At 39.4% G+C, this 102,716-nt stretch overlaps 2 protein-coding genes across 3 annotated transcripts; one reads left to right on the forward strand and one right to left on the reverse strand.

The window, feature by feature from the left end:
* Nucleotides 1-2,827: 2,827 nt before the first annotated feature.
* Nucleotides 2,828-75,558, forward strand: LOC102689650 (uncharacterized). The gene is made up of 104 exons (XM_069185871.1): nucleotides 2,828-3,055; nucleotides 3,998-4,149; nucleotides 4,334-4,507; nucleotides 5,265-5,469; nucleotides 5,766-5,971; nucleotides 6,546-6,745; nucleotides 7,715-7,839; nucleotides 8,244-8,376; nucleotides 9,597-9,682; nucleotides 9,765-9,912; nucleotides 10,252-10,387; nucleotides 10,656-10,793; nucleotides 10,987-11,107; nucleotides 11,665-11,757; nucleotides 11,907-12,118; nucleotides 12,478-12,562; nucleotides 12,683-12,894; nucleotides 13,358-13,475; nucleotides 14,112-14,237; nucleotides 15,073-15,175; nucleotides 15,803-16,016; nucleotides 16,489-16,709; nucleotides 18,230-18,408; nucleotides 18,729-18,842; nucleotides 19,235-19,410; nucleotides 19,866-19,956; nucleotides 21,044-21,109; nucleotides 22,159-22,271; nucleotides 22,691-22,790; nucleotides 23,280-23,393; nucleotides 23,490-23,621; nucleotides 23,992-24,101; nucleotides 24,641-24,737; nucleotides 26,252-26,515; nucleotides 27,248-27,340; nucleotides 27,743-27,942; nucleotides 28,792-28,978; nucleotides 29,397-29,510; nucleotides 29,794-29,928; nucleotides 30,504-30,728; nucleotides 31,232-31,340; nucleotides 31,638-31,762; nucleotides 32,174-32,242; nucleotides 32,517-32,615; nucleotides 32,853-32,990; nucleotides 33,485-33,705; nucleotides 33,909-34,102; nucleotides 34,506-34,654; nucleotides 34,837-35,035; nucleotides 35,247-35,506; nucleotides 36,303-36,389; nucleotides 36,768-36,875; nucleotides 37,179-37,265; nucleotides 37,537-37,601; nucleotides 39,813-40,019; nucleotides 40,104-40,254; nucleotides 40,715-40,829; nucleotides 40,963-41,061; nucleotides 41,517-41,599; nucleotides 41,841-41,984; nucleotides 42,210-42,284; nucleotides 42,491-42,661; nucleotides 42,937-43,089; nucleotides 43,235-43,339; nucleotides 43,527-43,693; nucleotides 43,815-43,998; nucleotides 44,319-44,426; nucleotides 44,973-45,109; nucleotides 46,718-46,849; nucleotides 46,977-47,178; nucleotides 47,582-47,733; nucleotides 48,342-48,508; nucleotides 49,391-49,483; nucleotides 49,668-49,813; nucleotides 51,632-51,715; nucleotides 52,118-52,277; nucleotides 53,747-53,846; nucleotides 54,411-54,538; nucleotides 54,766-55,010; nucleotides 57,651-57,740; nucleotides 57,888-58,000; nucleotides 58,169-58,294; nucleotides 58,732-58,840; nucleotides 59,339-59,521; nucleotides 60,292-60,447; nucleotides 60,882-61,091; nucleotides 62,650-62,795; nucleotides 63,102-63,287; nucleotides 64,764-64,875; nucleotides 65,622-65,789; nucleotides 67,049-67,165; nucleotides 67,623-67,747; nucleotides 67,927-68,149; nucleotides 69,178-69,363; nucleotides 69,895-70,092; nucleotides 70,556-70,660; nucleotides 70,857-70,968; nucleotides 71,438-71,568; nucleotides 71,652-71,736; nucleotides 71,890-71,999; nucleotides 72,448-72,564; nucleotides 73,315-73,527; nucleotides 74,319-74,480; nucleotides 75,113-75,558. The coding sequence occupies exons 1-104, from the start codon at nucleotides 2,843-2,845 to the stop codon at nucleotides 75,437-75,439; spliced, it is 15,159 nt and encodes a 5,052-aa protein (XP_069041972.1). The 5' UTR covers nucleotides 2,828-2,842; the 3' UTR covers nucleotides 75,440-75,558.
* Nucleotides 75,559-75,659: 101 nt separating this feature from the next.
* On the reverse strand, nucleotides 75,660-99,888 carry elovl4a (ELOVL fatty acid elongase 4a). Of its 2 annotated transcripts, none has more exons than XM_006626264.3 (7): nucleotides 99,646-99,888; nucleotides 97,212-97,305; nucleotides 89,424-89,611; nucleotides 88,353-88,433; nucleotides 83,790-83,961; nucleotides 83,052-83,179; nucleotides 75,660-81,601 (listed from the first exon to the last, which is right to left on the reverse strand). In XM_006626264.3, the coding sequence occupies exons 2-7, from the start codon at nucleotides 97,276-97,278 to the stop codon at nucleotides 81,308-81,310; spliced, it is 930 nt and encodes a 309-aa protein (XP_006626327.2). In that variant the 5' UTR covers nucleotides 97,279-97,305; nucleotides 99,646-99,888; the 3' UTR covers nucleotides 75,660-81,307. The 2 variants fall into 2 exon arrangements, with proteins under 2 accessions (XP_006626327.2, XP_069034694.1); XM_069178593.1 differs by lacking the exon at nucleotides 99,646-99,888 and adding an exon at nucleotides 99,547-99,624.
* Between the last annotated feature and the right edge of the window lie 2,828 nt (nucleotides 99,889-102,716).

The raw sequence follows: 102,716 nt of genomic DNA on the forward strand, positions 1-102,716 counted from the left end.
AGGTTATTTCAAAATATCAGGTTTTTCTTACCACATGTTTTGAATTCTGGGATATGTTTTCATATTCTAAACATAAACCTGTACATACACTTTTTGATACCTAGTTTTTATTTAGAAAACATTTCTTTAAGTCAGTAATTACTTAATTAAACAATAAAACAGTAAATAAAAATGTTATGATCTACCTTAACTTAAATGTATGAAATTCTGAATTAGGAACTCTTTATTACTGAGTATAGAGCACACTTTTTTATTTCACAGAATCTGTGAAAAAGTCACTTTCCACCTTATAAAGACATGTTATCATCATCACATTGAGAAAACTATCCAAGTCAGTGGGTGAACTGCAGAAAAACCAGTTTTGTATGTATCAGCACTGCAGGCATTGATAAGCTGTTGTTTACTGTGGCCTTGACAACAGCAGTTGTTCTGAAGAAGTTCTCTGACTTGGCTAGTCAGGAGAAAATGAAAATTTCTTGTTCAGCTGTAACACAATCTAGGTAAATGCTTACAAGAAATGGATGAGCGACACTGGTGGATTGCAACTAAGTTGCAGGAAACGTTCCAGATTGAGGAAAAAGACAACACTACACACCTGGAGGAGTTCTTCCTGAAGCCTGATAATCTGGAACTGGTCAATGCTTTCTTAACAGGTAAGAGGTCAGCTGGGAAACAAATATATCCAGTGACAAGGAGACCTGAACAAAATTAATGACATTCTTGCAAGAATCCTGGTTGATTTAAACATCAGCATCAAATAAAAAGAACTGTTTTTTAAGAACAGATAATAGTGAAAAGGTTCATACAGATTCAAAGCAAACTATTGCCAATGACAGTCAGATCTGGAGATGTGAGATTCTAGATATTCAGTCATCTGCAACAGGGGGCAGGGAGCAGTGGGCAGAGTTCTGGATCTAAAACTAGGTTCAAGTTCCAAGCACAATACAGTATTTCTACTCAAAGTCCTTTGTTTAAGTTGATCTGGTGAAACATACAGCTGTAAAATTAGTATACGTACTAAGCATAAATTATATTTATTTGGACAGCTGTTAATTGACTTAATTATTAATGTCTCTGTACTTGTTTGTACTTTTATGTTTAATGTGTATATATATAATCTTTCAGGAAAAACTAACATTAACTGGAAGCAGAAAACAGAAGGAATAACTTACATTTTAAATGATTACATTGTGTTATTGAAGCTAAAATAAATAAATATAAACAGAAAAACTGGCAAATATCATTGTGTAATACTCTAGGGAGTTTTGTATCTGTGGGTATGTTACTTTTTCATTGAACATAACCAGATTACAGTTACACAGTACCCACAGTTTTCCTATTACAAGATAAAGTATAAGCTAATAAAGAGTTGTACACGTATTGCACGGTAATTCATGAAATAGCATTTTAAACGTAAGATAATGAATCACTGCTTTCTGAGCTTCGGAAAGATGTAGATTTTTTTCTGCTACAGAATGGATAATGTAATATGCCAAAGTTACCATCCATCTGTATCCTGTTTTATTCAGGCGAAGGGCTCTCCAAGCTGTTTTTCTACATAGATCTCAACAGCCAAGAGGGAAGATTACAGTTGTGTGACGTGAAAATTGGAGAAAACCTGGAAAACGACATTGATCTTAAGCACACTCTCATTTTGTACTTCCTCCGACATAAGGCGAGTTTTTGTTTTTGTTTCACGTAAACCAATATAAAGTAAATATTACTGTTTTTCTGACATACCTTCCTCCCATAAGATATAACACAAATGCACAGTGGTTTTTCTTACTGGACATAAAATAAGGTACCACCTTATAACATTTAGTTTCCTTAAATAACACATAATTCAAAGAAGAAAAATACTGTGAATACGTTTCATGTACAGTATATAGGTTTATGTTATACTGTACATTTTATCTTAAATATAATTACCTGTATGTAATATTTAAAAGAGCATCAGATGAAGAATCTCATGTTGTGTTAGCCTTTGAAATATAAAGAATTAAGAATGATTAGGCCTTACTTTAGTGTTGTACAGTATATTGTATGGTATAAAGTCCAATTGTGGAAGACATTTTCAAGAGTTTAAGTGTAAGACATCTTACACTAATTACATAGGCACAGAGTAATAATGCGTTTGGTTACACATATTTATATTCATCATACAATAAAGAAAAGACTTTTGCTTTCAAGCCCAATGCTTACTAATCAGGTATTTGAGTGAGCTGAAGTAGTGATAATGTTATTTATCTGTGTTCATGCATGGTAGTTACTTGAACAGTCTAAAGATAGATCTCACTTGGCATTGTGCCTTACAAAGACAACGAAGGTCAGTTGAATTCCTTGCAGCAAAACATCCGTAGGGGCCTGATATTGTCTCCTTTCAAAAGGTTTGATCAAATATTAGTTAAGTTAGAAACAGGGGCACTTTACTTGGTTCTGGAACTGAAGTTATAAAATTATAAGACAAAATAAGTTTTGCACTAAGAAAAAACTCACAAAAATGTATCAATATAGTGTATCAGTTCAACATGAAAAACATATTTTTATGCTTAGGTGCTACTGCCACCTTCATTAGTACAATACTCTTTATTTATGAATAAACATGATTTAAAGATCACCCTGAAAACTCCACCTGAAAACCCTCTGATTTGTTTGTTAATGCAGGACTTATTGTCTCATGAGAAAAAGCCCTTACTAAAATTTCCTAGCTACAAAAAGGCAATGGGAGCTCATTCACGACAATAGGTTGACTCACCCACAACACAAGTTCAATGACAGATGGAAAAGATGACTAAAATGTCCCTTTCAAACCCAGACTGACAGAGAAGTGGATCCTGTTCACATGGCCAGAGACATTTTCTGTGGCCAGATGAGGGACAGCCTTGTTGGGAGTCTGAGGTCCCAGCTGTCTGAGGTGTTCACTCCTCTGCTGCGGGTTCAGAAGCACTGGGGCAGCTGTCCCCCTGAACACGTCGCTCAGTTTCTGGCCGAGCTGGACAGATACGCGGTTTCCCTGCAGGACTCTGCTGGAGCCGTCAGCCTGGAGAGGCAGCAGGTAAAGCTGAGGTTGCAAGGTCTCCACAGGAAGAGCCCAATGCCCCCTTTCACCGCCATCGTCCACATCTCCCTCTGTAAAGTGTCTCAAGCGAGACGTGTGATCAACACCTCCTGATGTGAAGATCCGCTTTTGAATTTCACACCAGAGTGTACACATTGGGCTTTTATTTGAGATATGTTAGCCTTTTTCTTACTGTTTTCTGTCACTTTTCGTATGCTACAGGTATTTTTAGAGCTTTTGGAAACCGAGGGAAGATGTGATATCTACCAGTTTGTTATTATTATGCTCGTGAAAATAGTTTGATTATGCCAAAAAGCTCAACTGTTTTACACTGAAGAGGAAAAGCAATCCCTGTTATTGTCCTAAAAAGCTCACTTTTCCCTGTCACTCCTTTCTATTAGGAGACGTTGTTTCATTCATTCATAATCCATTGCTAAAACCTGAACAAGATGATTGTATACAGTAATATTTTGAAAATAAAGTGTTTATGGCTTGTAGTAAGACAGTATCTTAACAAATATAATTAAACATGCAGAATTAAACTAATTTAATTTTAAAACGCGTAAAACCTCTTTTGTGTAGTTACACCACCTTCCATTGAATTTATATTTCTAATTCATCCATTGTCAAAAATCTGTTTATTTCTGGTAAAAGTCACTGCAATCTAGCATATTCTGGAAACAGATGACTCAAGGCAAGACAACATCCTGGACATAAGTCCATTGGAGGGCACATGAATACATGCACAAGCTTAGGGACGTTTTAGGAACACCAGTTCATCTTGGCAGCATGTCCGGTGTGAAAAAACTTTAGCACCTGTATTACAAGGGAACAAGGGTGGAAAATACTGTAAAATATTCCACAAAGAAGGCGGCCCTTCTAAATCATCTCCAGTGTTCTCAATGGAAACAGAATCAAACCTCCTTTGCTCTTCTTTAGATACTGAAGAAACCAACCAAGTTGGTGAGCCCTGATGTCACACAAAAGAGATCAGCGGCTTTCGATTCTGACGTGATTGGTGAGCATGAGGCTCTTGTCTCTGAGTGGATGAAAATAATCGAGCACATCCTGCATGAAGGAGGAGATGACAGGTGATTAAATAAAGTTTTGGAATGTTTCAGTGGGATGCTTGATACTATGTAAATATCATAACATACATCATATTTGTAAAACGCCTCTGGCGTACAAAGTTGGCTGAAATGATTAAAATGGCAAATAACAAGGATGCTGCCGTGAAATGTGTACCATAAATGAATGCTATGTTGCTTGCTGTAGGGTCCTCGATATCAACACCAGCCCATTCACTGAGCTTGAGCGATGGAGGAGGAGACAGCGAACCCTGGAGTCGATCACAGAGCAGCTTAGGGGGAAGGAGAGTAAAACAGTCATTGGACTTCTTATTTCCACCAAATCTCGCCTGCTGAAAAAATGGAAAGCTGTAGACATAAGGTAGCACCGAGAACTCCATGAGACAGTGTGGCGCTAGAATGGTTTACTCCAATTTCTACTGCTGTTTACAAACACGAACACAGCCTTGTTCAAGAGATTTGTTCTGTAGTGTGTAAAACTGCAGTGATTGTAAGGTGGTCTGTGCTGTGACTTCAAATTCTAATAGATGTTTGCAAAATTCATAGTAACTGTCACTGAAAAAGGCCTCTGAATTTATGATGTTTTTTTTTCTAACAACAAATGACTACAATGCTATGTGAACAGAATGAACAAACGTAGTATATTGCTTTATAAATGCTAATAATGGTTGGCCACATGCTAGCCAGAGGGCTAATTCGTGGTCAATTACAGTCTTTCACACTTGGATACCATTATTCAGATCATGTCACCTTTGAATGTGGGTAGTATTGGGTTGAAATATTGTGATTTATTTATAAAAAGAGTAGCTCGATTGACCCCACTGGAAGTAGTTTGAGATTAAACAGAAAGCCATGAGCAGACAGTTGGAGTTGAATAGGAGGCAGTGAAATGACTATCTCACAGTGGATGTATGTTCTGTAGCTGCTCTAAGCGCACATATAAATACCGTGTATTGTGTATGCTAAAAATGTATTACTTTTAAATTAATCTGTGCGTGGGAATAACTCAAACCCTTTCTGTCTCAGTTTAAATAAATACAGTATTTACTGTATGTCTTTCTGTACATATCCCTCAGGCGATATTTTATGTTTGCATTATTTTCCTTGATTTTCATCAGCATTACAGATGTTACCAATGATACAAAGAGCAAAGTGAAGTACCTTGAAGCCCTGCAGCGCCATTTTGATGCCTTGGCCCGTGAGAAAAACCCGGTCAATCTAATGGACTCTGTCCTGCCTGGAATGATTGTTGGGATTAAACAGATGGATGCCATTTCCCGCTCCTTCGCTCGAAACGGATACTTGGGCATCCTGCTCACAAAGGTTTGTCTCTCTATAATAATTTGGGCCATGCTCCAGCATGAGATCTGCCACCAAATATAAAACTTATCTAGTTTTGTATCATGTAGTTACCATTTTTGTTTTTAAACATCTTAAAGAGCTGAGACGCTTTTTTGAAAATCCCAGCTAAGGAAAAAGCCCAGACCAGAGCCAGTGAAGTCTGGACAACAGGGATCAAGCTGTTTTCCAAGAAAGTGTCTTTACTGGTTTCCTAAAGTAATGTCAAAGCAAGACCTATTGTGTTCCCAGTACACATTATGTTGGGGTTTTTTTTGTAGGTGTGTAACCAATTGACAGTGGCTTGCAGAGAGTTCCTGAAGGCTGATATAGTGAAAGAGGAGACTGACGACAGACTCTGGCACAGAGTAAAGGAAGAAATGGAGAAAGGAAGCTCAAGTCCTCTGCAGCCTGGGTTTCCTCACAAGAACAAGGGGAAAGAGAAGAAGCCGCAGCTGTCAATGCAAACACACACTCTTTATGAAAGGTGGAGATAAACATGCCCTTCTGTAAAGGTTGCAACTGCCACAAAATGGCCAAATACATATTTAATGATTACATCCACTGCATATGTATTTTCTAATTTGGGGATCTGCATTTTGGATGGGTGTAGTACTTTTGAAAAGAATCCCTGTACAGCAACTAGAAGGAATTAAGAGTCACACATTGTTTATATCATCATTGATATCTGCTTTTGGTGTATTGTTGGTGTTGACGAGTGTTAGTTTGCTACGGTAGCCTCACAATAAAGATAGGAGGCCATTCTACCCATCTGGCCATCCGATTCAATAACTTGGATGAGTAGCTTGTTCCCTTATGTCACAGATCCACGCTTCCTTAAAAGAGTGACTCGTGGTCTCTGTTCTCAATGCATATGGTTGTAGTTCTAGTTGATGTCCTCTGGTCTGTATTTCATTGCCTCTGGGGCTACAAACTCAAGCTGTAAGATGTTTATAATTTTTCGTGTTAGTATGTGTAGTCCCTAGCTGATAATAAATATATATATATACATGAAAGGAGTGGACGCAGGTGTGAATAATTTTGCTCATGTTCCCCTTTAGGATTCAGGCTTGCCTGACCCTACAGGCCTTCTACTTGGATGCAGTGCGTCAGTTGCGAGATGCTCTGGGAGGTGCTCATGGGATGCATCGGTTTTCCTCTTCAAGCTCCCTGTCAACCATGCAGGGAAAACTGACCTCCTACTCGGTGGGCCGAGCTCCAAAATCCAGCGTTCGCAAGGCCTCCGTGACATCCAGTTATGGTGAGCTCAGGCTCTGTTTGTTGGGCCAATATACAGCAGTAGAAACTTCAGCTTCCACAGGGAGAACTCCTGTTAAATTGTTGCTGCTTAAGATAAAAGAATAGTATGCGAACCTTATTCTGTTTTCTAATCTGTGTTCATTTTGTTGCATCCATAAATGATTTTTTATAATTTATTCAATTAACCTGTCTTGGCGGTTTCTTGCTCCATTATCCTCCCACAGCCCTAATGGTAGGTTAGCACTAAGACATACTGGTAAGTGTTAGGGGTCAGAGGAAACACGAGGTGGATCCTATGCAGAGTTCAAGGGAGAGAGAGTAGTATTCCAGAGCTTATAAGTCCCGGAAAAAGCTGCCGAAGCCGTAAACCGAGAATCGTAGTCGTTTCCCGAAAACAAGGCCCAAAAACCCAAAAGTACACGAACCAGGAAGACGCGCTGACAAAAGAGAGAGTAGAGCTCAATGCCGGCTGGAACCCAGATACTGAGCAATGATGCAAACGCTCGCCGCACTGAAGTAATCAGAGAGTGAAGGTGTGGTGGTGAGCCGGGGCGCTGGGTGGTTAGATAGCTGACCGAGACGAACGCCTTCTAAAAGGGGCCGAGGTTGAATTACTGAGAACCGGGACGGTAAGTTAATTGGGTACTGGGAAATACTGGTCCTGGTGGGAGTGTGTGTGAGCATTGTTGTCTGTGCTGTGTCCACCCTATGATGGACTGGCGTCCTGTCCAGTGTGTATGCTGTCTTGCACCCATTTCTTTGCCCGGGATAGGCTCCAGCCCTCCCATGACCCTGTACTAGAAACAGCGGGGAGAAAATGGATAGATGGTTATTTCTTACATTTTTGATGACAGCGGGTCTACTGCAAAGTGCATCAGAAAGAACATTTGTGCTAATGATGTGAGTTATTGTCTGCCATTGACAAGAAAGAGGAGCAGTGCAACTCAAGAGCCCCAATCCTATTTCCTAGATCACAGCCATGATTGCCAAGGGACAGGGATATCGCTCACAGATGAAGAGACCATTATGCACAACATGGATACCCTCTGCTGTAAACTGAGGCAGTTTGCGAATGTAATTCTCACCCTTCAGCAGGTGGGCTTTCTCATTTGCATTTAATCGCGACTGCTTTCCACCTTTTATTTCAAACGACAAACCTCATGTCTTTTAAATCCCAAAATGTTCCTGATGTTTTCTTTATATTAAATATAAATGCTATCTTTGTATAATAGAAAAATAGTTTTTTTTGTTTCCTTGATAATGCTTTATTATTTCATTTTAAACAACAGCTTTCCCTTTTCTTATCCAGAAGAAGACAGATTAAATTTAAACAAATGATGTTATCAGCTTTAAAACTTATAGCCTTAGAGTGAGAACATTTTTGCTTCTGAAGGCTTTCCTAGGTGTCAGATCTAAAATTCAATTCACTTGTGTGTTAGTATTTTTATATAATTGATTCTGAGTGCAGATGCATTAGTTTGGGTGTGTTTTTGCTCCAGTATAAAGAGCTATCAGAGAGCACTGAAGGGCTACAGAAACCAAGCCATGAAGACCTCTTTATAAATGACAACACTGATGGAGAGAGCACTCATGACCAGACAGATGACCCACAAACAAAGGAAGAGTATCTCGGTAAGAGCTTCGGTACACCTACATTATGTGTAAATCCATGAGCTTTGTGTGTCTGTATTATGATTGGGTGTCTCTTTGCTTATTCATACTGTATTTGGTGTGCACTTACTTCTTGTGTGTAACTGTAGCTTTTCACTCAAAATGTTCACAGTTCACTTATTCCCCCAATAGTGTGTCTCCCAGAGTTCTCCAGGATAATCGTGTGTTTTCTGCAGGACACATAGGCCTATTGAGTTCCCAGCAGACACGAATGTGTGCACAAATATATATTTAAAGGGTTGTGAAGAAACACTCACCTTCCTCTGTGAACTGTAATTACTTATCATTTTTGATGGATTATATCTTTATCTAAAGGAAATATCACAGAAGAAATGTGGAAAGTTAAAATCTTCTAGAAAGATGAACAAACAGATTTAAAGTTAAGCATTTGTCACATTGATCAAACATTAACTTTATACAATAATGAATTATTTATGCAGTAAATTATTGATTATTTACGTTTATTATTTTCGAAAAAGTTCTTGTTTTTAGAACATTGTTTTATAACTGTTTTATGGTGTTGTTTACTATATATGTTATTTTAGTGTTTTGATTTATTGTATACAAATGTTATAAATAAGGCATGAGATGCTTAAAAACACTACTTGTGTGTTTAAAGCACAGTATTGCAGAAACAGTGCTGTACAGTACACATTAGTTCAGTTTGTTTATTTCAAAGTACAGTACATTACATTTAATGCAGTCCTGTTCATGTTTAATGTTTAATAAGATTTTTTTTGTTAATACTACATGATATACTTCAGTACGTCTACTGTATTATATACAGTATATCTGGAAACATAATTAACACTGACCTTATTTCACAGGAAGATCTTTCATTGAAAACTGCACTTTTTCTGTGACTTCCTTCATAGAACGGAAGGAAAAATCTGTAGTTTCACTGTTGAAGTTGTTACATGGTGTCTATACATTGCTGGTTAGTGCTGGTGTTTCCTCAGTGTGGCTCTTGCTGGTTTGATGTTGCCTTTAGACTGGATAACCAGTTAAAGAATAATCGATAACAGCTGCAATATGAAGTTTTCTCTTAGTAGAATATCTTTCAAGTTATCATGAACTATCCTTTAATACATAATAAATACCACATACCACAACGGGAAGAAAGCAATATCAATATGACTGTTTCTATGCAATTTTTGGTTTTCTATGGATCTTTGTTTCAGCTGTAGAAACATTGAAGACCGACACCATACCCCATGGCACAGAACCCTACCATCTTCAAACACTTATTGAAGAAGATGAAGCTCAGGTACTTATAACTATACTTGAAGTCTGTCCTTCTACGTTTCACTAACGAACTGCAAGAATAAGTGTGATCTTTTCTCATCTAGAGTGGTGGACTGCCCTCGGCTCACTCCGAACTCCAGTCCTTGAAAACCCTCCAGAATGAAGGCAGTTCAGAACCTCTTCAGCCGACATGTCAGGAGGGAGAAGAAGAGAATGGAGATGGGCTGACTAATGAGGAAAAACACATGCTTCGTAAGCCATGAAAAGACCATCTCTCGAGCGAGGGTTAAGACTGTTTTGAGAAAAGTAACTGTATAAGAGAGAATCGTTTGGGACTTTGAAGGCAGGCAGTGCTTGTTTCGGCTAGAATTGCAAGTTTTTCACTGCTTCTCACAAGGTGTTAAATGAGTGGTGCTACAGTAGCTAGAACGCTAAGGTGTTCACATGTGGACAGACTGATTTTTTAACTGTAAAGCCATCTTCACTGTTTAAAATGCCATGAAATCATTTTTATATGTGAAAATAACGATTCTGACTTATTTCATTTTATTATATTGTACATTGTACTGCATGTCATGTCGGTGGTCTTAGGAAACCTGTACAAATGGGAAGATCTGGACGAGGAGGGGGCCTCGCTGTCAGCTGTCATTGGTGACTGTGTGAACAACATGATCGACACCATGGCTTCTGTAGTCAGCACGAGCGTCCTCTTGGATGTAGAGAAGAAGTAGGAACTTGCATTTAAATATCTTCCATGGTCCTGTTTGAAATGAAATATTATAAATAAAAATGTATTTGTCTTATTAATGAGCTCATTGAAATGTTTTAGTTGGTAACTGAATGAATTGTACAGGTACACATTGCGTGGCACTGTATGTGTGTCTGAGTCATGTTCTTACATTTCTAAGGCATTCTCCCTGTTTATGCCACCCAAGGGTCACAGCTCCTACAAATCCTTTAGGCAGACGTGGCTTTTGTTTTCTTTATCTCCTCAGAGACACAGACCAATTTGAAGAAGCTTACTCGGACTTTCTGGTGATGAACCAGCAGCTGGAGAGCTATATCTCAGTCTACATACAAGCTCTCTTTCTGAGGAAGCTGAACACCAGGGAGGCTCTCTCTGTTCTACACAGGTAACCATTACTCATTCTGGGCAGAAAAAAGACACGTTTATTGTGAAGTGTTTATTGTGAATGTCTTTTCCTAAGAGAATATCATCAATTGCTGGAGCATACAGTATTGCTCTCATGGACTGAACATGTGCTATGAAATCCTTGAATCAAGTTTTATTCACTTCTGCAATATTCTTTGCATGGCTGCTTACAGGTTCTCAGTGGTCAGCCAGCGTCAGGGTATTCAGCCCATGATCAATGAATGCTATGTTGAAGCCTTAGATTGGTTTTATGAAGAAATTAAAGACGTACAGGAGATTTATGAAAAATACAAGGTGAGTTTAGTAGCAGGACATGTTGTTCTTGATTATACAGTATGTGCTGAAAATGTAGTAGTCTACAATCATTTTATCCCTAAATGGTGCACTTGTATTATTTATTTCTCTGATTTTTAGTTGATGTTTTTTAGGTTTTCAATGTAAACTCTTCTACTGTGTATTACCGTAATGGTCGTACCGGTCATCACCTGTTTCTAGCGATGGTTTGATGAAGGGGTGTCATTTACTCAACCGTTAGTTGGTACTGTAGGTCCTATAGTTCTTGTCTTCAAACACTGTAAGATCACTGCCTAATTATAGGTCCTGCCCTTAAATATTCTGTAAGTCTAAATGTACTAAATTACGGCCCATGCTTTTAAAAGAATGAGTTACCTACAAGTATAGGTGGCAAGGCTATAAATAAAACATTAGGAATTGGTATAATGTTCTTCCAAATACATGGATATGGTGAAAAGGTGAATCTTCCAAGAACAGCATTTAGTTTATGAGTATGCATAATCAGCATTCTCTTGATTTGCTTGTGAATTGAATTCTTATTGTCGTTTTCCCCTCAGGATGACCCCGTCTTACCTAAAAACATGCCCCCAGCCTCAGGTGCAATTTATTGGTCCAGGCAACTTCTCTCCAGGATAGACGGACCTATGAAAGTACGTTTCGGACAGTATTTTGTCATCTTTTAATACTGCTTTTATACCTTTCTGGACTTGATTTCTACGTGTGACTTAAAATATCATGAATGCCTTGAGAAGAAGCGTTGAAGTGAAAAGTTCATTAGCGTTCTTTATTATTGTGACAGGTCTTCAAGGGGGTCAGAGTCGTTGCTTCCTCATACAGCTACTCCCAGGCTGTCCAGCTGTACAACAGGATCGCTGCAGCCCTGGTGGCTTTTGAGCACCTGTGGTACCAGAAGTGGAGATCTGAAGTGGACGGGTGTCTTCTTGGGCTGAAAGCTACCCTGCTGGTTCGCCATCCACTCACAGGGGAGTTCATGGTGAACTGTGATGAAAGGTAATGTGAGGTGTCACATGGCACCAAGAGCAGAAGGCTTTCAAGAACTAGACAAAGACAATAAGTGGAGTCTACAATGTATCTGTCAAAGCCACTCAATTCTGCATAGCCTGTGTATCTCAAATATTCTACATACAGTGGAGTCCCAATTATCCGACCTAAATGGGACCAATAGTATGTCGGATAATCGAAAATGTCGTGTAATGCGGAAACTGAGTAGGCAAATCATAGATTAATGGAAGTGCAGTACAGTATTTTTAAAACTAGCAAAAATATTATCAGGTGAAGTTACTGACACAAGGCAAGAGGTGTTTAAATGTGGGAATTATGAAGTCTTCATTCTGTTCTACCATTATCAGGGTCATTCAACTTTTTGAAGAAACAAAATGGATGATTCGGTTTAGGATGGAGGTTCCACCGCCTGCTGTGTTGTCTTTGAAACAGGTGATCATCTTAATTACCTCACACAATGAGCGTGCTTGAAATGCAGAGCAAGGCCTTTTCACGTGCGTTAGCAACAGGAATTGTTGTGAGAAAATCACCAAAGTTATTTTTCTGTTACAGGAGAGGAAGTTTAAGACATATAGGAGCAATCTGCAGGATCTTCTACAAGAGCTTCAGAGTGTGAAGAAGGAAATCCCAGAATGCCTCACTACGCAGTTTGCTTTTCCACTTGAAACTGTGGGTCGTCACCTGCAGCCAGGACTGTCTGTTCTGACCTGGAGCAGCATAGACATAGAGGCCTTCCTTCACAATGTCCACACAGACATCTCTAGGTAGAGTACGTTAGATTCATATACTCAGACTGTAGTGATGTAGAGACTCAGAATGTAAACAGATGTAGTCTGTTTAGGTCTATTAAGTCATATAAGGGTCTTTGGCTAAGTTTGAAGGTTGAACTGTTTCATTGTTTTATATTCTACATGAATTTTCTTTGGTCATTGCAAGTTATGTTCCCTTTGCTTTATTTTTCCACCTATTGTTGGTTTCTTTCCTTGATACCATCTTTGGGTTTTCCATAAAAATCTAAATTGAATACACACATTGAAATACCGAACGTTTCTCAAATGTTCAGCCTGCATACTTTTGTTTAATAAAACGCCTACCCTGCTGTTGTCTGCTTAGATAAAAAACTATGGTAGAATTATTACTACTATAAATTCCAATAAGTTAACTTAGATGGATTTGCAACTGCTTAAACTTTTATTTTGTTTCTTTTTGTTGTTGTTTTATGCTAAGGTTGAAAATTGTAGTGGAGAAAATATCCGAAATGAAAGCAGCTGTTATAGACAAAACTCTTTCAGATATCCAGAAACTGGTGCTTTTCAATGCTGATGAGATCCTCTTTGAGTCAAAGGTAAATCAACATCCAAGCTCTGTCTTTCGGTGAAGATATAAAAAGCTTACATGCATTCATTTTTGTAGAAATTGATATTTCTGTTTTCCATTGTATTTTCAATGTCTAAAGAGCATTGAAAGGAAAGAATTTCCCTTCAGGAAATGCATTACTCTTGGTATCTTCTGAGGATACAAATAAATTGTTTTCATGCTTAATGGATTTGGTAGCACTCCTAGGGTTTATAATAATAGGTTATGTGGTTAGTCTGCAAGCCACAATATATTCTGTAGACTCAGAAATGTGAATCACTGGAAATCCTTACTTTAAGCATATTTCAACCTACTGTACTGATTAAGGCCCAATGCATTATTAATTATTACAACATAGTGGTTTTTGTTTCTACCTGCAATACCTAGCTGAATCCATACATTTTGTAACATAATATTAGCAATAAATGGTAAAAAACATTGAAAATGTAAAACAATTATTTATATCCAATACATATATATCAGTAAAATTAACAATATTGATAAACCAGAAATTAATATACACATAGTGTATATTGCACATAGTGTCTCAAACAGACAAAATTGATCTGATTTTAAGTGAAAACATGTTTTATTGCTTGTACATTTTCTCAATTGTATCTTTCAGAGCCCACAAGAATTTTTACACATCTTAACATCATCTCTAAAAATGAAACAGGTAGAATTGGAAGAAAAGGTTAAAACCATACAAACAGCCATTTCAGACATCAGAGCTGTTCTGAAGGTCAGTAAGGTGAGAAGCTTCAGCAAGAGAGAGAAGGAAACCCTCTCATCAGAATGGAAAAGCTCAGAGAACTCCCTAACTGGTTACCTGTCGGCTTTACGACATCTCTGGCACTTGCAACTCATAAAAACTATGACATATTTTGGTACTCTATCAGCAATCTTACAGATGCTTTTAGGATTGGGTCACATGACAGATAAAATATTACACTTCGTCAAAAAGAAACTGCAGCTTCATTTAAAACTGCAGTGTTAAGTTGCTATGGTAATACTGTACCATATCAGCTACGGCCACTTGTTTGCAAAACTGGCTTGGGATCCCGGTTTTCCTTGTATTAACGTACTCCGCAGGAAAGGCAGTCCATGTCACAAGACCACTGCACAGTTCAGAGCCTTTGGGGGCTGCATGGAGGATGATGATTGAGAAAACATAATGAGATCCTCCAAACTTCATATTGCATTGACGCCATTTATTAATATGGGGCAAATAGCATTAGAAATCACCATATGTTTATCGTGTAGTCATGAAAGTCACATTTAATCCTTGAGTTCTTTCACGAATCAATCCACCTTGCTATTAGACATTTTTCTGAGTTTATGAGACTTACCTACTGTATATGTTTTGATTACATGCCCCTAGATTTTCTACTGAAGCACCAGGTAAAATAAATTTTTGACTTTGATAGGTGAGGAACAAGCTATGTGTGTATGCATTTTTCATTAGTCATCCAGGTCTAAGATAGGGAAATACAAAAACAACACTTTATATTGAAAGCACCAAACAATATTGATGTTGACCTCTGAAACTTTGTTAGTACAACCATCTCACTTCTAACCCTAAGCAGGCTGCGTCTCATCAGACACTGCCCAAAGGAAACCAGACTGCTTGTACAGCCTCATCTTCCTCTAGTCATCATAACAGCGATGACAGCAGCAGACCGGTTTCTGGTATGCATTAATTTACCTTTTGTTTTATTACCAGAATCTTCATATACGTTTCTGAAAGACTTCCAGTTTACTTGGCTATAGTCAGGTATCATCATGCACGCAGTGTCACGCAAAATAAAAGGCTGTGGATTAACATGAAGAGCCCTTCACTTGTCTTCTACTAATGACTCTTACTGCATATTTCTGACTCCCTCGACCAAAGTAATATGAGCTCTGCATTTAGTTTTAATCAGCTTGTTGAAGACTTATTAGATTGCCTTGGAGAGTGGCGGGTTTCATGTTCTTAGGAAATCACGGCTTTTATCTCAGTAATTCTCTCAATGTTATAACCTGCCCCCTCGCAGCAGAGCGGTGACTCTGTGGCTCAGGATCTGCACCTGTGGCTGGAAGGTTGTCGGCTTAAATCCCGCAGCCGGCAGAGGAATCCTATTCCGTTGGGCCCCTGAGCAAGGCCCTTAACCCCAACTGCTCCAGGGGCGCTCTGACCCCAAGCTTCTCTCTCCCTGTCTGTGTGTCTGTGTGTCTCATGGAGAGCAAGCTGGGATAAGCGAAAAGACAAATTCCTAATGCAAGAAATTGTATATAGCCAATAAAGTGATCTTATCTTCCATGTCTCTTTTCCAATAGAATATTTCCGTGACCAGACCTGCAAGGCTATACTGTGCTGTATCTGCCATTCTTTGCTGATATTGGCTCGGGTTTCTGGCTGTGACCTGGACAGATTAGCAGAGAAGCATCTCTGTCACCAAGAAGAGGGTTGTCCAATCTACAACAGCTCAAATGTCTCTCTAAGCACCAGAACTGAAAATCTAACAAACACAGTTTTTCCAGTCTCTCTGAGGTTAGTTTACAAGGTATTTCAGGGAAAAGGTTCCAGCTGTGAGCCACCGGTGTCTTAATTTATGTGGGCAGAGATCTAACATCTGAGTAATATGATGGTAAAAGAGTGATATGCTCTTTTATGCGTACTGAAACCTAGCCCAAAAGCAGAATGTTTTTTTATAAAAAATGTTCTTTTTATTTTAATTAAACCTAATGTATTACCATCTTAACTTCAACTACTACCTATATCAACCCCATACACGTTTGTAGTACAGTGTATAGTAAACTCTGACAGGAATGTGAATAGTACTGAATCTTTTTAGACCCTAAGTGTATTTGGAGCTGAAATTGTTTCTTTTGTAATGCAAATTAACATATAAATCAAAAGCATTATTTCTGCAGTGCTCCCATAGTGTTGTTCTGCACTGTTCTTTTCAGGAGTGATGCCTTTTACACTCAGTGCCTTGTTTGTCACTAACTCTGTTGAAAAGGTTCACCCTGAGGCTGAGACTGACCATCCCCACAATTGTAACTGACCCCTCAGTGGAATCTGCACAACATGCTTTAATAGAGGCTGCTTCAGCGGTGATGGACATCACTGACTCTTTGAAGTGGAATCTTGGGGAGGACAAGAATGACGCCCTGCCCTTAGACGTAAGAGGAGAGGAGACAATTCAGCACATCCTAGGCCATCTTAGTAATGCGATTAATGGTACAGAGCATTTCTTTTACTTCATTTACAGACTGGTGTGAAATATTTACAGTTTATATAGTGTATACCTAAAGTGTGACAATAATAACGGAAACAGTTAAGTCACTGTTTTGGAGTGGGATAGAGTTGGAATTGCTGTAACGTGAAAAGTGTTTTGGTGTGCTTGATTGTTTACTTCATCTTTTTTTAATCCTCTTCCTATAAATTTAGATTTGCTGCACCCCGCCCGTTTTAAAAACATTAATGTCACTGTTTCTTGGATTTTGCAATGCCAATTTGCAGTATCCTGGTAAAAGCCCTGGCAAAACAGAGTGTATTCTGCAATAATGGGGCACCAGGTGGAACTGAGAGCACACAGCTACACTCCCCCTGAGCAATCCAGAATTAGAGAATAACAAAGAAAGGGATAATAACCAATTAAACCTAGATTACATTAAGCAAACTAGAATTCCACACACAACTCCACACAAATAAAGAGAAAAGGAACAGACACTACGTGGACAGAAATCTGGGGCTCGATGTGAAACCAGTACCCCGGAGCTATGAGTCCGGAGTTCAAGCCACCCATCGCCATGCCACCTCTATCAGAAATTTAGACATTTAAATCACAGTGAAATGTTCTCATCAAGACATAAAAGTATCATCTTTATTAAAACAATTGTTACGTCCCAGTGTGTGGTCTATGTGTGTTTTTGTTGTTGTGTTCTACACTTCTGACTTTGATTGTTCTCCCTCCCCCATTGGTCTATCATTACACCACTGTTTCCATATGACATCATCTTCAATTAGCTTCTCGACCAATCACAACTCATCTTATTCAGTATAAAACATGGAGGCTTTCAGAAGGAAGGGTTTTTTCGTTTGACTTTGGTCCTGCTTGGTTTTTGGTTTTTGGTTTTTGGTTTTTGGTTTTTGGTTTTTGGTTTTTGGTTTTTGGTTCTTGGTTCTTGGTTCTTGGTTCTTGGTTCTTGGTTCTTGGTTCTTGGTTCTTGGTTCTTGGTTCTTGGTTCTTGGTTTGCGTGTGTGCTTCGGCTTTGTTGTTTTGTTGGTTTCTGTTCGTCTCATTGTACTTTCGTTTGTTTGTGTTATTCCGGACGTTAATGTTACAATGATGTTACAACCCCAAGTGTCTAAGGGTAAAGGGGTGTATCATTTACGATAATTTTTGGAAGCAAGTTGAATTTGAGATCCCAGATGAGCCCCCAATAAATTATCCTAAATGTTACACCTCTTTACCCCTAGTCACTTGGGGTTGTAACATTATTGTGGGCTTGTGGGCTTGGGGGCTCGTCTGGGATCTCAAATTCCTAGCCCCTTACCAGAACCCACCTGCTTCCAAAAATTATCCTAAATGTTACACCGCTTTACCCCTGGACACTTGGGGTTGTAACACAATATATTGTCAAAATGAGCCCATAATCCCAGGTTATATTTTAGTTCAGCTCAGGTCATGTTATGGTTGACTTCAAGGGTTGCTCCGTTTAGGTAGAAACTGCAGTAATGCTCTTTTCTTTTGCTAGGTTTTAAACCCCTGGTGGAGAAGCACATTTTCCAGTACAGCCAATTTGATTTTCTTTGGAAGGATGACATGAACAGCCAATTCAGTGAGCTGACAGAAACCAATTGTGAATTGTTCATTATTGTTAAAGAGGTGGAGCGTCTGCAAAAGATTGAACAGAAGATAACGGACATTCCTTTGGTAAAGTTCTTTTTTGTCGCATAAAAATGAAAACATGTTCATTTATATTCCTGTTTTGAGTTGTGCTACCCAGGTTCCATCTTCTTTAAAGTACATATTTCCTCAGGATATTTTCATTAATAATAATGAAATTCTGGAACTTGTTATAAATTGCAGGTTATGTTTAATGTTATTGATTACTATAAGAATGTTTTAAATTTAGTATGTGACTGTGAAACAATGTCTTAGTGGCATTCCACAGTATGTTCTTGGTTTTTGAAATGACTTCTTTGATCACAGAACTTCATGTCCATTTTGAAATAATGGCGGATGTTGTTCAGGTATTTCAAACCGGATGTCTTTGGCTAGACACGAGTCCCATTAAAGATGCTCTGAGGGGCTTTGCGGGAGTGTGGAAATTTAGATATGCATCGGTTTTACACCAAGATGTCAAGGTAAAAAAAATGAAGAAAAAAAAATCTATACATATGTTTTAAGACTTTCTGTGACAAAGATGAATTCTACATTAGTTAGTAGGTGACAATAAGAATTTTGCTTTCTCTCATCTTATTGGAACTAAACGAATAAGATGAGATAAATGATATCCCATAATTTGCAATATTTCTAATAAGGCCTTTTATAATAAAACTATGATGAAATGGTAAAGGTCTTTAAAGGTCTTGTGATATTTAAAAGAAAACAACATTGAGGTATTTAAACATAACATCACATTTTAAAATTTAAAAAAGTCATGGACTAGTAGATATTAACCAGAATGTATATAAATTTAACACGTTCAGCCTGAAGTGTGCAGTGTGTTGGATTCTGCTTGTTTATTCCCTTCAAGAAAAGGCTTGATGAAGTAATCCGCTACAAGAAGGAAAGTTACCAGCAGCTGCTAGCTGAAGTCATTTCTCTTGAGGAGTTAAACATTTCCCTCTGCCTCCTTGAAGAGCTTCTTGACATGGAAAACAAAATTGATGGCATGTACCAGCCAATCGAGAGCACGTACCAGCAGCTGGGGTGTGTAGAATAAATGCTGTATCTCTCCTAAGGGAACACTGCAGTACAAAATAATAGTCTTCCTGTCTCTGTATAGGCATGAGTAGAATTCTAATAACTACTGTAAGATGCTATACATAATAAATTTAAAGGCTAGAAAGGCCGTTCTACTATGTGCTTCATATTATGAATTTTAGCATGGCTCATTAAACCACTTGTTGGAATTCATTATTATGTACAGTAGTTTGGAATGGTCTCCCTTTACATCAGTTTGTATGCCTCTTTAAGATTCAGCTAATGTTCTAGTGAGAAGACAACAAATTTTCCAAAAAATAAACTCAAAGCACATTTTTCAGAACTGAAAATCAGTAGATTAATTCACTGAAATGTGATTATCACGCTCGTTGCTTGTGTTGTCGAACAAGTGCTGGGGTTTGACAGTTTTGACATCACTGAAATGTTTGTTGTTTCCATAGATCATTCGATCTTAGACTCCCGAGACAAGAAGTGATGGAAGTAATGAATCTCAGGAGCAACTGGGCTGAGCTCATGGCTTTGGCAGACAGAGTAAGTGAGAAATACCTGCATACTTTGTCAAATGGTCTTATCCAGCATATAGAGCGTAACAGTAGGCAAGTGATTTACATTTTTCTAGAATTCCCCATTAAAAAAATCTGAATGGTCATTAAGGACAAAGGAAACTTAAATTGGATATCCATAATGCGTGTGTGGGGATTTTTTTCTACTTATATTTTATCTCTACCTGAAAACGGCCAAAATATTTATTTATGAGAGATACTATTGTTGCCTGACGCTGCTGAAAGGCTGAAACAGACACGCGGGGAGCAGTACTTTAATGTCTTTAGATACTTACAGTACATGTGCATTAGGCTCAAACTGAATTCAGGATTTGCTTACAGATCTGCGTTACTTTATGTTTGGAGGGTATTCTGGCGTGAACACCCCTCTGCTCTCTACTTAAGACCCCCCCTGACGCAAATGCTATAACCACAGAATGTTCAGCTAAATTTCACTCCTTCTATTTACATACTTCCTTTTCACCAAATAAAAGGTGAATTTTGTTTCTTAAGAATAAAGTGGTCAATTACAAAGAAGTATTTGCAGAAAAAAACAACCCCTAATATGGACATTTAGAATGAGCTACAGTAGGTGACCCTGAATCTACTGTATAAAACCCATTAGCTTTGCCATCATCATTGAGAGGCTGTATGGTATCCTCCCCATGCGCATGAATAAAGGACTCTGCTTGACCACACTGAACCTGAGTGAAGAGCTTCCTTTGGCAGATGTGACTGATACAGACTAAATCTCGCTTTATTGCAAGGCAGCAGTGAAATCCAGAGCAGCCTAGTCTGGAAGTATGTGATGTTGGTCAGATAAACCAAAAACTAAAATGTGTTTAGTAATATTTCATGTTTATGATTTATACCAGTCTTTTCTTTAAAAATGTGTACAGTGTGGAATTTTGTCATACAGCAAAATGGACAGGGGCAAATATTTTTGGAAGGCAATGTATTTATCATTTTGCAGGTTTTGCATCTGAAACTGTCATGTCCAGTACCAAAATAAGCAAAGAATCTATTTTCCACGAATAAATTCTTAATAAAAAGTATGTTTTAATCTCTTACTTTAGGTTAGGAGACATTTATTAAAAGACAAGAAAACCATGTTTGAACAAGAACTTGATAAGCAAGTAAAGGTAAGATGATACTGTAATGATAAAGTCAGATTTTATTTGAATTAATATTGCTTATTATAATAAATATTGCTGCTTAACTCACTGCTGACCATTCCAGACACAAGGGAAGAAGTGATATGTTGCAGGGTAGAGCTCAGCAAACTCCTTTTTTAGGCCACTACAAAAGCCTCTTTTGATAAAGACTTACTGTAGGTGTTTTTTAGATTTATACCTAATATACATTTTCGAAACAATGTGGATTAGCAATTAAAAAGTAAAATGCTAGGATATACAGTTTAAAATGTAGGCTTTACATTAAGGGATATTATGTTAAAATGCAGTATAATGCACTAGAAAGGCTTAATTTTGAAAAACGTTTGGTTGCCATATTATAGAAAGGATATTAAGATAACAGTTAAGGTTATTTTATTGGCTGTATACAATTTCTTGCATTAGGAATTTGTTTTTTCGCATACCCCAGCTTGCTCTCCATGAGACACACAGGCAGGGAGAACACAGGGTCAGCCATTTATACAGCACCCCTGGAGCAGTTGGGGTTAAGGGCCTTGCTCAGGGGCCCAACAGAGTAGGATTCCTCTGCCAGCCGCGGGATTTGAACCAGTAACCTTCCAGCCACAGGCGTAGATCCTGAGCCACAGACTAACCAGATACATTCTGGGGCTAATGAAAATGTCCTTAAGGATAATGACACGCTGAAGGAACTGAACCTTTTCACGATGATCTGAAATAGGTGTTAACAAAGTCATCCAAGAAGATTACTCCCAAACAAGTGGAAATCACATGGAAGTGTGTTTAAATCAAATATGGGAGGGCCTTCTTTACCGTAAGGGTGATGGAATTATACAACAAGATACTCTGTCATGATGTGGAACTTGATTCTATCGTTTATTCCCTTGGATGAATTAACTGTCAAACATGCCAGATGGGTCCAAGGGCCTCCTCCTTTTTGTAACGTTTATGTTCTTATGTTCTAGTCATAATTTTTTGGCAGTATTTTTTCATGTAAAGTGGTACAATTTACCTGCCAACCTTTGCTTCAATACCCGCAGGGTTTTGCGGTGGACGTGATTCAGCTGAGGAACAGCTTCGACACCCAGGGGCCTGCTGCCCCCAGACTGAGTCCTGAGGAGGCTGTCAAAAAGCTGCAGATCTTCCAGGAAAAGTGAGTTTCACCACGGCTGATTAAAATGGCATGAAATGACAACTGTCCTCACCATGCGCTACAGTCTATAACGCAGGGGTCTTCAGTGTGGAGTGTTTCAATGACTTTGAGGTTTTGGTCCCCTGCTCACAAAAGTGACACTGCATATAACTCTTCTGAAATTCTGGAACCTGGAGATTCTGCTAAACGGATGTCAATACAACAGTACTGTAGAGAAGAAGGCACTTGAAGAAATCTATGGATTTGTTAATGCCTCATTTACAGACATTGTTCTCTGTCCTTGAGCTTCTTTTTATATTTACGATTGGGATGAAAAGTTCCAAAAGTAAAAGATGTGGCTAGGGTAGATAGAATAAATTAAGCAGTAATAGTTATTCTTGAAACTATCCTGAATAACACACCAATTCCTACTTCTGCAGGTTTCAAGTTTATGATGCAAAGAGAAAAACCCTCAACTCATTGCAAAGACTTTTCAGTATCACACCTAAAGCGTTCCCTGAACTCGACCGAACAGGAAAGGTAACTAACATTCCTGATTTAATCATCCTATTTTGTTTTAGATGGGAACTCAACATTGAAGACTGGTTTAAACTCACACAATGCTTCCAATATGTTAACATCTATTCTTTTCAGAAGCTCTGTATAACTGCCCCTGTTCCCCTCTTGATGTAGTCTTTATTTTATCCACTAGGATGAGCAAATCCAATTCTGTCTTTCCATCCATACATTCTTAGTCCCCTTTGCCTGGCAAAGCACATCCTAGGAAAAAAAAGTTAAAAAGAAAACAAATCTAATGCCATTAGTATACAGTATATAAATGTCTTTGCCAGCCTATTCTGAGCATACCACTTCATCTAAAAACAAAAGATAAATTATCAATCGAAAGTCTTTTTGAAATTTACTACACATTTAAACTTTTGTATGTATTTGAAGAATTCAGGCAAATATTATTTCTCAACTTGTCTTCCAAAATGATGCGCTTTATTTAATTTTTGTTTCTGTTATCAGGACCTGCTTGAGTTGGGTACCTTGTATGAGCTTTTCCAGAAGTTTCTATCCTTCAACGAGCATTTCAAAGATACTCTGTGGGCGAAAGCAGATTTAAAGCAGAGCAACGAAGAGGTTTGATTAGTATTTCATTTCATTTTCTAAACTTCTGCATTTCTCAACTAAGGAAATGCAGCAAAGAATATTTTATTTTATATCTTTAATTTACAGGTTATGAACTACTGGTCTCAGTGCCTGGCAGAAAAAGACAAACTGAAAGACTGGGATCCCTACCATGAAATGGCTGCACATATCCAGTTTTACATTGATCGCTTTCCGATTTTACACAAACTTGCTGCCAAGGTATGAGATACTGTACAAATCTGTCAGTGATATTCAATTATATTTGGATGTTGAGGTAACTGTGTTATTCACTTGAAATACGTTTTTTCTCTCCACTAGATTAGCAATTAAGAGACAATGACACATAAAAGCAGTTTTGTAATAGCAACCCCTCTGTGAACCAAATTTTTAATGCAAAATCTACGTCCTAATAGATGTATATGTCCAAAAAGCATATTCCTCTAACATCTGCATTTCTATTTAAATGATCTTTTATAACAGATTTAAGTAATTGAAGAAAAGTATAACTATAGGAAATGCCATTTATGAAGGAAATGTTTTTTAATTGAAAAGCAGGAATTAATTTTGCCTCCCATTTTGTGTTATGCAGGAAATTCGTAATCGACACTGGCTTGAGGTGATGGCTGTCACAGGCAGCTCATTTCCTCTAGAAGCCACGGTTTTCAAACTTCATCACCTCTTAGATGTGGAGCTGATGAAGTAAGCACTTTTCTTTTATTGCAAATACACACGGAAGTATTAAGGAACAAGTAGAGACCCATTCCAGACTGAAAATAGAAGAAAACACTATTCACCTCTGGAGACAAAACATTTTTTTTCTTCTTCCTTTCTGCTTTTCGGCATGTCATTTACCAATTATTTTTTCTCTGCAATTTGCGTGCTGATGCCACTCCCTACTTGAACTCTTTCAAAGTCATTTTATGCCATATAAACTTTGAGAATACAAGTGGCAGCTCAGAGGAAGTACATTTAAAATTGAGAAGAAAAGGAACATGTTTCTTCTTTATTATGGGTATCTGGACCAGGCTGCCTAGAAATGTTGTTGAAGCTGATACACTATTTTCTTTAAAATAAAATTGGAGGACATCCTCAGATACATTAAAACCCAGCAGTCAATCAAAGCAGATTAACTTCATGACCTCCTCTCATTCAAAACTCTTCTTATGTATTTTTGCACACATAACAGAAGACTTTAATGACTGTAATTCTGACACAGTGATTCATTTGCCTTTATGTAGACATCAGGCTGCTATTACATCGATAGCAACAGCAGCAAGAGAAGAGCTCCAGCTGGAGGTGAAAATGAGGGCAATTGAAGAGGAATGGACAGAACAAGTAGGCATTTTGCATGGCTGTTAATAGAGACCTAACCTCTTCTGTTTTCTGTCTTCAACAGAATTATTTTCCTTTTAGTACTTTTAAACACTTTTGAATATTTGGCTCGAGGTCTTCAATATTCAAAACCTTATATTTTGTGGCATACAGTTAAGGCATATACTGTAATTTTTCCCTTAAAGTATGTTGAAGTTAGACTTTATGCCATTTTCTTGAGATTAAAACACAAAACCCACAGGACCTCTTGAGTGACTCACCCGGTAACAGTTGAGCTATAGGATCCAGGCATGGCAGGTTGGGGACTGGGTCAGCTGACTATGACTGAGGTTCCCCAGGAGACAGCACACAATCGGCTGAGCACCACTGAGTATAGGGTGGGAAGAGATGGCCTGAAATCTCTCATCCGTACAGCATTTCATGAGCTTGCTGATACGTGGTGCAGCTGGTTGTGTAATTGGAACTGAACCTCTGGTCAGGGCCGTGGTGTCACGAATGTCAGAAGGGGCATGCTGTGGAATGACAAGGAGAGCAGTAGAGACCCTATGCGTAGTGGCAAAAGAGGCAACACAGAGGTTAGCCCGGGCTCAGGGGGTATGACGATGTCGGTATAGAAACCTATGCCCTCAGGCCACAGACTGGAGCAACCTGGTGCTAGGCGGGTCTCAAGACATCAGTACCCTCAATGCTGAGCCAGGAGCAGAGAAGACACAGGAAGTAAATAGGCTACACAACAAGATACACTCGAAAGACATGAATAATCAGAGGGGGCTAGGAACAGGGCAGAAGTAGAGCGCCCTCTAGGTGTACAGGGCGTGACACATGGTGCCTGTGACATGAGAAAAGATGAATAGCTCAAAGTGGGAGGATTAGAAGAGTTTGCCTGCATTTCCTCATTCTCCCCTGTGTACAGTCAAAGGGTTTGTGGTTGTGAGCTGAGAAGCAAACAATGATTCTAACGACATTGAGTGCCCATAACAAAATCATTTTTAAATTAAATATCATCAATTTTTAACCACGTGGAACAATTTCATTTTGACCACTTGACCACATTATCTGTTCAATTACTTCAGTAATTTAGTTCAGTAAGTAGTTGAGAGAAAGAATTGTTCAAATGAAATGAACATTCTGACCTCTAATCTACTGTAGCTAATTGAACCAATCCCCTTATGTAGTGGTCAAAACAAGTACACTGGAGTTGAAGATTGTTTGTTAAAGTGTAGGACTCCAAAGAAGGAAGCCTGTAGACGTTAAATTGTGCCCCTTCCCTTTTGTAAATAAAAGCATCTTAAGAACAGCAAAAAACAGCACTTCTACATTCAAGTTTTAGAAGCTTGTTTTGAGACAAACTACCTGGATGCAAAATTAAACTCAGCATTCTCACTCAGAACATGTGCTGCAATCTACTAGCTCAATGTAAAACACTAACAGGCAGGACACTTTCTAAACCACACAGAGCTTGTTTTGTGTTTAATCATTGACATCTTGTTATTGGTGATTTGTTTGCTCATAACAAGGTGCTGAGCTTCGAAGCTTACAGGACGATGGGCCCAGTGCTGCTGGGGAAGGAGGACACTCTGCTGACCCTGGAGCAAGCGGAACATGCCAGGCTCCTGCTGGCTCAGATGCTGACCTCCCCGCACATCGGCCCGCTGAAAGAGGAGGCGGCCTCCTGGACTGACAAACTGAAGGAGGTGGGAAACATCTTGGAATTGTGGCTGGAAGTGCAGGACCTCTGGCGGAACCTGGAGCCTGTGTTTAGTGACGCAAACCTCAGCAAGGTGAGGTGACATTTTCTTTAATTTCACATAAAGGGGTTTCAGTGGCTGGGGTCTGAGGTTTTAAGGTTCAGGTTTTTAGATGTTCTGTTTTCAGTCCTGTATTTCTTTTGTGTTTGAATTGAGAATCAGCTAGTGGGTAGGAAACACAGAGTACAGGTAAGAGGTGGATGCTGGTGTAATGCAACTGAGGGCGTGCCACAGGGCTCTGTATTAGGTCCACTGCTCTTCCTAATCTACTGTATATCAACGGTCGAGATCTTGGTATAGTTAGCAAACTAGTGAAGCCTGCAGATGAAGTCAAATCATTAGACCTAGCAAAGACTGCATAGTCTCCAGTGGAAAAGCAAAATTATTCAAACAGAATTCAAGCCAATTCAAGGGTAAACATCTCTCAGATGACATTTAATGTTAACAAGTGCAGAGTATTACACAGAGATTGCAGAAACATTAACTATTGGTATAAAAAGGTAAGCATGGTGCTTGAAGAGGCTATTTATGAAAAAGACGGAGGGGGTTGTGTTGATTCATCATTTACATCTTTAGGAAGTGGGGAAGCAATAAAAAGGCCAAGTCAAAGTGAGATTATATATATATATGAGTGCAGAACGTAAATGAAGGGGAATTAAGGGATGTTATGGTTAAATTGTACAGTCCACTCGTGAGAGGTCATTTAAAATCAATTTAGTTATTATTGCAGGTCTTAATCTAAAATACTACAACTCAATTAAACAGGAGCTCCCCCAGGAGGCCAAACGCTTTGCCAAGGTTGAGAGAACCTGGATCAAAATGATGCACTCAGCCTACAGGACGAGAAATGTCCTACAGGTACGTTGTATGTATCAAATATGTGTCGCAGTAATTAAATGTTATTTAAGTGGATCATTCGTTTTATTTTAAAAATTACAATTTTAATTGCATTTTGCCATATTGACTATTATTTTATCAAGATGCTATAGGAATTGGTTCTAATTCAGTTAAAACGTACAGTATGTTCAGGTAATCCATTAATTATGGATATATGTGATATTTTTTTGGATGTAGAAATGTTAAATTCTATGTTTTAACAAATACAATGTAGAGTTCATGGGATAACCAAAGCAAAGTCACACAATGGTTTTTGGCAAAACCACAAGAATTTGCTACGTCTTGAAAATATGCATCTTCTGATAAGTGACTGAGTTGTAAATATTTTAATGTGTACTTTAACAGCAACAACTTATCTCTTAGTGCTGCTGTGCCACGGAAGTTCCAAAAGAAGTGATTTTGCAGCGCATGCGGAAAGATCTGGAAGTCTGTTGTCAGTTTCTCTCCCACTTTCTGGAAATGAAAAGACAGGCCTTCCCTCGTTTCTACTTCTTGCCAGATTTGGTTCTGCTGTCTTTTCTCAGCCACCCAACAGATGTCGGACTCCTCCGCAATAATTTTGGGTATCTGTCTTTATCTTTCTCTAGCGAAAACATGTATCAACAATTCTTCTTAAATGCATTGCTTCACACCTCATTGCGGCTTCACTGGACATAAAAATCAGTATTAATGTCCATGAAGTGGCACAGTAAGACAGAGTGTTCTGTGTACTCTTTGCATTTTTTAAGTGAACTTTTAATAACACATTGATAAAAAGTGTTTAAAACTTTGAATTGTGCTGTGAATTATTGGACAATTTAGTTCACGTCCAAAGCTTTATGAAGCAAACAATAACAAAATGTATGCAAAATCTTTAAGAGCAGTAAAATTGAAAATGTTTCTGAAATTGTTAAATAGAAATTTCGTTGACCCTACACGATAGTTGGCCATGTGTCACAGCTGTGATTTATGTAAATTTAAAAAGGGTTTTTACATTTAGAAAAGTGAAGATTATCATAAAATAAATACCAACCAAAGCAAGACATTTTCAGCAAAACATGGCCTTGTAAGTCGAGTGGCAATCCACAACCTTTATGAGCTCTAGAACTGTTTTCATATATAAAAACCAAATGGTTCAACTTCTGTATATAACAGAATGGTTTAATATCATACACAATAAATCAGGAAGTGTACTTTGCATAACTTTACTGTACTTTACTATATGAGGATACAATATTATTGAGGATATGATAGTAGGGATCAGGGATCATAACTTCACCTGTTATATTCCTTAGCATCATAAGTGTCTTCTGAAAAAAAAACAAAGAAAGAATAGCTGATAGCTGTCACACAGTGTGAAGGGAAGTGTACTTTCAGTTTACAATCTTCAATGCTGAAACTTTCATCTGTTTTGTCTGTTTTCCTTTTCGAAGACTGATATTCAGTGGTGTGGCCAGTCTGGCTCTGGAGAGGTCCGATAGCTGCAGCAGCAGCTGTAGCAGTGAGCCCGCAGACCCTCACTTCAGTCCCGGAGCAGCTGAGGGGCTGGAGTCAGCCAGTTACAGAAGTCTGACTCACATGACTGACAGCGACAGCCTCTTTCCCAAGTCTCTGAGATCAGTAAGCCAGATAGCCAGCAGCTGGGGCCTAACTACAATTGCAAACATTTCATAGTGACTTCATAGTGTTTGCTTTCGTGATCATCATGTTTCTTTTAAAAGAATATAAAAACACGTTTTCTTTTTTGAATGTGTGCTGTAAAAATATCAGGCAAAGGACAATATTCTCATCATATGTGTCAGTATCTTAATAAAAAACACAATGTGAAGATATACCGGTTAATTTTGTAAATATTTCTAAAGGTTTAGTCCTGTGGTGCTTGTCCTTTAGAATTGCTTGGTTTCGCACTAGAACTTTGAGTCATCATTATACAGTAGCTGTTCTTGAAATAAAAGCAGAAGACAGCGCTGATACCCTTCAAGCAAATTGCAGAGTCACTGAGTTCCTGCTTCAGTATTGTCACATGGACTTGTTTCAGGCTGGGCTCTCGCTGGGGAGTCCAATTCCACTGAGCAGCAGGGAAGCCACTCAGGGAATGATGGCTGTGTCTGTGATTGCGAATGACGGTGAATGCCTGCAGCTGGGTGAGGAGGTAGAAGTGATCAAATAAGTCTTTCTTTATGTTTGTCTGTGTTCCTTTAGAGCTCCCCCTTCCCCTAGAATATCGGTATTAATTCTGAATATCGCATTATTATTCTGTATTAATTCACACCACTTTTGTCAGTTAATATTTTGAAATTCTGAACGCAATGCAGCAATATTGTTTATTGAAGTCCAGACCTTGAAAGCAGTGAAAATCATTAGGTTTATCATTTTTAAGGTTTTAGCCTTTCTTTGTCATATACAGTACCATTGTTGTTTTTTTTCCCCCACAGGTTCATATTTCTTCCGCAGTGGAGGAGTGGCTCTCTGATCTTCAAAGCTCGATCCAACAGACTTTGGAGAGAAGCATGACCGATGCAACCCTAGATATCAGCCAGGGAGTCGGCATCGATGAGTGGACATACAAGGTACTGTACGTCCCCCTTAATTCCCGCACTGAACTAAAGAAGGTGGAAGAAATACTCACGGCCCCGAAGGAAACAAGTTCAAGCATGTAATTTAGATACTCAGTCATTTCAGTATGCACACTGTGCAGACAGATTATGTGCACAGTCAGCAAATGTTATTACAGTGTATATATATGGAAGTTATTAACTGAAGTCTGGGAGGGATATCAACAGCGAGTCAATCTCATACAGATGCAAAAATTAGCGTTATTGTTACTGAAACAGTATGTGCACAGTATCTTACACAAACACCTGTCTCATGCATCTCTCCTCCACCCCATCTCTATCTTGCTGCCGCTCCTTGGTTAACTCCTGTCTGAATTGGGTTCGAGCATCTTCGTCCTGTGGCCAGGAGGCTTCCCCTTAACTACACGGGCTAAGTCAAAACTATCATACTTAAAACACTCAAACACTCACAAAGCATCTGGTTCTTGGATGTATTTGTCCCTCGTGAGTGATCCACCTCGATAATAAAAAGGATTAGCTGTCCGTTGGTCCATTGACTTTCCTGCTGTGCGAATCTTTCTCCTCCACAGCATCCATTTCAAATAGCCAGGCTATGTCTGCTGTACTGTTGGACAAGAGACTGTGAGGCTGCGATTACCAATGTGAAATCAGATCGGAAGGCCCTTCCAGGAGCTGTGAAGAAACACTCTGGGATGATTTTCAAGCTCTCCAACATCATCAGTAAGGGCAGCTGGAATCACTGTGAGGAGCTTGTCACAGCCAGCCAGAAGCTAAAACTAGAAAACATGATCATGGTATGCAGTATTAAAGTCCTCGAAATACTCAAGTCAACCTATTTATAATCATGGGGATAACAGTAAACACAGTTACGAGAAGAATCAATACAGATTTTTTTAAGTAAAAAGACATGAAATATAAAGACTAATTAAACTTTTACATTTTACAATGGGGTCTGAAGCTGATTTATAACTTGCTTCCAATAACAACTCCCCTTTTAACCAGAGAAATAATCCACCGAGCTTCATGGTGAAATTAGCTTGGAATTAAGGTTTTGATTGTGTACCCTATCTGCTTAGATCTTTACTGTATATCTGTTGTCTCATCCTGCAAGATAAGGGTAGGTTGTATTATCCTGCCCGTTTTGTCTTCCAGCACTTTCAGTGCAATCAGCTTCTGCAACTACCTTTTGTTAGGTTTTTATTGTTTTGGGTGGTATTGAGCACAGCGTTTTGGATTGTTTATTGAAAGGCTTTATACCGTACATGTATTTATCAATGTGATGATCTGTACTCTACAGTTTGCAGTGTATCTACGTGATGTCATGGAAAGCTTATCTACTCGCAAAGTTCGGGAGATCACAGACTTTGAATGGAGAAGAGCCGTAAGGGTTTACTCAGATGAAAAGGGTGAGCGATGTTTGCCGACAGCATGATTGTTACCGACTCCAATCGCACACTGCTCATTCACAGTTGTCTAGCCTTCGTGTTAGGCTCTGTACCTAACATAGGGTGAAACCATCTGTACTTGGATGGAAATGGTGAAATATAGAATAGCCTCAAAGTTATAGCTTTAAATAATAACCAATAGTGTCTCCGTGCTTAATGATATTAGAAATGCAGACCTTTGTGTTTCAGTTACCTTCTTTTCTGGTTTTGCATTTGTAAGAAAGTTACTCATTGTTTACCCCTTCTTCTCTTTGATAGATGATAAAAGACATGTTATATGTATACACAACGCCCAGTATGAATGTGGCTATGAATTCTATGGTGCTGAAGCACCTGTTATAATGACTCCAGCAACAGAGAAGTCTTTTCTTGCGTTGTCATATGTAAGTATACCAATTAGTTACAGTACGTCTTCAGTTGAATTCCATCTATTTGATTTATGCAAGAAAATTGCGGTATATGAGTTTGGCTTTGTGAAACATACCTCAAAAGAGAGGCTTTAGCTCAGCACTCTACAGTGTATGAAAAAGGTTGTGCAGATACATGTGGACATGTGGTATATGTGGATTTTGAAATGAGAAACTGATATTGGGAATACCACTAACATGTATAGAGGGCTGGTTAACATTTGTGTGATGTACTGTATTTCAATAACTTTCAGCGGTGTTTTCTATTTACCATGAAATGTTTGAGCTTCAGTCTGCTATACCACACTAGAGCATGGTTGTCAACCAGTCACAGCAATTGTATATGTTTTAACTGCGTCATCGATGTTTTCTGTAAACTGTTGTCAGACACAGCAAAACCTCGGAGGTGCTGCAGTTCTGGGCGATCATGGGACAGGCAAGACAGAGACCTTGAAGGTACAGTAAGTGAGAACAAAAGAGCAGTAAAAATATATAACTGACTTCTATAACTCCAACTCTTAGTGAAGCAAAATGTTTTCCTGTTGACTTAGTAATACAAATGTATGTAATGAAACACATTTTTGAAAAACACAGAAAGGAGGCTCTTCATTTTAAAATTCTTTAGGTTATAGAAAGCCTCGTAAGACTGCATTCACACAGCAGTGTCACTGGTTGACAACACAGGAACTGCAGTTTTCATACTGAGTGTACATGTTTTCGATTTTCACAGGGTTTTGCTCATCTCCTGGGGAAGTTCCTTCTCCTCTTTCACTGTTCATACCATTCAAATCCAGCATCTATTACGAAGATTTTACATGGAGCTGCTATGGTAAATTAAAAATAATGTCTTTTTTTTTTATTAAAGCAAAGAAATTGTTTTATGTGTTTGATGCGAAAACATTCAGAAAGTAATTCCTAAGGAAAAGGATTGTTCTGTATATTTTACATAGAAGAACACGACTATATACCTTTTTTTGATTATTTGATTCCTCACCGTCACAATTAACATCACATCTGTGCTCTGTAAAAATGATTTCTTAACCCAGCTCTGTCTTTATTATGATAGGATGGATGCTGGGTCTGTTTTGATGATTTTCACCTCCTGAAGAAATCAGCTGTCTCTGCTGTAATGTTTAATTCCCAGACATTATATGATTGTCTTAAAGCAAAACTAAATACCTGTGTTTTGGGAGATGGGAAAGAGGTGAGTGTCTTTCTTTTCTAAGATTTTTCGAATAAACATTAATAGACCACTCTATAATAACATTGCTGATTAATGAAACTCTTGCATATAGTTTGCATTTGACAGAGAAATTTCCCTTTTATAGGATAATTAATAAGTCCTATTTTCAAAGCTATAACCATCTCAGGTATTTTATATTCTCTATCTAAATATTAAATTTGCAAATAATTATAGTGTCATTGTTGTAGTGACTGAAAGGACTTTCACATAAAACAGTCCCCCAAAACATGAGACAATAGTAATCGTTAACACTTACTGTATGTAATGAATAATTAATGTACAGTAAAAGATAAATGGACTTCAATATCAATCACATATTTGATATGATGCATCCCCTAAACGATACTTAATTAAAGTACCTTATAGATTTATTTTTGCATGGCGCATTTGCTCTTCAGCGTATGATGTATCATTTCAAGCTCTGGAGCTTCTCTCCTCCTCTTGTCTGTCTACAGGTCACGTTAAACAGAAGCCTCAGCCTTTTTGTGACGGCCCACTGCAGGCCAGGGGGGGAAACTCTCCCGAGCGACGTCCGTGCCCTGTTCCGCACGGTGTCCCTGGCGGCCCCTGACCGCGCCGTGATTCTCAGGGGAACTCTCGCCGCCTTTGGCTTCAAGAGCCCCAGAATGCTAACCCACCGGATTCTGCTCGTGTCCCGGCTCACCCAGGAGCAGCTGTTAGTAGGAACTCTTTCTCCATTACTATTAACCTGACCGCAGCGCCAGTTAGAATCGTTTTAGTGAGTCGCCCTTTTCCCTAGGTCATCCGATACTGAGGTTTGAGCTGCACGAGACTGTTTAACAAGCGGCCTTCATGGCGGACTCTACTCCTCAGTGTGGTTGTGGGTGATTTGACATATTCGCCTTCCATGGTTTTCAGCCCTGAGGGACTGCACCACCTCTTCAGCCTGGCATCGCTGGTGTCAGTGGTTCAGAGAGCTGCTCAGAAGAAGGCTGAAAGGAGAGTAAGGGCAGAGGGGAGGCAGAACCACACCGAGGTCCGGATGGGGGGAGAGAGAACCTCCAGGTCCAACAGTGTCACTTCTACTCTGCCCTTCGCTGCCACAGCTCTGAGTAAAGTCCCTGAAATATCTCTTAAGTGTCTCTCTAGGGTCTTAGTACTTAGTTCAGTGCTTTTTGATTCTTATAGTCGTCTGTTGCTACCATTCCTATTGTAAAGCATGGATTGCTTCATGAATGCCAGTAGCTGTAATTCGTCCCTGCACTGACAATCTAAGTTGTGAATTTATTTTTCAGTGTGCCTCTTCATTCTTTTTAAGATGCATAGTACAACATGTCTCGGAATGTTATTAGTGTGCTACTTAAATAGAATTATTAGGGACTGTACACACAGATGATAGGGAATCATGCAGAAGATACGAAAGTGCGAAACTGAGAAATTCTTTCACCTTTTGAGGAGGCCTCATGATATTTGAAGAGAAGTACTTCCTCATTGTTTCCACCTTCTCTTTTCCAGGTCCGTCACTTAGTCTAAAAACAGTCCAGAGCATGGACAGAAAGACAGTAACTACACATTCCAACGCTATGACGTCTGCAGCCAGACTGGACCATGCTCTGTTGGGAGAGACGCTGCACGAGTGCTTAGGCCCCAGAATGAAGGGAGATGTAAGTCACTGGCTACCACTTTTTTAAAGAAAATGGGCAAAGCAGCATCACAGTCGCCAAATCATTCATATGAAGGTCGTGACTCTAAAGCTATAAATACTGATTTTCAATTTGGCCCTGAAATGTGCTTTTTTGTCAGGTACAGTATCTTTGTATTGCAGTTTCTAACCATGTTTTCACAGGACGTGATGGTATTCGATCAGATTGTCAAGGACATGTTTGGTTGTCAGCTGGACGCGTCTGTCTCAGAGGGATGTCTGCAGTCTGAGAATGCCTTAGACGGGGCTATTTTAACAGCTGCTAAGAATATCAGTCTTGTTCCTCATGTGCCCTGGGTGAAGAAAGTTAAGCAGCTCTATATATTGTCCCAGTGTCATCAAGGTGAGAAAATTGTCAAGCCATGGTAGAAACGTATACTGTATTTATGGACAGAAAACAAACCCTTTTTTGATCCGATGAATGTTTTTTTAAGTTCATATCTGTAACAAGGTGCAATGCGTAAAATGTTTTTTAATCACAAGGGTGGCAGCGCTGAGGGAACAGAGGCCCAGTGCCCAGTGGTAACAGTGGGATGTTACTGTGTTTTCTGCAGGCATCATTGTGGCTGGACCTCCAGGAGCAGGAAAGAGCTCCTGTATCTCCACTCTCATTCGGGCTCTCAATCTGATGCCTTTAGACCAGCAGGCAGAGTCACCAGGGATTCCCAGCGAAGAGCAGAAAGAACTACCCAGTCACAAACTGGTCAAATTTAACCCCCAGGCAACAGATGATAGCACACTGCTTTTTGGATTCCAGGCTCCTCACGTTTGGATAGACAGTATTGTTACCCATGCGTGGAGAAAGGCTATAAGGGTATTTTTAACACCTTTGGTCAATTTGACTATTTGTTATTAAATCGCATAAAAGACAAAAGACACCTTTTAATTAGTTGTCTTTGTGACAGTGAAATTCAGATGATAGTTCCGTTTTGAGATTATAAAGTGGAGTCTAACATTTATTGTTAATACTGAACACAGCAAACCCTTCCGTTAAATTAATTTTGAGCATGACAGCTGCCATCCTTAATTTTATCTGTCTGGTCTGTCATAAAATGATAGTTGCCTGAAAGAAAGGGAAGGCTATATAGAATTATTTTACGACTTCCCTCCCTTGTGTATTAGATATGTGAAGGAAAACAGAAACAGCATTTATATTGTAGAAACTACAAGAAAGGAAAATTTATAGTATTGTGGGAAACTTCACCAATGAAAGGAGGCAAAATGAGAAGTGGGATTTGAAAGGTTTAGTTGAATAGAAAGTGTGTTAATATGAAGAAGAGACAAGTCTTGCTCTTTCAGTATCAACAATGAAGGTCTCCGCAGGTTTCCACTTGAATTGTCACAGATCCCCTCAGTTATATCATAATAGTAATACAGTAGGAAAAATTGAATCACACATTAGAAATCACATAAGACTATCAGCTTCAAAATCATTTTTCTACTGTCTTTTATGTCAGGTCAGAGCCTGAGTCCATTAAATCAGCCCAGAGCATGACAGAGTGCTGGAGGGAATGTCACACACAGCTGCTCCACTATATAATGTTGAGAACTAGAGTTTCACAGTGAATTAGCCTATTAATCATGCCCTACGTCTTTTTTTTTTCTTCAAGCAAAGTGGTATTAGCTGGCTCTGCTTCGATGGGACACTTACACAGACCTGGGCAGACAACTTCAGTAGTGTTTTAGAGACAAAAAAGGTACCAGTTTTATTTTGTAGCTAAAAAGTATTTTCTTTTGTTTCAGAGAAAAATGCATGATTTTACAGCATTCACTTAGCCATCTAGTGCAGACTTTGCTTATCTCATTTATTGGTTATGCCATTAGAAGATGATGACTGGGTTTCAGTGATAGAATTAGCTTATTTAAAACTCAATTTACAACTTTAGAACTCTGATATTTTAGGGGAGACATTGGACTGTATTAGAATAAAACAATGGGTCATTCCAAAATAACAAACATTAGAAATAAAATATAGAACAGATGGAAATAACAGGATAGAAAGGGAGGATGAGATTTTTATTGTCACTGAGTGTGTTGATTAATGTGAGCACATTGAACGCATAATATTTTTCCAGGTTTTGCAACTGAGCAACGGAGAACATCTTCCTCTCACGAGCAACATCAGGCTTCTGTTTGAGACCTCAGATTTGGAACTGGCCTCGCCAGCTTTAATTTCAAGAGCGGTACGTTTAGCAAAATAATTAAAAAAACGCTCTTCTTAGCAAAATCCCAGTAAGGATCAATACAGAAATATACATGCATGCTTTCAGTTTATAACCAAAAACAAAATGTTCAAAACCATACCTAGAGGCACAATCTCTAGGTATGGCACATCCAAAAAGACTAGCATGCAGTACCTAATTTAAGGATAAAAAAATCGGGGAGACAAATTTAGGCAAAGTGAAGGCTTGAAACTCTGTAACATAGTCCTGAATTTCTTTTAAAAAAAATATTTGTTTCCTTTGTGTTTCTGCCTGTTTCTACAGGGTATAATATATGTCGACAGCGACACAACTGGATGGAGACCACTAGCCAAAATATGGCTAGCACAAAGAAATGAACAAGAAAACAAGGTAAGCATAACATATTGGAATAACAAATGTACAGTATGTGATTGCATTATCTGTATTATAACATGTGCAGCATGCTATTATTTGTTAGTCATGTGCTTTCTTGTCTATTTAACACCATAAACACCAGAAGAAGCTGTGGCCAGTGGAGTTGCTGAGGCCAGGGCATGGAAATGATAAATATTGTTACTACTATTCCTTTAAATATAACAGACAGTATAACAATAAAGCTGTAAAAGACTAAGTTGAATATTGCTGTTTCATCTTTCCATAGGTTTTATCCCAGGCTTTCAACAGTACATTGGATCCGATATTTAATTTTGTTCTTCATGATGTCAAGTAAGAATTATGCTTTAATTTCTATTCTATATTTTTCCACTGTAAAGTGGCATTTCAGCATCTTGGAGAGATTCACAGTGAATCATTTCCAGTTGCCCTTACACAGGCTGTTCAACTGTGTGTATAAAGTTAATTCTCATCCTTACCCTTCTCCCTTCTCCCAGATGAAGGAAGATTTCCTAGGTCCCATGAGAATATTCTGTGAAAGTTAGGGTGTGGTTTCATGAGTATATTCTGTGTCTGTAAGGGTTTCGTTAGGAAAGGGGTTGTTAGGGTTAGGATCTCTTGTATTGTTAGATGGGGTTGTAGGTGAAGTTAAAAACCAGTAAAGCCAGGCTCTCTCTATTCATTTGCAGGTTTTAACTTTACACCTCTCTTTACCTGCCTTGACTTCACACCACACGAGTGTTGACACTGCTTCTCTCCTGCTCCCACCTCCTCTCCACTCACGATCTCATTCCTACTGAACCCATCACATTCTCACAGGGACCAGATTTCACACACTCTCACTTCCGGACCAATTATCCAACCACGTCCCTCTCCCTTCGGCTTTTAAAGTTCCGGTGCTCACTATTGAGAGTTCTCTGGTGCTTTTTCAACTTGTTGGATTTCCCGTTTTTTTTTTACCTAACTTTTCCCTCTTTGATCTCCTCTCTCGGATTTCCCCTTTCGGATTGTCTCCTCGGTTTGTCTCGGCTCTTTCTTGTTAACGGGTCCCTAACTTCTCCTCTCGACCTTGCTTCTGGATTCTGATTTTGGATTGAGTGCCTCTGCATCCCGCAGAATTCATAGCTACTGTATACACAGGATCCTCTGAAACAACCTGCCGGTTGTCCTGACAACCACTACATGAAAACATTTCCTGCTTGAAGTAGCATTGCCTCTTATGCATGCAATACCCCAAATTAGGATGTTACAATTGTCCTGAATATTTTCTAGTTTTATTTTGAAGATGCTGTAACAGAAATACACTGACAAAATACAAAAATAAATCCTAGCCGTACTAACTTTTAATGTGCCTAACAATAAAGCAAGCACAGAAGACACCCCTCATACTCCTCCTTTTTCATTATCTACCATTCTGGTATATAAACAAAACATATGAATGATCCATAAAGGAGAATCAAAACACTTCAAAAACAATTAACCAATTCACCAGTTACTCGATTTACAGTAGGTGTGAACCTACTTGAGTGAATGACTTATGAAGATCTGTCTTTTGAGGCCATTTTGACCCCCTCTAGTGACCAGATCTGCAGTCACTGCAGTCCTTTAATGGGACAGCCTGTCACAGCTGCTGGGAGTTAATTGATCAGAGAATCTCATCCAACTGTTTCCTGAAAGAAACAAGAGTATTCGCTTCAACAACATGAGTAACATGGGTAACATACTCCCACTACTTCTTTCCTAGAAGTGTCTCCCCTGTACATGGCTTTAAGTGCACTTTCGTGTTCTTCCCACTTGTGTCATATGGTTCCTTTAACCAAATGTTTAACAGACATCACGGACTCTGAATGATGATACACTCTATTCCTTGTTAAAAGACATTATTACCTTATCTCCTTCATCATTTACCTGAAAGCTATAACCCTTCATTATTAGTCTCTTCCACTTTAGACATTTTTTTTCCTCTACCACTGTATGCTAAATAATGATAAATACATTTCTTAGACAGATGTCACTACAATTGCTCATGGGGTTTCCATTTGATTCACACCACAATGACACAGTTGTAAAAAGGTCCAGATTTGATAACCTCATTCCAGGTTGTTTTGAAAATGGAATACACATTCAGAAGAGTAAGTGGGCAGTACAGTGGTACAGTGGCCAGCATTGCTGCCTCCCGGTGCTGGGGCCCTCAGTTCACTTACTGGGGTGTTGTATGTGTGAAGTGTGTACTGTATGCTCTGCTCATGTTCATGTGGGTTTCCTCAAGGTGATCCGGTTTCCTCTCCACAGTCCAAAGACATGCTGGTAGTTGGCTTCTGGAGAAATTGGCCCCAGGGAGAGTGTGTCTGTGTGTGTCTGTGTCTTGTGATGGACTGTCATCCTGTCCTTGGTCTCCCAGGTTAGGCTGCGGCACCCCCGCACCCTGGATTGGATAAGGCAGTTAGGAAATGGACGGATGGAAGAATAAATAGTTTAAGCACTGGTTTAAAAAGGACTGTGCCATAGTCTTTTGTTAAAGTTGTATTTTTATCTCCTGTTTAGGCTCCCGGTTCCCCTGACAGAAGTTGGCCTCTTTCAGACAATCACCAGCCTTCTGCAGGCTATGCTGAATGACAAGGCCCAGAGTCTGGGAGGACCTCTACATATCGAGCGGCTCTTTCTGTTCTGTCTCATCTGGCTGGTCGGAGGGTTGCTGAAAAGCAATGAGAAGAAGAAGTTCGGTGAAATTCTGAAGGCCTGCACTGCAAAGTGAGTGGGTCCACCAGAACTGTGCTTATTGATGAGAAGTAAATCCGTCGGTATTACATGCATTTCATACCTCTTCCCCCATAGCTTGCCTGACTGTGATGATGAGATCTCGGTGTTTGATTACTACGTGGATGAGTCTGGCGAGTGGGACCCCTGGCAGTCTCGTATGTCCCAACACAGCTCCTTGAGCTCCCCCGATGGACTCGGGGAGGTGTTTGTGGAAACCATCGACACAGTAAGCTAAGACTCTAATACTGTGGAATGTGTGGCATGAACTAAAAGAAAGACTGCATTACTGGTGTGAAATGCGTATTAGATTTGAGTGATTTTCAATAAGATAGGATTATTCTTTAGAAATATTTTTTTAAAGGTGATTTCAACAAATATTTACGTTGATTTACAGAGTATTCTGTTGGCGTCAAAAGAGATAATTTGAGATTTTGGTATCTGTTTTGCAAACCTGTTCCTATCTTGTATTCTCGACAGCCTCAAGATGATTATTTTTAAGGGGGCAGTTCTTTTAAAGTAAATCATGAAACCAACAGTCCTTGTTGCTGGCCACCCCATCCGTACTGGGGATGTGTTTTACCACAAATCATTCAGGAAATTCCGCGTGACATACGTTTGTTACCAAAAGCTTTACCGTTTTGCCCTTTTCCCATGCTCCTTAGAGTGTACTGTTTTTTGTCTTTCAGTTAGCAGTACGGATCTTTCTGGAATATACAGATATGGCCTCCCAGAATGTGCTCTTGGTGGGATCCCGTGGCTGTGGGAAATCAGCATTACTGAATGATTTTAACAACACACAAGGTATAAGCCAAAGTGGATAGGATATAATTATACACAAAAACCATCATTTTTTTATTGGATTTGAAATATAAAGCCATCATCATACATCATTGACCAAATGCTTATCTTTGGCTTTTTCTGCTTCTCTTCCCAGAAAAGACCAACTTTCTCACAAAGAGAATGATATTCTCAGGATCCTCCAAAGCAAAAAACCTTCAGGAAATGTTTGAACAGAGCATTGTCCACAGGCAAGGTAAAAAAAGCAATAATGCAAATTATGTCAGTCATGAGCAAAATATGTTTTAGCAGATAATCAGCTGGCCATTCAAAGACCTGGATATTAAAGCTGATTGAAAAACCTTTAGCATTTCTTTACTTCCATCAAACTAGTAATACAATAGTAGATTTTTATCTACTGTTCTTTTAACTCTAATTTAATATAGTTTTTTGTACTGACAGTAAAAAAAGCTTGTGCTCAAGTATAAAGATAAGCTTGCCGAAAAATGTTTATGCAACATTCTGTATGTCAACAATCAGAGCAGTGACTTGTAATTTATTTTACTTGTGTGCAGTACTGTGGATCTGCCGGCAGTAAACGTTATTAGAAAGCCATCTTGGTAATTCAGCAGAAATTTTTTTTTCTGTTTTCATCAGCCTTGTTAAAAATGTTATAACTGAATAAGGGTGTTCAATTCATTTTGGCTGCAGGTTTCTTATTTGGCGCAAAAGATGGCAAAACCTTACAGATACTTATAGATGACATCAATCTGCCCGAGACGCAGTGTTGTGAGGTATAGTAGCTTTCTTCCATATGTGCACGGCCCTTTATTTTTTCATGCTATTATACTGCACATTGTAATGCTCTAAGGAAGATCTGAGTTTGTTAGCCAAGTCTGTTAGTGGTTATACATTCTATGTACATCACATGTACATTATGCAGTACTATAAAGTACAGTACAGTACAAGCACAGGTTTATTTATGTAGATCAATCAATAAAAAGAGAAAGTAAACGTTTTTTTTTCCCCGCACAGCTGTTACGACAGGTATTGGATGATAAAGTGCTGTTCAAATTGACCAAACCTTTTGAAAAGCGTCAAATTGAGGATGTTGTGGTTCAGGCCACCATGTCACTGCCTGAAAGCCTCAGTGAAAACACTATTTCTAGAAGGCTATTGGTAAGTGCAAATCCTGACTCATGTTTTGTATTAGTTTTAATTACATTTAATATATATATAGTATAAATATATGTTGTCTCTCATCTACCTCGTACTGGCTAGTCTTTTTGACAGGTTATATCATATAACCATCCATCTTAGAAAAAAATTATTTAAATTCCCAAACCTACATTTCAGGCTTTGTTGTTTATTAACTTTCTACTTTTCCAAAATTCCTCATTTTAGCGCCACTTTGCTGTTTTATACCTCCCACCCCCTGAAGGATATAAACTCAATCAAGTCGTATTCACTGTACTTCAGGTAAAGTGTTTTGACTTTGTTTTTTGTTCTACTTTTAGACTAAATAGTTTGTCTGCTCAGGGGAATAACAAAAGTGTGAGTCCCCAGTAACTCTTCAGCCAGGTGGCCTAGGAATGTGTTCTCATTTGTCTTCTGAGAGATGGTTCTGCTATTGGGAGGTCCCAATTTATTCAAAAGGATTAGTCATTTAAATGTATATTTTGTAGGCTAACATGGCAAAAAACAACGGACAACAACTGGAAAACAGTTTGCACTCAGCACTCGTGTCAGCTTCTTGCAGTCTCCTGGAGTCTATTAAGACAGTCCTTCGTCCTTCAACAGACCTTGGGAGGCAGCATTATGCTTTTTCCCTGAGAGAAATGACCAGGGCTTTTGAGGTGAGTAAAGACGACTTTGCAGCCTGCGGATGATACACTTGATGTTCTTTCTATAGGAAGCCTTCTCTAATATTTTTGTCTTGGTTTTACACATCCAAATCTTTCTGATGTTTATGGATAGTGGTCATCTTAACCTACTAATATCTACTGTGCAATATGGTAACACTAACATTAAATGCCCATAAATTGTTTGACATAACCGACACATTGTAGTGATGCAGAACCTGTTCATTTTGTTAACACTGTGATATAAAGTATGTGCTTCCTTTTGTCAGAGCCTTTGTATCTTATCTCCTGGGGAGCGGAAGAACGCAGATGGAGTTATTTCTCTATGGCACCATGAAGTCAAACATATTGTGGGAGACAGACTGTGTCGGCATGCTGATCTCAGCTGGTTTCAACAACAGCTAAAGAGCACCATTGAACAGGTACCCTGCTCTCTCCACAGGAAATATTAAAAAGCAACAAATCCTACAATAACAGAGCACTTTTTGTTGAGTCTGCTGTTTTGACATTAGAAGAACTTTATGATAACTGTGCCTGGAAATGTAAATGCATGTGTTCTTTTTTTAGGAATTCAGTATGCACCAATATGACTTACAGCAGCATTATGTAACTTTTCCACTCGATAAGACAGTCAACAATCGGCTTGCTGAGGTGCCGGAATTGGAAGTAAAGGTAGATTTTACCGATATTTATAACTGTGTTCAGTTTTGCAAAGATTTCTACGGCTTTCTTGTGGGTTAGAGTATTGAATTGTGTGCAATTATTGAAGTTATAAAAACATCAAATCTTTAAAAAAAAAAACAAAGTTCTGGAAACATTCATTAGAGTTTTCCCACACTGCCATCTGATTCTCCACAAGGTGCAGTTACAGGCAGTGAAAGGATTCCAGGAGGTGAAGAGCTGCGTTCAGTCTTATGTTCAGCAGTATAACAAGGAACTTGGGAACCATGTGCTGGACATTCAGCTGTCTGAGAACACACTGGCCCATGTGGTGGGAATCCACCGAGCCCTGGTATATCAGTACAGGTAGGGGTCCTTCAGGAATGTTTTGTGTGTGTGTTTATTGCACAGAGGTTATAATCCTGCATGAAAGAAAGACCTAGATAAAGGTGATATAGGAATACTGTAAATGGTTTCTCTTCCACAGCGGGAACCTTCTTGTCGTGGGTTCACCAGGCAGCCATCTGCGTACCCTGCTGAAACTTGCCCTCTTTGTCAGTCACATCCCTCTTCACAACCTGGATGCCTCCCAGCCAGCTCAGTTCTTCAGCAGCCTTAAATCTGCTGTTCGACTTACAGCAGAAGGAAAGACTGCAGCTTTACTGCTGACTGTGAGTTTCGTGTCACTTTAGGTGAACACCTCTTGTCTTCATTCTACACCACACACTGCATTTCATTGAAATCAGACGTAATCAGACCCCTTGCACTAATATCATTCTTCAAGTCTGTCTCTTAAATTTGTCTCAAGTATTCACACACTGGTGATTTTGGAGTTTACATTTTTTTTTTGTGCAGAATGCATTTGTTGATTGGTGTTATTGATATATCAAACAAATATTTCTTCATTTAGACACAGATACAGTATACTTAATCGGATCTTGAATAAATTCCAGAAATCAGTTGAGTATAAATTTGTTTTTCTTTCTATAAGGCTCGGGAGCTGACAGATGAGTCTTATTTGGATGCTATCAACAGTATTCTCATCAGTGGAGACTATGTGCCACTCTTTACTCCAGAGGAGATCCGTGACATACTACAGGTGTTTGTTTTTTCAAATTGCCTTTTGTACCTTTGATAGAACATTGATGTATTAGTTAAATCATCACAACAACAGACCTGCAAAGCAAAAATAACATTCTGACTTGTTACCTAGGCTGTCAGGACACCATACAGCATTAATTTGAACAAAACAGATGTTTATTATTTTGTCTCAACATTCAGGACTGAATGAGCACATTTGAAACCCTGTCATTAGTTCCTATAATGTATCAGTGAAAAAAAGGATAGGTTGAAATTATAACGTCACCTTGCTGGTTTTATACAAACATTTCCTAGACAGGTTCTATTGATTTCTAATTTTATTTAAAATTTGCATGCAAATTACATCTAAAATATGTAGTTTCTCTGCGGGTGAAAAAACGTTACCCACAAATTTCATTCGCTGATTTTTCTTCCCCTTATGAAACATTCATAGTAATGGATCCCTTTTAATATTTGGTAACTGGAATAAAAGCTTCCCTTATAATTTTCATAAACCAACATTTTATAGTACGATCACTAATCCGATCACATTTAATCCTTCTAGGTTCTCAACCCTGCTCTTCCGCAAAACCCTGCTTTTGCTCGAGATCCAAATTTATGTCTTGCTTCTCGAGTGAAGTCCAACCTGCACATGATCATGTGCCTTCCCCCAGACCACACTTTGCTGAAGACTGCTTCTGTGTGAGTAAAGCCTTTGTCACACTACAAGACTCAACACGACTTCTAGTTTTCTTCTAGTCGTAAATGTAACGACTGCAGTTGCTAAATCTCGCTGCCTTTTCTGTCCTAGAGGTTGTCAAATGACACGACTAGGAATCGCAGGGGGTGACTAATTACACAATTCCCTCACGACTTCATCACGGTTCCAAATCTCGTATTGCACCGTGAAAGTACCGCGAGGTCGCCCCAATTTAGCAGCCAATCAACGCGGCACACCGGAATAAGAGGAGGAGCACTGCACGAAAATAAACAAAACAAACGCGAAACGACGAAAACGAAAAATCGAACAAACATCTGTGCTGGGTCCAAAGGTCGACGAGCCTCTCCTCCATTTATACAGTCCAAAACACGCGCTTTCCTTCTTTCCTTGCAGCTGCATTGTATGCCTTGTACTTCCAGTTGAGCGCTCATTGGCTGTCGACTTGTCGCAGACACAAGAGCCCACCCCTACGACTTGATACTCACTACGAGAAAATCAAACCTGTTTGAGTTTATCGTAGCGAGTCGCAGAGAGTCGTAGGGACTATTAAGAGAACTATGACTGTGTCGCTGGGGGTGTCACAATACACAACTGATGGAAATGGGTGCGTGCGCTGCGACTCTACAACTCGCTGTGATTTTGTAAATGAAGGATATGACTGAAAATCCTAGGAAAAGTCATGTAGTGTGATGCCGGCATAAATCAGTAGGGATTGGGCTTTGGTGGGAATAACCTAAGACAACATTCACTATACACATTCACTACATGCGTTGCTTGTCTGGAAGTAGAGTAAGACAATACTCACTACATACTGATGTTTGGTTTTATATTAGCAGAGTAAGGAAAGAGTCACCATATAGTTGGGACTTGTTCTGTTTGAGTAAGTAGGTAATTCCCATATTTCTATATGATTTCAAGACACAAATGCTCATCGGATCAGAGCTTACTCTTTTTCCATTGTGTTAAAGTAAAAAAAACGCGGTTTAAAATGGTTAACAAAGATTGAAGATAACAAAATTAGCACAAATAAATACAAGGGGTTAAAAATGCAGTAGAAGATTTAAAGAGCAGACGCAGACACCAATTAAATAAAAGTGTTTCTGAAGAAGAAAGTTTTGAGTCTGAATTTGAAAGCACTCAGTGTACTGTAGGTGAGTCTCTGCTATCCTTGGGGATAGACCTCCAGAACATAGGGACATACTGTAGCAAGAGAAGGACCTGTCCCCCATAGTACAGTATGTCTACGGGCTTGGGGGACAAACAGGAGACCAGACTCAGACAAATGGTTCATTATGTGCCACTGCTCCTCTGTTTGAGTAAAGTAATGTTCAATTTACATTGTCAATGGTTTGGGTTAAACACTAATGAATGCAACAAAAGAAATGAAATATATTAAGTATTTGATGTGACTTACTAAGAGCACAACTGTAAGTGTGCGAGATTAAATCTTACCTTCCTTCCAAACTTGTTATAAGCTCTATGAAGGCTCACATGAACTATAGCCGTGATAATAAAATCCATACTTTATAGAGAAGTTAAACTTTTTTTGGCATCAAACACTCAAGTGCTTATATTTTATTTTCTCTCAGACGCTATCCAGGATTCCTGTCTGGGTGCCACGTGCTGTGGATTTGTGACTGGAAAGAAGAAGCTGTTCTGCGTGAAGCTGAGCACTTCATCAGCACCTGCGATGTGCTTGAAAATATGTCTGAAGGGACAAGGTGAGTGTCACGACTGATCATCCAAAAAATACAACTGCTTCTCTCACCACGTTCACAAACAGCCTCCCTTTCTGTCGATGGTCTAGAAAAGTCTTGAGTGTTGAAATAGCCTGAATGTCTGCTGTAGGAAGACGGTTGCCGGTGCCATGGCCTCCATCCACCATCAGATGTTGACAGAGTGCCAGCAGGTTCCCTGGGCTGGGCACTGTGAGCCCACACTGACTCTGGACACCTTCACTGCACAGAAGACAGAGAGCGACAGCAAAGAGACTGCGAAAACGGAAACTCTGACGGTTCCAAACCTGCCTTACTCAGCGGCTATTGTGAAGGTATTTCTTTCTGAATCACGCAAATTTCAGGCTCGTTTCCTTGGGCATGTTTAAAGCAGGTATCCCCTCACATGAATAGAACTCACATACTAAAAATGGTTTGTTGTGGTCGAAAAGAAGCAAAGGTAAAATCCGACAATTGACAAGCACGTCAATTATACAGGAATACAAAATACTGAAACGAGGCTCCTGTCAGGTGATGAAGGGACATGAGGAATAGTTGTAACCTGTAGGCAAGATAAAATGCTCATTTGACATACAGTACATGGAGGGAGTCTCAACCCATGTTATTAAGATTCAGTATTTGTACAGTATGTGTGTGTAAGTCTTAATATCATTAAAAATATTCTAGGATGAAACATTCAAAGAATGATCACTTAAATGAGTGTAATTCCAATCACAGGAAAGTATCAGTGTGCTTCTCAAGAATGAGCACAAGTCGGTGTACAATAAGGTTTTCTGTGGACCCAGCACCTTCAGGCACTACCTGGAGACATTCAGCCACATCTACTTCCTGAAGTGCACAGAGCTGGAGAAGACAAGAACTCTTCTGAGGTGGGGTGAAACACCTCACGCCGCTGTCTGACAAACAACAAGTCTATCCATAGAGATTTAAGTCATTGTCTGCAATTATCATTAAATGTTATCTAAACGCACCTACCAAATACTATGATATTCTATGGTTTAAGAAATTACCTCAAAATGTAGACAGATCATTGCAGAATAAATTCTGTTTCTTAAAAATATTCACTTTCTTTTTGCACTGTGAGTCATTTAGTGATGAGCAAATCAAAGCTTTATTTACTTGACAAAAATACTTCAGAAAAACAGCAATAATTAGAAGCACTAGAAATTAACAGTGCTTACATTCCTGCAATCTGACATATCACAGTATATTGTAGTAACAAGGATAGACTGAGGTTTGAATAAATGTAAAAAGTAAGAAGCTATGCTGGACACAAAATACAAAATGTTTTTGTACTGTAGAGAAATGAAATCTTATGCATTGAAAATGGTTACTATTTATTTTCAATCATTAATGAGGATTATTTATAGTATTCTGAGTATCAGATTACAGCAAGACAACTATGCACTTACATTATGTATTTTGGTCAATGAAAAGTTGAAAAAGTACCTCTTTTGTGAAACCAAACATTTTTCAGAAATGTGTTGGAAACACTGGAACAAAGCCGGATTGACGCACAGAATACTCAAGACTCTATAAAGCGCTTGGTTGTTCAGTATGAAGATGCCAAATATACTGCTTCCCAGTTGTTATATAAACTGTCAGCCAGAGCTTCTGCACTAGAACAGCTGAAAGAAAAACTAGGTGAGATTAAAGAATCGCCTTCTCCATTCTCCCCCAGTTGGTTTGACTATTTTAGATTTTTCCCCTCCTCAAGCAATGCTTAATTTTGGCCTATACAGTACACGATCTACTGCTCGTTGGAGTGCTGTTGAAAATCAAGGGGAAAATGTTACTTCTTCCTCAGTATGAGACATCACTAAAGCATTATTTTGTCAGATGATTTATGTGATCAGGAATTTATTAATTTTTATCCTTATTGCTTTCAAAGGACGATGTACTCCATTGGGATTTTGGTTCTAATATTCACAAGGAGTTAAACTGCCAGACTGCCAAAGTCTGTTTCCATCCTTGCGCCACAAAATATTCTATGTCCCGTCACACATATTCAGCTTAGCAGACACCAATGTGTTTACTAAGGGTGACAGACTCAGATAGGGTAAAGTAATTGCCTACCCATCACTTTTGAAGTGATATAGGGTATCATTTGATGATGAGTAACAGTACTAATTTTGATGTCTTCAATTTTGATACGTCTAATTTTTTAGTGCCATCATCTAAACAACTGCATTTTTATTCTAATGAAAGTCTGTTAGAAAGGCTTTAAGGAATGGTTCGTATTTCTAAAACTCTGTAGCATTCCTGTGCATTTGAATAGCTACCCTCCTTTGACTGAGAGGTCATTAAATGTAAATGCTCTAGACATGACCTACGAAGTTCTTGACATCCAAACACAATTCATGCCACATCTGTCTCGCTGAAAATAGAAAAGTAAAACTGTAACACAGATGACCTTTTAATAATTCCGGTCATTTTATTTTCATATGGAAATACTTGACTAATGTTGCCCCATGGGAATATTCTTTAAAGCACAATAATCGCCGCTCTTTATCTGTACTACTACAGGAATAGGTGCAGAGAGCCTGAAGGTGTTCCTAGCACAGGCAGAAAGTGGATCTGAGGAGATTGAAATGGAGGCTCTGCTGAAAGATAGTGAGGGTAGGTCTTGCGAGTGTGGGCTTTACGTGTACCAATCCTCTCATGTACCTGTACTGTATCTATCATACTGTAGCTGTGTGATGAGTGCAGCTCTGCTCTGTCCCTGCCAGGATTCGATCACATCCTGTGTACTTGCGAAGTCAGAACACAATGACGTGTCTGAGTACATTTTGCTCTTTTTCAGATGAATTTGACCAGTATGACGAAGCATTTTTTCAAATGAAGGAGGTAAACACCAAGTCTCATTTAAGTCAGCTGGATGAAGATCTCAGAATGGCAAGAAATGAGATGGAAGAAGCAAGAAATAGACTCACCCATGCCAAAACTCAGGTGCTGGTGCTAGGGAGTTTGCAGTGTCTTGAGAATGAGGTTTTGGTAAAAGACCTTTATTAACTACAGCAATGCCAGAATATAGACCCCTTATTTTGACCAAGTTATATACAGTATATATAGATCTTAAAAACTGTATAGATTGTGTTATTTTGCCATGTTCACTATCCACTCATTCAAGTATCTACTTTTATTGTTGGTGAACACTGACAGAATGTAGGTAGGCAGTTGACAAATACAGTATATGTACATATGTTTTATTTTAAAACATCACTGTAATGGACCACTCAACAAACCTGAAATGGGCAGTGGTCCAGGTCAGCAGAAGGATCCTGATGCAGGAGAAGACAAGCACTGAGCTAGGTAGAGCACATCGCAGTCATCTGCTGGCCCCAAGAGTGCAAGCAGGCAGGCAGGCAGAGATGCAACTGCACAGCCAGACAGCCACGTAACAGTCCCACAGGCACAACACCAGGGAAAGATGGGAAGGGGGACATCCAGAACAGCCAAGACATCGTAGCACTGGGGAGGGTTCACAAAGTGGGGCGCTCCAGGTCAAAACAGGGAGACGCATCAAACACAGGGAGAATCCAAAGATTGAGGTCCAGGGAACAAGGAGGCAGGCCCTACGAGAGGGGGGGGCCAGCAGGGCCATTTAGCCGGGCCTGACCTCACAGGGGGGCCTCGCCTCAGCCTAGGTGCATGATCCTCCACGTTAACCCCTTTGGCTGTGTTTCTCGACTTGAGGCGAATTTGGAAATTTGACCATATACTGTGATTCTTGACTAAAGTCCACAGCTGTGAAGAAATATCCCCCTTTCAGTGCTGAATCTACCTATTCTTTAGGAGTTTCAAAATGCCCGCCTTCATCTTCCCAGCATGCCGTTCTTTACATTTAAATATTTTTTAACCCCTCTTCCCAAACAATGAGGGGGGCCCACGGTGTGGAATGGCCCGGGTCTCATCTGAGCTCTCGGGGGGCCTGCAAGGAGGGAGTCAGGTCCGGGAGAAAATCCACACACAAGAGGTATAATCCAAGCACAGGAGAAACAGGCTCCAGGCTAAAAAGCCAAGACTGAGCACTCTAATGGCCCCAGAACTGGAATAGATACCCTGCTGGGAACGAGAGAACTGCTGTTAATTTAGTGCCGGTGGTATTGACCACCTGCCTGACCACGTTCTGTCAGGAACGGGCAGATTGGAACATTAGTTCAGTGTTTGACCATGGGCAATGATGGGACGGGAGCATGAAAAACAGCACTTAATCAGGTGCAAACATTACAATCACTAGAAAAGATAAGAAAAAAAAAACATTTTATTTGCAAATGATGCATACATCATTTTCTTTCGACTCTTTAAAACCTACATGTTGCAAAGCACTTAAGTCCTGCACTAAAATATCTGTTTCATTTCATGTCAAACATTTAAAATTTGAACTGCTTTGTTTCACATGGGAGGTAGATGTGTAGTGGTGCAGGGACATCACAGTCAGAGCTGCTGCCTCAAAGCTCTTGTGTCCAGGATTCTGTTCGAACCTGGGCGGGGGGGGTCTTCAGTGTGCGGTTTGCAGGTTCACCTCGTATCTGCACCTTTTTCTCCAGGTGTTCTGGTTTCCTCCCACATTCCCAAGGTCTGCCTAGGTTAATTGACATCTCTTAGTAGTGAGCTATGAAACTGTGCCCTGCAGTGGACTGGATCACGTTTAGGGTGTTGTCTGCCTTGCACACTGTCTGCCTGGTTAGTGTCTGGTTCACTGCAATCGCCCTGCAATTAACATAATGTATGCTATCACTTTCTGCAATTGAACACAATCTGCAGGTGATGCACTGGTGTAATAAAGTGGACAGGAGCTGCATTGAGAGGGTCAGTCGTTGCCAGAATCCGCCATTTCTTTTGGCTCAGGTACAAACATTTTTTGTTTTTGATATTCACTGTTCCCAAAATGCCGGTTGTTAGTTCGGAAACACTGAACATTAAACAAAATAAAACTTATGTTAAGAGTACACAATCATTGTGTTTTAAAGTATACAAAATGAGTACATTAAATGTGTGTAATTGAATTCCCACCAGCAGCCTTAATTACTCTTCTCTCTTCCGAAACAGACCATTTTGTATAGCAATGCAATATATCTACATGGTTAAATTATGTTTTAATCATATTTACTTTTGTAGTGTATAACATTTACTTGAATATTTATACTTACTGTAAGCAATGGCCTGGATACAATTTCTTAACCTTTTCTGTCAACATAGTTGAGTTAATCACTCCTGATTTGCTGTTTTGCTGGTCACATTTCTTGCCAGGTAATGGAAATGGTGCTGGTGATGCTGGACTTGATTCCCTGCCCAGCTGACACTGAACGCGAGACACCCAGACTGAAACATCCAGGAGAAACTCCTGAGGCAGGACATTCCCAAAAGTCATCACGTGGAGCAAGGACTGCCAGGAGATGGCCAGCCAGAGGTACCGTATCTCATGCTCTGTCCTTCAGAATCATAGTCCTGTTACATGTGGAAAACATGCATTGCAATGGAGGGGTATATTTGTCTTCAATATACCACTACCAGCAACCTTCAGTAAGTAAATTTGTAACTAACCACTGCTAGTAGAAAGAACATATTTAACCTCAAATCTTTAACAAATGGCAATAGCAGTGTAAAAACTTCTCAGTCGATCCTGTTTTTGCCAGGGACCTTAATCAGAAGCTGAGTCTTCTACTGCCTTACAATATCCTCTCGGTTGTTGACGGGAAACCTTCCACCACAGCAAACTGCTGTCCTCACAGTCTTCTCTTCTGAGCCCATCTGACTAAAATCATAAAATTTCCCCATCTAACCATTATAACCGAGAGACAGCTCTTTACCTTCTACCACGAGAATCTTGTGAAAAGTGATGTGAGCTCATGGGCGTTCTCCCTGAACGTCCGGTATTTTGCCTCTCTTTTGCTCCTGTCTCAGCTCTGTATTTAGACAGGCTGAAGCGCTGCTCAAATCGAACGTGAAAAAGTGTGCACAGATTTGCCCCGATCTCTCTAGTAACCTTATCAACAAATGAACCCTTTATATAGTTCTCTTGCCTCCACAACCATGCAGATTCTTCTCATGACTACAGCTCGGGATTTCAATGACAATGAGAAATCCAGATTAAAATGGTTGATCAACTATCCAGGTTGTAATTTTTAAACTGCCTTCCAAAATCCTCACTTTGAGCTTTCAGGTACCCATTGCAACCTCTCATGCTTAAATAAAAACCCAGCTAACCCAAATCTCTTAGTTCTTTCAGCTCTAAGGCATGTGTCAGTTATTACATTTGACTTTCACCTGGTCCTCACCAAGTGCTAACGGGAGATCAGACTAACCACATTGGACAAATACACAAATCTATTGACATCTTCTTTGTCATTATTATTTTATTTTATATCAGGCAGCATTCAATATTTTTGTGAAAAAGTAAGTGCGTCCCTTGATTCAGTTACTTGTATCATTTAACAGCAATAAATGGAAGTAATTAACTGAGGTTCAGGAGGGATAACAATGACAAATCAGTCTCATCCAGTTATTCCTAATCACAATCATTGCAGTAATTATCTCTATGTATTGAACACAAACACATCCCTTCATATTTATCTTAAGCATCCCTCATACTGTGTAAGACAACTCATCTTACCCTTAGCTTTCAGTTTGTGCAATAAGGTTTTGAATACATTTTTTCAAGTTTAAAAATGTGATTGCCTCATTTTGTGTATGCATGCATTACAAGTGACTGAATAATTTTGCATGACACTGTATGTATGCACTATCACAGCCGTTAACATTGCGAAGAGAAGAGAGAAACAATACCGTTAGTTGTATCTTCAAATGTCTCTATTTTAATCTGAGGAGAATTTAATTTGAAAATGATCAGACGTGCAAATTCTTATTTTTTATTTCCAGGATTTGGGAAGAGCAGCAATGCTAAGGTTGACCGATCGTGGTGGAAAGCATTACAAAGTCATGTTGGTGACAGCAGCAAGTTTGTCGACATGTTACAGAAGTAAGTTTCTTACTTCATTAAAATAATTAATTTCAAATAATCTAGCTGACTTATTGCTTTTAACTTCACTTCAACTTCAATACATTCGCTACTGACATCATTCCAGATGATCGATGGCCTGAATACCTTCTGTCTTGTATCCAGAGAGTGGTAAATGAGACAACTGTGCTGTCTTTCAAATGAGATGTGAAAACTGATGTTCTGCGTAACTGATTGCTAAAATTCCCAAAATATCTAGGGCCCCATTCAAGCAGTAGTACCCTGTACCCTGTTCAAGTACAGCAGTGTTTCAGCTGATGCCCTGGTCTTCTCCCTCTAGCCATCCTGATTTTTCTCTCACAACATGAATGTTCTCTTTGTCCTACGTACTGTGTAGTTTTAGTGTTTGAAGAGACTGTGAGATGAAGGGGTATATACAGTACATCGCCATTTCCCAGTCAATGGGAGTGTCCACTATACAGTATGTTGTGTTGTTTCCATTTTTAACAGAAACAAATATGGTTATGCACTCAATGTGACAGTGTCTAGTAGTGTGCAGCAGATGCTGAGTCTGTGTGTCTGCAGTGTAGCTCGCCAAGAGGCCGGCCTGCCGAGCCATGTGCTGGAGCGCGTGGAGTCTTATCTGGGAAAGACGACAGAAGGGAGCCTGGGAGTTACTGGAGAAGGGTCCTTACTGGAGAACGCAGCTCCGCGTAAGATCTTCATTTGGAAGGGTTGCTCGGTGTTTAACCACAGAAAAGCTTAATAATCGTAACCTTATTGTTATATATAAATTGTAATACAATTCTCACCTTTTGTTTTAGAAAATTGTCGATTACTCTTTTCAGTAGTTACACCATTGCCCATTTTGCCTGCGACAGTCACAGAATAGCGTTTTCAGCTTCGTCCGTTCAGCAGCAGCTCTTCTGTGTTGTTCCAGACGCCAGCCCTCAGAGCATCGCTCCCGCGCGGAAGCTCCCGGCGGAAAGCGGCGCGCGGCGGGGCGAGATCACCATCGCCGCGGCGCGGTACAGCTCGGAGGAGGCCGCGGCCCTGGTGGCCTTGGTGGTGGCTCTGGTGGAGTACACCAAGCTCTGCGGACCCCTGAGGTCCACGCTGGAGCAAGTGCACGTCCTGGAGACGCAGAAGGAAGACCATGAAAGAAGCCACCAGGAAACACTCAAGGTTCCATTCTTGCGTCGCTTGTCATGTGTTGTGATGACAGAGGGCCAGGAACTGGTCCATTGCAATTCACAAAGCAACCGAGTTGCCCTGGAGATCAGTGGTGTGTGCAGTGGCCTCCAAATCCTATTGGGACAGCAAAGTTATCTGTGCTTTAGAGTCAAGCAATTTATATTTATGAGCATGAAATGAATATCAACGACAAGTACATTATAATGTTTTATTTTTCGCCAATTGCAAGCATGCAAAAACATGTTCACCCCCTCGACCTCAATCACTTGCGCTACAATGTGTTCCTTTGGATTTAAATCCGAAGCCTGAAGGACGCTGTAGGAGTTCCCACTTTTTTTGTGTGATGAACTCTTTGGTTGCATTGGCTGTGTTTTGGGTCATTGTCATGCTATGTGGCAAAGGGCCACTCTAAAAGAATGGAAACATTTTTTTTCTATATAAGCACACAAAAGGTTTCTGAATTTACTCTGCTGCTGCCGTCTTTAGTTATCATCAATAAAGTCGTGTGAGCCAGTTTTGGATATGCTCGTGCGTGTCCCAGCTGTAATATTACCACTCCACCACGCTTCAGAATTGGTTTACTATTACTGTACAAAAATGAGTCAGATGTGTTTTGGCAAAGGTTTCATGACCAGATGAGATCAAGATGGGCCTTCACTAAAGTAATGGAAAGATTAAAGTGTGAAAGATGTTACTGTTGATACTCCAAAGGACAGTGCCTCACTTGGGAGGTATGGTTTGGCCATGGCCAATGCAATCAGGAAAGTCATCAGAAGAATTAAGTGGAACATCTAGATGTGCCAAGTCTATCCTCAGTCTGAGCATGCATTTTACATTCTGAAAAAAAAATAGAGCATCCCAGAGCATAGAGAATAACTCAAATTAGCAACAGCAAAACATTTCAAATGATTAAATGATTGAGCTTAATTTGTTGCAGACTTCATGCAGGCCTTGTCTAAAGAGATATATAACCAAATACTGACTTAAACTCTCTGAAATAAATCTGAAATGTATCTAAAGTGTGTCCAAATAATTATACTCGCTTGAAATTGATGGACTCCAAAACAAAATGTGTGTTGTAACAAGAGGTTATATGTTCTAAATTATGCAATTATAATTGTAAGAATCAGGTCATCAGATCACACTAGTTTGCTATGGAAGCAAATTATAAAGATCCTTAGTTGCATAATTCCATCTCAGAGATCAACAAGTATTACCCAGCTCATTTGTCTTTTATTCTACAGCATAGTTTGAAAATACAGTAAAAATCAGTTGCAAACTTAGACAAATATTTACTAAATAAATGAGACAATTGTACAACACGTGATGACCTGATATTCACAGGTCTCTGAGTTTTAGAGTCCTGCCTTCTAGAGACAGGGAAAATCCCAGAATTCCATCTTTCTAATCTAAGAGGCCAAAGAAAGAGAACCTGCATTCTAATAAACAAAATGGATCCTGACCAGAACTAAATCTTCCTCTCTCAAGGAATGAGGTGGTGAATGTTAACAATTTTCTCTATTCAATACAAAAGGCATTACTAAAATAGAAGAGATGTGTTTAACCTGTGGATTCTCGTCAGGATTTCCAGATAAGACCCTGAAGTTAATTAATCAAAATAAGTTATTAGGAAAACTCCTTTGATCATCCACTTCTTGGCCAAGGCAGGTGTGTAAATATAAGATAATAATGTAGCAAGTAAAGGTTCACAGCTGAAAAATAAATAGTGTTTTGGGCTCTGCTTTTTGGCATAGAATTTACCTTTGCTTGCTCCTTTGCAGTCAAAGCTCACCGAAGCAGCTTCCTACTCAAAGTACAGCAAAATAACACCCATTATCTCAGACCTTCAGAATGAAGAAACTTTGCTGAGAACTAAGAACTGTGCTAACCTCAAAGAAACTCAGCTGCCCTCAGCCACACCATTATTATGTTGTACTTATCATTTATATTAACTTCATTATAAATACAATTTGCTGAGCTGTGAAAACGTGATAGTTTGACTGCACCAATGCCTTTGGAGGGCACTATACCTATTCTATTTTAGCATTAGTATATAGTTACTTATCCCAGTGCTTCCCTTCCCTGGTAGGAAGCCTGAATATTAAAGTACTTGACTTTTATTTACATAACAGAGCAGTTGACATAGTCTCCTTGGCAATGTATGCCTGATTATAACAAATTAAGAATACTTTGATCGTCATTTACTCAGGTACACGTGCCTCCTGGCGCATGTTGTGCACGTGTAAAGCTTAAATATGGCTGAACTAATGAACCAGATGAGGGCACTCTTGTGGTTACATGAATTACGAATGTGAAACCAGATCTTCGTAACTACAATAATGTCTGCTGTTAGTTTACTAAAAGGGTATCTGTAAGGTTTAAAATACAGCTCACCCAAGTCATTTTGATTTTCTTTTAGTACACTATTTTCATTAACAACATTTAGGTAAAACATTGGAGGATGCATTTCACATTGCTAAAAATACCACATGTATATTGTATATACAGTATTATATTATTTTCTGGTATAATGGTACTTGGTTATACTAGTACAAGTAAAAATTCCTTTACATCATGAGTATTAGTCATGTGTTCAATAAGAGTCTTGCTTCCCCTGTGCTCATACTGTAGCTTGTCGATGCTGAAGAGGAGGACCTCAAGGAAATTGAACCCCTAAGTTCTGAGCTTACAGCAGAGGACCTGCCTAAACTGGAGTCTGAGGTAGGACAACGAGTTTAAGGAAAACGTTGTGGGTTTTCTTACTTGCATAAATCTGTAACTTTTACCTCTGCAACAAGCTTGATTGACACTTAGTCCAGGTTATAACTAAACAGAAAATATGCTTGACTCTGGAATGGTGTTTCACAGGTCGAGGAGATTCAAGCTGAATATGATGCTGCTATAATGAATAAACATACACTGGAGACTGAGCTACAAACCCACAGGGAGAAGCTTAGATCGGCTCAAGACGTGCTCAGAAGGTAATTTCAGGCATCATTTGATACAATGTGGAAATGATTCAATAGAATCTGGAATATTTCAACAGCCAACAGCTTGGTGCCATACTCACGTGGACAAACTTCCGTACTTGAAAATGGACATATTGTCTACAAACAATATTTCAAAACGCAAACAATATTTTCTTGCAGGTTAAGGACTCTAGAGAAACACTGGAAAGACACTTTGGAACAATGTGACACATCAGGACTGGTTTTCAACTGTCTAGTTGCCTCAGCCTTCCTTACGTACTGTGGACCATTTCACAGTGAAGCACGGTAAGCTGGTGGAAAGGAAACTCTGAGGGCCACCGGGACATTAGCATTAAAGAAGCTGTAGCTTCTTTAAAATGAAAATACCTTTATTTTCTCTAGGAATGATAACAGCAAAGGATAAGACAAAAAAAGTTTTATTGAGTATTTAAAGTTACAATAATTTGGCTTAACCCTCCTGACCTCCTGGCCAGAGGACCTCAATGAGGAGTGAGGAGTGAGGGCAGCTGCAGAGGAGGGGATGGGGTGGAGGAGGCATGAAAAAGATGAATGCGAGGGAGAGGAGATAAAGTACAGTATTTATGATGTTGGAGTGGGGAGATGATGTCACGCTTAATTACGAATTACAGACTCTGCTCTTCCCAGAAATGCAACATTTAAAATGCAATTCGGATTTACTCCAAACAAGTAAAAACACATTTACTTTTCATTTCTTATTTCAGGCACCTAGCTTCAGAGCTTTTCATGCAGAAGTGTGTGGAAGGCGGGCTCTCGCCACCAAGGAAGTTACTTTTCAGTGACATTACCTTGAGAAACTTCCTAAACAGTCCAGTAAGTTGTTAAGGTTTTCTTTAGCAGCTAACATTTTTGTAAATTTCATAGAATACCAGTGGAGTCGAACAGTTCTACGTGCTCATCCTTTCATCATCTATTAAAAAAAATTAGAGAAGTAATTCATATCTGTGCTAAAGTCCAAGGCTTAACACCCATATGCTTGCATTTCCATGGAATCTTTAAAGAGAAAGTCATCAGAACCTGTTTAATACTGAGGGTCTGTGTGAGAAAGACAGTAACAGTATCTGTTAAAGAACAGTGTCCTCTGTCACCAAATGAAGGCATTAGGAAATTCTGGACAAGAGGAAAGAGTGCCACCTACTGGTCCACCAACATCTCTTATAACAGCAACCCGGTTTTGCTTGGAAGTTTCTCATTCTGGTAATATCTAAGCCCAGCCTTGCTTAGTTTCTGAGATCTGAGAAGATCAGGCTACAGGAAAATAACTCTGCTGTCAGTGTGAAATGTCCTAAAATGTGTTTTTCCTTTACTTAGACCGAAATTAAGAGACTTGAAACAAAAGGACCAGCCCTAAACAAGAATACGGAGTTTGTCTCTTGTGTTCTCAAATACGACGGGTGTAAGAGCACATGGGTGCTTCTCTGTGACCCCATGGCTCAGTCCATTGAGTGGGTGAAAACTCTGTTCTTCCAAGATTGCATGGAGGTCCAATACCATGTAGGTACCTTGTAATCTTTTTCCTAAGCCACCCAGTGTGTTATGGAGTTGACTGTATTGATATGAAGTGGCACGTTTCACTCTATAATTCTGAATTTACATTTTGTTCTTCCATGTTGTATTTTGAGCTAATGCTTGGTTGTGCTATACAACATAATTTTCATGAAATTCCAATGAACAAAACCTCAGTTTCTGTCTAAATCATAAACCTATACTACATGAAATAATTGAAACTGCTAAGGTTCACTGAAAACTGAAAAAAATAACAAAGGAGGATCTCAGAAGTCAGTACCAGTTCTCAGACAAGCATTTTGCATAAATCTAGCAGTGACGTTTTTTTGCCGTTCATTTTTCCCAGTAATGTACTTATCCTTACAGCCTTTATATTCAGTGTTATAAAACAGTTTTAAGACAGCATCTGCAATCTGGTTCAAAGCATGTATAGCACACCCGTGTTCTGCTTCCAGTAGTAACCACAATGCTATAATCATGCGACTTTCAATGGAGATCCCCAATATTAATAAATAGCAAGATGCATAGCGAATGTCAGTCATATCTGTTTACCTGCCATAAAAATGATGTTGGAATTTTCCTGCTAATAACTTTGCTGTCAGGATTTGTTACAGTTATAAATTAAGAAAGTTTCTTTTGGTGCTTATTCTGTAATCATATGAAAGTTTTGTACTTAATGACCACATGCACAAACAGCACTGCAGTAGACAAAATAAAATGTAAATTCCTGACTCCAGCTGTGATGTGACTGCTTGTAGGAGCTCCAGACCCAGCTGGACACTTGTCTGACTGATGGGCTCCCCCTGCTGCTCACATACTGTGACCCTAAGGCCCTGGCACTTGATCAGAGGTTTGCCACTGTTCTACGGTCCAGAATGCAGTTTGTGAGATCGGGAACCCCTTTTAAAATCACGGTAACTCTCTATCTGTATTTTTAAGAACCATTGTTTAATAGCTCGTGCCCACAGGTAGTCCTGCGTGTTAGATCACAGAGTGACAAACCATCTAATTTTCTTTGCAACAGACAGTTGTTCCTTCATTCACAGGACAAAAAGGACCTTATAATTTCTATCTCATTTGGCTCTATATTGGGTTTGATTCTTGCTAAGAATTGCTACAGATCACTCATTCATGCCGTATATCAATGTTTTTTAGTCGGTATACAGTATGTTGAGTGACTGCGAAAAGCATAAATAACATTCAATGAAAAGGTAAAACATTTGAAATAATACTTTAAAACTGAGCTACGAAGGAGTCAAACCAAAATGGCTGTATCACTCTACCCCTTTTGAATATTCATTCAAAAATATGATTATGCTAAAAAGAAAATTAATGTTTTTCTTATCAGGTTGCAGACCATGAGGTTGAGTGCCACCCAGGATTCAGACTGCTGCTCCACACCACCAGCAGACCAGAGGAGGTTCCTGCAGAGATCGCTGCCTTTTGTACAATTTTGCACTTCTACCAAGACCGTCAAGGGCTGTCTGAACAGCTGCTGGACAGGTTCGTGCAGCTGGAGAAGAGCCGACTCAGTAAGGAGTACGCCACACTACAGAAGGTATGTACTTTCCCCTGAAACCAGCTTCAACTTTATTTAAAATAGCTCCAGCAGCTACAGTACAACTGATCCTATAGAAATTTACAGCACTTACAGAGATCTTCCAAACAAACTATGAGAGGAGAATCCATGTTGTTTACAAAGTGGTGCTTTCAGAGGTGCAATTGATCAGTGATTAATAATAAAAAAAAACTGTGTAAGTTTCTTTAACCTATGTACAGGATACATGAGAGGGTGTTCTTCCATGTTCTGTTCTGATATCCTGCTTGCATGAAGCAATGTAGCTCATTTGCCTAAGAATCTAGTTACTCTTACTAAAACCTGCAATTGCTTCTTTGATCCTCTGATGAGGTAGAACTCACACGTCTTTGCAGAATGTGTTCATCCCCATCAAGTCTGCAATAGGATCGTACCTTCCTCTTTCTTTTTCTGATTTGACCTCAATATATCAGTGTGTGGTCAGCATGACATTCACTTAAGCTCATTTCCATTCAAAAGCCAATTTGGAAGAGCTCAGGTTAAATCTGTCTACACTTGACCCACCTCTCTAATGCAACATAATGTGCAAAGACAAACACATCTCTCAGCTCTGCTACTCCAAACGAGCAGTATCTGTTTGAAGTTTGGGTTGTATTAAAAACAGATTATATGGCATATGCCATGTTCAAGCAAAAAAGTACTGTATATATGGAGTACAAAAAGAAAAGAGGCATTAGAGAGGAAAAAGTTGACAGCTATCAATGCATGTAATTAAGGATCTCAATCTTTAAAATGATACCAAAAAAATATGTGAAATAGTCCATTCACAGAAATAGCATGTTCCATAAGAATAAGATAATATTCTTAATATCTTACACCTTACTGTTAGAGAGTAACAGAGACAAAACAACATAGATATCGTAATTAGACTTTTTCATGATCAAAGGTCAGCAATTAATTAAACCTGATCATTACATTTAGCAGGCAAACCTTCTAGGAAAGCAAATATCTATTAGAAACAATACCGAATATTATCTCATTCAAGGTTTTGTGCTGAAGCCTAAATGTGTGCTGTATCTCCGTTAGTATTTTATTGATAATCCTGGTAAATAACTGCTGCGATAAAAGTGACGTGTCCGTGCATTTTCAGAATTAATAAACAATCACCTGTCTTGAAAAAGGCTAAAAAAAGGAGACCTGTGGGTTATCCTGCCTCTGAGGTTTACTCACCAGATCTTCAGTGAGGTTTCTAACCTGCTGAAATTCAGAAAAGCAGAATATGTATTTCAGTTACACAGCTTGTAAATTTAAGTGATATTAATTATATATACAATAGATTTTAACAGTTGCTAATCAACTTCACTTCACTTGTTCTGCGTATAAACATTGCCAACACTTTCAGTGTATACTGCACATGTGCTGATTATCTTGCTTGAAATCTAGCTAACTGTTTCATGTTGTTTGTTCACCGTGCCCTTGATCTGTCTGTATAAATGTCACCTACTGTGTTTTTGTGTACCATTTTATAAGAAGAAACAACATACTGGTGTGATTCATTATTTCCCTTTGTCATCACTAGGAATGTTTGGACAACATGGAGGATCTTCAAACTGTGGAAGAGAAGATTGCAGAAACCTTATCCCAGGAATCCTCTCTCCTCCACCACCTGGCTCTAAACAGAACGTTGAGTGACCTACACCAGCACTATGATGAAGCCTTAGAAATGTAAGGAAAACCTGGTGCACATGAGAAACTTGTCATTCCCCCCAAATGTTTTATTTCAGCCGTTTCCATTCACAGACTCCTTAATGTACAGTAGATACAGTATGTTTTATGGATTAACTACTTTCATCATCATTCTGTGCATTATTGTACACCAAATCACTTCAGTTGTCAGTTTTTGTTTAATGTCTTCTGGATTTTAGGATCTCTTTTCTGCGATTTAGCGGATATTTCATTTTCAGCGCCCTGAAAGTGAGTGAAAAATGTTCACATCCTGAAATTCGAGATGTTTTCGTTCTCCTCTTACAGGAAATCAAAGCTTGCGTTATTGGAAAAGACAGCACTCACTGCCAGAGAAGGGTTCAGAGACCTCGCAGACAGAGCTGCACTGATGTTTGACACTGCCAATACGATGAGACAAGTGAACCCTGCCTATCACATTAGCTTTAGCCAGCTTCTGGAGGTTTTCGACAGTTCAGCTGTGCACTCAGAAAGGTACAACTCAGTATTTTTGCCACACTGATGCCCCAATGGAGAGCCAAAAAGTGAGGCTTTTAATCACTTCTCACAATGTATTACAATGGTCTTCATTTATGATTTACTTCAATGTGTAATTGATTCATAAATGTGTATATTTTTCTATGGATTATATTACAGTTGAAAAAATATTGATGTTGCTTTCCAAGTGCCATTGAATGGATTGTTATCATCCACAGATATTTCTGTTTTTCTGTCATTTTAAGCAACAAACATTTGTTTTAGAAAGGATAGCTGTGGATCCTTCGACAGATTTGTGGATTCGTAATGCACTATTGACTTTTCTCTGTTACAACATTACCATTCTTTTCCCTTTGTCCCTGCGTGACATTTGGCAATTGTCTGAAAGGTTTCTTCTTGTCTTATGCGAAAGCTTATTAGCTCCATGGAGAAGAATTTTTTTTTTGCATTTATATGAGATAGTATGGCGTTTATACAGGAACAGTATTGCATTTATATGAGATCGTAATCTGTTCAATGTTTAAAGAGTCTGCAAAAACCCATGTACACTGCAGCCATGAACCCATGTCTCTGCAGCTTCACATCAAGAAGAACATACGTTTGGAAAGCCATGTCATTCCTACTTGTCAGAGAAATTGCGAAAACAATGTGTTTAACCTGGGAGTGCTTACTGACACAGTGTTGTACTTCATGTATTAAAAAGACAGAACATGTGCTTTAGATTTTTTTGTTCCAAAAAGAGGTGTGTGATGATATTCTATTGTTGTTAATCAATGCTACTATTAATATAGTTGGCAATGTTGTTCACAAATTAACTACAGTATTGCATTTAAACGCAATTATTTTCTCATATAGATGCAATAATTTTCTTGTCTAAACACAATAATGTTCTCTTATAAACACAGTACTATCTCATATAAATATTTTTTTTTCTCCGTGGGGCTAACAAGCTTCCGTAGTCTTACAAATGGCTAAAGAAAAGCTCCAAAAAATAGTGACTTATCCTGTATCTGAGTGGAAAAAAACACTTTTCACTTAAGCATCCTGTTTTAATGTACACCGAAAGGAAACCCTCCCAAACTTGGGGAGAACATGCAAACTCCACACACTCTCTCACTCCAGGTCCTCTAGAATCCAGACACTCCAGGTCAAGAATTGAACCCAGGGCCCCAGAGCTGCAAGCCAGCAATGGTTTCCTTTCCACTGTGCTTCCCAATGTTATAACATTCTGTGGTGCTATATGCAAATATAGCCTTAAAATTGAAGACATGTTTTAGGACTTTAGATAGGGGATGTGCATCACTGCTCAGGCTGCAAAAGGAACAAGCAGAGGGTAACTCTATGATGAAAAGAAAAATTAAAATGCAAAGCTTTGGGCATTTTGCCTGTATATTTTGGCATAGAATCGTCTTTAAATATATATTTACAGATCAGTTTTAAAACTTTGTATGTTTATGCTTTTATCTTATACAGATTTTCAATCAAGACTCTTGTTGACCGCTTGACATATAACATATTTTGTTACATTGGAAGATACATGTTGGAAAGAGATCAGATGGTGTATACCTTGCTCTTAGCTTTTGAAGTAAGTATTTATGTGTATAGTTTCTAAGGGTCTTGTTCAATTATCATTTGTAATATAATATATTACATTACATGTATAAATAAAGTTTCAGTTAATTTTTAATTACCAAATTCCTTTGGAGGGAGTAAAAACAGTCTTTAAAAGAAACCCGGTGCAGTGTAATGGGTTTCTCCCTTGCATTCTGTTTGATTTGAAGTTGTAATTTTCTTTATTTTCTAATCATGTAAAGTTTTGTAATCATGCAAGTTTTCTTCTGCTAGAGAAGAAAGGGTGTTAAATTCTATATTTTCATATACAGTATATGATGGCATTTATAAATGCCAAAGAGTCACACACAAAACACAGAGAAAAAAAGCTTACAGACAGTTTTCCAGTGTTGGAAGTCACACGATACGAAACACAGCTAAATATGCGCATTCACAGGGTCTAACAATGTAGTGAGAAACCTGGCACCCTGCTACTGAACCACTTCTTCAACTCAGGGGCACCAGACAGGGAGCCTACCTCATATAACAGACACACAAATGTAGGATATTCCAACGACAGTAAAGCACAGCCATAATTGTGTAACTGTACAAAAAAATCTTAAAATTCCGTCGCCCTTTGCAAGTTTCAGTTCTGAGTCTATTAAGAATAGCCATTCTCCCTTAGACGGTTAATTTTACTGCTCCTGATCTGCACGCCTGTCCAAGAGACAATGGTACAACAGAAAGGGGCTTTGTATACATTTCCGCTTTGATTTCCAGATTGAAAGCTGCCTCGGCCACATCAGCCCAGGTATGATAGAGTTTGTTCTCTCCCCCGACCTCTGTGCCTGTCTGATGGAAGCCACGAAAGCAAAACCCTCAGAAACAAGGCAGGCTGCCAAGAATCCTTTCGAGTGGATGACTGAGGAGCAGTTTAAAAATGTGCAGGTATTTTGGTGTTTTCTTCAGTTCCAAAAAGCCCAGAATTATTGTTAAAGTGTTTCTGAGACCATTAATCGTCAATGTTGGAATGTACAATATCTGGGTACAGAGAGGCAGTTCTAAATTGACTACAGTAGGGACTCTTCATCTATGAATTTAACATTTGCAAATTTGCTTATTCGAGATTCATTCTGGTCAACTGGGTATTGTTTTTTTGGATAGAAGAAGAGCACAATGAGATGAAACTGAGCTGAAGGTTAACTGCAACTTTCAAATTAGAGGTGCAATAGACTAGGATCTTCAGACAAATCTAGCTCGTGAGTGAGCCTCTCCCTGCTCCTGCCCAAGTGCCCACTACACAGCATCCACATCTCAGCCTGGTCTTGTTTTTGTATTGATACGAAAACTCCTGGTTCTGTGTCTGCAGCGCGGGGAATGACAGGCTGGAGACGACTCCACAGGCTCCCTGACAGTTTTATTGCCTTTTCATTACAGTGGGTGTTAATCATATAGGCAATGAAAGAAAGTGCAGGCATCCGCTGGATGCAGAGGAGGGATTCATGTTGTTTATTTTAGATGATTACTTTAAGTTTATGATTATGGTTGTTTCTTATATTTGATCAAAATTATTTAAATTTAAACCAATACATTACTACTGTACTGAGTTCAGTGAACTCTACACTGAACCCTCACAAATGTTGAGACACTACTGTATTATTTCCTATATCAAACAGTTTACGTTCACAAAGCTCATTGGTGTCAGTGACACACAAGACAACTTGTTATAATAGTTCTTATAAAACAAGGTTTGGGGGTTTTAATACAGAATGTCATATTCTCATACTTGTCAGTTTGTGAATCTGTTCTAAGTTTTGACTCCTGTTATAATGTTTCATACCCAGTATATTGAGTTCAAAATCCTGAGCAAACTTTTTGTTGTACTTTAATCATTGCATTTTAACTGGTGGTATGAAAATCAACACTTTCTTTCTGGTGAAACATCTTTCATCATTCAGATCAGTGTAAAGCACATTATAATTTCTGCTACTAAATATTTTGGGGGATTATGTGTTTGTTTTGAGCACCATTCATTCAATAGTTGTGTTTTTTGATTGGAATTGAAGGTGTTCTTTCATAAATTAATTTAAGTCAATAAAATTAGTCATCCAATTTCACCACTGTTAACGAGAAATAATGTGAAAAATTCTTATACTAGATTCTACATAGCACTGAAGAGCACTGAATATTTCTTAACTGTGTTTCAGATTCTGGGTACGTATTATAGCTGGTTCCATGATCTGTTTGACCGAATGTTTAAGGATGGTAAAGAAATGACATGGAAGGCTTTATGTGATAGTGACCAGCCAGAGAACCCTGCAAAGGTAAATCTCTGCTCTTTGCCTCTGAACGAAGTTTGACTACTCCAAAAACTAATATGAATATCTACTTGTTGCTGTGTGGTATTTTGTAAATATACTTGAAAGTTATATTTGATAGTACAGTATACTGCAGTAAACTTTTTACAACTATTTGAAAGTAATTTAACTGTAATGTTGTAGTGTCATTTTTGGTCAGTATAGTTGTGGTTTTGAAATTAAAAATGATTTTGACACAGTTTCTGTCTTGGAACTGCCAGTTATTTTGTTTTATTTTCTGTTTTTTTTTCCATGCATCTGTTTAAACTGGTTTGCAATTTAGGTGCCCGGAGAATATAAGTAAAATCATGTGGCATCGGTTTGGCACACAGTTCAACATTTTTGAAATCCTTTCATCTATCATACATCTTCTTTTCAGCAAATTACCACTGTTGAAACCACTGTTGTTTTTGTGTTGTTCAAGGTTAAGGGCCCTGAAGGGTTGAGCAGCCTGACGGCACTGCAGCGCCTTCTGGTCGTCCGAGCAATCCGCAGTGACAGGCTCATACAGGCAGCTTCCCTGTTCATCGGCAGCACTCTTGGGAAGAAGTGAGTGCGTGGATAGTCAGTCCTTAGACTCCATTGAAAGAAAATTAGCACATGAGCAAATGATTACATCCCTGTATAACTCAGAAAACAGCAAATGTTCAATGATCTGAACTTTGAATAGCTAAGCAAGTTACTTGCTTTCAATAGTTTATATGCATTGATCATTGGTTTCATTGTAGATACATCACTGAGATCCCATCTGATCTCCAAAGATGCGTACAGCAGACGACAGCCCAGACCCCAGTTTTACTGCTGTACAGCCGTGAGGCGGAGGAGCCTCGGAGGCTTGTCCTGGAACTGTGCAGCCAAAGGAGCTGTAAAACCGAAGTTGTGTTTGTCAGTGAAGATAGTGCCAGCGAAGCGAGGAGAATCAAGGATGTGATTGAAAACGGCCAGTCCAAGGTATTGTCTCACAAGGGACTTGGTAACACTATTTTTTATACAGCACGCCACATCCATATTACATTTTCACAAAGTCAGCGTACCTCAAAATGAGAATATTACTAAATATTCATGAAAACATAATGGGGTTAGCAATTCATCCATCCATTGAATAACCAGTGCTGCGGGGGAGCAACCAACAGGCGCAAGGCAGGGGGATACACCCTGGATGAGATGCCAGTCCATCCCAGGGCACACAGACACGAACACGGAAGCACACACACACAAGGCCCAGTCTTCCCAGATCCCATTAACCTACCAGTATGTCTTTGGAGTATGAGAGAAAACTGTTGCACTCGAAGGAAACCCACAGGACCATGGGGAGAACATGCAAACTCCACACAGACAGCACAGAGGAAATTAAAGTCAGGGCCTCAGCATCCTGAGGCAGGAATGCTAGCCACTGTGCCACCCTAACGTCTGTTCAAAATTCACATCAATCCTTCAAATGTATTACACCACGAATTATGAAACTCTTGTCATAACATTACATGCAAAAGCATAGGGATGGTGAACCCAGGTCCTGAGAGCCACACTGCAACAGGTTTTGTAGGCTTTCCCTTAATCAGCAATCTCTAACCACTTGGAACAATCTCATTTTGACCACTCAAGCAGATGGTGTTTTCAGTTGTGTGGTTTAGAGGCAGTTTGAAATGAAATTATGAAAACTTGAAACTAGTAAATTGAACAAATCACCTTATTCAGAGTTCAAAAGAATTTGTGCCAATTAGTTTGAAGTTAGTTTGGGTCTATCTTTGTTATAGTGTAGGACTTCATAGAAAGATTTTGTTTTCTTCGGTTTGTTCTGTGGACCACACATTGTGGCCCTCAATTCTTCCACATAAAAGCCCCTTAAGAATAGCCCCTGACACTCCACTGTCAGACAATTGTTATTACTTTAAGATTCTCCCAGAAAATATTACAATATTTTTTGCAGACACCAAGAATTGAAGTTGCATAAAATTAGGAATTGCTTGTTTTCCAACCAGGGGAGCTGGGTTTTGCTGGAGAATATCCATAATTCAATGCACTTGATGACATCAATAGAAAGCATGATCCATCTGAATAAGAATCCGAACAGACAGTTCCGCCTTTGGATTTCTGCTCAGGCCAACACCAGCATTCCAGTGAGGCTCATGCATGTATCACTGCGAATTGCAGTGGACACACCAAAGGTACTTTTTGTAGTGCTTTAAATATTGTACTGCTGCAGTATATATCTAGAATGTAATTCAAATTAATGCCATTTAGGTTGATGTAATTTTGCTTTTGACTTTTTCCATAAGAGTCAGTTACGATTCTAATAATGAAACAACTGTATAACACATTGTATATTATTCAACACTGAGTAGACTTAAAGCGCTTAAATGGCAGAAATCGAATAATCCTAGTTTTCATTAAATTACCTCAACAACAGTTTCTCATTCTATTGATTGTAATGCAGACACTGTGGTTGTAGTCCATGATTATTTTTACATGCTGAAATAATCTGTTCCTGGTGCCATTGCCCTGCAGTAGTTATATCCATAACACATCAACAGAGACTGAAATTGAAATTCGTACAGTCCCGACAAATCCTCACTGGTTCCCACATATTGACAGTCTTTATTTCACCGCACTGTGAAAAGATTCCAGGAGAGCGTTTCCAAAGGAAGGTGGTGCTTCCTTCTCGTGTCCGCGAGGCTGACTTGCTTTTGGAATTGCAGAACATGAAGGACGCCATGCTGAGATGCCTGCAGCAGGTTGGCCCAGACACACTGCGCAGTTGCAGCCGTGCGGAATGGCCAGCCCTCATCCACAACCTGTGTTACCTGCACTGCGCCGTGAGGCTCCGGGCCGCCGCAGGGGGCACCACAGGCTGGAACTTCAGACACGCCATGATGTTTGGCATCCAGGAATTCAGGGTAGACCCCGCCATGTTTTTGCTGGGTTGTTTTTTTCTTGGGCAGTGGCAGTGAACATGAGCATGACTGTGAATCCCAAATAACCTTCGGGCACACTGGGTAAAAAAACAAACAAACATTTTGCAGCATGTTGGTAGATCTTCTAATGCCTGTTCCAAAAGGCACATGGGGTTTAGAGTTGCAAAACTATTAGATGGACACCATGAGGTTTATATTTTCCATTTGAGTTCTTCTCCTGTGTCACTCCAGGGGCCGGGAAACGAAGGAGCAAATCTTGGTAGAGAAGGAATTGCACAAGCTGCAACACCTAGGCTAGAATTGTACATTTTGCAATCTGTTTTTGAAGTAGTATTTTTGGTCACGTCCAAAACCTATTACAGCTATACACATTTTTTTTTCCTTTCCTGTAAGTAGATTCTAAAGTATTAATTCAGGTTCATTTATGTGTTCTTGTTTGCTTCAGGATGCCTTGCAGGTACTAAGAGAGGAATTCAGAGATGGTTCCACCTCTGACGTAGGAGAGGGAAGGAGTGTTTCTTGGACTGGGATTCGGTATCTCCTGACAAATGTAAGGCATCATTACTCATTCTGCTTATTGAAACACAAATAGTTGCATTTCAGGAACTGATCTGATTAAAGTAATCATTGGGAAAAAATGTACTTAGCTTTAAGTAATCAGGATCCACAGTAGTGGACTGTCACTGTGCTCAGGTTACAGTACCAGCTGTGGTGACTGCTTTCAATGGACTGGCTTATTTCCCTAGGTTATTTACGGCAAAAATATAACTGATGACTGTGATAAAAGAAGCTTGGCATCATTGGTTGATTTGTGGATCAGTTCAACTGCAACAAAGAAAGACAACGATATGACAAAATGTAAGTTTAACTCAACCGATTCAGGAAATGTGTTGCTTAGATTTATTCCTCTACATCAGCAGAGACATTTTTTGTTGGTGTTTTTGAAGTCCTGAATAAGGATGATTATAGTTTTATTTTAACAAATGTACAAAATACGTTAGATATCAAAATGGGAGTGTCATTTGAGCGCCCTACTTGTGAAATTGAAAGCGTCTGTGGTTTTAGGTACTATATAAACAAACAGCAACCTCCAGAAGGAAAGGGATTTTAGAAAGTAATCTGGGTAGACTATATTTTTTCAGAAACATTGAGATCATAAATGAAGGTAATCACCAAATGAGATGTCCATATCAGATGGAAACCTCAGCAACAAATGTTTCACTGAATTTAGCCAGTTTTCTCCCATATGTAAAGTAAGAGAAGGTATTGCAGGGTCAGACTGCTACATGCAGCTGTAGTAAACAAATGTATGCGGGCCGCTCCACAGTGAAATACAGGATCCCAGCTGCCTTCTTCGATCCCGACGCCCCGCTGGAGGGCCTGCTGCAGGCCCTGGACTCCGTTCCTCGCCACACACTGGACGTTCCGGAGGGGACCAGCCTGCACTCTGCTCCAGGGGTAAGCACTGGAGCCTCATCTGCGCCCTTTTCTAGTGCTTTAATACTTCAGAAGTAACGTATACTTTCCATGTTGTTTTCCAGCTTCACTTTGGAGATGAGCAGTATGCTTGCCATTGGTTGAAAACTCTGTACAAATCTTTATCATTTCACCATCAGCAGCACTCGTGTGAGTAGAATTATCTTGCAGGCAAAGTATTTTTTTGGTATTGTCTGAAAGCAGCTCTTGTAAATTTTAAGGACGATCGTAATTTGGGATTAACTCGTCAGAATTCTGTGCTGATCCACTCGGTATCTGCTACTGTAAATTCTCTCCCTCTAGTCGCAGTTCAAAGACATTGCAGGGACTTCCTATTGAAATCGAGGAAAGAAGAGGAAGTGTGGGAGATTTGTTGTAACATCCAAGCTAAAATTCCGAAAGGGTGGAGCAAGGTAATGTGCACAGAGCACTTTTTTTATCAAGACCAAAATTGATAAGGTCAAGTTGTAAGTCATAGGTGGTTATATCTTAAAGTTCTAAAAATGAGGAGACATTTTTATTATCACACCCAAAGAAGGCTCCGCAGTCGAAACGATGTGTTTCTTTTGTCCTTATGAATCCAGATGGTAATTCAGGGCATTATTTTTAGGCAATCACATAAGGACAGTCACATTAGGGCAAGTCCTTATAATTGGATTATTTGTGTAACTTAGCAGTTACTCACTGTGGTTATTTTTTTCTACTTTATATAAAATATGAATAACTTCTTCATTTCTGCCAGCAAAAGTAGCAACTGAGGTGTAATAATTCTGGTCGTGTCAAATACAAGTCCTTTGGATCCCCAATAATACTGTATGAAGACATTAAGTCTGATTTTTCTTTTGAAAATATATTAAACAGGATTTCATCAATGAGAGACTGAAAAAGATTGGTGGAAATACGCCCTTCAACTTGTTTTTGAAGAAAGAGCTGAACCACCTAATGGAACTCCTCTCTGAAGTGAAGAGAAATTTGCAAGTACTGTCAGCTTTTGTGTTCTTAGAGCTTCTATTCAGATATTGTTTCACACGGCTTCATAAACGGTACTGTACATACTGTCTGATTAGTTTGTACCTGCTTTCGTACAGAAGTTCACAGAGTTTTCCTTTTAAGCTAGAACATGACTTTTTAAAAGGTGATTTTTATCAACACTTTGTGAGTTCTTTTTAATGATGCCCCAGCAAAATTACCAGGGGGAAAAACTAATTGTCCATACCAGAAGTAATAAGAACAACAACAATCGTAACAATCATATAAAGGCAATAGAATATTAAATATGAATATCATTCAAGCGAAAACTTTGAATGGTCAGCCCTGCTTCCTCACGGCCTCTTCCCTGCTAACTTTTCAGCTGGGGCCTTAGTTTTAATGCCCGGAGTGCTATGTGCGTGGAGTTTGTATGTTCTCCCTGTGTTCGCCAGGTGCTCCAGTTGCCTCCCGCAGTCCAAAGACACTACTGGTAGGGTCAGTGGCCTCTGGGAAAACTGGCCCTGGTGCGAGCGTGTGCATGTCTGTGTCTGACATGCACCGGACTACTGTCCCATCGAAGGTGTCCTCTGCCTTGCTCTCGTTGCTTGCGACCTGCACACCGACTGCCCCATGACCCTGAATCGGACAAAGCGAGTTCGAAACATGGACGTGTGGTCGAACAGGGTGCAGGTTGATTATGGTTTCTGCAATAGAGATTTGGGTGGAGAGTCCGTGAGCTTTTGGGTTTTCTGACCGCAGGCCATCAGACAAAGCACGGAAGGTCCACTCAGGCTGGGGGGCACCCTGTCGGTGACAGAGCTCTCCGTTGCTGCAGACCTTTTCCGCCAGAGGGTCCCGACACACTGGAGCTCCCTGGAGGGCCAAGACACCCCCCCCGAGCACTGGGCAACGGCGACGTGGGTCAGAGACCTCCAGCAACGCGTCCTCCACTTTGAGAAGATTCTGCAGCTGGTAAGTTAGAGTCGTGGGCGAGAGAGACGGCAGCAAAGCAAAGTCTCAGGCAGGAAACCTGGTTAGACCCAACTCTTCCAACGTCTCTTCAGCTCTCACAGAGTCGCAGCAGATTAAACCTCTACGTATTTCCATGCACAATCTCATGATCTGCATCAGAGCACAGTATAGATGACAACTGAAAAAAATACAATCGCTGGCGAGGAAGGTATAATTAACCATTGCCTGTGCTGTGCGCGTAACATTGTCTCCTCATCCGGCTTCATCTGCTGGGGAAAGTGGGAGCATGTTGGCACTCTGCTCAGGGTTTGCTGCTGGTCAGGAATGCAAAATATAGGAAGAGTATTTGGAGAGCAGGGGCACCTTAAAAACAAGGCTGTCACCAATAATACACTAACATTTAACTAATTACTTTCTTGTGAGTTAATTGCAACTTCTGTATTTATTAGAATACTCTTTTAGAATACTGTATTAATAAATCTGTGTGATATGTGTATACAAATGAGAGAATCAGACATCTGAGGTTTTATGGCTATTTCGATTTGTTCAGTGGACTTTGGATAAAACCTAAAACTAGATTTAAAATTACTTCAAATAACATTTCAAATGTGAAAAAACCCAGTCTTTGCAATATCCGTTTTGCTTGTCTTGTCTGGAAGCGAAACTGAAACCAAAATATTTAATCCTAATACATCTTAAATTTTTCATCATCATAAACTGTAAGCATTAGACCTGAGTTCTTGTCACCACATTTTAAATAAAAAAATATACACTTATTTTTCCAATGCTAGGGTCAAGAGAAAATGCCAACATATTGGCTGGGGGCATTTAAGAATCCAAAGGGGCTGCTGGGAGTGTTCAGACAACAGAGCATCCAGCAACACGCAGAGCAAACAGGCTTCATCGAGCCTATGGATCTCCACACCGTCATCACTCAAAGAGACAAAGACCATGTAAGTGTGCGTGGACACTGTGTTACACGGTTATGCAATACAGCCTACAGACAGGGCATGCTGTCTAGTCACCACTAAGGACATCAGAGAGGCAAAGACTGAAGCAGCCCAGAGCTGTAGCAGTTCAGTTAGCATTATATTGTCTATAAGGCACAAGAGAACCTTGTAGAAGTCGGTCTTCCTATAAGGTCATCTGCAAAGTGTTTTTTTTGCCTCGAAACAAGCACACTTTGAAATGAATATTGACTTCTGCCAGTGGTAAACCTCCCTAAACTGCATTTTTGAACATGCTCGATTGAGTTTGTAACGCGCAACATAAGCCTAATACACGACAACTTGATAAATATTTAATATAGAACACATTTGCCAAGACACGGTACTGGTTAACGTAATTTTCAGGAAAGCACTTCGGTCCTCAACACACAGCAGGATTCAACAAAAATCAGATCACACTATGTGCTGGAACTGGTATTTTATCAGTCCCCTCAGCTTGGACTTCTTCATGATTAACGAACAAATCCTTAAGCCGTGTTAACCGAATCCTCTGTGGAGGAGAACAGTAGCAGGACCCAGAGCCTCTCAGCTGCTGCCGGTCGCCTCTCTTCGCTCAGTGACGTGAAGCTCCTCAACAGATCCGGGATCCTCCGCAGGAGGGGGTGTTCGTGTATGGACTCCATGTGTGGGGCGTGTCCTGGCACAAGACGGAGGCGGAGATCCTGGATGCTCCTCCGAAGCACGGCCCCGTGGCGCTGCCGGTCATTCACCTGCGGTTCCTGCCCAAATCCGAGAAAGCTGGCCTGGGCGACGCCGCCAGAGCCGCGGACTCCTACCAGTGCCCTGTGTACGGCTCCTCCGCGGGGCCCCGCGGACCCGTCCTGCACCTCCAGGTGTACAAAGAGAACATCCCCGCGGCGAGGTGGGCTCTTCGGGGAATGAAGGCTACACTGCAGCCGTTCTGACTCCGCCGTCCAAGACACTGGGCATTTCAGCTGACCGCCAAATGAAAGAAGTGTCTCCTTTACCGCGATCAGTGCACCGTCAAACTATCTTATCTCGTATCGTTGCAGCATAGCTTGATAACAGGGTCCGTTAGACCTTGCAGAGGAAGTCAATTGTCAATATACATCAATGCTTACAAGCATCTCAGAGAACATAACAAATAATAGAAAAATAAAGGAATCACACCACAGAAATGGCTTTGTTTATTTAAATTGTATTTGCAGCAAGGAGCTGAATGCAACAGGATAAGGAATCAAAAGTTCTTAAATAGCCGGTCAATAATTCCCCATCGATCATCAGCATTGACAGCGATATGAACCTCACATTTTGTCAAAAATGTACAAATATCGAACCTGCATAGCAAATACAACATATTGACAGAAAATAAAAAACACTTGAAACACCTATCATTCCGAATTCCATATTGACATACAGATTTAGAAGTCATTTTACCAGCTGGAAATACCTTTTAAAAATCTGAAATCAAATATAGGCAAAGTATGTACATACAATTTACGGAGGCTACAAAATAGCATTAGACTGAAAAGCAGTTGAAATAAAAACAATGTTGCTGACTGATATATTCTGTAAGCTAATAGACCTTAAGATATTTCTAGCTGTCCATTAACTGATGAGCATGTTTGTTCAGTGAGACACAGCCCTGTATGTACATGTTTCACAGACACACAGTTGTAGTTATTTAAGAGCCAATGTACCATTCAGCAGTTTTACTTAACATTTATTTGAGGTAACTTATCTGCTGTGGCTTGACATTAAAAAATTGTGAAGTGACACTCGTCAGACACATATTCGTCCTCACTAGAATAGATAGGGTTTACGACTTTTTGTCAGCATAATAACAAATATGTTACTTCCATTTCCTTAGAGCATTATTATTAAAAACCTCTTCAGACAAAAATGCCCTAAACATGCATGCAAAATACTGTGCTGTATTAACACGACATTCACTGTGGAATGTCCAGAAATGACTGCATGCATTATAATTATTTTGGAAATGACAATGAATAGCCGGTAGAAAAAAAGGCAAAACAGCACTCTATTTCAATTTTTTTCAAAGGACATCACTCATTCCTGCATTTAAATTCTGATCCAATGGTAATTTTACAACAATTCTGCAAGAGTCATTCAGTCATTTTACAACTGGGATTGTTTCTGAAGCTGATGCACTGGAGTCCATCATGAAACTTCAGAGTCATATTTTTAACCTATAAATGTCAACAACCAGATGATCTCAATGTCCTTACTTACCTGGTTGGCCTTCAGTGTATTTCTGCACCACAAACTACTTCCCGATACAATCAATTTAGTCGTAACATTCAACACTCATTCTACTGCCGTTATACAGTTCGTTTAAAAACTATATACACAGTACACCCTTTCTAATTATAAAAACAAAGAATGTTTCAAACAGCAATCCAGTCCAACTTCAACGAAATTCACAGCTGTAACAGACCATGCATTGGTTCCTCTAGATAATACAGTGTTTGTGGATTAACGAGACCACAACACATTCTTCTAATGAATCTATTATCTGCCATTTATCCCTTTGGGTCAGAAGATGCTTGCAGGCTCATTTCCAAGTTCCTTCGGTTTTTATACACCAACCAGCTGCCTGAAAAAAAACTCAACACTGCCTGAAGAGGCAATAGCACAGCGCTTCTACTGCACTTCACAGTGCTCAGTAATCACAGGACAAACTGCTTTGGACAGGAGGGGTCACTGCTGAAGACCGCTATTCTTTAATATGTCAGTGGGGTGGCTTCACATTGTTATGAAGCTCCTAAATATTTTATACACATTCGCCTGTAATTTTGCAAATATGAACTCAAATGACTCGTCTTCGTTCGCAGTAGGAATTCAGAATCTAATCAAAGGGCATGCATTTTCTTTTATGATATGAGTAACCTGTGCAGCTGCTTGAAATTTCTGGGGACATCTTCCCAACAATTTTGAAAGTATGATGGTTATAAAAAATGAAAAGGGATCATCATTTAAATTGGACCACAAGCATCATTGCTTTGTAATAGATAAGTGGGAATATAAATTCTTCCATCTTCAAAAATATACAGTATAAGCATCAGAACTTTAAACTATTTTAAAGATCGATTTTTACTGTATTGTTAATTAGGCTGTAATTATCTTGAAATAGGATTAGTGGCCAATACCTATGGATCCTACTCGGGTGGTTTTTGAGTACATTGAAAACAAACCATTTCAACCAAGAATTGGAATTTCATAAATTGATTTTTTTCCCTCAAAAGTAAGTTTTTGTGTCGCTCAACATGAACATTTACAGACACAAAACATGAAACTGTCCAATAGGGTGTGGCTATGCAGTGCAATATTATTGCAACGAATTCACAAAAAGTCAACTGAGGCATTTTAAAAAAATAAACATTAAATTTTTCTCTATAATTTTAAGCTTCATATTTTCAATAAGAAAATGTTTCTCTACTTTGATGTGCATTCACAAGAGCACGACAACCTTGTAGCTTGATCTTCTCAGATCTCAGAAGCTGAGCAAGTTTGTGCCTTGCCAGAACTGGAATGGGAACTTCAAAAGAGAATCAGGTAGTTCAAGTAAGTCAGTACCAGTAGGTTGCACTTTTCCCTCTATGTCTGAATTTCCCAAACAATTACTACTACAGAGACCAGAAAAAATACACTGTAGAAGTTTCCTCTCTTCAGATGGGAAGTTAAACCAGTCACTGAAAGATCCCCAGGTACCACTGAGAAAACTAGGGATGTTAACACCTGTCCTGTCTAAATTATGCCAGCAGTTACATCACCCTGCTACTCACAACTGGCAGCCCACTGAAGCTCGATAATAGCTAATAAACTAATAATCCCCATCTCTGAACTGGCTTCATCACTCTGTTCTCCTCCCCACTGAGAGCTGGTGTGTGGGGAGTGTACTGGCGCACTATGGCTGCCGTCGCATCATCCAGGTGGGGCTGCACATTGGTGGTGGTGGAGGGGAGTCCCCATTACCTGTAAAGCGCTTTGAGTGGAGTGTCCAGAAAAGCGCTCTATGAATATTCTTATTCTTATGTTTCTTCTTCTTAAATTCCACTCCAAGATAGTCAAGACTACACTATGGATTCCTTTGATACAATCACTTAATTAATTAAGAAACGTCTTACTTCCCGTGATTAGCCATTTAGTGGGAATGCTGGTGCATCATGTCTGCTACATGTGACCCAAGAGGGTGCTTTGCTGGAGTGGAGGATGAAGTGTACTGTATCTCCTCCTGTGTGTAAAACTTTTTGGGATCCTTAATGATGAAAAGTGCTACCCTTATGGGAGAATCATTATGATACTTTTGAGGTGTTCTATAACAGTAATGTATTAACATTAGGAATTTTCTAACATACTAATGACCCTGAAACCAGTGGGGGGAAAATAAATTGAAATGAAGCAAATACTTCAATTGTGGCGTGCACTAGAAGAAAGTTAGCCCTTCACTTAGCACCATGAATTGTAGGTTGGTGTAAACGAAGCACAGTTAGGTTTTCTATTCAGGAAATAAATATAAGTTGGTCAGTATGATGCTTATTGTTAAAACAATTGAGCAGTTCCTTTTGCTGCAGGTGGGCTTCCTTGCCCCTCTCTACTTTTGATTTCCACAAAAAGAAATGGAATGAACTGAGGTACAACCAACTCATCCTTTTATTACGGATTAACTGTTCTGATGTGCTGACAGTAAAGCGTCTATTCAGAAAAGAGAAACAAATAAATGCAGGTGGAGTAATCCCGTTTTACACGCTCTTAATTAAAAGGAAACCAAACAATTGAGCATGCTTATCCCCTAATACTAAGAACACATATCACATAGGGATTAGATTGCCCATTGAAAACACATGAATGGAATATTTCATGAGCATTGGTGCCCTTCATCACCACGTAAAGGGAGCAGAGTACCACAGACTAAAAAAAAAAACCCCATATACAGTACATATAACCTCACTGGCTACATTTGTTACTCAAAATGTTTACTGTCTCTCTTGCTGTGGATGAGTTGTTTTAGCCCCACTTTATACAGCAAAGATGCAACAGTACATGGCTGTTGGGCATTACACCATTAAAACGGATCACATTGCCTCTACAAGAATACTCATTAGCTGAAGAAACGGGTATCTCCTGCAACAGCTTAGGCTTTCATACAAAAATGCCAAAACAATGGTCTATAATGATAATGAATTGGATCCTATTACAAACAGGTCAGCTCCTGTTCGAAGCAACTTGCAGCATCTACACTAGAGATACTGAGATACAACATGAAAAGGGGTTGATGAGATTTACTTTAACTTAACCCAAGACCCGGTTTTAAAATCATTACCCCTTTTGTAATGGAGCCCTTTACAGCAAAACAAATACATGGCAAGGCATGCAATGAAGCAGGGACTTGTTACAGATATGAATAGTATGAGCATTATTTACTTCTGGAGGCAGTCAGATTTGCAACAGAATTATTTTACGCAAAACGGACCACTGTTTCAAATTGCTTTTTTTTTTCCTGCTCTCATGAAACCGTATATATTTTGGCAAAGGTTTCATCTTAAACTGGGCAATGTGCTTCACCTCTACATCGTCATTTTCACTGTACGTCCTACTGTAAATGTCTAAATGCTTTCGATGCACCAACTGTACTCACATGCCCACCAATCCCATCTCGCATTAAGGAAACGTAGAAATAGGAAAAAAAAACACTTTTAATATACACAGTGTGATATGATATAATGCAATACAACACAGCACAAAGACTTCTTAAGCTAGTATGTGGCAAAGGATAGCCCAGATATTCATTCATTCTTCTTTAGTATGCAGAAAAATCTGCAGCACAATTTTATGACCTCTTATTAAATTAGACCCCCTTCTCTAAGTGTTTTACCCATTGTGCTGCATCATTGAAAAATGACCAAAATCTCAGGGTCTAATGAAAATATATATGTAAGGAAGTAACTGTTGCGAGCTGTGATCTGGTGCCTTGTGAGACACACTGGAACGTTAAAAACAACAGTGACCACTGCTGTTATTGAGTGCTGAAAGAAATGCTCACAGCAGGAAGTACAAAAAAGAAACCCAACAATCAGCAATTCCTGCTGCCCTCTGAGAGATGTTTTACTCACAGCTAAATACAGCTACAATCCAACCTTAACGCTGAGGATTGCAGTTCATGTGCTAAACTATAACATGAGGCTGGAATGATTTTTGAGCATAAAGACATGACTATCGCTCACAGGTGAAGTGTAGTCCCATTTATGCAGAAAGGATGGTCTTCAAAACTGGAAAAATTACAGAACAATTGGGTAACCACTGGGAAGGATTTAAAGCAATGACAAAAAAAAAACCCAAGATACAATTGTTGTATAATGTAAAATGGAATATCACACATTACAGATGCAAGAAAATGAATGCTTCAGCCATGTGGTTTCTACTAGACATTGTTCAATTTAAAGCTGTTTTTGTGGATAAAATCTAACTGCATGCCAGTCTTGTTTACATGATTCCCTGAATTGTTTAAAAACATTAATCCAGAATAAAAAAAACAAAATATCCCTTTAAATAAAAGTATACCTTTTGTCACTAAAACTGTTATTCTATGATGCCATAATATGAATCCCAAATATCAGAACAAGATACCCTATTAGTATCCCCTCTTGACCAACCTGACCAACTTGAAAATGAACACAAATCTGCCCAGCCTGTGGTCTGGCTAGACCTTTTCCCTTCCTGCCTATAAATCTGGGATTTTTCTTGGTTTCGTTTCTCAAGCCACCCGCTTTGGTAAGGCCGGCTTACTCATTTCATTCCCGCTTTGCTTTTCCTTTCTTCTTCTTCCTGCCATTTTCCACCAGCGCCTTGCTCTCTTGCTTGCTGAGCCCATTGACGGCCGCCGGGGCTGCACCATTGACGGCCGCTTTGCCGCCTTTAGAGGAGAAGTCCTTCTTCGGATGCCTGTACGTCTGGTAATAGAAGTTGGCAAACAGGACAATGAAGGTGACGGCGTACGCAATCAGAGCCCAGTGCATCCACTTGGGGAAAGGGCAGTCGATGTAGAGGGACAGGGCTGTGTGACCGATGGTGACGTGGAACTGAATCTGAAACGGGAAACGGAGAGAAGTATTAGCCGGCCTGTTGCAGCTCGGGGTATAGAATCCGATTCCCTGATCATCCAAAATAAGAATTTTAATGGGACCAATAGGGGGAAAACTATTATCAACGGAACGTGAAAGACGGGCCAAACAGCTTACAGAAGAGACAAGGCTTTCTCACACTGGAAAAAGAAGATTACACATACAGTACGATATGTTATTGACAGCACAAAATGTAAATAGAATCATCAGCTAGTTTCTACATCCAGGTGAATGAAAAAAACGTTTCGGCTTTTACCGCCTTCTGGAGGATGTTCAGAATTTCCTTTGCGGTTATCTAGAGGATACTGACAACACTGGTGATAGTACTGGTACGATCAAGGAGGGGTAGTTTATATTTTTAGATCCGGATTTACCTTGTTAAGAACTCTGAAATTCAGAAACACAAAATCTCACTGCCAGTTTTTCTGCAGTACATGAAAAAAGCATTGACAAAGGGGAAGCTAATCATGTTGTCATAAGAGCTGGGATTTAGATTTGGCCAGAAGTATGCAGATACCACAAAATAATATAGTGGCACACTATAAGAGGAATGCTGATTTTCATTTTAGCATACATATATTGTGTGGTAATTGTAAACTGCAGTCCATCTTACAGTACACTGAATTTCAATATAATTGAAATTAAATTAGGAGAATGGGGCTGCTGTAAAGGCGGTATGGTGACACAGTGGGTACTATTGCCGTCTTGGATTGCTGAGGCCCCGTGTTCAGTTCCCAGGGCGCTACCTGCTAAGAGTTTGTATGTTCTCCCCGTGTTCACAAGGGCTTCCTTTCCTCCTGGTGCTCTGGTTTCTTCCCACAGTCCAAAGACATGCTCGCAGGTTAACTAATTTCTGGGAAAACTGGCCCTGGTGTGGTTGTGAGTGTGTAAAACCGAGGTCCTGACTCTCTGTGGTCATTAGAAAACCCAGGGCGTTTCTCGAAAAGAGTAGGGGTGTTATCTCAGCATACAGGTCAAATTTCCCTCTGGCCTTTACCAATCATGGCCTCCTAATACTCCCCATCTCTGAACTGGCTTCATCACTCTGCTCTCCTCCCCACTGAGAGCTGGTGTGTGGGGAGTGTACTGGCGCACTATGGCTGCCGTCACATCATCCAGGTGGGGCTGGTGGTGGAGGGGAGTCCTCATTACCTGTAAAATGCTTTGAGAGGAGTGTCCAGAAAAGCGCTATATAAGTGTAAGCAATTTCTAATTATGATGTGCTGGGGTCCTGTCCAGGATGAACCCTGCCTTGTGGAAGTGCCTTGCCAGAGCTCCAGCTCCCCCGCAAGCCGTTATTGGAGACAGAGGTTAGAAAATGGACAGAAGGATAGGACTACTGTGCATAATACACGGTATAGACATGTATAAATGTGTATGTATGAAGCAGGATAAAAAATATGGCTGCACCTACCATCTGTATAATTGTCAAGTATTTCTTCCACCATAGATATTTCTGGATCTTTGGACCACAAGCTGCGAGTCCATAGTACAGATACATTATAACGTGAATGAACGCATTCATGTGAGCTCCGAAAAAAGCTGTAAGAAAAAAAATGGTATATATATATACACACACACATATTTCAATATCTATATATTTCTATACGTACAAAATTTCTGAAGACCTCATTACAGATATAAAAATGCGTAAAGAATCACAACACATCACACCATACAGAATGTCAACAAATGTATTTAATTATATCACCAAAATATACTTCTAAAATGCAAAAAGTGAAAAATGGTTTCTGCAGTTGCTCAAGTTGGTCCTAAGACAGTAGTACAGGTAGTTAAGATAAATGATTTTCATGAAAGTAGTAAAAACAGGAGAAAGGTAAGGTTCAATGCTGTAAATGCAGTTTTCCAACAAATAAAATTAGATTTAATAGGATTTTGGGACAGCAAATTATCTTTCCTAGCCATGTTTCATGTCTTGCTTTTTCTACACTTTTTTCCACACTCTTTTTTCATTAAATGAGATCAGGTTCACATTGCTTTGGGCACTGCCTTATTGTGCCGATATTGTTTGAAGGATTAACCCCATCTAACGTGGTTAAACCTATTAACCAAACCCGACCCTTATCCCCAGAGAATCCCCTTCACAGCCCAGCCATCTGCGTGGCCCATGGCCTCTCTGCTCCGTACTTACATTGCCCTCCAGCCACCCACTTGATGCCAATCCACCAGAGGGTGAACATTGTGCAGTGGTGGTAGACGTGCAGAAAGCTGACCTGGTTAAATTTCTTGCGCAGGATGAAAAACACAGTGTCTAAATACTCCACTCCTTTAGAGACGTAGTACCACCACAAGGCGGCAGCTATCTGTCAGACAGGAGACAAAACATCATCACCGGGGTATGTTGACATTCATCTGCACATTGTGTGCTAGGGGTCAGGAGCTAAATGGCTAAAGAAGTATTACAGTTCATTTAAAATGGCAATGTGGACTGTTCAGTTGTGGCTGTACCTGAAATCAAACCATTCCCAGTTACAAATGCTAAACAAAGAAGCAAGATAGCAGAACAAAAAGGAAACAAAAAAAAAGGTCAAAATGTATTCAGAAAAGTGCATATTTCGTGCGACATAAAATCCTGACATTATCTTTCCTTTTATATTGCAGGGTTCACAAGTTCTTAACAGATTCTCAAAAAAGCTGAAAACACCTGTCTGTCTTCCTGGTTATGGATGCATTGAAATCTTAAATCCACTGCCTAACATTTGGATTTTTCTTCTAATATATTATCACTTGAATATTTCTCCATGTCAACATAAAAGACATTTAAGATGGCTTTTCCAGCACCTCGTTATTGATGCTATTTCATTCAATATTTAGCTTTTATTAGTACATCAGCACACTGTGTCTGCTGGTTGCAGCCTGCTCCAACTGTGCACAACCATCATACAATATTAGATATAATTACTGTCATATAAGCAGTTGGATATGTGGCACATTATCACATACATGGGACATATGGCCTCATTAATTACAGGCTAAATTGAGCAGCAGTGTTACCAGCTTCCACTCTGTTCTTGTCCCAGCTTAGAAGCTAAGCAAGGTTGAGCAGGGATGGAGGAGCTCCAAGGAAAACCAGATTGCTGTGGGAAGCGGCGTTGGTGGACCAGTAATTGTCACTCTTTTTCTGTACCACAATTTCCAGACCAATTCCCTCTAAGGTGACTTGGGACACTGGTTTACAGGCGGTATGGTCGTTTGGATTAGATGTCAAAACCAAGATGTTATACCCGGTGTCTTGCCTAACATCCACTCTGGACTTGTACGATGACTCCTTCTTAACTTTTCCAGCTGGTAAAGGAATGTATTATCCACTTGAATTGTGTAGTGGGGCTGCTGATGCATAATGGTGGTTGTGTGTTTCCAAGGTGGACACTGCAGTTCAGTGGAGGACAAAGTGTATCTCCTCCTTTGTGTGAAGCCCTTTGGCATCCTTTCTGATGGAAAGTGCTGTAAAAATGAAAGGAATCCCACTTTTGAGGGGTGTTGTTAGTACATTACTAGTACTACTCAGTACATTAGGCATTTTCCCCACTTTTGCAGACTCGAAAACCAGCAGGAAAAACTGTCCCCAACTTTATGTAAAGCAATTTAATGAAAAGAACTACAGCAAAACCTCAAAATTTGCAAGATCAACATTTGTGATTTCACCTATTCATGCGAAACTTTTAGTGACCACTTTTTCTGCAGCAAGAGGAGTGCGAGTACCCATGTGCACATCTTGTGTCCAAAGTGTGGATCTGCCTGTGAGTGTTCTGTATGTCGGTGACAAAGTTATGCCCTACAGTACTGTTCATGACACTCACTGTTGTGCTGCAATATAAAAGAAATGTTCAATTAAAAAAGCTCTGTAGCCCCTTTATAACAGTAGCAGTTATTGGCTCTCACATTAGAGGACAACAAATAAGAAAAAGTGAGACAAACCAAGGAGCAGCAAAGCATGTTTTTTGAGTGGAAAAGGAGCGACAATAATTAATTTACTTTCTTGTCTGTTATTACTGTGCTTCAAGGAACTATTACAGTACGGTGTTGGTGCATTTATAAACGTAATAAAAAGTAAAGAAAATGTGTTCTAATAAGAATGAAAAAAACGAATACAGGGTGAACTACAATAAAAGTGGTCTAATTTGTTTGCTCACGCAATAATGTGAGTAATTTGAATATAATGCTTTACGTTTAAGCAGCACATTTAAAATACTATCAATAATTACAAACACTATGCTGAAAACAATACTACAGAATTGTTTTTTCACAAGCTACAGAACCATAACCTATATTCCCCATAATGTTTAAAATCTGTATTGGCATATTTGGCATTCACAGATACTCTTGTGAACCCCAAACTTTTACTGTATTCAAATGCAAGAAATTACAATCGTTACTGATTGTTACTGATTGTAGGTGTTCATAAGTTACAAGAACCATGTAGGGGATAACCAAGTACACGCAAAATATGCCAATGATTGACCTGTACTTAAATATCCTTTCCTGCCCACGTACAGCAGTTGACATAAGTCCATATTCCCACAAGACAAACTGGACGTCAGTCTGACAAAAACAACCAGAGGAACTGGAAGTTCATGTTCTTTCCACTTCTACTTCTCCTTGAAACCTACTGTGTTTAACCATTCATGGGTTAAAATAATAACCAAGCTGGGTAAAAGTTTGTACCCCAACCTTAACCATTCAACTGAAGAGCTGCTCCTGTAGACAGCAGATGAGCAATCACTAAATTAGAAACTGTGGGCTCATCCCTAATCTCAGTGAGCGGCTCTGCTTGATCTACCTTTTAATGAGCCTCCCATGACGACGTGATGCCTTGTGCCATTATTCTTTCTCATATTTGCAAGTGCACACATGAGCGTAAAGTTACGAGAAGCACTTTAAATAAGTGTTGTCTAATTAACACTCAATTGAAATTGGCATCAGAGATGTCAATAGCAACTTTTCCGCCTTTTGATGGCACTTTACATGAAAAGGTGAACTACTGTACATCCTTAATAATGATGATATAAGGATAATATTATATTATTATTATCAATATTTAGCATATGTTCAATAAGAAGATTATGTTAAACCATTAGGCTGGGAATACACAAGATGACCTAGAGTGAGTGGAAGAAGGTTGTTGATGCATTTTTTTCAGATGCAATTCCATCTGCATTCCCTATAAGCTCTGAATAGATGGATCCATAGTATAAAGACCCAAAAGTTATGTCTGCATCTAAAATACATTAGCACTTTACCAAACACATCATTTTCTTGTAGAGCCAGAGATTTAAACACGAAATAAATCACAAATTAAAGTGATGAATTACGGCCTCTCACTAGTGTTTTTCTCCAGTACCTCTACCTTTCCAGAATGAGGTTAGGACTACGAATGAGCCATATGGATGAAAGCTGCAGTTCTAGCCTCTGGATAAGGAGGTCAGGAGCAATCATATAAGCCAAGTGGAAATTAGAAGCTTTACAGTAAGAAGCTTGGAAAGACTAAGAAGTGTAGAAACATTCTATTGTGTCATTCACAACTCCACGTCTTGGAATCGGTTTCACCTCCACTCCAGTTTCAACCACGTGTACTGTACATATCGGCATGTATGAAGACAAGCAAACAATTCCAGTTACATGTTTTTTTATTTGAGTTGTTATGCCTTGTCCATTCTCATTAGGCTAAATCCCCATTAATTAGTGCTTTGTAATACATTATGTTCACTGACTCCTCTCTCAGGACAATGACAGAAAACTGGGTCATAGGTGCCAGGAGTCCCTGTCGCTCCCTAACCATCACATTCACGGACATTACTTACACAAATTTAAATTTACAACATTAATTAGGATAGAAATATCAAAAAACACTTCTTAAGGAGAAACAAAGAACATTGAAACGAGTTTAAAGTAAATATCTGTATATAGATAATTCACAAAGTGTACAATACTTCCAAAACTTTTTGCCAAGAGATGCAATCAATTGTAAAAAATACTGTCATTTTTTAAAAACGATCAAATGTATCAAATTGAAAAAGTTACATTAAGAGGATAATATAATTCACAAAGTGTACAATACTTCCAAAACTTTTTGCCAAGAGATGCAATCGATTGTAAGAAATACTGTCATTTTTTAAAAATGACCAAATGTATCAAATTGAAAAAGTTACATTAAGAGGATAATATAAACCTGCTTAGTATTTAAAGGCCAAAATAAATATTTAAACAATTATGAACATGGGTTTTGTGAGGTATTTAACGAAGCACAGGCATACAGTATACAGTATGTACAATGATTGTATCTGATCCTCAAGATACAATATCCCACTATCAGAAAAGTACTTTAAGCACAGACCTGGCTTGGATTAATCAAAGGCAATGCCAAGTCAAACCCAAAACAGAATGCTTTCAAAGGCCCGATGGTTCAAACTCATAACCAGAGTGCCAAGAGAAATACTTTACATTATGCAATTATAATTTACTACCAAAGTATTGCAAACTTACAAGTGCAACGTCAAGGATCTACAGCTCTCAGTATGTCTGCTCTAAATATCAGCCAAAACGGAATAGGAGCCTACTTTCTAATTACGGGATCGCATCAGATACATGGCAAGGTTTAAGTTTCAATATACTGTTTGGAAGATCATCTCATTTATCTCTTAACTGGAATAACCATGCTGTTAATTAGATCAGAAGCACTTGTGATAATGCTTACCCTCACTTCGTTGGGATCGTCAGAATAGTTGACCGGTTGACAAATGTAACTGTAACCCGCAGCTCTTGCAGCAAGAAAGAGCTGAAAAATGCAAGATAATTATCGAGACTTCTAGCATTAAAATACTGTAATGGAATAAATATAGCATAAGTATGTTAAACTCAGTTTGCTCCTGTGCAGCTCTGACATTGACAATTTCCCTATCTATCCTGTTCTGTCCAAAGAATAAGTCAACATCAAAGATATCCAGAATTATTTTGGTGAGAATAATTGAGTTACAAAGACCTTAAGTATAAAATATATATCTCAGTTTTTACATTATTTTAAATTAAAGAAAACAAGTGTTTAACAAAAAACATTGTAATACGTGGATATACTGTAAAATATTAACAAACATTGCGATATTGTTTTTCAGTTAGAAATTAACCTCATATAGATGGAGCAGTGTAGCACTGCTACAATCAGCTTCTTAATATAGCAGTAAAGAATGCTGGCTATACCAAAGCTTACTTATGTACAGGTTGCGACTCACCTATGTATCTTACCACACATCAGAGAAAAATATGAACTAGTACTTTAAACATTTTTCTTTCATCTGCGTAAAGCCAGATAATGTAATAAACACATGCTTGGGTATTTGTTAAAACTAAAATCAAACCATGTGCGCTTCATATTTTAACAAAGGTTTTAACGCAAAGGACTGAAAACAGCATTAGGTCCTGTTCAGGACAGAAAATGTCTTAAGAGTGAGACTAGAGCTATACCACAATAAACTTCAAAATTCATATACATCAGATGTAATATCTTAATTTTTGTATTTGTAAAAATAGGAAATTATTACAATTATAACCACCTATATATACCTTTAAAATAAATGATAATATCAGATTCACTCTTGACTTCTTGATCACGTTTCAAAGTATAATTTATTTTAACATTTCTTACAGCGGACATTGTACACCAATATTGAAATGTTAAAAAGAGAAAGGCATGACAAGCCTATGACCCTTACTGGTTTTGTAATTCCATGTAATTCCACCATCATTCCAAAGACAACTAGACTATGCTTACCTCTTTGCAGATGAAGAAATTCAGTATTACCATGCCAAAATTATAGACGATGAGTATGGATCTCAACTGAAAGGGCTCTCTGTTCTGCACCCACTTTGGGCCAAGCCATATGAATAGAAGATAAAGAGTGCTAATTGTCAACGTGGGAAGAGGAGACTGCATCAACGGCCACTTCTCCACCCGCTTGTCTGTAAATACAATACAAAAGAAAGGCAAAATACAAACTTTTCAGAAAGCGTGCTGGTAATCGCGTCCATTGACTTTCATGCAAAAAACAATGGTAGAACACTAGTCCCATGTATTGTACATAACCACCACCCCCCTGCCAAATCAGTCACTTTAAAACTGATACATTCAACAGTACTTCACCAATTTCCATCCCAATCTCTCATCTCACTAATCTTTCCACCATAAACGTGTGGAATTAGTGTGTGCAGTTTTTAACATTGCAATAAAAGTGTTTAAGTCATTTTTACTCTATTCATTTGATTCCCAACACATGGAAAAATGACTCCCAGCAAAACCAATTTACACCTTTTTAAGAACATTTGATTAACACATAGTAACACGCAAAGCAAAAGTGGACTGCTTAAAGGGGACATTCGCCTTATGCTTTGTAGAAATCCACATTTTGTGTTTGCAAAAGATGACCCCAAGGCTACAGTCTTGCCAAAAGAAAGTCTTTTCTAGCTTTGAAACCGCATCGAATGAAAAGTTCCATATCTGAATACTAAATCATGGATATTGTTCAGTATTTGAAAGCCATTCATAGACGTCCTCTCCTGTCTTACACAGTACATCTAGCAGACTTTGTGCTTCTGTGAGAGATGAACCTGTATTAACATATTTCACACAAAATGCACATAAGTATTCAACGGCCAATTTCACAGAGTTTACAGATCAGTACAATGTGAGACTTAGGTTAACATACAGTATCATATCATCCCTTGTGTGAATATCTGGAAGTAGCATCCTGGCCTATTCTGACATAACCAAGGTAATGTCATCATATCCTGAATGCACTGAGCTGGAGCCATGCCTGATGGCAAGGACTTCTAGTGGTGTACCATGGTAGTCACATGGCCATGCTGGCACAGTGCACAGAGTGGAGGCATCTGAGACGCATTCCAACCCTACTGTCAACATCCTGCTTACGGAAGCCCGTACACTGCAGCTATGATGGAATATGATACATAAACGTATCCCATCCCTTCATCGCATCGGGCAAAGGCCAAGTTCCACTAGGGTACCCAAAGGGGAGTCACTCTGCAATACTATCCCATTGGGAACAGCAATGGAAGTTTCTTGCAATTCAGAGATTTCAACAGTGAAACGCTCTACATTTTTCGATCCCTTTTCAGTTTTTCACTTTCTGGGACAATTCCAAATCCAATAAAACATGTACAACCGATGACGTTATTTACTCACAATAATAAATTCACACAGATTCATGTCATATTTACCTATGCCTTAACACTATGCAATGCACACCTCTATATTTGAGTATCTGACACATAAGGATCACCTTGAATACACTTCTAGTTCCCTCGTACAACTTCAGATGAGAAACCAAGGTTGTTCAGAAAGCTTGCAAAAAAACAACCACGGGGCAAAAACACCATGATGAATAAAATGACCTTACGTACTTTAAAAAGCAATTTATGTAGAATACTTCTGTGTCATCACAATACACCAGTATCCAAACATATGATATTTTTAAATAGAATAAGGCAAAATAAAATGAAAAAAACTCAAACATAAAATAAACAAACAAAAACAGAGGCTCACAAGAAAGCCTGTGGGGTCCAATTTTTGAGAGGTTTTAATTTATGCAATGGAGAGCTCACTGGTTCATCAGAGAATAAGTACTGTCCAGTCTGCACCGAAATCAGAAGCACCATTTGTCTGTCTCTATCCACCATTATGAGATGACAGCCTGTTGAAAAAAGGGTCTAGTATGGATGAAAACCTTACTGATTCTGAAAGCCTAAAGTTTTTCTGAGTCGTCTCCAAAAACAAGTCACATTAAGAAAAACAAATCAAGGACTAGCATATGCGAAAGAGATATACAGTAATACAAAGAACAGAAATTAACATACAGTTAAGAACCACTGCTCCACAAACACACCAGTCATTTTCTTAGATTAAAATGTCGAACAGTATACAGATTGATGATAGCATTCTATTACAATGCTCAGTCTTGCTTATGTGACAAGCTGAAGTAATTTAAAAATGGCCCTATAAATAATGGCAATCAGCAACACAGCCTTGGGGCCAGCTGAGTCTAAATGATACCCAAAGAACTTGGCGCAATGGTGTGAAGATTTTGAGAAAGCTAAATATGGGCTTCAGTCTTTGGACGCATACAGATTAAAAATGGAAAGTCTACTGTGTGGCACGACTCTGACACTTCAGGGGAAGTGTAATGAGAACTGTCAAATAATACAAGCAACCCAACACAGAACAAACTGAGTAGAAGACGGGATAGTGTAAATTAAGAGCACTAATTATTAAAAGCAGAAGTTCAGGAACATTCTTCTATTGACCTAGAAAAGTGTGTTTAAAAGCAAATCTGCCGTGTGACGGTAGCAGAAGGTAAAAGCAGAAGTGCTGCCTGGAACCCAGGGCAAGAGACGCACCAGCCACATCACGAAGTGCCACCAACCAGCAATTAGAAGCCATAAGGGAGAATGTGAGCGAGGAAGATGTTAAACGTGGGAGTTCTACCGGGGCTGAGGCAGACGTCACTGAGAACAGGCCACAATGCAACCCATGAAGCACAAAGCAGACATGAAAAGGAGACAGGTTACCACCAATCTCATCTAGCAGGATGACACTGGAGGAAGAAACGGCACATTTGCATACAGACTCCTGGTTCAAGGTGCAAAGCTTAAAGACAGACCAATGAATTAAGTCTGTCACAGCCCTGCAAGGAAAGAAAAGCTATTCCTCTAAAGACAGGAATTCCTTGAAAAAGATGTGTAATAATACTCCTGAAGGGGTTAACTGTTCAAAAGGCAACTTCATATACAGAGATCCTAAGCCATAGGGCAGTAAGAATGAAATCTTTCACACCTACTGGAAACAAGAACTACCCTTTTAAACACAGTGAATTTAACAAATAATAGTTTGTTAAAGTCTGGAGTGCTAAAAACCTTAAACGATTCTTTTAAATAAGACAACTGATTAAAAAAAAACTGACAGATTTGTTAACTATAACAGGTTGTGATAATCACCTTTCAGTAAGCCTGTCCAAAAATTGTTTAAATCAATGAAAGACAAAATAATACAGAAACCCAACATATTGTAATGCAATAGCTACAAAAACTGGAATCACAACTAAAAAAGAGGAATACAGTGTTCTGACTTACAGTATCTATGACCTTTACTAAAATACTTCTGCCAATATCTTGGCTCTAATTAGAAGCATAAAATGGGGAACACTGATCTTAAGTGAAGTACCCACAGTAAAGAAAATTTGCTTACAAACCTTCTTACTTTCTTACCATTCCAGGGCTGAATTAATTGAAGGTTCTTGAGTGGGGGACTGTATCAGCAGCAAAGGAATTAACCTTTACTTGTTCCTAATATACAGTAGCAAATATTTTTAGTTTTGAAGAGAGCAGACTGAGTGGAATTGGATTCATTTTAAACTGAGAATTGGAAACACTTCTTTGTAATGGAAGTCTATAACAAGCTACCCACCCATGCTGTTGAAGGAGATAACCTGACTAATTCAAGCAATGACTGATTAATTAGCTATGAGCAACTAAACAAGCTATTATAGAAAGGTTATATGGCCTCCTTTTATTTATAACCACTTACATTCAGATTATAAAACCTACAAGATAGAAATATTGATAATATAGAGAGGATCTTGACCTTTTTCTTTGAATAAATGACATGATTCTGCTCTCTGCTGTCGATATAGCCTTGACTACATGTTTCACCTTACTGGTCTATGTGCAGCAGTAGCCTGCCTCCTCCAGCTCATTCAAAGTCCAGCTGGTCGCTTAGTACTTCATCTGGGGCATATTGCTCTTGTATCTGGACTCTTCACTCAATACTGGTCTCAGTAAGTAAGGTGAGAAATCCTGAATTTACCCTATCTGCCGCTTTGCACCCTCCTGTTTTCCTCCTGTTCTCTCTGCCGACAGCTCCTCCAGCTGTATATCTGGTGATACCTTTCCCTCACTCTCCTACCTCCTGGCCACCAAAAGGACTGTAGTGTCTCGGACCATCTGCCAGCACCTTCTCAAAACTTAAAACTACCTTTATGAGACCCTGAAATCCCTCTCCATCCTCATATACACAGCCTTGCACTTGTTTTACAAATGTCCTAATAATGTGTGTAGCCCCGGCGTCCTGGCCAAAATTCCCATTGGCCCTTACCAATCATGGCTTCCTAATAATCCCCCTCTATGAACTGGCTACATTACTCTGCTCTCCTCCCCACTGAGAGCTGGTGTGTGGTGAGCGTTCTGGCGCAATATGGCTGCCGTCACATCATCCAGGTGGGGCTGCACATGATGGAGGGGAGTCCCCATTACCTGTAAAGCGCTTTGAGTGGAGTGTCCAGAAAAGCGCTATATAAGTGAAAGCAATTATTATTAATTATTAATGTCCTATTCTGTTCAGTTCCAAAGGGTATGCACCCATTTTTTAAAATGAATATTTTAATCAAAACTTTAATGCTCAAACTGATCACTTTAATGGGGGAAAGGTGAAACATAAACAATGCAAAGAAAAACAAACAAACAAAATATTGTTTCTATTAATATTAATATTCACACCCTTTGTTAGAGCACAGAAATTACTTTGAGTGCAGAAAATTGCGCTGACATGTCACAATTTGTTGAACTGCTCCTGTGTACAAATATATTGGTTAATTTCAGAATAAATACACCTGTCTCTGTAAGGTCTCTCAGTCAGAGACGTTCATGCAAAGTCTCCATCTGAAGACCAAAAAGGATTCATAACAGCTCAGGGTTAAAGTTTGAGAAAGACAGAAATCAGGAGAAGTATGTGTACAAAAATTGTGAAGACATTGAATATCCCTTTCAGCTGAATGAAGCTCATCGTTAAGAAGTGTGAAGGGTATTGAACTATAAGGTAGTGTGGTGGGGGTCTGAAACTAGCTTCTCAGCCATATAGTTGAAGCTCATACCCTGGCATCCTTCAAGATGTGACAAAGAGATTCTTGGATGAATTATCTACTCACTACCAAACAGGCCACATGAACCAAATGGTGTTATAGTGTATGTAACCTCTTATGTTGTATACTGTGCCACCCAGAAGCCAGCACCATTGTAGTAAAAGTGTTGTGTTCTGGAGCTGGTCCTCATCAGCAGGGAATGGAAAACTGGTCAAGACGGAGAGGAAAATGGATGGGTCAGTACTGGCAACACTGCACGTCTGTCTGCTTTCAGCAGGAATCTGCTACAAAATCAGAATATTGTGGTTCACCAATGATCCCCAACCAAGCTGACAGAGAGTGAGCAAGCTTGCAAAGAAGAATGGGCAAACACTGGCCCATCGTAGTGTGCGAAGTTGGCAGCGACTTAATTAAAAAGACTCATATCTCTACCTGGTGTAACAGGTGCTTCCACAAATTTGTCAGTGGGCAAATACTTTTGCAATCAATGTCTTTTAGTTTCATTTTTCTTCCTGATTTTCCAAACATTCAAAAGGTTTTGATAAAAACATATCCAGTTTAAAAATGTGGGCTTATACAAATGTAATGAATCAAAAGGTGAGCTCATTGGAAAAAGGTGAATAAGTTTGCAAGGCACTATAGTATTTCAAATATGATTTATTGTAAGTGCTGTTACAGGGTAGAAACATCAATGTAGAGGATGCTCAGCTAATTAGGACCTTCAACTTACTATTCTGAATCAAACACATGCAAATCTGCATTTTCAAAACAATGCAAAATCATGATTATGCTTAGTACAACATATGGCGATACAGCAGTCTGCTGTGTAGTGTGCTATTCATAAAGTGTCAGATTGATCATTTACTGCTAAAATATACAGTAGGCCTAAAGCTGTAAAATAATTAAAAAACACAGACTTGGCATCATTGTACTAAACATTTGCAAATACAATAAGAAATGAATAATAAAGCTAGAAAAATAAACTGTACATACTGTATATAACCACATAATTAATATACTGAATGTTAAAGACTGCGTAACTAAACACTACCCTGTTAATATTCCTAAACAACTACTGAAGTAATGGCAGAAAGAACCGCAATTGTACTTGAACTCTTTTGGCAAATTTAGGCCATAAGCATACAGTATACAGTATAGCACTATTATATAAATAGTGTAGTAACTGAAGTGTAGCATTTATCCAGAATAGTTCAGGTGGGTAGCTGGGTCAGCATGCGTAGGCTGCAAAGGAACAAGTAATAGGTTTATTCCATGCTGAAAAAAAGAAGAGAGAAAACACAACGTTTCGGCCGTGGAGCCGAAACGTTGTGTTTTCTCTCTTCTTTTTTTCAGCATGGAATAAACCTATTACTTGTTCATTTATCCAGAATTACATTTATTTGGTAATTAGAATTTCAGATTCATAATAACATTGAACAAACAAGGGGAAAATATTTATATATAAATTATATGAAAATAAGGGGTTGAAACTTTTTAAAACGATAGCAAGCTTTCTGTACAGTATGTCCTCCCAGTGAGACTGATCCTCAATGCCAGGAAACGGAACAAAGCCGAGCTCGACAGGCGTGAACAGAGGGTGCAGAGCAGATGAACTGTATGCCTGAAACATGTTTTCAGGTCTACCCATTTCTTAGTAACGGCAATATTTCCATACTGCACAATACTTTAATCTTTCCAGGTAAACTGATAATTTCCTCCTTATCTATTACAATTTAACCATCAGACAAAGACTTACTCCAGTTAAAGAAAATAATTATTCTGAATAACCTTTGTGATTATTTTCAATATTATAAACATAGTAAAAAATTGAATTAACTTATGTATCAGAGGTAAAAAATGATACCAATGATATCACGTGTATCAAATGCTGCACATAACAGGTATTTATGACATCACCACATGTATTCTTCTATAAAGTGCACGTGACGTGCTGTTTGTCCCCTGCAAAAAACGGATTCCTTTCTCTCCGCCGCTAAACACACAGTACCTTCTCCTAACGTGATGAAATCCTCTTTGCCAAAAGGCCAGGCCCAGCCTCCTGAGAGTGAGACTTCAATGCTACTGGAAGTCCTATGAGGGCTGAGTAACTATAACAGGCACACTGAACAATCCTTTTTACACTTTTCCCCATCTCAATTATCCAGGCCTTGGTACCCCTGGGGTGCATGTAAGATAAGATAAAGTAACACATACCGCCGACATTACAGGTTGTGCGAGCCGGCTTGCCAGCGTAGTGACGTCACCGCCCTTCCCTGTGAATAGCAGGGACCTCAGCCGCCGGGCTGGGGGGAGATCTCCCTTTAGCTCAGCCCTGTTGACTGACCCCGGAGGCCTGGGTTCGAGTCCCCAAAGGTGGGGGGCTGACCTGAGGCGGCAGCGGCGAGTGTGCTACAATAAGATAAGCATGTAGCTCTTTTCCCATTGGGATTCGCTCCCTGTCTTTCAGGCAAACTCCCAGGCCTGAGCCAATCAAGCCCTCCGGAAACAGTGCTTTGCTAAAGGCCAGACTGCAGTTACCATCTGGCCTTTACCGTTACCGAAACAGACTCACCAAGTGAGCCCAGATACACTGCCTCATCAGTAAGACAAAAGAAAAAAAACCAAACAATTACCTGCTATGGTCAAGCCCCATTTGTAGAATTCTATGGTGTCATTTATGAAATGCGTTACCATCTCCATTCTTTCAGACGATAGTCCAACTACAACCTAAAAGGCAGAAATCAAACATTTAATATAATATTCACACAGAAATATATACAAACTAGTCCACTGTAAATGTGGTGGTATTTTATTGATTATAGTGTTAAATACAGCAATGCATTATCAGAATATGCCTACAATACCCACCTATGAACAAATGTAGAAAATTTGACAAAATGTTTTAAAATACAAAAGCGAAATACTTAGATCAATAATTTTTTACAAAATGATGGTCCAACATACAGTATGCTTCTAAACAGTGAATGGTAATCTGTCCTTTATCCTAGGTTAGATTAATTCAGAATTAGATAGCTCAATATTTATTTAAGAGTCTACATAACAGTTAAGCATCTTATTTTGAAGTTATTCTTCCTTTTAATATCCCAGTATATGGTGCTCATTAGCATCTCCTTTGATCAGCAGACACCAGTCCAGGAAAGAAAGACAACACTTGCTATCACATCATAAACTCTGACTGCACACAACAGAAACTAATAAACCAGATGCAGGGGAGATGCCCCTTTTACTGACAAGACAGGGTATGCCAGACCAATGACAGGGGTCACTAGTGTGAACAGCCTAATGATTACCCTTACAACTTCTGCCCACAGACCCTTGGAGGTACCTGGGCAGTAACACACAGTCCCTGGAATGGCTGGAGTGCACAGCTATGATCTGCTGGAGTCACAGCCCATATCTGAATGAGCCGTTTCCCACTTGTACAGCACATACTGTGCCACAATGTGACCAGGGGCCTCCGCCAGGCAGGACTCATTGCTTACTGTAACATTTAACCGTACTGACCTTTCAGTTCATGAAAATGAATGTATATAGGGGTGACTGCAGGACACAGCTAATATCTATCAATGTCTTTTTGTATCATTTATTTAGCAGACACCTCTAGAGCAATATAGAAAACATTTTTATAGTTACTCTTTATATGGTCCTTTACAAAGTCTACTGTCAAATGCTAGGGTTTGAGCCTGTAAAGTGCTTTTACAGGCAAACGCTTTGGGCCTAGAAGAAAACTAGTCAGGAACGAATTACCCAGTTTCACATTTTCTTTTTGATACTAGCTACTCTAGTTGTATGTTGTGAAAATAGCCTACAATGCTTCTCAATGCATTACAATACATAACGTTGGTCTGTCCGTCTTTTGCAACATCATTTGTTTTATTAATGTAATACTATAAAAAACAAGCTAAACCCTAACACTTGCAGTAAGTCTTGCATGTAAGACCCATACTTCCTTTTAAATGTCTGTAGATATATGTATTTGCTTTCATTCAAATTCATTTAACTCCCATATTCTCACTTGAAATATAGTTAAAATATAAATGTATACAAGACTTAATATAAGACTGCAGTACTACAGTTATTTAGGATTCTGGCGTTTCATTTTGTGTCAACCCTAACAAAGGCGGTTACATACTCACTTGCTTATTGTGCATACCAATTTAATGGACTGCACTATTCTTTGTAAAACATGTGTCAGATTTTTTTTTTTCATTATCATACACAAGAATGATTTCTATTAGTTTTAAAAACAATCGTTCACGCGGGCGAAATACAGTAGCGTTGCATTTGAGAGGCATTAAAGCAAGTCTGAATGTGTCAGCAGGTTTTTCTCGACTCTGGTCAAGAGGCTTAATTCCAATTGCGAGTAAATACAATTACAAACGCTAGCCAGGCTTTTGTTAAGTCATTCTTTAGAATGATGAAAGGTACTGTATATTGGTAATAGTGATCTAATTTCGTCACCCCACTGGGCACACATTAAGAACCAGTGAAAAGGTACTTTTTGCGTTTACAGAGTTAATGAAATGGACCCTTCGTGATACATACGCAGCTACAGTACAAGCAATACCGCACTGTACACGAAACGTACCGCTGTTATAAATGAGATTTGACTAACATTTCGACAGCGATTGTTACATGGAACCTGTATTATTAACGTTAGATATTTTCGGGAATCTATTTTCATCAACGTTACATAACACCAGCCATTAAAAATAATTTAACGGTGCATACAGTGAGGCTGCGATGTATAACGCCATGACGAAATAACAAGGCAAATAATCGTCCATCAACTCTCCATTCAGAGTAAATTAGTCTAACATGCACTATGGTTGTGGCTGTTATCGGAGGCAAATAGCACATATAGTTTATTGATTCTTTACAGAAGAAATTTTCCCATGCAATTTATACCATGCAAAAAAAAACAATCGAATCATCATATTAACACACCTATCTCCAACTTCAGCATTTAAATAACAATGCAACCCATACTCGTTTTCACGGCAAAGGTGAAATCCTGTCCGCTGTGATAAAGCTTGCATTTCTTACCTTATTAATGAATTAAGATCCTCCTAATGACATTCAAGGTCAGGGAACAAAATAATTAAAACCTTTTCTTATTGCAAAACCGTCAAAAAATATATTATTTTATTTCCTTGTATATATAAGCCATGCGTTTGGCAAAAAAAAAAAGAAAAAAATCTATATTGAGATCCTACATGGAGGATTTGCAAATGCACTACAGCTGCTCCCGTGCCAAGCGCCTGGATACCGGAGCAGACGAGGAGCACTGCGCATGCGGGTAACAGTAGCTGACTCCGGAGACGGCTGCCGTGGTCCAAGGATCCACACCGATCGCTACACTCACACTCACACTTACACTGCTGTCCGTGGACACTGCAAGGGCTGTGTAGGTCCCTAGTGGCTGGTAGCTCATATTTTACGGACCTTGAAAAAGTGTCATATAGAAGGGAACGTATTGTGTCCAGATCAAAGTAAGAATAGAGCATCGAACCAGGGTCTGCAGCTAATATACTGGGAAAATGAAGCGATTCAAGTAGCCTTAAATCTCTGTCCCGAATGAGAAATATAATTATGCTCAAATATGTTAAAACAAAACTTAGTGCGGTTTGCCAACGCTCTAGGAAACTCACTTCTACACTACTCAAGATAATTTGTTTTCGCTTTTTAAAATTAAGGTGTCGTTTCTCATCTGTTTTCTTTAGATGTTATGGATTTAATTTCTAAAATTACAAATTTAAAAGTGACAGATTAGGTGACGAAACAGTGCACTGTTGATGATCGAGAAAGGCACAAGCTATTTTTATCCATCCATCCATCCATTTTCTAACTCCTTCATCCAATTCAGTGTCAGTGAGCTGGAGCCTGTCCTGGCAAGCACAGGGCGCAAGGCAGGGTACACCCTGGACAGGACGCCAGTCCATCACAGGGCTGACGGACACACATACACTCACACCATGACCAGTTTTCTATTTTCTAATACGCCAATTAACCTACCAGTATGTCTCTGTGGGGTGAAACCCACATGGAGACAGGGTGAACAGCAAGGCAGCAATTCTAATTAATCACTGCTCCACCCTGCCACACAAGCTGTCTTTAAAGATATAAACATTTCATCAGCAAGTGTGTGTTCAGAACAGGAATGAAACGACTGAAACATGAGAGCCTACAGATTTAAACGCAACGGAGATGTTAGTTGCGTGTCATTTAGAATGATCTTACATTACTCTGCTTCATTACTACATTACTCCGCTATTATTACCTTGCTGTTAATGATAATTCCTGCCAGCAAGAATTAACCTGTGAGCAAATTCATGTGACAATAGAGGTGGACCGAAGAGAACAAAATAAAGTGTCAGATTCGGATGCACACACAATGAATTGAAATGGTCGGCGTCATTTTTATTCATCATCTCTTTGTTGAGAGGACAAATAGCAAACAATGGTGTGAACACAAGGGATTAATTGCTGTGAACTGACAGAGGAACACCTTTGGGTTTTCCTGTTTACATTTCAGCTTTCTTTCCTAGCACAATGCTGTCTGCAGGTGGAGGATATCAAGGAGTAGGAGCGGCTTTCAGGAGCCGATGAGTTCAGGCATCCTCACATTCTGCGTCCAAAGGTCTCTAAGCCACAGCCTAGGTAGCAGAGCGCTCTACAAGCAGGAGTCGTGAAAGCAGAGGAGCAATAGCATTGACAGAGCAGAAGCGAAGAACTGCTGGAGAGAATTCATCGTATGGTGCTTGACCCAGGGAGCTGCAGAGAGCATGCTGGGAAGCAGCGGAACTCAGGAAGGGGCAACAAGGACACTTTCCGAGTGGTATCAGAAGATGTGTGAGTTGGCATCGTCAAAGTCTTTCCTGACCAGCAGTACTGAAGCTGTAAAACTGTTACTGAAAATGGATGGATTGACATACTGTAGACCAAAATATGTTGGTCTGATTTCATTCACACCTTATGTAAATAACTCACTTTGGCTTTAATCAGCAAAGGCATTTGCTTTGCCTGTACATAATGATCACTTAAACCATTGTTTATCCTGTAATGGTTTAATTTATTTTGACAAAGCTCTTATTTTTGCTGAGCACTGTTTAGCTGCAGACTACAGCAGATATAGTAGTTCAGAGCACCAGCTGATTTTGTCATCCTCACTGACTCGAATTAAAAATACCTGAGAAAGCCGATCTATTGCTAGAAACATTACATGCTCAAGATCTGCTCTCCTTACACTTAGTGCACCATAACCAAGCGGACGACACCGACCCTCAACAACCCCAAACGTTCCCTGACCCTTATGGCCAGCAATGACCTGCACACTCATCAGAGAGAGGCCAGGATCCCCTTCTGCACCCTGTTCCTGTCATACGACATAAGTCTTATCTATCCTGTCCTTATCTATCCTGTCAAACTATCTGACTGAAAATCTTCCAGGATGCCAATAGCAGGATCAGCCACAGCTGCGCTAGCCTCTACATTGTGCACTTGATGAGCCACTTGCAAAGACGGGCCACTAGTGTTACAATGTACATCTCAACAGGGAGGGAGTGCGCATTTTGGCCCGAAACATCAAATACACAGATGTGCATAGAGTCCAGCAAACGGAGAACTAGGGAACTGAGCAACAGTATGCCGGGGAACACAGGATATGAACCACCTGCCCCCCTGTCAGCACACACAGAGGACTGGTACACCCTACCGGCAGCCCACACAGCCCCAAAGAGCTGTGCAAATGTCATCTTGAAGAAGGAGAGGCTGGCTCTGAACTCAGCCACATCCAACACCTGATGATCAAGATCTACACCAGGCTGATGGTGTCATAGAAATCAAACATTAACAACCAGCCACTGTGAAGACACCAAGCACCCTTTAACAAAGTGATCGACTTGCAAGATTTCAGAAATGCAAAGTTTTATAATGTCTAGAAAGGTATTCCTAATGCACACAGAATGTTTCTTTCCACTTTTTCTATTTATGTTGTGAGTCTGATTTATTTTGCAAGTTCATCTCATCTTAGTTCAAAGTGTCACAGTTAGGGCCTCTGGGCATCATAAAAAACAGTTCCAAGAATCTCCAATATATCCTTCCATCCATTTCCTAGC

Source organism: Lepisosteus oculatus, chromosome 2 (assembly GCF_040954835.1).
Source record: "Lepisosteus oculatus isolate fLepOcu1 chromosome 2, fLepOcu1.hap2, whole genome shotgun sequence".
Classification (NCBI taxonomy): Eukaryota; Metazoa; Chordata; class Actinopteri; order Semionotiformes; family Lepisosteidae; genus Lepisosteus; species Lepisosteus oculatus.

Excerpts from the sequence above, each read along its gene's own strand:
- LOC102689650 (XM_069185871.1), top strand. The coding sequence starts at position 2,843 with ATGGCCAGAGACATTTTCTGTGGCCAGATGAGGGACAGCCTTGTTGGG. Across the intron at positions 43,999-44,318 it reads CTGCAGCTTTACTGCTGACT|GCTCGGGAGCTGACAGATGA; the intron begins GTGAGTTTCGTG and ends TCTTTCTATAAG. Across the intron at positions 48,509-49,390 it reads ACAGCTGAAAGAAAAACTAG|GAATAGGTGCAGAGAGCCTG; the intron begins GTGAGATTAAAG and ends GTACTACTACAG.
- elovl4a (XM_006626264.3), bottom strand. The coding sequence starts at position 97,278 with ATGGAGATGGTAACGCATTTCATAAATGACACCATAGAATTCTACAAA. Across the intron at positions 89,612-97,211 it reads ATGGGGCTTGACCATAGCAG|ACAAGCGGGTGGAGAAGTGG; the intron begins GTAATTGTTTGG and ends TTGTATTTACAG. Across the intron at positions 83,962-88,352 it reads ACGATCCCAACGAAGTGAGG|ATAGCTGCCGCCTTGTGGTG; the intron begins GTAAGCATTATC and ends CCTGTCTGACAG.